Source organism: Apodemus sylvaticus, chromosome 10, assembly GCF_947179515.1.
Source record: "Apodemus sylvaticus chromosome 10, mApoSyl1.1, whole genome shotgun sequence".
Lineage (NCBI taxonomy): Eukaryota > Metazoa > Chordata > Mammalia > Rodentia > Muridae > Apodemus > Apodemus sylvaticus.
The window spans coordinates 69,923,196-70,064,547 of NC_067481.1; the positions used below are offsets into that span (position 1 = coordinate 69,923,196).

Below are 141,352 nucleotides of genomic sequence, written 5' to 3' on the forward strand. Positions count from 1 at the left end.
GTACTGGAAACCGAACTGAGATCCTCTAGAAGAGAAGGTGGCGTTGAGCCACATCTCCAACCCATCAGCATTTTTTTGTTAATTGTTAACTTGACATAACCTAGAATAGCTTGGGAAGAAAGTCTTAATGAGTAATTGTCTGCATTGAATTGTCCCTCGGGGTATTATCTCAATTAAGCTAACCGGGAAGACCAGCCTGATGTGGGCACCCAACCCCCAGGGAATTCAGAGGGCCCTGAGCTATGCCAGGGTGGGGAGATCACACTGAGCACCACCAAGCAGGTAACCATGGATCCATTCATTTCCCTGTTTGTTTTCATTTATTTACTGTGATTGTGCTGCGTCTAGCTGTTTAAAGTTCCTTCCTGTGGGGAACTTGACTTCCCCACAATGATGGACCGTAACCTGGAATTTTAAGCTGAAATGAATCCTCTTTGTCCCAAAGTTGCTTTGTGTTGGGATGTTTTATCCCATAGCAACAGAGAGGAAGGTAGAGCATTTACCAAGGATTGTCAGGAGGATCTTGGAGATGGCACAGACTGCAGGCGTTCAGAGAGACTTCCTAGAGGGCTGAGGTCTCAGCCTGGAAGATGCTTGGGATGCTTCAGTGAGGAATCACAGGAAGAGAGTCCTAAAGCAGCATCAAGCAACTTGCTCAAAACCATGGACGAGGCCGGGCAGTGGTGGCACTCGCCTTTAATCCCAGCACTTGGGAGGCAGAGGCAGGCAGATTTCTGAGTTCGAGGCCAGCCTGGTCTACAGAGTGAGTTCCAGGACAGCCAGGGCTGTATAGAGAAACCCTGTCTTGAAAAACCAAAAAAAAATTTTAAAAAATTAAAAAAAAAAAAGCATGGATGAAGGGGCAGAAACAGGTTGTCTAAGGAAGTCCAAGATGCCAGGGGTGTCGGAAGGCCAGGGGAGGAGGGTGGCGCTGAGGTTGTGAGCATAGGAAGAAGTTAGACTCTGCCACAAGGGGAATGGCTGAGGAGATCCCTGTCAGGGGAAAGGCACAGAGAGAGCATGCCCTGAGGTCGAGGTAGGGTGTGAGGCTGAGCCACTACATAGACAAGTAGAGCTCAACGTGGCTGGACTTTGAATGTAGGTTGACATTGGTCTTAAATAACCAGGATATCATCCCAAGAGTTTAGGGATCAGCATTAGTTAACTTTTCTCACAACTCTGATCAAATACCTGACAAGAAGCACCTTCAGGAAGGATGAGTTCGTGTTGACTTATGGTTTGAGTCATTCCATTATGGCGGGAAGATGTGGCAGCTGGTTGAGTTGTACTCACTTAAGAAGCAGAGAATGACAGACACTGGTGTTCAGTTGCTCTGTCCTCTATAGCCAGTGCATGACCCTGAATATAGAAAATAAAAAGTGGGCTCTTCCCACCCCAGTTAACCTGATCTAGAAACATTCTCTCTTGGTGACTCTAGACCTTGTAAAGTTATCAATCGGTATCAACCATCACAGGTGCCATTAAAAGCTCTACGGTGAGAGGTGGTCCTGGAGTGTCTCAAACTTCAGATGCAATGGATTCAGCCTGCTCTGCTGTGCAGTATACGGTGTAGGCCAGAATCGCAATGCCCTCCCATTTTTTTACTGGTATAGTGAGAATCACCTTGACAGGCCAGGCTCTTAGTTATCTCCCTCCCGCTCCCTTCCCCAGAACACCTGTGCAAGACATGTCCCACCCCAGGAGGCCACGCAAGCCAAGATGAACAAGGTGGACGGGTCCATCCTTAGCCGACTCTATAGAAACCACATCCAGGTAGGTACGGAACCCTGGCAGACCTTTATCCTTGATGCTATGGGAAGGTCATGGGCAGGCAACCCTAGAGAGCAAGCCTCAAACCTGACAAATTCACCTTCACAAGAGCCCAGAAGCAAGAGGATCCTCAATTCACACTGAGAGAGGCAGACAGATAGATGGTGAAGCACTCAGCTCCAGAGAGCTGAGAGAGAACTTGGGGCAACTAGCCAATCCGACACAAGGTAGTGTGTCAGCCTACCAAACTGTGCACCCACCAGGCACATGCCCCTGGGGGGGATCTGAGAAATAAGTGGAGCATGGCTGCGAAATCACACAAGACCAATGCAGTGAGTGTCTGGGAGGATGGGGAACAGGGAGGACTCGTGTCCCTTCCTGCTGATTGATGGGACCCTTCTGTGTCCTTCTCTAGGATTATGGGAGCCCTGGCCCATTCTGGGAGCAAGAGCTGGAGAGTTTGCACCATGTTATTGAGATGAAGAATGAGCGAATTCATGAGCTCGAGAAGCAGCTGCTCCTCCTGGAGATGCTGGTCAGTGCTGGGCCCGCAGCTCGATGCTGCTGCTTCTGGGCATTGCCGGTTCCAGTTTATTCCCCACCCCTGCCCCTCATCCCACCCCTGCCAGCTTGGCTCTGCCATTCTTGCAGGAGTCAGGCAGTGACTCTTTGTCACCTGACTCCTGTGGTTTCTTGGGCCCTCTGGTTGCTGTAACTAGGGCAGCACTGGGCCCCAGCAGCCTGGCTCCTCAGTAGGGATGGCAACTGTCACACTTCAGGCAGAGGCTAAAAAGAGGTGAGGCCCACAGGCCAGGCAGACAAGGAGGCTAGCCTTAGTAAAGGTGCAACTGGGGAGCTAAGGCCCTTTGAAGTTCTGGAACTGAGGTCTCAGAATCCTGGGGCAGCGTCACCCTTAGGATCTGTCAACTTGTGGACTTGGTTTGTTTGGGTTTTTATTTGCTTGGTTGACTGACTGATTGATTGATTGATTGATTGATTGATTGATTGATTGATTTTGTGTATGTCTGGATGTGTGAGTGTTTGTCATGGCATACACTTAAAGGAAGTCAGATGACAGCTTGCAGGAGTGAGTTTTTTCCTTTCACTATGCCAGTTTCTGGGATTGAACTCAGATTGTCCAGCTTGGCAGGAAACACCCTTTGCCCCCTTCTCCCCCTTCTCCTCTTTCCCCCCTTCTCCCCCTTGTCCTCTTTGCCCCCAGCTACCTTTTTTAAAACCCTTTTTTAAAAAAAAAAATTAAGATTTATTTTCATTTTGTGTGTGTGAGTGTTTGGCCTTCATGTATGGCTGTGCACCCCATGTACACTGGGGCCAGAAAGAAGGTATTGTATCTCAGGAACTGGTGTTACAGACAGTTATGAGAAGCCATGTGGGTGCTGGGAATCAACCCGGGGTCCTCTGAATGAGCAGCCAGTACTCTTAGCCACTGAGCCATCTCCCCAGGCCTGCCTACCTGAGCCATCCTACCAGCACTGTTTTTTTTTTTTTGTTGTTTTTAAATACTCTTCAGTAACAAAAGCCAAGTGGACGGTCCATCTTAACTCTGACCTTGTCTCCAGTTAGCTTCTTGCTCCATAAAGCAAAATGCTAATCTGGAATGAAGTAGTGTCCAGGGGAGAGGTGATGGTGCCCACTGTGCTAAGAGTGAGTGAACCACTCCATGCCAAGCTCCTTGGTTTGTTACAGAAAGAAAAAAATCTGATCTTAGCATTGAAAAACACCACCCTGCGGCAGGAGGTTGAGGACCTACAATTCCAAGCTGGGAACCGGGTGGCCGTGTCAAGGTAGCCATCCCCCTTCCTGCCACCCCCATCCTTCTGCCAAAGCCTCCAGCTGGGAGGGACCTGGAAGAGCCTGGGGACTGGAATGACAAGTGGCCCCAGGACCTGTCTTGGGAACGTGACTCCTCTCTCCCTGGGAGTAGGGAAGCCCTGTTTTTCAACATGAGAAACAGGAAACAGGAAACAATCTACCTAGGCAGGCATGCGTGGAACAAATCGGTCCCGAGGCTTTGTAAGTGGGTGCTGATGTCCCGTGTCACAGGCTGTTGAATATGTGACATATTTTCTGGTGGAATCCTCCTCCAGATCCCCATTTGCTGGCAAGGAATCCGAAACACCATGCCACCCCATGTAACCCAGCTAGGCAGGGAGGCTCAGCCCAGAGCCACCCAGAGTTCCAACCTGTGAGATTTGGCACTTGAACAACAAAGAAAATCACCCCTCACATACAGACAGGAAGCTGGGATTGGGGGAAACACCTTGGAGAGAGAGATGATGACTCCCCCCAGGGAAGGCTTCCTGGAGGGACAGGTTGGTTCAAGTAATAGTCACTCCATCAGGAAACCCCTGCTCTGTCTGTACCACAGGCAGCTCCGGAAAGACCTACTTCAGGACCTCGAAAAGGAGTCACAGGATGGCCACTGCTGCAGCAGACGGAGGAGCCATTGAACCATCTGAGTCCTTGAGGCCAGCACCTCCTCCATCTTACCTGATGCACCTCAAAGGTGCCTTCCATGTAAAGGTGCAGGGCCTGGGCCCACTGTGGTTTCCAGACTCACCACTCCCTCCAAAGACTCTGTGGAGAAGAGAGCAAGAGTTACTCCATTCTTCTCCCAGGATGGATGAGGTGGGAGGAAGAGGGAAACTGCTACAGAGCTGATGGGGGGGGGGGTTGGGCCCCAAGGCCTCTCCAAGAAGTGCCTTCCCTTAGTCGTTCCAGGGAACAGCAGGTAGTTATCTTCCTCCCTTGGCTCTGTCCTCAGGAGGGCATTCAAGACTTCTCCCGTGGCAGCTGGAGCCATTTGTACCATTGGACAAACTGGGGGCAACCCCAATCCCAGATCATCAGCCTTGCTGACAGTTCACCAATGTATCAAGTTCTTAGTGCCACACCCAGAACTCTGACTCAGAGAAAAACTGTAGAAGACACACTCCAAGAAAAAGGAACACAGTATTGTTTTTAATGAGTGGGATGTCAACACGTAGCCTGACCTTGAACTCAAAGTCACTCTGCCTCAGCCTCCTGAGTGCTGGGAACATAGTGGGCATGTGCCACCACATCCAGCCAGATAAAGGGTTGAATTTGCTCTAGAGCTAAGCACTGTTACTATTTTTAAGCATATTTATCTAGGGTCTTAATGTGAAAATTAATTTTTTTTGTTAAAATAAAACTCTATTTTCATGTTCTTTTCAGTGAGGGTATATTTTATTCTCTGTGGTCTTGGTCACCTTCCTGTCGCTGTAATAAAACACCCTGACAAAAGCAGCATAAGGGAGGAGGGGCTTATTTCAGCTTAGGGTTCTTGAGGGATAGAGTTCATCATGGTGGCAGGAACTTGAGGCCTCATAGTCACAGGACATCAGCAATCAGAAAACCAAGGGCAAGGCTATTAAACCTAAAGGCCCACACACCCCCATCAACTTCCTCCTGTAATGAAGAGGCCTAGAGGTTCCAAAACTTTCTCAAACAGCGCCACCACCTGGAGACCATGCATTTAACACATGCGAATCTATGGGGGTATGTCCTATTCAAAACACATTTGTCAGGAGGCGCTAATCCTCTCCTGTGGTGTGTTCTTAGAAGGTATGTCTTATATTTTCTTCAGTGTGGGGCAGTGGTTCTCAACATATGGGTTGAGACCAATTGGAGTAGTCACATATCAGATATCTTGCATATTAGATGTTTATAATTCTTAAGAGTAGCAAAATTACAGTGATGAAGTAGCAACAAAATGATTTTATGGTTGGAGGTCACTACCACATGAGAAACTGTATTAAAGGGTCACAGCTTTAGGAAGGTTGAGAACCACTAGCGTTAAGGTATTTAGGTAGGTTAATGTTCTGAGCATCCCCTAAAGAATGCTAATTGAAATATCTTGTGTAGCCATCTTTGAATAGAGCATCTTTTTTATACTGAATTTGTCAGAAGAGTCGCCTCTGGTGTGCTGCAGAAGGGGTCTTATACACTTAAAAAAAAGATTTGTTTTTATTTATGTTCATGTGTGTGCCTCTGTGTGAGGGTGTGCCACATGTGTGCAGGTGCCTATGAAACCCAGAACTGGATCCTCTGGAACTGTGCAGTCAAGAATGGTAAGTCACCTGATATGGGTGATTGGGTGATGGGAACTGAACTAAGGTCCTTTGGAAGAGCAGCAAGTGCTCTTAATTGTGTGTGTGTGTGTGTGTGGTGTGTGTGTTGGGTGGATGTATGCAATGCATGTGGAGACTAGCCCTGGAGATGGTAGAATATGAGCAGAGAAGTGGTCCCGCCATGGTAAGGAAGAGGCTTTGAGGAAAAGGCCAACCAAAGTCTCTAGACCTGACTTCTCCAGGACAGCAAGGAAAGTCCCTTTCTTCCCTCCCCACCCCCACCCCACCCCACCCCACCCCACCCCACCCCACCCTCCACCAGCCGTTGAGAGCGGAGCCTTTCAGAGTCCTGCTCAGAAAAGAAACAGGGATATGGCCCAGAAAGGAGAGACTAGGAAGAAGCACTGGGATCACAGAAGGGTCACAGGGAGGGGCTAGGACAGAAATAAGTGAGTGTAGCTCTGGGAGGAGGTGAGATTTGCGCGGCTGTCACGATTCCTCTGCAGAATTTTTAAAGTTTATTTTAGGTGTATGGGGTTTTGTTTTTGTTTTGTTGTTGTTGTTGTTGTTGTTGTTGTTGTGGGGTGTTTTTTTTGTTTTTTGGGGTTTTTTTGGTTTTTGGGGGTTTTTTGCCTGCCAAGCTTTCTTGATGGTTATGAGCTAATAAAGTGTGAGGTTCTGGGAATCAAACTTAGTTCCTCTGGAAGAGCAGCTAGTGTGCTTAACTGCTGAGCCACCTTTCCAGCCCTTCTGCATAATTTGTGAGAGAAGAAAGCTTTTAAATTTGTTGGTTTGTTGAGGCAGGACCCCATTCAGTCGAAGTGGCCTCAGACTCATTATGTAGCTGAGACTAGCCTTCAACTTCTGACCCTCCTGCCTGGGTCTCCTTTCAGGAGCCCATAGAGTCCGAAGAAGGCATTGGATTTCCTGAAGCAGGAGCTGTATATAGGTGGTTGTGATAGCGCTAGAAACACTTTTAACCACTGAACCATCTCTCCAACCCTCCTAACTTTTTGTTTGTTTTTGTTTTGGAGACAGAGTCTCTCACTATGTAGCCTTGGCTAGCCTGGAACTCACTCTATAGACCAGGCTGACTTCAAAGTCATAGAGATCTGCCTGCCTCTGCCTCCTGAGTGCTGAAATTAAAGGCACAACTATCCCTAAAAAATGTTTTTAAATAAAGGGAAATAGTATTTGGTAGCAAGTGATCTGAAATCTGCGTTTCAGTGTCTGTAAGTGACATCTTGGAACACAGCCACGGGTACTGTCTGTGGTTGTGTTTGCACCACAGCAGAAGCTTGGCACACCCAGCCTAAGAGAGTAACAATCTAACTTCATTCAGAAAAAGACAGCTGACACTCGACCTTTGCTTTCAAAGTTCAAGTCCTTTGAAGTGTTTTCACTTACATGGCATAGAACTGTCTCAGAGAGCAAACCCTACAGGGGGAAAAAGAATCACAGGAAACGCTTAGATATCTAAGACTGAGCTGTAGCTCTTGCCTTGCATATACAAAGCCACGGGTTTAGTCCCCAGCACCACATAAACCCAGTGAGAGAGACAAAACTCAAGCACTCCAGAAGATCAGAAGTTTAAGCTCCTCATTGATTGCATAATGAGTGTGAGGCCAGCCTGGGCTATATGAAACTACATCACAAACAAATGGGGAGAAGGCTATAACATAGTTCAGAGTTCATTTTTCTTCTCACAGCTTTATACTTTGCATATTCTAACGTTTTGGGGCCTTTTGTTTTTAGACTTGGGTTTTTGTTGCTCTGTGCCTAAGGAGGGCTTATCCCTGGAGAATCCCTGTAGGGCTCTGCAGGGCACGGCAAACAGCCTGGTAAAGAGCAGCCTCGGCCTTGGGCCTTACCACTTGCTCTGCCACCTGCTGGTTGACCAAGTCTGACTGAAGCTCAGATTCCCTACACATCTAAGGAAGACTTTGGTCTCCCAGGCTCTCTGGTTCTTCTGTAGCTGATCCCACAGGGTTGAAAGTAGCTTTGCAAAGCTGTGGTTTAGCTTCTTGCCTCAGTCTCAACAGTCTTAAAGGGGTGCTAAGATTTTTCCAGACCACAAAGTCTAGATGATAGTTTCCTGGAGATAAACTTCACATAGATAATGTTCATGTCTCCCAGATATCCAGCAAGCAGGACCTGCTCAGTGACCTGGGGAGTAACCCTTTATGACCCTGGATGTACCAGAGGTCCTAGATCTAGCCTGTGAACTGGTGAAGGCTCTCAGAACACCTGTTCCTCTCTACCCCACTGCACTTTTCACAGTGTACGACTGCTCAAGAACCTGTGTGATTACTCAAGGACCATTTGCCTCTATTCCTTCTGGGGAGATCATCTGTCCCTCAAAGCTAGAGCAGGCCAGCATTACTCATGCTTGATTCCCAGAGCTTTAGCAAGCCACCCAGCACTTTCTGCCCTTAATCCATATTGATGGATGGATGGATGGATGAATGAATGGATGGACAGACAGACAGTAAATGAATAGACAGATGGGTAGATGAATGGATAGATAGTGAGTGGATGGATGAAGTGGAGATATAGATGGATTCTGAATACCTGGATTGGGGGATAGATGGGTGAGTGGATAGGTGGATACGTTGATAAAATGATGGATCAATGGATAGATAGGTAGATAGGTGGATGGAACAATGGTTAGATGGATGTGTATGTAGTTGGATGACTTTGGATTGGTGAATAGATATAAAGATATATGGGTAAGTATATTTATGGATGGATAGACAGACAGATGGACAGGTGGATGGATGGATGGGTGGGTGGATGGGTGGGTGGATGGATGGATGGATGGATGGATGGGTGGGTGGGTGGGCAGATGGATAAGTGGGTGGGTAGATGCATGGATGTGTGGATAAGTAGCTGGATAGATGAGCACTTAATACTGGCTTCAACAGCAGGGACATAACATCACCTTCTTTTTTAGTCCGAGGATACTCAAAGGGACAAAGAATAGATGAGGACAAAAGAATGTGACATAAGTGGTCCAGGCTACATTATAAAACTGGAAACATCACTCCCTTCCTGGTGTCTTGTCTAGGGTGATTCAAGGGGCGGGGAACATATGTCTGGAATAGACAGCCTTGGAAATAATCTGTCTTGGAATGTCCAAGTTCTGGAAGTCATACATCACTTAGTTTTCATTGGTCATGTATTTGTTGAGCATATCATGAATGACATCAGGAATGAAATCATTGTGGGTGTGGTGGCATACACCTTTATTCCCAGCATCCAGGAAGCAAAGGCAGATAGATTTCCCCGATTTGGAGGCTAACATGGATTACCTAACAATTTCAAGCCATGGCTACCTTGTCTCAAAAAGAGACAAAAGTAACAACAATGAAGAAGCTGGGCAGTGGTGGCACACACATTTGATCCTAGCACTTGGGAGGCAGAGGCAGGTGTATTTCTGAGTTCAAGGCTAGCCTGGTCTACAGAGTGAGTTCCAGGACAGCCAGGGCTATACAGAGAAACCCTGTCTCGAAAAACCAAAAAACAACAACAACAACAACAACAATGAAGAAACAATGGATCATGAAGAAAGCAAACAATAATAAAAGCTAGTCAGGCAAACTGCATCCAGGCTTAGAAGAACTCTGTGTGTGTGTGTGTGTGTCTGAGAACAATTTTTGAGTGTCATTCTCAAGAATGCCATCTCCCTCCATTGAGACAGGGTCTCCGGTTAGCCTGAAGCTCACAGTTTGGCTAGACTGGCTGGCCATCTAGCCCTAGGGATCCACCCATCCCTGCCTCCCCTGCACTGGGATTATAAGCACATACCACCATATCTGGATTTTATGTGGGTTCTGAAGATCAAGGTGAGGTCCTCCTGCTTGTAAAGCAGGTACTTTACCCACCCAGCTGTCTCTCCCACCATAGAAGAACTTTCACCCACACAGGACAAGAGTGTGTTATGATGTCATTCCTACTCTGCTCCTCCTCCCTAATTGGCACGATCGCCCAAGGTCAGACCAGTGACCCAAGCAGGAAATCGAGGCAGGAACTACTGGGGATGATGGAGACCCTAGGCAGCTGTGAGTGTGACAAGAAACAGACTTCTCAGGAGACAGGCTTCATTGAGTAGCTCATTCAGTTGAGGTAACATTTAATTGGGTAGAGACTTTCAGGATGAGTGCACATCACTGGCCAGAGCCAATGCCTCATTTGCATAAGGAGAAATTCCAGGTACTGCTGGACATGACCTTATAAGGGGAAGGGAAGTTTAACCTGTGACCTGGCCACCAGCCTATGTGACTGCCTCAAGGGTGGCAAAGGTTGCAGGGGTTGTAAGGCTACGTGCTCCGGGACATGCAGGCCCAGAACATGGAGGGAGGAGCCTGTCACAGGACAAGATTTGCAGGGTTTGGACATGCCTTGACCTCACTCTTGCTCCAGACTTGCATCCCTAGTCGCATGGCTCCTCAGCCCCACATTTTAGAATCTTGGGATTCCAGAGAAGGGATCTGAGAATCATAGGTTCTCCAAGGAGTAAGTAAGTAAGACTTTAGAATGTTCAAAATCCCAACCTTATCATAGGAAAACAAGATGAACCTTAAGATAGAACCCAGCCGGTTCTCTGAATATGTAATAATCACAAAACCCAGAAGAACTCTCACCTCCCAGAAAGAGACCAGACCACTACTCAGTAAACAAAAGCAGCAATCCATCCAGGCATGGTGGGGCCCACCCGCCCTTGGGAGGCAGGAGCAGGAGGATCAGGATTCATCGCTTATATTCAGTCTCATCGCCAAGAGCTACTTGGGGCTGGGTGGCTGGTGCCACTGAATTCTCAGGGAAAAGTCAGTTAACAAATGCTCTAGGGTCACTCAGTGTCTTAGTAATTGTTCTGTTGCTGTGAAGAGACGCTGTACCCTGTGAGTCTGAAGGGGCGCAGGCAGCCTGCCTCTGAACTTTTCCGCCATCTGTAGAGCTTCCCCTCCCCCCTGCTCTTTCTCACAGCTAGCGCGGAGCTCCCCCTCCCCTCCCCTCCCCGGCTTTTCAGAGAGGGCCCGGTCTGGTACTGAAATATTGCTATCCCCGTTTTCATGGTGGCATTCCCTAACAAATCCCCTTCCCGGGGGCGTGGGGGAGCTACAGATGCTGGCTTGAGAATAGACAAATGGCAACATCTCTCGGTTCCCACGTGACCGAGGCTGGCACACTCCCTGAGAGATGGCCAATACCTCCCATGCAGGTGGCACCTGCCCTTGAGAAAAATCAAAGACCAAAGATAAGTGCCCCAGGCTGGAGCCATGAAGGGGGGACAATTAAGCATTCCCAGACAACTGTGACCAGTTTGTAAAATCACACTAGTTCCTGACAGCACCATAAAGTTACTTCCCGGGTTAGAAAAGTCCCAGTTGCACGATTTCACCCCGCTGCCTGAACAAATGATATCGTGTTTGAAGGATGACTTCCCTTGACACCTCCCCCTGTCACCCTGAAGCCGGAGGAGCCTCTTCTTATGTGGATGTTTGTATAAAAAAACGCCAAGCCCCTAGACGTGGGGTCGCACTCCTGTCCTACACAGTGGGAAGGTTTGCAATCTGAGTCTGACTCAAATAAAAAAGACTCTTTGGTTTCACTACATTGGGTCAGTGATTCTTAGAGCTCTCCTGGGGATCCAGCCGAGACCTGGACACAACAAGTCCGTGATCAGCATGGTGGGCTGTAGCTGAGAGCTTTACATCCCGACTCACAGGCAGCAGGCAGAGGGGGCGGGGACGCACTGGGCCTGGCATGGGTTTTTGTAAATGCACACACCTTCTCCAACAAGGCCACGCCCCCTAATCCTTCCCAAACGACTCCACTAACTAGGGATCAAACATTCAGCCTATGGGGCTGGCATTCTCATTCACACTGCCAGCTGCACTTGCTTAGACTGTGGCAGAACCAGAAACCCAGAGTTTTTCTGTTGTTTTTGTTTTGTTTTTATACTTCAAAGACTACTACCCCTCCATACCCCCATGCCCTTGTTTTAGAGACAAGGTCTCACCTCAGACTTACTATATAGCTGAGGATGATCTTGAACTCTTGATTCTCTGCCTCCACCTTTCCAGTGGCAGCAATAGGAGCCCCTGCCACCATGTCTAATTTGTGTTGGGGATGGAACCCAGGACCTCCTGCATGCTAGCCAAGCATACCAACTGAGCTATATTCGGCCCTCCAGCAGAAGTCTTGGGGACAGTGTTGCGAACTTCAGGTCCAAGCCTTTTGTGAGCTGCTACAGGGAAAAGCCAGAACCATCGAAGCTGTCAGTCAACACATTGCCCACCTACTACAAGGACAAGGACCCTGACTTCATCCAGCCCTTCTGCCAAGACACTCTCCTGAATTTCTATAGGATTGAATGGCGTGCAGATGTTTCCAGATGTCCTCACTGGTGACAGCTCTCCCGCACACCCTCCTTTTATGGCTGATCTTCTGCCTTGTATTTTGACTCAGGATCTCCTGCAGCCCAGGCTGGCCTTTAACTTTCTTTGCTGGAGATAGCTTTGAACTCTTGTTCCTTTTACCTCCACCTCCCAAGTGCTAGGATTACAGGCAGATGCCACCATAGCCTGTTCACGCCAGTGCTGGCGACTGAGCCGGGGCTTCAGTGAGCTAGGCAAGCACTCTGCAGACTGAGCTGTATCCCAGCATGCACTGCAGCTTTGAAGGACACTCCTTTGGGAGGAACTCTGCCAGGCTGTCGCTTCACTTGAGGAGCAGGAGCCCTGGTGCGTCTCTGGAAGGATTCCAACACCAGAAATTGCATCCAGGGTTTTGCTATGGCTCTGCTGATGTCACTAAGCAGGGCGCGGATGGCATCTAGGAGGAGAGACTCAAGGGTGTCTTCAGAAGGTTTGCCAAGGGGAAGACACTGAGGAAATCAACTGTGCTGAGCTGGCAAGTGACCAAGTGACTTCACCCTGGGTAAGACTGAGGCTGGCACTGCCAAGCCCCTTGACATGACCCCCCCCCCCACGAGGAACTAACGCATAAGAACTTGATAATTCCAGAACAGGAGCATGTAACTGAAGAAGCAGCAAAGGGAAGAACCCCAAGGAAAATCCCTATCTGGGTGGGGTGGCCTGTGCCTCACCACTTTGGGAGGCTGAAGCAAGAGAATCATTGTGAGTACCGAGCCAACCTGAGCTATATAGCGAGAATCCGCATCTGTCTGCAGAGAAATAACAGAGGAAGGAAATTCACAAGGACGGGTGCAGCAGATCTGCAGATGCCAGCCAGACTCCAAAAGTGTGGGAATGTGGTGGTACTCAGAAGGCATGGCGATACAGTCGTCCCAGCGCGGGGTCAGTGGAAGGAGGATGGGAAGTCAAGGTTGGCCTGAGCTACATGACACCCAGCCTGAAAACAAACAAGCGGGCAAGCAAACAAAAACTACAGGGCTGGAGAAATGACTAAGCAGTTAAGGGCATTGGCTGATCTTCCCGAGGACCCAGGTTCCATATTCCCAGAACCCACAACCATCATTTAAATCCAGTTCCACATAATCCAATGCCCTCTCCTGGCTTCCGTGGGTACCCCCATGCACATAGGGCACAGATACTCATGCAAAACATGCATATAAGTAAAATAAAAATAAATCTGGAAATTGAGTGCATGCCTCTAACCCCAGCACTCAGGATGCAAAGAGACAGGAGGATCTTTGTGTGTTCAAGACCACTCTTTTACACAAAGCGAGTTCCAAGACAACCAAATCTGTTACATGAAGGAATACTGTTTCAAATGAATGAATGAATGAATGAATGAACGAACAAACGAACGAACGAACGAACGAAGTGGGAAAAGTGTGGTGACTATGAAATACCAGCAAGTCCCCTTAAGAGAGAAAGTTCACAGAGCAGCAGCTGCTTACAGTAGTTCTATCGTTTATTATTATTAGAGGGCATTTCACACATACCGCAGCAGGTATATGGAGGTCAGAGGTCGACTCTGGGGAGTCAGTTTTCTCATTCCACTATGGAACCCCTTATCAGGTTTGTGCAAGCAGAGATTTTACTCAGTGAGCCCTCTCCACAGCCCACCAAGATGAAATGTTACTGGTGGCTTGCGGGATCCTCAAGTTTCTCAGGAATATTCCAGAAGGCGTGTCATAGCAGGTGACAGCTCCCCACTGTCCTGAAGAACTTCCAAGTGTGATGAGAGTTTCCTTAGCTGACCTTCAACTTCTGACCCTTCTGCCTCCACTCCCTGAGTTCTAGTATTACAGTATCATACCTGGAAAAATGTATTTTATAAACAGCATAGCCCAAGAATGTTCATAATGTCCACTGTAATACTCTGGGCCCATACACTCACATCTGCTTTCTGACACCAAGAACCTACAGGCCCCCTTCATAGGGTGTGCCCTGAATAGATGATGTCATCGTCGTCATCGTCGTCATCATCATCATCGTCATCATCATCAGCCTGGCTGGTTTTGTGTGTCAACTTGACACAGGCTGGAGTTATCACAGAGAAAGGAACTTCAGGTGAGGAAATGCCTCCATGAGATCCAGCTGTGGGGCATTTTCTCAATTAGTGATCAAGGGGGGAGGGTCCCTTGAGGGGGGGCCATCCTGGGCTGGTACTCTTGGGTTCTATAAGAGAGCAGGCTGAGCAAGCCAGGGAAGCAAGCCAGTAAGAAACATCTCTCCATGGCTTCTGCATCAGCTCCTGCTTCCTGACCTACTTGAGTTCCAGTCCTGACCTCCTTTGATGATCAGCAGCAATGTGGAAGGTGTAAGCTGAATAAACCCTTTTGTCCCTGACTTGCTTCTTGGTCATGATTTTTGTGTAGGAATAGAAACCCTGACTAAGACAATCATTTTGAGATAGGATTTCTCAATGTAGCCCTGGCTGACCTGGAACTCACAATGTAGACCAAACTAGCATTGGACACACAGAAATCAGCATGGCTCTGCCTCCAGATTAAAAGTATGCACTATCATGCCCGGCCCAGTTTTTATTTTTATAGAATTTTTAAAGTATTTAGTTAGTTTCATATGTATGCGTGTTTTCCCTATATCTCTGCATATCTGCCTCATGATTGCCTGCTATTGGAGGAGACCAGAAAAAGGCATCACAACCCTTGGGACTGGAGTTACAGACACTGCGAGCCACGATATGGGAGCTGGGAACTGAACCCAGGTGCTCTGGAAGAGCAGCCAGGGCTCTTAACCACTGAGCCATCTCTGCAGACCCAACTACCATATTTTCATCATACTGTTATAATCTTCATTGTCAACGTCGCTGGATTCACAATCTTCTTCTCCTCCTTCTCCTTCTTTTAAATATTCTTAACTTTTATGCAGGCCCTTAGAGGGGCCTTGAGGGTGTTCCCAGTTATCATCTTACAGGACTCCTAGAGCCACCTGGAGGTGGGGAGCCAGCAGGAAGGCACCACATCGCCTGGCTGCCATCCCGCAACTAGCCAGCAGGTGGCAGTATCCGTCCACTTCCCCGGATAGTGCCCAAAGATTCTTCTCTTCCTCCAACCCGGAGTTTGAATTAAAGCCCAACTAAGAGAATTGAGAGGATCCCCAATCCCGGTGCATTGTTCTGGTCTGAGTCATGCATCTTACCCTCGCCCATACAGACCCCGCTAGACGTGCCAGTCCAGAGGAAGGGCCCGGGAGAACACCACAATCACGATTCCGTCTGACCGCTTGCTTCCTTCCAGGGTTTGTTTCCATCTGCCTGCAGGGCTGCAACACCTGCTTTTAAAAGTTTTGCAGTTGAGGGGGCTTCCCCTCAAAGCTTTTCCCAGATATAAAATTGTTTTCTCAGGACTGATTCCAAGAAGCAAAGACAATGAGGTCAGCCGGCCAAGGAAGAGTCCCTTCACCAGCCTTCATTCCTGCTCGGTACCTCTATTCCCAAATTATGGCCTCAGCTCTGCAGCCAAAGAAACCAGCCTTTTGTTTTGTTTTTCCAGACAGGGTTTCTCTGGGTAGCCCTGGCTGTTCTGGAACTCATTCTGTATTCCAGGCTGGCCTTGAACTCAGGAATCCACACGCCTCTGCCACCCACGCGCTGGGATTAAGGGCTAAATTTAGGAATTCCAGCTGGCTAAGGAAATTTTAATTCTGCCTCAACCTCTTCCACTGAGAAGATGAAGGCAGGAGGATCAGGATCCAAGGTTATTGTCAGCTACATAGTTTGAAGCTATCCTGGGATGCAGGAAACCCTATCTTTAAAGATCAAATCAAGTTTGTCAATTATAATAAAATACAATCAATGCTGCGAAGGTGTGGCAGTGCCGTACCTATAACCCAGTGTTTGGGAGGCCAATACAGGAGGGTCACAGTTCAGTGACAGCCCAGGCTGAACAGGAAGACCTTGCAGGGCTTGTACTCTCTACTCAGTCCCTACAACATCACTCTAGTCGTTCCCCATCCCAGCCTCTTCTCTACCAATTGCCTAAGGGCTATATCCCTGGCTGGCTTCAAACTCACTGTGTAGCTGAGAATGACACCGAAATCCTGATCCTCCTCTGTGTACTTCCTGAATGCTGGAATTACAGGTGTAGGTGTGTGCTGCCATGTCCAACCTAGATGTTTTGTTTTTTTTATTTTGGTTTGGTTTGGTTCGGGTTTTTTTGTTTTTTGTTTTTTGTTTGTTTTTTTTTTTTGTTTTTTTTTTTTTGTTTTGTTTTGGTTTTTTTTGTTTTTTTCCAGACAGGGTTTCTCTGTATAGCTTCGGCTGTCCTGGAACTCACTCTGTAGACCAGGCTGGCCTCAAACTCGCCACCGCCGCCTGGCTAATTTTTTTATTTTATTTTTTTTTATTTTATTTATTTATTTAGTTAGTTAGTTAGTTAGTTAGTTAGTTAGTTAGTTAGTTAGTTAGTTTGAGATAGGGTTTCTCTGTATAGCCCTGGCTGTCCTGGAACTCACTCTGAAGACCAGGCTGGCCTCGAACTCAGAAATTCACCTGCCTCTGCCTCCCAAGTGCTGGGATTAAAGGCGTGCGCCACCACCGCCCAGCTGATGTTTTGGTCTTTAAAGATTCAAAACAGAACCTGTTTGTATGCTGGTGGGAACACTCATAGAGATGGTGGAAAATCAGGATGGTGTGTCTCATCAGTTGGTAGAATGCTTGCCTAGTGTGCACAAAGACCTAGGTGACATCCCCAGCTCCCACAGAAACCAAGCATGGTGACACAGATTTAGGCCTGTAATCCCAGGACTCAGGAGATGGAGGCAGGTCTGGAGTTCAAGGTCTTCCTCAGCTACATTGCAAACCGAAGGCTAGCCTAGGTTACATGAGACCCTGCCAAACAAAAAATAGCACCTAAATAAATCAGGTGTTGGGCAGGAATAGAAGAAGCTGACTAACACGTGCTTATGTGAGCCCACACACTGGCATCCATGTAAGCATCCCCAGCTCTTAATAATGACTCAATTACAATAGCCAGAGAGTTGAAATGCGTTAAACCCCACCAGTAGATGAACCAAAAAGCAAAATTCAACAGACTCCTACAACAAAATATTATCCAGCCATAAAAAGGAAGGATTGGCACATGCTACAATGCTGTGTGGAGTCCACGGGGAAGACTGCTCAGGCGTGGGTTTAAGCCAACAGAAAGTCCTAGCGAGCTGGTGGCCACACTGGGTGTCCTCCATCCCAGTGAGCCTTCCTCAGGATGAGTTTTTAAGCACAAAAACCATATTCTGGGTTGACACACACTTCAGTTAACAAGAACAGTTCGCCAGAGTAGAACTACAGAACCCAAAATACCAGGTTAGTACATTTAGAGACTTTCCAGAACTTTATGGACTTTGATGGATTAACTTTTCTTTTCATTCCGGTAGGTGATGCTGTCTATGTGCTGAATTTTACAGCCTGATTGGAACTTCCACCATAGAGTCAGTGGTGCTAAGGTCTTGGGGCCTACTAAGGTCTGGGTGTTAGCATTCTATCTAAGCTCCACCCCATAGTTACCTAGCAACAGCCAGGTATGCTCCACCCCACAGTTACCTAGCAACAGCCAGGTATGCTCCACCCCACAGTTACCTAGCAACAGCCAGGTATGCCTGACTCAGTATAAAAGGAACTACTTGCCCTCTCCTCCCTCTTGCTCTTGCTCTTCCCTTCCTGCCTCCCACCTCCCCCCACTCCCTTTCCCCTTCTCTCTTCTCTCTCCATGCACTCATGGCCAGCCTCTATTTTTCTCTTCCTCCTCCTCCTCCTCCTCCTCCTCCTCCTCCTCCTCCTCCTCCTCCTCCTCCTCCTCCTCCTTCTTCTTCTTCTTCTTCTTCTTCTTCTTCTTCTTCTCTCTCTCTCTCTCTCTCTCTCTCTCTCTCTCTCTTCTCTCTCTCTTAGTCTCTATCTATCTATCTATCTATCTATCTATCTATCTCTGCCTTCCTCTGCCTCTATTACCCTCTTAACTCCCCCTCCCCATTCCCTGAATAAACTCTGTTCTATACTATACCATCATGTAGCTGGTCCCTGGGGAGGGGGGAAGGGGAAGGGATGCCTCCACATGGGCCCCGCTGAGGCACCCTCCTTCCCCCATACCTGACTATACCTCCATAAAACATATCCCCAATCCCTTTGTCTTTTTATAAACACATCGCTGGGTCCATTACACTAAAGTATGCCCAATGGGGCCGGACCCCAAAGACCACATACACATCATCCCATTTATATAAAGTGGCAAAAGAAAATCCACAGAGACAAAACTCAAATCTGTGGGGGTGGGATGGGAAGGTGTGGTGGCCCACCGCTGTAGCCACAACCCTTGGGAGAGAGGAGGAGGAGAAGGAGTCCAAGGCCATTGTCAGCTACGGATGGAGTTCATGGCCAGCCTCAAACATGTGAGACCTTGTCTCAAAAGACCAAACATGGGCGAGGAGAGAGGAAGTGAAGGGAGAGGAGGAGAAGAAAGACGAGGAAGGGTCAAGGAGGAGAAAGGGAACTGGTGGTGGCCTGGACTGGACTGGGACTAGGGCGGTAACTGCTGAGAAGATACTGGATTTTGCAGTCAAGAGATGGCAGAGTTAGACGCTGCATTCACGTAGCTGTGGATGCTCTAAACCCTCATCCCACGTTACCCAACACCCTGCAGCAGTCCCCGGAGGACTCCAGGCCCTGCAGGAGTTGATCCCTCCTCCTTCTCTGCCTCTTCCCGGCTCAACACCCTGGACCCCTCTGGTCTCCAAACACTGGTCCCCACTGCTGTTTCCTCGGCTTGGACACTTCCGACATATATATGTCTGCTCCGTTCTGCTGACTTCCTCTCCTCTGAGTCTTTCTCAAACCTCTCTGATTTAGCCTTTGCTAAACACCCTACTAAGTACCACATCACTCCACCAGCACACCACCCTTCTTTGTCCACAGTTTTTGTCCCTGTTCACGTGTTGTCACGGTTGCCATGGTGTATCCATCCGCTCTGGGCTGGGATGTGGGCTCTGTGACCACTGTGAGATGTTGGTTTGTTGATAAACCTTCTGAAACAGGGCCCAGCACATAGTAGGTGCTGAATAAATAATTATAAACATCCAATTAATGAGACCTGGGGATTAGATAGGACAATGTAATTGAAGGGCATAAGGGCGGGGGGGGGGGGGGACGACAGGCTGGCTCCGTAGGTAAAGAAGCTTGCCTCTAAACCTGACAACCCGAGTTCTACTACCAGGACCTACATGGGGGAAGGAGAGGGCCAAGGCCTGCAAGTCATCGTCTGACCTCTGTATGGATGTGATGGCACTTGCACTCAAAGGTGTGTGTGTGTGCATGTACACACACACACACACACACACACACACACACAAATACATTAATTTAAAACAAGGGTGGAATGTACAACCTTATCAGGCGTGGGAAATGCCTAGTGAATGACATTAGCTACAACTGTGTGCTGGGAGGCCACTGCACACATCTTAGCAGGCAGGGCCAGCCCTCTCCTGTCATACAGACATGAACCACTAAGTCTGATTTTACATGGTGCTGGCTATTGGATCCAGGGCTCTGTGCATGCTAAACACTCTACAAACTGAGCCGCAACCCCTCCCCCCAGACAATTATTATTGCATGTTTTTGAGACAGTCTCATGTAGCCCAGGCTGGCCTTGAAGCTCTTTGTAGCCAAGGATGAGATACCTCCTGCTCCGGCCTCTCAGGGCTGGGATGCTGACTCTGCTGATAATCTGTTTCCCACTAGAGCCTGCTCCTCTCAAAATCTGAACCGCACCATTGTTCCGAAGGAAACACTGCCCCACTTGCTTTGCCCAGAGTGCATCCTCCACCTTAGCCCCAGGCTGCCCATAGAGCAATCTAAACCTCTGTCTAAGGGCAGGGCCTGAGGGTGGGGCAGGGCAGCAGAACCCAGCTGTTTAGTTTGCTCTAGCATGCAGCAAAGTCTCAGTAAATGTTCACTGGGTGAAATAAAAAACAAAAAACAAAAACAAAACAACACAAAAAATGGAGGACACATTTTCAACTAGATCTTGGTAGATGCTTTACTGCTCTCTGAACTAGTGACAGATTCTGGAGATAATAGTATTTAAACTTTTAACTTTTTGTTTTGTTTTGTTTGATTTTTTGGATTTGGCTTTTTTCTAGACAGGGTTTCTCTGTATAGCTCTGGCTGTCCTGGAACTCACTCTGTAGACCAGGCTGGCCACGAACTCAGAAATCCGCCTGCCTCTGCCTCCCAGAGTGCTGGGATTACAGGCGTGCACCACCACCGACCGGCAAACTTTTAACTTTTAAAATCACATTTTATTTGTCGGAGTACAAAAGTATGTGCAAGCCACGTGCTGGTCAAACTCAATTTGGGGAGCCAGCACCTTTGCCTTCTGAGCCAGCTAGTTGGCTCCTGAGGATGACCCTTTAAAGAGACTCAGCCTATAAGTCTGCTGTCTGCTCTGTGGCTACCAGGCAGTGGGGCCTTCTCTGTTAACGCTGGGCCATTTGTCTTCCAGTGACTCCCAGAGGTTGTGTCACTTTTCCACGCAGACCCGGATGACTTCTGGTCTATCGGTCCCTCTTCGACCAGAACTCACTCCCCAAGGCCAAGAGATTCCTGTGGAGCCGCCTGCCCTGAATTAGATTATCCACTCTATAATCTGCAAGCTGAGTGACCCTGGGCGAGGCCTGGTCTTCTCTAGCCTTTCCTACCTTGCAAAGTAGGTGACTATGCCTGTGACCCGATAGGGCAGGAAGGCGTGAAATCTGATCAGTCCGGTAAGGGCTCAACTTCAATTTTGGCAAGCTTCAAATTTCTCAACAAAGCTTTGGTGAGAGGCAGGAATGTGGGAGAAAGTGTCCAGAACAGGACATTAACTTGACTTCTGATTCTGGATGACAGCGTGACCTTTGCCGAGTCCCCTTCCCTCTGGAGGTGACGTCAAGCCTGGGGTCAGAAACGACCCAGGTAGGAGGTGGCAAGTTCTCCCGGAGGGCACCCTCCCCCATGCCCTTCCCCTGCAGCGGGTGACACCCAGACTCCAAAAAAGAAGCACTCGGGGTGGGGCGGGACGGGGCGGGACGGGCAGCGAGCGAACCGGATTGGCCCCTGTGCGCCACGTGTCCCCTTCCACCGTGCGCCCAGCCTGCGCTGCGGCTGCTGCTAGGCTAACGGGCTTCGAGCTGCGTCTGTCTGTCCGCCCTGTTCCGAGGCCTCCCCAGTGCGGTGAGTGTGCAGAGTCGCGGCGGGGCACGGGGTCCAGGGCTGAAAGGACCGGAGATGAGCACCTGGCCGGGTCGCTACTGGGGTGCGGCTATCCCGGGGTGTAGTGGCTGGGTGTGTCCCGGGAGAGAACCTGAGGTGCTGGCGCTAGATGACAGCGGTGGGGAGCTGGTGGACCCCTGGCCCCGCCGAGGGTGTGGTCCAAGACCCAGGCGCCTAATTGTCTAAAGTGGTGGAAAAACTTGGGGACCCTGGCGGGAGGCTGTGAGCTGCCCAACTTGGAGAGCTTGAGGAATTGAGCTGTCTGCTGAGCCCCAGCCGGTTTGTGGTGTGGTCCGGGAGAAAGGCTCCCTGATGCCAGCCAGAGGAAGGACCTGCTGCCCGACCCCCCAGCCCCCACCCCATCCCTGAGCGGCTCAGCTTTCCGGGAGCCGCAGAGGCTCTTAGCGAGATGCAGAGGCCCCACTCTGTCTTTTGCTTCTCCTAAGCCGACCCGGTACTTTCCAAATGTTTCAAGGCCTTAGGTGCTTTCTACCCCCTTCGAATCCAGATCCCACCACGTCCTTGCAGTGTGGCCCTGAGCAGGTCCCGTTCCCTCTCTGAGCTTCTCTCTCCCAAGTGCTGATAACCCCCGCTTTCAATCCTATGAAACTGGGTTGATTTGGCTGCTGGTTGGGGAATCCTGAGTACAGGTGTGGTCGATGAAACTCTCCTTTAGGAGAGAGAATCTGGCTTCTGCTTCCCACCAACCCCCCTCCCGCCCCCTTTTGTCTAAACTCTGGTGGGTCTTACTAGACACTTCCAAATTTGGGCATATGGCTCCAGGGTTTGTAGGGGATCCTGGTGTCCCCTTAGAATCCGCCCTCCTTTCCATCTCTCCTGGCCAGATCACATCTTGAAGCTGCAGAGCCCACCCTCAAACAGGATACTTCGACTCCCCATCTTTCTTACTCTCCTGTAACGATTTCAGCCCCGTGCGCCCTGATGTGGCTGCAGGCCCTAAGCCCCGCAGAAGACCCTGGGCAATCCTCTCCCATATCCATGAGGTGCAGCTTGCCTGGGACCCTTGGAGGGACTTCTTGTTTCTCTGGGCCCTTGTTCCCCACAGCAGTCTGCTGAGGTGGCCGCCACTTCCGGTGCCCCCACCCTTGGCCAATTCAACAGTTCTCAGATTTGGGAGTGGGGTGTGGCTGGGCATGGAGGGAAGAAGAGGCCTTCGTTCCCTTGCAGCTGTGACTGTCGCTCACCGTGTCCCTTTACTTCCTGTCCTTTGTTCATGAGCCTCTCTCTGCTGGGATACTGAACCTATTTGCTCTTTCTAGGCCGGGGAGTACAGCTGTTGCTGGACAGAACACGGATTTGCCCTGAGACTGGAGATGCTGGGGTGGGGCTTGGGCTGGGGGTGGGGGACTGCAGCACTGGATCGCTGCCAGAGACCATATATACATCTGCACTGCAGCTCCCAGAGGAGTCCTGGACACGAGGCCTGGCCCCGCCCCATCTCTGCCCCTCCCCACCCTTGATTCCTTCCTCCCTGTTGGAGGAGACCAGTACCCCGGCCCCCAGCTGGTCAGATGTGTTGGGCCTGGGTGGTGAATCTTTACAGTGCCATGCAGGTTCCAGTGGTGGCCCCAGCACCCCAGCCAAGCTTCTTCAAGAGACTTCCTGGGTGGGGTTAATGCTGAGGATGTGGTCTCCACAGATTGCCCATGCGGAGGATGGGAAATGAGGGTTGTATCCTAGCTTGCTGCTTCTTGGCTTAGATTTTATTTTCTATTTACGCTCTGCATTCCATTTGCATTCGGAATGCTCTCTCTAGAGGACAGAGAAGCCCCAGCTGAGGCTGGCCCTGCAGAGCTGTGGTGGCCTCCGGTTCCTGAGCCCAGATCCCACCACCTGTAAAAGGAGGACTGATACCCTCTTGTGGTGTATCTTGAGCCCGCAGATTTGAAAGTACCATGTAAATTGTAGAGTGCTCTACCGAGAGAAACTTCCAGATCCTGCAGCCTCCACTTCTGAGTACAGATGCTCACAGTTTATACCTCACTAGGGAAGGAACCGGGGCTTCCCCTGTGAAGGGGAACACATTTCCAGCCACTTCTCTACGTGAAGGTTACAGCATCTCTATCTCTCTGTAATGGTCTGATACTGGGGGTCTGCTCGGCTGGAAGGGTTCCATCAGTGACAATGGTGACTTTAAGAAGCATCAAGACAGCAGTCTTGAGAAAGAGGAACCTGGGGCTCAGGTAGCCTCCTGAGTACCACACCCTTCTGAGGTTACCACAGCAGCGCCAGTTTCTCTGGTAGGCTCGACTGCTGTGCAGGGCTTTCCCTGTGGATTTGAACTTCTGCCCTTCCCAGATTCTAAATAACCGTGGGGCTTTGATCTCAGGACTCCTGGTCCCTGTGAGATGCCAGACCTGATGGCCATTCACAAAGTAACCTTGGGTGGGGTTCAAACCCAAGTTAGGCCATGACTGATCTTGGGGCAGCCAGATGGATGCCTGGGGCCCGGTCCAGCTGGGGATCAATGACTGCGGGCGGCTCAGGAGCTAGAGAACACTGCTCTCGAAGAAACCTGAGTGTCTGGGGGTGAGGGTGGGGGCAAGGCAGGGTGCTGTATCCTGCAGCTAAGGATTGGGAGCTGCTCCCTCTGCCTGAGGGGAGCCCATAAGAAAGGGAGTTTTCTAGATTTATCTTTTCTTGGTGGTAGGGATGGATCCCAAGGACTTACATAGGCTATGCTATACTAATCTATACTAAACTGAATCTATACTAAACTGAATTCCCAGCTTAAAAGGGATTTTGAAGATCACAGCCTTCAGCGTGGCACTGAACGTACCGTGTATCTGATGATGAATTTCTAATCCCCCAGCATCCAGCTCCCACGTGCTGGGATTGGTTGTGTATATGTAACTGTCATGCCTGGTTTGTGCAGTGCGAGGGATCAACCCCAAGGCCCTAGATGTGCGGGTCAGGTACTCTTCCAAATGAGCTACACCCCAACCTATAGCATGCTCTTGTCTGGGTTATTTTAAAAGTGGATTGAAAGGTGTGGGAAATGAACAGTAAAATGGCTTAGCAGATAAAGGCTCTTATCACTGAGCCTGGCCACCTGAGTTCAAGCCCCAGGACCCACAAGGTAGAAAAGTTTATCATAATCAGTGCTCTTTTTTTTTTCCTCCATACTTATTGGCGGGCAGACTGTGGTATTGTGCTGTCGTCACCAACAGCAAAGAATCCCTGTCTACCCCACTTTCTGTCCTAGCCGTGGCTCCCACCAGTGAGCCAATTGCTAGTAGTTTTGCTGTTTCCTTTTGCATTCTCAGAGTCCTGGGTTAATCAGTAATTTTCTCTAGGGACCTGGACAAGTTGCCCAACTTCAGGTCATTTCCCCTCTGGCCACAGCTTGGGGAACAAAGCAGTTTGGTTCAATGGTTCCATTTTTTTCCCCTTGTGATGTTTCAGGGGTGTCACTAAAGAAACCTCTCATGGCTGTAACTGGAGTTTTTGTCATGGAAGCCTGGGCTTCTGAAAAGCTTGGCTGGCTGGTTCCAGTAAACCAGTTAGAGACCCGTAATGGTGAGGGGGAAAAAATATTAAAAGGAAATTTATTCAATGAGACCCAGTTGGGAGGAAGAATGAACTAAGGGAGGCTGAGACACCAAGCCCATTTTTCCTATGCTGACATGACTTAGGTTTGAACAGAGGAAAAACCAGGGCAAGAGATGCACATGGTCAACCAGTCTGGTCCTCAGGGTGGTACTTAGCTCTGTGCTTTCAGACAAAGTAAACGAGACAGACTCCAGATGAAGATGGAGACACCAGGAGATAGCTGGGATTTAGTTTCCTTGTGAGAAGAGTGAGGGGTTTGTGCTATTGAGGAAAAGCATCCTCGAAGGATTGGCTTTTTAGCCTCTCCCTCGTGCTAGATGACCAGCCTGTAGGAAGTGCCGCCCTGACTGGAGGCTGAAGTTAACCTCGCCAGAGTGTTACAGCAGGCACCAAAGCTATGCAGTAATGGCCCAGTCATGAGTCAACATGCAATAAAATTAAAATGATCATTTGCCTAAGATCTTACTCTTCTTATAACCAATGACTAGTCCTAGCAGATGTTAGTAACCAGCTCAAATTGGAATCAATAGCTGCCTTTATATTTAAAGGAATATGCACTTAGAAGCAAAACTGGTTTTTCCACCCAGGGGGGAGGGGAGAGATTTGGAATGATGTTAGAATTACTTTGTATGAACATTAGTCACCTATCACTTGCTGAGCTATGCAAGAGCCTGAAGACAGAAAAACTGAAATCAGATGATCCCCAGAGGTTTTCTTTGAAGATAGATTCTTCTCCCCCGCCCCTGCCCCCACAGTGCATGCAAAATCAGTGACCTCCAGCTACACAGGAATGGCAAATCCTCAATGGCTGACCACAAACCAGTCTAGAGAGGGTGGTGTGCAGTCTGTGGGGATTCCAAGGAAGAGAGATCTCCCTGGTTTCCCAGTTGAGGTAACAGCTGGGTCCAACAGAAACCAATCATTTGTAGGCTGCACTGGCCCTGAAATGTTTTCGATCTCTAGTGTTGGACTTTGGACATTTGGGGGTCAAAAAAGTCCTCAGGTTGTGTTAATAAATCTGGAATGGAGATACACTAGTCTAGGTTCTAGAAGATTGGGTGGATAAATGATAGAGGAGGACATTTCTAACTTAGGAGGGAAGACTAGTTATAACCAACCCTTTAAGCTACCCCACACACCTACAGAGACAGAGGGAGGGAGGGAAAAGGAGGGATGTTCCAAAGTTTCGATCATTTAAAAATATAATTTGTTATTAGTGCTCTGTGTGTGTGTGTGTGTGTGTGTGAGAGAGAGAGAGAGAGAGAGAGAGAGAGAGAGAGAGAGAGAGAGAGAGAGAGAGATGCATGTGGAGGCCAGAGGACCATTTTGTGGAGTCTGTTTTCTCCTATCATCTCTACATGGTCCTAGGAACCAAACTCAAGTCACCAGACTTACATGGCAAGTGCCTTTCCCTGTGAAGCCATCTTACTGGCCAGGTTTTGTTTTGTTTTGAGACAGGATAGCGCTGCATAGCCCTGACTGTCCTGGAACCAACTATGTAGACCAAACTGGCCTTGAATTTACAGAGATCCACCTGCCTCTGCTTTCCCAGTTCTGGGATTAAAGATGAGCACTGCTACTCCTGCTTCTGCCTGCCAGCTGCGATGATTTTCATCTTTGAAATGAGCTTAGAATGGAAGCACCGTGACCATGCACTTATGCACCTGTATAGGCACCAATGCCAGGCACTGAAAGAGAGGCGAGGGAGCTGCTGGGGGGGGGGGCACACCTGTAATCCTGGCACACCAGAAGCTGAGGGAGGCCAGTGTCCTGTTCCAGACCAACTTGGACTGTAGTGTGAAGCCATGTCTCAAAACAACAAAAAATTCTAGAAGTGGGGTAGGATGATAGAGCCCTTCAACAAGGTAAACAAAGGATGGGGTTGGGCTTCTAGGGGAAAAGAAATAGCCAGCCTTATGATGCAGATGAAGTCTCCCAGGTCAGGGTGACCTGTGGTCATTTCTGTCTGGGCCAATCAGACCTTCATTGTCTTCCTGAAAGTAAGATCTTTTCTATGGGGAAAAAAAGGAGGAGGAATGTATAAGAAGTACTCTATACCCACTGTCTCCTGACGTGGGCAGAAGTGAATGACTTCCTTCAAAAAAAATAGCCCCTTGGGAACCATGTTCTATCTGCAAAGCCTGAATAACTCTGAATAATTTGACATATGCCACAGAAATATAATTGGTTGGCTGTGGGTGTGGCTCAGCTGCCAGACCGCTCCTAGCACCCTGGAAGACAGCCTGGCTTCAGTCTCCAACACGGTATAAACTGTGTGAGGAGAAGCCAACATGAGATCCCTGCACTTGGGAGGTAGAAAGTTGAGATGGAAGATACTTAGTAAGTTCAAGGCTAGCCTGGCATACAAGAGACCCTGTCTCAATAAAATACGCAAACAAGGTTGACCTAAAAACAAACTCTCTGAAGCCAGAGAGACAACGGCTCAGTAGTTAGAGTTTGCAACTCTTCCAGAAGACTCGGGTTTGGTCCTCAGCACCCAGGTCGTTTGGCTCACAACTTTTAAAACTCTAGCCCCTAGGATACAACCTGTGGGTCGTGACTCCTTTGGAGATCAACAAACTCTTTCACAGGGTCACCTAAGACTATTGGAAAACATAGATATTTACATTACAATTCACAATAGTAGCAAAATTACAGTTATGAAGTAGCAGCAAAAATAATTCTATGGTTGGGAGGGTCCTGGTCTTCACACACACCGGCTTGTGTGTGGCATTCATTCATCCGGATAGACATATACACATAAGCATAAATAGGAAGAAATGTTTTTTAAAAGATTTATTTATTTTTATTTATATGCAGCTGTCTTCAGACACACCAGAAGAGGGCATTGGATTCCTTTACAGCTGGTTGTGAGCCACCATGTAGTTGCAGGGACTGGAACTCAGGACCTCTGGAAGAACAGTTAGTGCTCTTAACCTCTGAGCCATCTCTCCAGCCCAAAAAAGAAATGTTTTAAAAGTTACTTTTGCAGGCCTGGAGAGGCAGCTCAGTGGTTAAAACTGCTTGTTGCAGCGAGGCGGTGGTGGCACATGCCTGTAATCCCAGCATTCTGGGAGACAGAGGCAGGCAGATTTCTGAGTTCGAGCCCAGCCTGGTCTACAGAGTGAGTTCCAGGACAGTCAGGGCTATACAGAGAAACCCTGTCTTGAAAAACCAAATCCAAAAAACCAAAAAAAAACCTGCTTGTTGCCCTTGCAGGGGCCACAACATCCAAGTAGTAGCTCACAACCATCTGTAACTCCAGTTCAGGGATCTGATGCCCTCTTCTGAATATGGTGCACTACATGCTACAGGCAGGCAAAATGTTCATATATATAAAATAAAGAAATCTTAAAAACAATTTAATTTCTGATGGGCTATTTTAGACTCCCACAAAATGGGTGAGTTTTGCACACCACCTTGCAATAGCCCAAGAAAACCTTATAGTTTTACTATTTCTGAGATAAACTGAGGGAAAGACAAGTGACACAATTGGATGTTTGCAGTGTCAGGATTTGAACCTGGGAACTTCGGACAAAGCCCTCATTTATTGCTGTGTTATCCCAATAAAAATGACCATCTATTACTGACTGTGTGTCAGACCATCCTACTAAATGCTTACGTTTTCTCATCTGTTTCATTGTTCACATTGGAAATCCAATATGCCTTTTGCAGATGTGCAAACTTGAGATTCAGTTTAAACGGCTTGTGTAAATCAGAGAGAGCTCAGAGAACATGATGGCCCTGGCCTACACAACAGGCTGGGCACAAGAATTCTGCCCCCAACATAAGACTACAATAGTTACCAGTCAAGGCAGTGGTGATGATGGCCACCCAGGTAGAAGCCATCCAGGTCACTGCCCAGAGGGAGGGGCTTTTGAATGAGCCAATTGCTTGGCTGCTCAGATCAAAAGAGACTTAGGCCTCTGAGGAGAGAGAAGCCATTTTTACCAGTCTTGAGTGCCTATTTCAGGTAAGTTGGCAAAACTTATAGGTTGAGGGAGAGCTGAGGAGTCCTGGGAGCTGAGTAGAGCCTTCCCAGCATTCTCTTGTGAAAAACCATTCAGTGAAATATAGAGAAGCCTTGCATAATGATTGTGGATCTTCCCAAACACAGCAGCTAATCATTGATCTCAGTTCGTTAAGGCCCAGAGAGGGAACCCAACTGGAATCATACACCTTGGGTCTTTCCCCAGCTGTTGGAAGCCTGCTGTGACCTGGGACTTTGAGGCAGGGCTCCTGGCTGAATCCTGGCCATTTGGGAAGAGGCTTGGAGGACAGATGGTTCCAGCCTTGGCTGGGATCCCAGGCTAGAGCTAGTGGCTGTGCAGCCAACCTGAGGCTGTGTGGTGTAGGTGTGGGAGTGCCCCAGTGCTCAGATACCTAGCCTGTGTGCTTCCGCCTTTAGTTGTCCTGTTAGAATGAAACAGCTTGGCCATCTGAACTACAATATGAACATTAAATTATCAAAAAGCACTCACTTTCCTTGTACTCAGGAGGCAGGCCCCCAAAACGTGTGTGTACGCACACACACACACAGAGAGAGAGAGACAGAGAGACAGAGAGACAGAGAGACAGAGAGACAGAGAGACAGAGAGACAGACAGAGAGAGAGAGAAACTGCTCTTGGAGTTTTCCCCAAAGGCATAGCGGCCCCTTCTTGGAGCAAGCTCTCTGTGGAAAGGGGCGCTTGTCCAGATGGCCTGGGCGCCAGCCAGCAGCTGAAGTTTCCAGCAGCAAGGCCAAAGGAGAGTGCCTCAGCCTTGATGGCAGGTCCCAGCCCTCCCTCCCCCATGTCAGCTCATTTCCTGGGCCTTATTCACTCTCTGTGTTTCTGATAGTTTGGGGGTTCCTTTACCAACTGCCTCTTGAGTCTCCAGGCTTGGGGAAACCCCAGATCTGGTTCTGAGCCCAATCCTAGAAGTCACCCCCTTCCCGTGTGAAGTTTCCATTTCCTGGCGAGAGCAGCACTTTTATACCAAGGGGCCCCTGGTTGCCAGGGCAACAGCAGGGTTTCCTGCAGCTGAGCTGTGATTACAGACAGATCTCTGTCTCTTGTCCTCTACCCGAGGCAGCATCAGATAACTGCCCCTTGGTGACTGCGGTGTAGGAAGACAGTATGAGGAAGGTACCGACATGGGGGCAAACTGACAATGTCCCTCCACTGCAGTGGATATCACCACTGATGTGTGTCTGCTCTGTGCTTGAAGAAATCTAAGCCCCATCCCCTAGTAGCACTCCCAGGCAGTTTTGTGCTTAGCATAACCTTGGACCTGAATAAGCACTAAGACCTTGGGCACATAGCCAATAAGGGTCAGCAGAGCTGTCTCCTAAGTTGGGGGATGGGTAGGGCTAGAGGGTGCTGACTTGCAGGTCTCTATGGTTCCACCCTTCTTTTTAGTTCATTCTTTGCAAGTAAGTTGTTTTTACTCTTACAAAGCAGTATGGAGCTGTTTTAAGCCTAGATCGGCCGCTTCCGACAGAGCCCCGTGGTCCTCCCTTGGCTCTCGATGGCTTAACTCGCATCTCCTGCCTTTTCTGCTGAGTGCTTCTGAGCTCAGCTCAGCTCTGCACCATCTGGCTTCCACTTGTCATTTATTTATAGATAAAATTTGGCGTCCTTTTTTCCTTTGTTGTAGATTTTGTCCCTGACACCTCAAGCCCGCAGCCCTCACCTCATTTCAGTAAGATATAATGACATCCCTTTTGTTTAAGTGCTCCATGATGGCGATGGCTTTGTTCCATCAGGCTAAAGCCAAGACTTCACAGCAGCCTCAAGTCAGGTCATCAAGTCACTATCCTTCTGCCTGCTGCCACCTCAGTCACACACAACTCTCTCTTGCCTCTTACCCAGGCATCTGTGTGAGACCTCCGACCGACTGCCCACCCAGGGGTCACATCCTGTTACCTCTTGTCCCACACATTGTCTTTCCTCCAGATGTTCACTGTAATCCATGTGGGCGCCTTTATCACTGGGACCCACGAGAATTAGACTGTCCAGTCTTGAATATGTTCTACTCGGGGTGTAGAACATTGCCGGCTGGAATAGATGATGGGTGAATGTGGCAGACCCAAGCTCAGATGACTTCTTCGGGGAGACACCTGGGAATGCTTCCATCTGCATGCCAAGAAAGCCTGGTTGAGAAACCATTATCAGTGACTCGGAGAGAGAGCACACAGGGTGCAGACAGCACACAGGGGCTCTGGATTCTGGAGTTCTAAGTGTTTTGACTTTTGACCAAATGTGGCACTGAGTCTTGGTCTCTCTTCTCCTACAAAGGGCTCTTGCTGCCTGTAAGGATTGCTAAAGGATTGGGATATAGCAGGCACGCTGCATGGCCTGGCTCAGTGCTAGGTCAGTGACCATGCCCAGCCTTTCTGCTCCTCCAGGTCCCTTTCATACCCTGCCGTGTCTGTGTCTGTGTGTGTGTGTGTGTGTGTGTGTGTGTGTGTGACTGACTGTGCACTATAATCCAGCCACTGTCATCTGAAAAACAAAGTTCCCAGCTCCACCAGGTCTCTGGATATGAGAACAGCAGGAAGAGGGAAAATAAAGGGCAAAGAGGGGGGTAGTTACAGGGTACTGGGGTGTCTCTCAAATTCTCTTTCTCTCTCCACAGTGCTTTCTGCTGCAGAACCTGAGACCATGGCCAAAATAGCACAGGTAAGGGTCTCTCCTCCGCAAGGCCCTGCCCTTGGGCCTGGGTACCCCAGTATCAGTAGGCCGGAGTAACCCCAGGTACCTTCAGATAACTGAAGTACCTTCAGATACCCCTTGGGTCCCTCCATTAGCTCCCGGTACCTTCAGATAATCCTGGGTACCTCCTGATAACTCCTGGTCCCTTCAGCCCAAAAGGAGCAGAGATGGCTCTAACTTCATAGCTCTGATTCACATGTAAGTCACCAGTGATATACACTATCTCAAGTACCAAAGGGTGGAAGTGACTCAAGGCTCAAGGACTGGGAAGTGCAGTGCCTCAGGACTGGCTGGATCCAAGAACTTGGATGATGGAATGAGAGTTCTGCTTCTGTAGACAGCTTTTTTTAGATTGCTTCACTCGTGGGAGGCTCTTCTTTCCCTGGCACAGGCGTCATTGATTTCCAGGTTTTCATTCTCCTGTCTTCTAGACCAGGATACAATAGTGTACCGTATTTCCAGTGGTTCCAGGTTCTATCCTCATTGGGTGGGCCTGGGTGACATACCCTTTGTAGTGGGAAATTGAGCTGAACCTTCGAGAATTCTGTGGTCCTAGGAACATAGACAGCTAGATAAATGCTAAATCACAATGAGAATTGCTTATGTCCTGCAGAGGTGTCTTCCATGTTATATCCATTGAGTTAAGTTTTCCTAGCCAAAAAGACTCTAACCTCAGTCTTTCTCACTGTTTGACCACTCTGTTGGGTGATAGAATTTGAGACCAAATGGAACATTCTCTTCAATTGGCATGAGGGGTCCCATGTCAAGGTTTGTCTGAGAAAGGTCCCAGTTGGCTACCCTTACAGGGTAAACCTGGCATTGGGAGGGAGGGTAAGCTGAGGGACCCCAGAGGACCCCCTTTGATGCCCACTCCATCTCTACTTTTCCATCTAGTCACAGAGCAGAGCTCTTACCCAAGTGGCTGAACTGAGAGCCAATTTCACTTCCTCCATCCTTGTGACATGACACCCAGGGAATCAGGGATAGTCACAGCTTGCAGAAAGTGGCGTTGATGATGCAAGACAGACCCTTAAAGTAGCTCTTACTCAACCTCCCCTCCCCGTCCCTGAGGAGCATGCTTGGTCCTGCAGCGTCTCTGATCAGGCTGATCAGAAGGAAGGATTCGTAGTTGTGGACAAAGCTCTGGGATGGGAGCAGCTGTTGCTGCTACCCTCATCCTGTGTGTGCACAGACAGGAGCTGGGAGGCACTTGCCTTGCAGGATTCTGAATAGGTCAAGAGGACAGGTCAAGATCAGCCAAAAGATCAGCAGGACCAAGACTTGGAGTTCAGAGCTTTGGGTTAGGGATCATAGACCCTCTGCAAGCAAGTTTCAGGGTGGCCGGGTCTGAGGGGTTCCTTTTGTTCTGGTGCAACTGGACGCCCTCACACTGTGCTTTGGTGAGACTTGAAAGAGGCCTGCAGCCAGCAGGAGGGCCACCTTTGGGTTAAGAGGCTTTGGGAAATGAGAAGGAAGGGTCTACAACAGACTAACTGGATCAGAAGGCCAAATTTAGGAAGGAATCTAGAGCGGTCAGGGGGAAGGGTAGTTCTGGGTGCTTGGTGGGCAGCAGCCTTTGGAGGGAGAAGGTTGTAGAAGATAATACTAGGGAGATATGAAGAAGGAATTTTGTCTATTGCAGTGATTCTCACGCTTCCTAATGCTGTAGTGACCTCCGGTCATAAAATTATTTTCGTTGCTGCTTCATAACTGTAATTTTGCTACTGTTGTGAACCATAACATAAATATCTGTTTCCCAATAGTCTTAGGCAATCCCTATGAAAGGATTATTTGGCAACCCCCACAAGAGGTCATGACCTGCAGGTTGAGCACCGCTGGTCTATCGCCCGTTGTTAGCAGTGTCTGAAGTGTCCCCCATACACGCGTGCACACCCACAGGGCCTTGCAAATACACGACCCACTGCTCATTTTCCTCGGGTCCTGTTATTTCAGTTCCTTCCATCGTGATGTGGACCTTCCTGTCACCTTCCAAAGGGGTGAACTTGAGATCCAAAGGCAAAGAGGCAGAAGATGATTCTATGTAAGGCTCCCAGGGGGCGTGACCTCTGTGAGGTTTGGGGATAGACTGTAAGAGTGAACATAAAACCACTTTGCAGACAGGGAGAGAGTGTGCTCTTGTCCTGGGATCCCAGCAGCTGCAGGATAAAGTGGGCATCGGAGCCAATGTTGGAACTCTCCTAGAGTTCCCATGTCATCTGTCTAGGGGATGGTTATCCGTGTTCTAAGGAGGCCCAGGACACCTGCAGCAGCTGGGGTGGGGCTTCACAGGCCAGAGCCCCAAGGCCTAGGCTGCTCACCATCTGGCAACAAGGCCTGCTAAATATTTCAGGGTGGAAAGCTCTTCTCCACACTCCCTCCATTCTGAGTATCTGCCTCCAGGATCCTGCCTGCATGGGGCTCAGTGAGCTGATTATAGGTGTCCTGGACACCTGCACAGGTGGCATTTAAGAACGTAAACTTCACACAATGGGGCCAGTCATGGCCTGTGGGAGCTCAGCCGAGGTAGTCTGAGGGACTTTTTATACCTTTATATTAGCAGCCAGGGCTAAACCCTACTTTGCTTGCAGTGCCCATGAGCACATGGCATCGTAAATCACAGGGCTGGTAGACGAGGGCTGAAGACTTCTCTGACCTTGCGTAGAGGCACGTGGGAGACTGAACTAGAGCCTTATGTAGGTTGCCTCTCCACGAATACTTTGGCCAAGCCCATTAGTCATCGGCCACCCTTCCCCAGTGTCACATTAACTGCTTTATCTTCAGCCCACATAGCACCAGAACCCACCCGCACCATCCGTGGAGGGAGGTAGAGGTCCTAAGACCATGGAAAGAGTGTTCTCTGCTTCTTGACAGTGGAAGCAGTCCAACCAGCTGCCACCCTAACTTCTCCGTCATGATAGACCAGGCTCTAGAACCACAAGCCAGAATAAGCCCCTTCTCTCTTAAGTTGCCTTAGTTCACGGTATTTTATCACAGCAACAGAGAAGTAACTAAGGCAACCCTACAATTGACCTTGAAAAGGGCATCAGTTTGAAACTATTGCTGCCTGACTGCTCTTAACGATGGGTGAAACTTCCTGGAAACAGAATCGCGAGGAACATCTCTGTTTAATGGACAGAGTTTATTGGACTCTGTCTAATAGAGAAAGCAGGGCCAGGTACAAGTGCCGTGCTTTGGCCAGGCTCTGACTTAGGTGGTGTGCCCAAGGCAGCCAGCAGGACTGCAGGCTCTCAATGTCATTGCAACCCCATCTTCTGTACCCCACACATGAGCTTATAGACTCTGGGCATTGGCTCCTAAGCTCTCTCACCTGGGATTCCCTTTCCTGATGTTCTCACTGACCCCCAGATCTCTGCATTGTCTCCTCTGTGTGGTCATTTCCACAGCCTCTATCCCCAGGGTGGAGAGCAGCTGTTGCTCATCCCGAAGAACTCACAGGAACTCAGACATCATCTCCAGGAAGTCAGGCCTAATCTGCTCAGCACATATTCTCAGTAATTCACACATCTATTTCTGGAGCAAATTACGAAGTGTGCCTAGATGTCCTGGCTCACGGGTTCTCAACCTTCCTAACGCTGCGACCCTTTGATACAGTTTCTTGTGTTATGGTGATCCCGCCCCCCCCCCCCCGTCATAAAAATTATTTCTGTTGCTACTTCATAACTGTAATTTTGCTTCTATTATGAGTTATAACATAAATATATGACATGCAGGATATCTACTATGTGACCCCTGTGAAAAGGTCATTCAATCCCTAAAGGGGTGTGACCCACAGGTTGAGAACCACTATCCTAGATCCTGTGCTAGGAGCTGGAAATGTATCACTGAGCAAGACAGGCAGTCCCAGTCATCCCAGGGATTCTTCCCCAGCCCCTGTGCTGTTCTTAGCTGACTGGCTTGTGCTATTGTACAGCTCCCTGCCTGGGCTCAATACTTAGTAGATTCTCAGTGAGAAATGGATGGACGGATGCATTCCTGCATGGATGAATGGATGGATAGATGGGCATGTGGTTAGATAGATGGGTAGCTTGCTGGGTAGATGAGATGGCAGATAGACAGATTGATGGGCAGAAGAACAGACAGATAAATGGATGGAAGGATACATGGCAGTATAAATGGACAAATGGGTGGATCGGTGGGTGGGTAAAGTAATGAATGACAGATGGATAAGTGAGTGACTCTGGTTTCCCTAGAAACAAAACTCTGTGCACGAGAAGCCTTTGGGGTCTAGGCATGGCATGGTACTGATCCTTATTTATAGCTTGAAAGTAGATCAGCCTGGCACAGAGAGAAGCAGGTCTTTGAAAGCAGCCCTTTTAGGAGGGGAGGCAGACAGTGCAGGTTTAATCTCCAAGGAGAGGCGGGTGGGTGTGGCCAGCTGAGGAAGCAGCCCTAGGCTATGTGATGGTCACTCCTTCTTCCCTGTGACCTGCCATACCATCCTGGCTTCTGTCAGGGAGGGAGAAAGCTTGGTTTGTTCAAAACAGCCATCCATTGCCTTCCCGGTCAGGCCTCTGCCATGCTGGCTGGTCACGTGTCACCCGTCCTCTTTATTTTGATGCTTCAAAATTCTAAGGGGCATTGCCTTCCCCTCCAAGTGGGTCCCAGGATCAGTGGCAAGGAGTTTGGATCTAGAGAGATGATGGACATGTGGGCTCAGGCAGATGGAGAGAAAGCATTGAGTCATGGCAACAGCTGGCTTCCCCAGACAGAGCCCAGAGGGCCTGGCTCCCAGAAAGATACTTCAAAGCTGCTCCTAGCATTCCCAATGCTGAGCAACAGCACTAGGGATCCACGCTATGGAGTCAAACTGTGCACTCCCCTGCCTTCGTCTCTCTTTAGCATTCTCTACCTCAGAAGGAAATACCCATTGCTAAGCCTGTGCCAGGTGTGGGGATTCACTTTCTCTTACGCAGTCATAGCTTATTCATTATAACATCTGTCCTTGTGGAGTCAAGAATCAAAGAGCCAGATGTGGTGTCACACGCCTGTAAATCCATCACTCAGGTAGAGCAGTGGCAGGTGCGTCAGGAGTTCAAGGTTAGCCTTGACTACATAGTGAGTTCAAGACCAGCCTCAGCTATGTGAAACCTTATATCAAAACAAAACAAAACAAAAATGGCCAAGAGAAAGGTTAGACTAAAAGTCTTTAAGACCCTTTGCAAAGCAGACATTCTGGTCCCCTCTGCCCCCATTTTGTTAACCCCAGAAGCTGATGGTAATTACTTTCTGACATTGCTTGGTCAGGATACTGAAAGAAACATCAAATGGTTAGGAGGTAAAAATTTTAGCAGGACACTGCCTTTTCTCTGATAGCAGGGACTTGAGGGCCTCTAGCTAGTCTATGAGCCGTGAATAGACCAGGCCTGACACTGGACCTCAGGCCCCTGGAGTAGATTATCCAGGATGGCACTGTGCCAATGCAAATGTGGCAAACCTCAGAAGGGCTGAAGAGGGAGCGTAGGCGGGAGGTGGGGTCAGCACCAGCATCCCTTGCTCGCTTGGTCTGCTAACTGGCCTGATACTCTTTCCTTACCCAGGGCGGAGATCAGGTTACTGGGGATTCACGAATGGCGGGAAGAAGGCAGTGTCCCTTTCTGGTCACTCGCCCTGTGAGAACTTTAAATAGCAGCCCTGCACCCTTGCAAGCATACCTCTGAAGAGCCAGCTTCTGAGACCTAAGACAGAGGGCAGACAGACGTCTGGCTGGGTCCTGCGGTAGGAGACAGCAGGAGACACCAGGCTATGGCAGCGGCAGGACTCCTGTTTTGCCTATCTGTACCTCACTTCTTGAAGGCACAATCTGTGGTCTCTTCAGCCTCCAGCTGCTCCTCCATCTACACAGCCTTTTCTGATCTCTTTTTTGGAGCTGGGGTTTAGGCTTAGCTGTTTTCCCTGTAACTTACCTCTCTCTTTAGGTATTTCCTATTTACAGACCATCTCTGCCAAGGGGCTCGGCTAAAGCAGGTCTTTGTTGTTTCTGAATCTTCAGCCCTTGGCCTAGGACCTGGCAGTGTTTTCGCGCTGTGTGCCTTACCCAGGGGCAGCCCCTTGTGAATTGGAATCACCCAGTGGGTCTCTCAGACCCGGCTCTTCTCCATACTGTATGGCTGCCCCACATCTGACTTCTCCGTGAAGCAACCCATTGTGCATTCAGCTTTAGATCTGATGTCTGAGGTCTCCTGGCTCTCTGCCCTCCTCTCCTGGCATCTGAGGACCCTGCCAGCTTGTCCTCAGATGCCAGTTCACAGCTCAACTTACTGGGCCCCCGAGGACCAATGCTCATCTTGGCATTGGACTCGAGAGCAGCTCTGGGTCCCCCTGAGTAGCTGGTAGCTGTGAGGTTTGTCCAGCTGAGGACAGACGGGGACAGGGAAGAGGGCTGGGTCTGTGGGGCTCCTTCAGGGATCAGTTCTCCTCAAACACTCCTGCAATTACTAATATAATTGTATTAGTGGCAATGAAAAGCTTTGTAAATGGTAAAGTGCCCCGAGAAACAGGGAGATGTCTTAGACAGTAAAACTTGTGAGGTAAAACATGATGGCCTTAGTTTGAGCTCTAGAACCCAGCCCCCCACCCAAGATAAAAAGAACATGCTGGTACATCCTTGTAATACTGGTGCTGGGGAGGCAGAGGCAGGTGTATCCCTGGAGCTCCATAACCAGGCCACCTATGATAGGCAACAGGCCACAGAGGGACCCTGTCTCAAAAAATAAGGTGAGTCAGGCTTTTAATTTCAGCAGAGGTGGGTGGATCTCTGTGAGTTGAGACAAGCTAGGACTGCATAGTGAGTTCCAAGACAGCAAAGGCTTGGGAGAAAGAGCCTGACTCAAAACACCAAAACACAAAACAAAAACAAGATGGACGGTCTAGCAGTCTCAGTGAGTACAGATGCTCATGACCCCAGCCTGACCCTGAGTTCAGTCACCAGACCTCACCTAAAGATGGAAGGAGGGAACCAACTCCACAAAGATGTCCTCTGACCTCTACTTGTGCGCCATGGCAGACACTTACCCACCCTCTAGGCACAGCAATAACAAACTTGTAACCATTCTTAACAAGCAGTTTAGGTAGGCTGGGTGCGATGGTGCACGCCTCTTACCCCGGTACTCGGGAGCCAGAGGTCTGTGAATTCAAGGCTGGCCTGGTCCACACAGCAGTTCCAGGCCAACCAGGGCCACATAGTGAGACCCTGTCTCAAAACCAACACCAGATACAAGGTATCTGGCATCTGAGAAACATCAGCTATGGTTGACCTCTGGACCTCTACCTACACACACACACACACACACACACCACAGGTGGGGCTCTTGGCACTCATAGGGTCCAGCCTGCCACTCAGTCAGACTTTTGACCATTCCTTGTGGTGTCCTGTGATGAAGGGCTCCCGGCCTTGGACAAGCCTCCTCTCTTGGAGGAATGTCACTGTCCTTTGAGCCATCCTCATCTGGTAGCTCTGAGGAGTCAGCCACACCCTTCCCAGGTGACCTCAGCACTTGTTTTTCCTCTGGTGAACAGAGCTCTGGCCCGAGCCAGGGTCCAGATCAAAGGTCAGAACTCTGCTTCTTTCTCCACAGGGCGCCATGTACCGAGGCTCCGTGCACGACTTCCCAGAGTTTGATGCAAATCAGGATGCTGAGGCTTTGTACACAGCCATGAAGGGCTTCGGTAGGTGCTGGCTACCCAAGAGCTGGTCCTGCAGGGAGGAGGGTGCATGGGAGATGGCCACAGTGGCCTACCCTGGAGCTATTTGCTGTTATTCTATGACTTTTCCTAGAGAACCGTGAGCAAACATTAGTTTACCCAGTTAGGCCACCGACAACAAACCAAAGAAACCATTCTAACCATCTAGTTTGATGAACCAGTGACTTTATTGGGGTTACTTACGGAAGCATAGGTCACCACAAAACAGCAGCAAAACTAAAAGAAAATGGGAAAACCCACTCATGGTGACAAGGTAGGAGACCTACATTCCTAGCACCCAACCTAGCTTACAGGTAGCTCCACCAGAGACCACCCCTCTCCTCAGCCATTATTACTGCTGCATCCTTGTGGGGAGGGGCCTTATGTATCTGTCTGAGCCTTCCCAGGAGGCTAAGATCCCTGAGCTTCTGAGTCTTGTAAATTTCATGAACTTCTAACATGTTTTTTTAAAAAATTTATTTATGTGAGTGCTCTATGTGCATATATGCCTGCATGTTGGAAGAGGGCATTGGATCCTATCACAGATGGTTGTGAGCCACCATGTGGTTGCTGGGAATTGAACTCAGGTCCTCTGGAAGAATAGACAGTGTTCTTAACTGCTGAGCCATCTCTTCAGCGTGCTGCCCCTCCCCTACTCTACACCACCCCCTCCCCCCACTCCTCACCCCTAGCTTCTAAATCTTGAGGGACTTCCTCCTCCATCCTTGGGAGATCATCTCCTTTCCATGGAAAGCTGCTCAGCTGCTATGGGTGGGGGAGGGGCCTGGGATGTTGCAATGAGTTTTGTCTTGTTTTGTTTTGTTCCTGTTGCTAGGGACTGGACCCAGGACCTCACACATGCCCGATTAAGTGCTCTGCTTCTGAGCTGTGTGACTAGCTTGTTTAATTTTATTTTTTTGCCTCTTTTATATTTTGGATTTTTACAATGAAATGTCAAACCATAGAGAGAGATAACGAACACTGAAGCCCTACCCATACCTGAGCTTAAGGAGTGAGCCTGTCGGTGTAGCTGAGAGCCTCGGTCAGTCGGCACCCTCCTGGTGGCTCCCTTTCTCCAGGGTGGCCACTGACCTGAATTTCTGTTTATTGCTACCCTTGCTTGTCTGCACTACGCTGGCTGATAACGTATCTAGGTTTTTCTAAGTCAAGTTCGTTGTGAACCCTTGTGAAAATCCTTACCTGTTTCTGTGCCTCAAGTTCTGTATTTGTGCCACAGAGAACTCCATCTGGGATCCTTTGAGCTCATGTGTTGTAAATGCAGTGATCCCTCTCTGTGGGAACTTGTAGGTCGGTTCCTTCAGACCAGTGGTTCTCAACCTTTCCAGTACTGTGACCCTTTAATACAGTTCCTCATGTTATGGTGATGCCTGCCCCCAACAATGAGATTATTTTGTCATTACTTCATAACTTTAATTTTGCTACTGTTACGTATTATAAAATAAATATCTGATATGAGATCCTGGGGGTGGGGTCTGGACCCAGAGGTTGAGAACCACTGCTATGGGAGCTGTAAGGTCTCTGCCCATTCAGGAAGTAGCTACGGGGAATTCCTGGAGGAGGGGTTGGTTGGATGGCAGTCTCTCTCATGGAATGCAGTAAGCTTGCATCTTATTGAGCAAAAGTCGAAATAGGCACAGTGGAAACATGAGTGGAGGAAGATTTATTACCTGCAGCAGGCAAGAGGGACACTTGGCAAGCCAGCGTCCTTGCTGAGCACACCCGACATAGAGACTATAATGCCTGCTCAGATCCACATAGCCATGGTCCCATTCCTGATCATGTTCATGTTAGAAGTCCCAAACATGCTCATTGTAAATGCCTCTGGGCATGCTCCGTTTGCATCGTGAAACTTTAGTTGAAAACAAATGAAAAGGACATTTTGAAAGTACATTAACACAGGAGTCTGAACCCAAAGGTCTTCATCTCTAACACCAAATGTCCTCAACTCTTGCAGGCAGTGACAAGGAGTCTATACTGGAGCTGATAACCTCCCGCAGCAACAAGCAGAGGCAGGAGATTTGCCAGAGTTACAAGTCCCTCTATGGCAAGGTAAGCCGTATGGGGGAGGGAAGCGTCACTTCCTGACTGGCTCTGCCTTCCGTTGGCTCTCGTTTCTCCTTCAGTCTCACAGGGTCACGTGAGTATCCTGTACAGGCCACTGTGCAGGTGTTAGGAACACACTGAGAAAGAACATCTGTCACTCTCTACAATCCCAGGTCCCGGGACAGACAGACAGTGGGACAGACAGTGGTAGGGGAGGACACTGCCGAGGGCTTGAACCCACACAGCCCATTTGCTAGCTGCACGACTTGGGGCAGTGGCCTGAAATCTCTAGAGCAGTGATTTTCAACCTGTGGGGTCGCGACCCCTTTGGCAAACCTCTGTCTCCAAAAATATAGACGGTCCAATTCATAACAGTAGCAAAATTACAATTATGAAATAGCAGTGAAAATAATTTTATGGCTGGGGGTCACCATGACATGAATTAAAGGGTCATAACATTAGATGGTTGAGGACCACTGATATAGAGTTTTCTCTAAGGGATGATACTAATATCTTCTCCGAAGAGCTGGATCCCGCAAGGTGACTAAGCCTTGAGGCAGGCAGAGAAGGCACTCGCTTACCACTTGTTCTTGCCATGGTGCTCCCCACCCCCAGGACCTCATCGCAGACTTGAAGTATGAGTTGACGGGGAAGTTTGAGCGGCTGATAGTGAACCTGATGAGGCCACTTGCCTATTGTGATGCCAAAGAGATTAAAGATGCCATCTCGGTAAGAAGCACGGGTCTACGTCTGCACTGGTGTGTAGGTGTGGTAGTGGGAAGGTTCTAGGCTTTGCTACAAGCTTGTGGTCAACCCCAGCCTACCTAGCAAATGTGTCCTTGTCCCAGAGGGGCTTCCTAGTCTTTTCCAACTTGGCAGATGTGGACAGGTGTTAGGGAAAAGTAGATCCTATAAAATGGGGCCTGGGTCCTGATCCCCATGCCAGGGGTTATAGTCCTGAGAAAGTGGAGACATGGAGACAAATGCTGCCCAGCATACCATAAGCTGAGGGCACAATACAAACTCATTGCACGGCCCTGGGTCTAAGAGGCTTTGATGGGTAAGAGTACAGAGGACATGGCTAGGTGTGGTTGTGCATGGTTTTTTTTTTTTTGTTTGTTTGGTTTGGTTTGGTTTTTTCGAGACAGGGCATGTTTCCTCCATTGGATGGGTAACTTGGAAAAGTCATTTAAAGGTCACTCAGTCCAACTTAATGAACACCATGTCCTCTGTAGATGAAACCCTGGAGTACACATCAAGGTTCTCTTTTCCCATCAGGCTGTCAGGATTTGTGCTGACAAGGCAGGAATGCCAACCCTGTCACAGTCTCCACAGGTGGTTCCACTAAAGTTGCCAATGGCCCATCTTAATTTTAGTTGTGATTCTAGGAGGAAGAAAATTCAGGATTGTATTGATTTTTGATTTTTATTTATTTATGGACTCAGGGAACCATGTAGCCCAGGCTGGCCTTGAACTCCTAAACCGTCCACCTCTATCTCCCAAGTACTGGGACTAGAGGTGTATGTCTACTATGTCTGGTTTTATGCAGTGCTGGGTCAAACCTAGGCTCTTATTGCACACTAGGCAAGCATTATATCAACTGAACCTCATCTTTAGTCCCAAGGTTGCATTTCTTAATGAGAAGTCACAACACCTGCTGTACAGGTGGGTCTAGAACCCATGCCTTGAGTCTTAGCATGGCTTCTCCCAAATGACACCATGAGTGCAGGAGGTGTCACAGCTCAGACTACTCCAGGGTCCCCTGTGACTAAGGGCTTCTCATTACACCCTATATGTCTCTTCTCTCCGGCAGGGCATTGGCACAGATGAGAAGTGCCTCATTGAAATTTTGGCTTCCCGGACCAATGAGCAGATGCACCAGCTGGTGGCCGCATACAAAGACGGTGAGATGGGCGAGAAGGAGTCAGACTGGAAGGATGGGGACACCAAGACTAACAAACCACCCATCTTCCTTCTGACCTATCCATCCCTTTGACCATCTGTTATCCACCCACTCTCATCTATCTACCCATCCTTCCATCCATCACACTACCCATCCGTCATTCTTCCACCCAACATCCTTCTATCTTCTCTCACCCATCATCCACTCACCCATCCAACGTTCATCTACCCATCATCCATCTCTCCACTTACCCATCCATCTTCCCATCCATTTACCACCTACCATCCACCCATCCATCCATCCATCTATCCATCATCTACCTACCTATCTACCATCCATCCCTCCAACACCCATCTATCTTCCTGTTACCTATCTATCCGCTCATCTATTGATTCACTCATCCATATCCATCAATATATCTCTCTGTCTACCTGCTATCCTTCTGTCCATCCATGCAATAAATAACTGTTCTGTGCTGAACAGTAAGCGAGTTCTCAGGAGATAAAAACAGTGTAGCCTCTACCCAGCTGGAACTCTTGGGCTCGTAAAGTAATGAGCCTCAGAACAAAATAACAGTGACACACAGTGGTCAGATTTTATGAAGGAAAGGAACAAGAACCAGACTTTCCCAAGAGAGAACCTATGTCAGAGATAGCCTGTCTTAGGAGGAAGTGAAGAGTTTGTTGTAAGGAGAATTTGGTGACAGATGGCTCTTCCGGCAGAGGAAACAGCAGTAGAAAAATCCCTATGGGGAGATGAGTTAGGTGGCTCAGATGAGGTTGGAAAGGTAGAGGCAGGTTAGCATCAGGCAGGGCTTTGTAGCGAAAGAGAGGTGATATTACTCAGAGACCAGTGACAAGTCAGGGGCATTGCAATCAGATATGGACTTTATGACAGTTGCTTTGTCACTGTGGGTAGAAGATGTCCGGATGATGGTGGTGATACAGTAAGATGCACAAGGTGGCAGAAGTAGTGTCCACTTCATAGTGTCACGGTGCCCGCAGCTGTAAAAAGACACTTGGGTCTTGCAGTGGCAGCCATGCAGATTCGATTGGGGTTTATAACCATAGCCAATCATACAAAGGAGGTGGAGCAAAAGACCTGTTCTGGATCCTGAAGGTTTGGGAGAACGAGACTAGAGCCCCCGTGTTCCTTCCACAGCCTATGAGCGAGACCTGGAGTCGGACATCATTGGAGACACTTCCGGCCACTTCCAGAAGATGCTGGTGGTACTGCTCCAGGTAGGTCTATGTGCAGTCCGAGGCCCTTTTCTGCAGCTCTCCCCCACATGAGCCACGGGCTGCTTTCACTGCTTCTCAAACAGGTGGCCTAGGAGGGCTGCAGGATGTAAAGGCCACCTCTAGGCTGACCACCTTCACTGCCTGACCACATTTGTTTCATCCTCTAGAGCCTGAGAGACCACTCACAAGGCCAGGCTCTGCCTATTGCTGTCTTTGTTCCAGCACCCTGCTTTACACAGGCTTGTGCCCTACAGAGACTGAAATGCCTCACCCACTGCCTCCTTCCCAATCCTCATGAACCCTACTTCCTTCTCTCTCTCTCTTTTTTTTTAAGATTTTATTTATTATTATATTTAAGTACACTGTAGCTGTCTTCAGACACTCCAGAAGAGGGTGTCAGATCTCATCACAGATGGTTGTAAGTCATCATGTGGTTGCTGGGATTTGAACTCAGGACCTTTGGGAGAGCTGTCAGTGCTCTTACCCACCGAGCCATCTCACCAACCCGTCTATGGTGGATTCTTAATGCATGGGGACTGCCTGCCCTGCCCATCCCCAACCAAGCTGTGATTCTCTGACCCACCCAAATGTCTCTAAAGGGACTATAAATTATGCCCCCATGACTGAATCTGGCCTGCCATGTTGGATTGCTTTTTCTTTCATTTTTCTACATTAAAACAGCCAGACATGGTGGTGTGTGTGTCTATAATGCCAGCACTGGGTGGGTAGAGACAAGAAGATAAACTCAAGAAGGGCTGCATGAGAACTCAAAACACAAAACAGCAGGGCTGGAGAGATGGCTCGGTGGCTAAGGGTGCTTGCTGTTCTTCAAGAGGACCTGGGTTTGGTTCCCAGCGCCCTGGAACTCCAGCTTCAGGGGATCGGATACGACACCCTCCTCTGATCTCTGCATTCACCTGCACCCATGTGCATGTGTACACATGCCTGCAGCCATAATCATACATGTGTGACTAAAATCTTAAAGCAAAGAGCAACTTTATGTTAATTATTAATACTCAGAAGTGGAAAGATTCTACTCAAAAGCCAGGTTTCTGGATTCCTTTGAGTTGTAGAAACTTTTTGTTATAGCAAGCCTGCAGCGGGTGGAGAACATGCTGTCTCCCCACTCCCATGCCTGACCTGCTTTGTCCTCTGTCTGCTTGAGCCTATGGGAGTCTGTGACCACAGGCACTGAAGGGACAAGCCCTCAGTGGTGACTTAAATCTAGCCCCAAGGTGCAAACCGTCTGAAGCTTTGCACGAGTCAGACGACCACTCTGTCCCTTTCCACTCGTGCCATTCCCTTCCCTCACTGAATACCTGTTTTATCCAGTTTGCCTCCTCCTGTCTCCATAACAGCCAGTGCTCCATGTCAGCCTTAACCAGCCAGGGAGTTATCAGGATCTGGGGGATGTGACATTTGCCCCCTTTTTTGAAGCTACATGTTCTGGAGAGGAGATTCCCGCCCTGCATCTTGGAGTGCCAATCAGTGATATGACACTGATTGTAGACATGCTGGCTCTGCCACGGTCCCTAAGAGAGTTGAGGGCTTTGAGACCCTAAAACACACAGTATCAGAGGAAAAGGCCAGCTGCAGACCTGGCGTTGGTGGGAGCAAAGCCCAGGCTGGCTAGCCCAGTTCCCTTCCAACGCTTTTCCTGTTGCTAAGCTGCCTCTGTTGGGTGGAGCCCAAGGCTAGGCTGAGCAATAAAAGAATCAGGATGACTGGTATTTCACAGCTTGGGCGTTCAGACTTTAGGATCCAAGCCCCAGATCCTCATGGGTAAATTCTTCAGTTCAGGGAGATGGGAGACCCTAATATTAGCTTACGGTTATGCAGTTCTAGGCTAGACATGGTCATATGCCTAGAATTCCAGCTCTTGAGAGGTAGAGGTAAAAGGGTCTGTAAGCTCTGAGCCAACCTGGTCTTTATAGTGAGTTGTGGCTAAGGCTACATAGTAAGACCCTGTACCATCCTTTATTTCTTGGGCATTATTATGTGGCCTTACCATCTAGAATTCTGTCTTTAAACTACAGTGCTTTTGTTTGCTGTCCTGGGATGGAGGTACCAGAAGGATCATGGTCATTCCCAGGACTCCTATTTGGTCAGAGAAGGGCTCGCTACAACTCTCTACAAAAGCATCTCTCCTGATTCAGTCACACTCCTGAGTCTCCCCCTGGCTTCAAACGCATTCCCTTGTCTCCCCATCCAGGGAACCCGGGAGAATGATGATGTTGTGAGCGAGGACTTGGTCCAGCAGGATGTCCAGGTAATGTTGCTGATGGAGGTTTCCAAGGCCCTGCCAGGAGCCTTACGGGAGGGTAGAGGTCAGGGGCCTTAGGATGGAGTAGGGGTGAGGTCTTTTGTATCAAGCACTAGAAATACCTGAATCACTGTGTGGTTTTTATAGGGCTTCATCAGAAAAAAGATTTTGGTTTCTTTCAGAGGAGATACACAGTGTGTTAAGTCAGCAAGTGTTGGGGGGGGGGGAGGGGGAAATAGTAAAACCAAGGGGGACAGTTCCTGATAACAACACCCCCTACCACACACATACACAGAAAGAGGGAACCATGGGAGCTTTGGAAAGGGAGAGAAAGAAAGAGCGTTCATCACACAGGCCACAGCATATTTTTGGAAGAAAGGGGAATGTGAAGTCTGGGCAGTTAAAGTTGAGTGGGAGCTTCCAGAGAAAGGAAGATGGGAATGTACGAAGGTCACGAGGTCACCAGTAACAGCTGTGTTCAGGATCAGGCAGCTGCTCTGGGTGGCTTAGCTAGTGTGTCCTGTCCCCTAGGTCTGTTCTTTCTCTGAGTCTCATTCACTTCTTCCTTCTCAGGACCTGTACGAGGCGGGGGAACTGAAATGGGGAACTGATGAGGCCCAGTTCATCTATATCTTGGGAAACCGTAGCAAACAGCACCTACGATTGGGTGAGTTCCTGAAAACTGCAGTCCCTCCCCAGGTGACTCGGAGAACCCTTTCCTCTTTTCCTTTTTGGCTGGTGATGCATGGGATCCACTTCACCTCCAAACCAAATGCTAGCCCGCCCTGTTGAGGGTTATGTAGTCGCTTACCAAGTCATTATCAGGACAGTATTAGCCCTGCCTCAAGATAGAGTCCTGCACGGCACACATGACACAACCGTGTCACCTCCCAGCTACCGCACCAAAGTGCCAGCCTCAGCCTCCTGTTAGCGTTTGGGTCTTGGCTATTGTGCTATCCCTTTCAAAAGCCTCTTGTTCTTTTGTTGTTGCTATGGCAACGCTGTTAGATGTCATGTCTGTCTGTCCCCCTCAGTGTTCGATGAGTATCTGAAGACCACAGGGAAGCCCATTGAAGCCAGTATCAGAGGGGAGCTGTCCGGAGACTTTGAGAAGCTGATGTTGGCCGTGGGTATGTACTGGGGGCCACAAAGGAGTCTGGGATGGCATCCTAGAAGTAAAAGGATAGGAATGAAAGGGATTTCCATGGTGTGGAGTTAGAGAAAAGCGGGTGGTAGGGGCTTGGTCGAGCATTGTGACTGAGACTGGGAATGGAAAGGAACTTAGCCTTAGACACTGGTGACCGTCCTGTGTGACAAGGGTAGAAAATCCCACCTCAGGTTGGGGTAATGATCATCAAAGACCTTAGAGGATCTTTGCTAGGCACCAGCTGTATTACTTCTTTAGAGGGCAGGGTTCAGCACCACCTTTATCTCCCCTTAGCAATGAAGAAGCTGGACTGCACAGAGGCTAAGTCCCTTGTCAAGGAATGGCTTTGTAATGGATCAGAGTCACCTGGATTATAAGAGAAGCCAGGAGCCGATGGGTCCAGGTTCAGACCCAGAATCTCTCCCTAACATCCTGCTCAGCTGGAGCAAGTCACCCAGCCTAGCTGGGCCTTGGTTTCCTCATCTGCTGGGTGACAGTAGGAGGGCTGGCTGGGTTCACTGGAGTTCTTGGCCAGTCTGGTGTCTTAAGAGTCAGCATAGCTGGGCCACGAGTTGGTTGGTTTTTGTTTTATTTTTGATACATGGTCTCATTTAGCTCAGGCTGGCCTTGAATTATGAGGTCAGCTGAGGATGGCTGTTTACCTCCTGTGTGTGTGTGTGTGTGTGTGTGTGTGTGTGTGCTTCTGATGACTCTCAGCATCAGAGTACCTCTAGCTTTAAATACAAGGGGGAAAGAGAAGGGTGTGTGTGTGTGTGAGTGAGAGAGAGGGGGGGGGAGGGAGAGAGAGAATCCCTTTCATTCCTCTGTGTGTGTGTGTGTGTGTGTGTGTGTCTATGCCACCATGCCTGCCTTATTTGATGCTGCAGACCTTACACATTCTAGGCAAGCACTCTCTACCCCTGAGCTGAACAACATGCCCAGTCTTTTTTTCTTTTCTTTTTTCTCTTTTCCTTTCCTTTCCTTTTCTTCTCCCTCTCTCTCCCTCTCTCTCTTTCCTTTTCCTTCTTCCTTCTTCCCTTCTCCCTCTTCCCTCTTCCCTCCTCCCTCCTCTCTCTTCCCTCTTCCTTCTTCCCTCCTCCCTCCTCTCTCCTCCCTCTTCCCTCTTCCTTCTTTCTATGCTTGCTTCAAAACACTGTGGCCAAAAATGACCTTGAATTTCTAATCCTCTTGTCTCCCTCTATGGTGTGCTGGGATTATGGATATGTCACTCCCAACCAAATACTCTCTTTCCCTCCCTCTCTCTCCCTCTCTTTCTCTCTCTCTCTCTCTCTCTCTCTCTCTCTCTCACACACACACACACACACACACACACACCCTTCTCTCTCCCCCTTGTATTTATAAAGCTAGAGGTACTCTGTTGCTGAGAGTCATCAGAAGCCAGGATTCTTCCTGCCTTTGGACTTGGTGGTCTCTAATAAGGACAACTGGTAGAGCGTTCATGGGCATACCTGGGCTATGAGAGTGAATTTGAGGCTAGCCTGGGCACTTAATGAAAGGATGTGGGATATATCACAGTTGTAAAGCACTTCCTAGCCGGGCGGTGGTGGCGCTCACCTGTAATCCCAGCATTCTGGGAGGCAGAGGCAGGCAGATTTCTGAGTTCGAGGCCAGCCTGATCTACAGAGTGAGCTCCAGGACAGCCAGGGCTATACAGAGAAACCCTGTCTCGAAATAACCAAATCAAAAAAACCAAAAAAAAAAAAAAAAAAAAAAAAAAAAAAAAAAAAGCACTTCCCAATACTTCCCAATATACCCAGGGCAAGAAATGGAGGGAAGGGGAGGGGGGAGCTATTGAGCTAGTCTTGATTGGTCACACCTTCCCCTTTCTGAGGCGATGGGGATAACTCTCCCTCTTCTCCCTTTTCCCTCCTTTTTTCCAGTGAAGTGCATCCGAAGTACCCCTGAGTATTTTGCTGAAAGATTGTTCAAAGCCATGAAGGTAAGCAGTGGGGTTAGCGGTAATGAGATTGAAGGAGGGAGCGACCCTGTGCCCACACTCTCAAAGACTGCTGGGATTTTAACAAATCCTTGGTGTATGGTGGCCAGTGCTGTGGGGGTGAGGGTGGGGCAAAATAACAAAAGAAGACAAAGAGAAGGAGGAGGAAGAGGAGGAAGAAGAAGAGGAGGAAGAGGAGGAAGAAAAGGAGGAGGAGGAAGAAGAAGAAGAAGAGGAAGAAGGGAAGAAGAGGAAGAGGAAGAAGGGAAGAAGAAGGAGGAGGAGGAGGAGGAGGAGGAGGAAAAGGAGGAGGAAGAGGAGGAGGGGAGGAAGAAGAAGAAGGGGAGGAAGAAGAAGAAGGGGAGGAAGAAGAAGAGGAGGCAGCCGGGCAGTGGTGGCGCACGCCTTTAGTCCCAGCACTTGGGAGGCAGAGGCAGGCGGATTTCTGAGTTTGAGGCCAGCCTGGTCTACAGAGTGAGTTCCAGGACAGCCAGGGCTACACAGAGAAACCCTGTCTCGAACCCCCCCCCCCAAAAAAAAAAGAAGAGGAGGAGGAGACTCAGCCCAAAAGCAACTCAGGAGGAAAGAATTTATTAGCTTATACTTCTACAGCACAGCCCATCACTGAGGAAAGTTAGGGCAGGAACTGAAGCAGAGATCATGGAGGATCCTGCTCGCTCGGGTCCCTGCTCAGCCAGCTTTCTTATATAGCCCAGGACGACCTGCAGAGGAAATGGTTCCTCTCACAGCGCGTTGGGCTCTTCTACATCAGTCTGCAATCAGCACAATCCTCCCAGTGGTTAAGAGCACTGTTCTTCCAGAGGGCCTGGGTTTGATTCCTAACATCCATGTGGCAACTCACGCCGTTTGCAGTTCAAGTGCTAGGGGATCAGATGCACTCTTCCAGCCTCCATGGGCAGTAAGCATGCATGTGGTCACAGACTAAACACAGACTAAACACTCACACATATAAAATACAAACAATGTTTTTTTTAAGGTAGTAACTGCCACACATGCCCATAGGCCAATCGGATCCAAACAGTTCTTGGGTAAGATTCCCTTTGTCTTAATCAGGGTTTCTATTCCTGCACAAACATCATGACCAAGAAGCAAGTTGGGCAGGAAAGGGTTTATTGAGCTTACACTTCCACATTGCAGTTCATCACTAAAGGAAGTCAGGACTGGAACTCAAGCAGGTCAGGAAGCAGGAGCTGATGCAGAGGCCATGGAGGGATGTTACTTACTGGCTTGCTTCCCCTGGCTTGCTCAGCCTGCTCTCTTATAGAACCCAAGAGCACCAGCCCAAAGGTAGTACCACCCACAAAGGGCCCTCCCCACTTGATCACAAATTGAGAAAATGCCCCACAATTGGATCTCATGGAGGCACTTCCCCAACTGAAGCTCCTTTCTCTGTGATAACTCCAGCCTATGTCAAGTTGACACACAAAACTAGCCAGTACAACCTTCCAGGTGATTCTAGACTGTGTTGATAGGTAAGACTAACCAGGACAGAGACCTTCTGAGATCAGCCTGGGGAGGATGCCCCTTGCCTTGGGTGAGTGCCAGAACCTGGTCATGTGCCCTGTCAAATGTGCATATGCCCCACCTTTATGACGGGTTTAGTGGTGACTTGCCCCTTATCTGCCTCTCTTGGGTTGACAGCTCAGACTTTTAAGAAAATAGTAATTAAAGCAGAAAGTAGGCGCTGGGATGGTGGGGCAGGAGATCAGTAGTTCAAGATCATCCTGAAGCTTGTCACAAAAGCACAAAACTAGGCTAGCAGGTAAAAGTGCCTGCTGCCATGGCCGACGACGACTTTAGTCGAGTCCTTGGGACCATCATGGTGGGAGGTGAGAACAGATTGCTGAAGGCGGTACTGTGCGTTCTGCACATGTTCCACGGTATGTGCATGCCTGCCCTCACAAGCAAATAAATGTAATTTAAAAAATGTTTTATGGACTGGAGAGCTGGCTCAGTGGTTAAGAGCACTTGCTATTCTCCAAGAGGACCCAAGTTCAGTTTGCAGCACCTATGTCAGATAGCTCACAACAGCCTCTAACTCTAACCTGAGGGATCTCATGTGCTTTCTAGCCTCTATAGACACCTATACACATATGGCATATATACCAATAAATTCAGAAATAAAAATAAAAATAGCTGAGCGGTGGTGGTACACGCCTGTAATCCCAGCATTCTGGGAGGCAGAGGCAGGCGGATTTCTGAGTTCGAGGCCAGCCTGGTCTACAGAGTAAGTTCCAGGACAGCCAGGGCTATACAGAGAAACCCTGTCTCGAAAAAACCAAAGCCAAATAAAAATAAAAATAAATCCTTTTTTTTTTTTTTGAGACAGAGTTTCTGTGTGTAGTCTTGACTATCCTGGAACTCACTCTGAAGACCAGGCTGGCCTCAAACTCAGCAAACTGCCTGTTTCTGCCTGCCGCTGGCTGGGTTAAAAGCATGTGCCACCACTGCCCAAATTTTAAACCATCAAATAAACCAGAATATTCCTCTGCATCTCAGACCTGTTTAGAATAATACCCTTTGGCAACCCATCAGTAAACTTCCCTTCATAAGGGTGATTGTTGTGACTAGGTGGCTGGCTTCCCTCTAGGTGAGGTGGTGACATCTCCCAGGCGTTCATTTATGTGACACAGACACCTGTGGCATTTCCACAACACATCAGAGTACATGTACATTTGCTATAAGAGATCCAGGGGCCTGGGCTGTTCCCGGGAAGAGTGATATTCCCTGCGTTCCTGTGCTGCAATGAGGTTGGATTGCTTAGGGAAGATGAGGGCAATCAAGTACAGAAACAATGTATCAGCCAGGCAGTGATGGCAAACGCCTTTAATTCCAGCACTCCTGGGAGGCAGAGACAGGCGGATTTCTGAGTTCATGGCCAGCCTGGTCTATAGAGTGAGTTTCAGGACAGCCAGGGCTACACAGAGAAACCCTGTCTGGGGAAAAAAGAAAGAACGAAAGAGGGGGGAGGGAGGGAGGGAGGAAGGAAAGGAGGAAGGAAAGAAAGAAAGAAAGAAAAAGAAAGAAAGAAAGAAAGAAAGAAAGAAAGAAAGAAAGAAAGAAAGAAAGAAAGAAAGAAAGAAAGAAAAGGAAACAATGTATCAAGAAGACTGGGGTATTACAAGACTCGGCAGCAACAGATCTTCAAAGTGAAGGTCACCATCTGCCTTCTTTGTTCCTAGCTTGAATTTTTTATTATGAAAATATTACTTCTGGACATGCTAGTGTCTCTTGTCACTGAAACTTCATTGTCCCTCATGCCTTCCTGCCTTGCAGGGCCTGGGCACTCGAGACAACACTCTGATCCGCATCATGGTCTCCAGGAGCGAGCTGGATATGCTCGACATTCGGGAGATCTTCCGGACCAAGTACGAGAAGTCACTCTACAGCATGATCAAGGTGAGCGGCTCGGGAGAGCCGATGGGCGCAGGGGAGCAGGACCTTCCACCACCACCCAGGTCTTGGGAGCCTCTACACAGCAGCACGTGGGTCTTGGGCATTCGAAGAGCTCTTGCTATAGTACATTTTCAAGGAGGTTCAAGCATCTGGGGAGCTGGTAACAAAGGAAGGCATGGGGTCTGGAGTGATGGCTCAGCTGTTAAAGAGCACTGGTTGTTCCTGCGGAGGACCCAGGTTCAATTCCCAGCACCGGCATGAGGGCTCACAACTATCTGTAATCCCAGGTCTAGAAAAATCTAATAATGCCCTTTTCTGGCCTCCCCATGCAACCACATGGGAAGTATAAATATATGCAGGCAAATACTCAAAAGGATGAATGGATAGATAGATTGACAAACAGACAAATGTAAATAAAGAACAATCAGGAGGGGGTCTCATGGTGTAATGGTTAGACTCTGGACTCTGAATCCAGCGATCCAAGTTCAAATCTCGGTGAAACAATGTTTTGACCTGGAGAGATGACTCAGCAGTTAAGAGTACTGACTGCTCTTCCAAATGTCCTGAGATCAAATCCCAGCAACAACATGGTTGCTTACAAGCATCCGTAATGAGATCTGACTCCCTCTTCTGGTGTGTCTGAAGATAGCTACAGTGTACTTACATATAATAAAAAAATAAATCTGCTGGGCGGTGGTGGCGCACGCCTGTAATCCAGCACTCTGGGAGGCAGAGGCAGGTGGATTTCTGAGTTCGAGGCCAGCCTGGTCTACAGAGTGAGTTCCAGGACAACCAGGGCTATACAGAGAAAACCTGTCTTGAAAAAACCAAAATCAAAAAATAAATAAATAAATAAATAAATAAATAAATAAATAAATAAATAAACCTAAATCTTTGGGCCAGAGCTAGTAGGATGTAAGCAAGCAGAGGTCGTGAGTTCAATTCCCAGCAACCACAAGATGGCTCAAAACCATCTTTATAGCTACAGTGTACTTATATACATAAAATAAATAAGTCTTTTTTTAAAAAAAAAGAATGATCAGAACTGCACAGAGAGCCCCCATCTTGGAAAACCCAAATAAATAAATAAATAAATAAATAAATAAATAAATAAATAAATAAATAAAATATAATAAAATAAAAGAAGTAAAAAGAAAGGTGTGGCTTGCAAATAGAGTCCAGGATGCTGTCCCAAGGGCAGTGGGCATCCACAGTCTGCAGAGAAGTTCACTGAAGAACCCAAATGAGCATTAGAGATCCCTGGAGCCTGCTGGGTGACTGGTGTTGTCTCAGGGGTGGCCATCCCATGAGGTCTTGCCAAGAGATCTTCAGATGTAATAATTTTATAAGCTAATGGGGAAAAAATTCAGTTTGTACCTGTAAATGATATCCAAAGAGGATTTTTTTTTTTTTATGGATCTCGTGCAGTGAACATTCCATGGGGAAATAAGTTTGGGAAAATCTAGAATAAACAAAGATGCTGTTTCACAGAGTCTTGACCTGGGAGCTTCTCACAGCCGTTGTAGTTTGAGGTCCATTCCAAAGTCTCAAGGGATAAGCCATCTCTTGATTTTTGAGCATTTTCCCGTGGGTCTGTTTGTGGAACCGTACCTCCAGGAAATGGGTCCCTTGGAAGTGCTATACCTGGAAGAATAGAATGCCAGGGCCATGGGAAAAGGGCAAGCATCTCAGAATTCCATGTCTAATGAAGTCAGCATGGTGGCCAATTGTCACTGGGAAGTATTTCTACCACAGGAAAGGTGGCAAACCACACACACCAGAGACTTGTTCCTTCCTGTCCTTCCTGGAGAGCTGGATAGTGACCAGCCATGCACTGTTGGGGGCCTGAGCCACTGCAGGCAGGAGAGGAGGTGGGGCTGGTGTAAGGGTTCTGCGCCCCACCCCCACCCGGTCCAAGAAGAGCCACGGCTGTGTTTGAGGTCACCTTTTCTCTTCTCTCTTCCCCAGAATGACACCTCTGGTGAATACAAGAAGGCTCTGCTGAAGCTATGTGGAGGAGATGATGAGTAAGTGGCTTCCAGGCCCCAGGATAGAAAGACGTCCTGACCTTCCAGTGCCTGTCCCAGTGGGTGGGTGGATTGCATGATCCTCCTTTGAGGCTGGAATGCCAAATGAGGGAAAGTGGCCGTGGTATTCCAATCTCTGCTTTCTTGGGGACTGTGTGTCTGAACGAGTGTGGCTATTTTATGTGGAACTCTCTACTCTGTGAACTTGGAAGTGGATCTGGCATCTGGACTAGGGATTAGAATTCAGGGGACTTAAACTGGGCATGGTGTCACTCATCAGAGCCAAGCAGATCTCTGTGAGTCCAGACTGGTCTACATAACAAATTCCAGACTAGCCAGGAGTGAGTAGTGAAACCCTGTCTCAAAAATTGAAAGGGGAAGGAGCCTGGAGAAGTAGGTCTGGAAAACCCACCTCTCAGAAGAAAGCCTTGGGGGTTGGGGGGAGGATTGGCCTGCTTCTTCCCTTGACTACCATGGCGGTCTGTGGAGAGCCTGGGAAGGGAAGAGGTGGCAGGTGAGCTACAGAGACCCTTCCTGGAATGTAAACTAGGTGACTATGCCGTGACACAGCCAAATTCGTACAGAGGACATTGTGGGTTCTTAGACTCCCTTCTCCAGGGCTCAGCAGTCAGTTAAGGAAGGGACATAAGAGCTTCCTGTTGACTGTGCCACACCCTGGCCCCTCACACGTCCAGGAGCCCTGCAAAAAGAGGTAAAAGGAGCGAAGCAGCCGTATCCCACCCTTGGCTTATTTGAAAGGGAATTTGGACAGGAGTCACCCATGCTGTAAGCAACAAAGAAGAGGTTGAGGGACTGTCCTGCTTGGTCCTGGACCAACAAGGCTGCTAGGAAAAGCCCCACTGCATAGGCTAGAGGGAACTTAAGGGACAACAGAGGAATCGTGGCACTAGAAAGTCCTTAGGTGAACTTGTGCTACAGAAGAAACAAAGCCAGACAGGTCTGTGTTAGTGTTGGGGTGTGTGTATGTGTGTATGTGTGTATGTTACGGTGCATGTATTTCAGTGCACATTGTTGTCTCACTAAGTATTCCTGTTTGACTTTATGCTAGATGTTAGAATGTGTGTCATTGTCTCACCCTGTTTGGGGTGTGTGTGTGCATGTGTGTGTGTGTGTTGGCTATATGTGTGTATGTGTGTTGGCTGTATGTGTGTATATGTGTATTGACTGTGTGTGTATTGTGTTGGCTGTGTGTGTGTGTGTGTGTGTGTGTGTGTGTGTGTGTTGGCTGTATGTGTGTGTATGTGTATTGGCTGTGTGTGTATTGTGTTGGCTGTGTGTGTGTGTTGGCTGTGTGTGTGTATGTGTGTGTGTATATGTGTTGGCTGTGTGTGTGTGTGTGTGTGTGTGTGTGTTGGCTGTGTGTATGTGTGTTGGCTCTGTGTGTGTATGTGTGTGTGTGTATGTGTTGGCTGTGGGTGTGTGTATATGTGTGTGTTGACTGTGTGTGTGTGTTGGCTGTATATGTGTATTTGACACAAGAGTGTTCCAGAAGCATGGGGTGTAGCCCATGATGACATTCCGTCCCATCCTCTCCCCGAACCCCTCCATTCCAGTGCCGCTGGCCAGTTCTTCCCGGAGGCAGCACAGGTGGCCTATCAGATGTGGGAACTTAGTGCAGTGTCCCGAGTCGAGGTCAGACCCTCCCCACTTCCTGCTTGACCTCCTAATCACTGCCTTCCTCTCTGCTTGCACCTTTCTGCTGTGCTGGTTGGCTCCCAGCTGCCCCCTGGTGGCCAACCCGAGCTGCGGCCTCTTACATCTGAAGCTTCCAGATCCCTGCACTGGTTCTGACAGCCCAGGGAGTGCTCTGCCTGCTCTCTACTAACAAGGCTTCCTCCTTCAGTGAGCCCTGAGGCTCCGTGAGGGCCTCTGCATCCTGGGCCTGGTGGTTGGGCTTTGCATCCTGAGAGCAGAGAGGGCACCCCTGCTACTGTTACTGTGTTACTGCAGGATTTCGGGGGTTTCTCCGGAGCACGGTCACACCTGGGGGTCCACACGGGACAGGACAAAAGGTTTCACAGTGGCTCCTGGCAAACTACTCTAGATACTGCTGGGTCCTCACCTTCCCCCTGGCTTCTATGCCTGAACCTTTCAGATGAGGGGGTTAGACATGGCAGTCCTGGTGGCCTAAAGGCTCTTGAAGTCGCAAGTTCTGCTCTTCCCTAAAGTTGAAGGCAGATGCTGTCTCTGCAGGGATCTCAGGTTGTATGAGGGATGAGCCTTGGCGGGTAGACGTGCCTCCCAAAGTGTTAGGTAACACCCAAGCTCACAGAGAGCCTACTTCTTTTCAGTCCCACCAGCCTGAAGAGAAACGGGCTTGGTGCCACTTCTGCGCTCTACGAGGCGTGTGCCCTTTTACATAGAGCCGAGGGAGTTGGCCCAGAGTTCAGTGGCCTTGGCAAGCAATGGCATCTTTACTTTAGTGACCTTTAACTTAAGTGGGGGCTCCATTTACATTCATTTTTATGAATGGTCATCTGTTAATGACATAGGATAACTTTTTTCTAATTTATGATAGTATATAAAGTATAAAATTATTTTTATCACAAATCTAGAGATATAGCTCAGTAGTAGAGTGTTTGCCCAGCAAGCACGAGGCTTTTAGTTTGTCACCACCGAAAATTTTTTTTCACCTATTTATTAATTTGATAAGTATTTCTTAAATGTTTGTTATATATCAGGGACTTGTTAGTACAAGAGGATGTATACATATATACAAAAGACTAGACGTGGTAGTGCATGCCTTTGAACCCAGCACTCAGGAGGCAGAGGCAGTCAGATCTCTATAAGTTCGAGTCCAGTATGGTCTGTGTAGTGAGTTTCAGGCTAACCATGGCTGCAGAGTAAGACTCTGTGTTAAGGAAAAAACAAACAAAAAGACAAAGATCACACAGGGTGTTATGGCACGTGCCTATAATCTCAGCCTGTAGCAGGTACAAGCAGAGGGTCAGGAGTTCAAGGACAGTCTTTACTTATATGTAGTTTAGTTTGAAGCTTGCCTGGGCTACATGAGATCCTGTCTTTTAATATATATATATAAGCTGGGCGGTGATGGTGCACTCCTGTAATCCCATCACTCTGGGAGGCAGAGGCAGGCGGATCTCTGAGTTCGAGGCCAGCCTGGTCTACAGAGTGAGAGTGAGTTCCAAGACAGCCAGGGCTATACAGAGAAACCCTGTCTCAAAAAAACCATATATACATACATATATATATATACATATATATATATATGTATATATATATATGTGTATATATATACATATATATATATATGTATATATATATATATGTATATATATATACATATATATATATATATATAGTGCCATTTATGGGTGTTTAAATGTACTTCGAAACAGATCTATCAGAGGGTGTTGCTTAGTATGTCAAACACCCCTCCCCCAATTATTCTAAATAAAACTGTTTGAGCAAAGGTCAGCATGATGATGGACTTTAATCCCAGCATTCAAGGAGGCAGAAGCAGGCAGATCTCTGAGTTTGAGGCCATCCAGGCCAGGCAGAGCTACATAGTGAGACCCTATCTCCAAACAGAATAAAACAACTGCAAAACCTAAAAAAATCACTGAATCAAAATTAAAAAGAAATAGCAGATATGGAAAGTAGCATGGATGTCATTGGGTTATAACTAAAATCTGGAAACCATTTCTGCTTCTGAGTCTTTTGGCCTCGTCATGGGGAGCCATGGCTACACCAGGCATGGGGGCCCCAGGTCAGGGTGGGTGGGATGCTGAGGGTGAGGACAGATGTTCAGCCTCTGGAGCTGAGGCAGAGCCAGGAGCTGCTCCTTCCCTGTCCAGCACTCACCTGTCCCCAGGCCTGAGACTCTCTGCTCTCTCAGCTCTCGGTGGCCTTTGTCTGCTGTGCCTCCTCCCTCAGGCTGCTCAGCTTGGGACTCGGTCTGGAAAGCCCGTGCTATTGTGCATGCTCCTCTCTGGACCTGGCTCCCCACGTCTCCACTCACCCGCTGAGCCTCTTTCCCCTTCTCACAGCTGAAGGGTACTGTGTGTGCGGCCAATGATTTCAACCCTGACGCTGATGCCAAGGCCCTGCGGAAAGCCATGAAGGGAATTGGTAAGAGTGACAAGAACCAGAAAAGTGGGGGGTCAGGAGCACAGAGTCTCCAACCCAGGCCTTTATCTTGACGAGGACTGATGGGAACTATGTGGGAGGGGAGAAGCTGAACCACACAACCTCCTCTGAGGCATGTGGCTTTGGTGACCCAGGAACTGATGAAGCCACCATCATCGACATCATCACACACCGCAGCAACGCCCAGCGGCAGCAGATCCGGCAGACCTTCAAATCTCACTTTGGCCGGGTAAGGGTCCTTCCTCCCTATCTGGGTCTCAGGTTGTCACCCTCCCTAGTGAAGCTCACCCCGTCGCTGCCAGCTCTATACAATTGAGCACCAGGGGCTTCCTGGTAATGAGACTCCCACACACGCCTAGTTGTAGCATCTTGGAATGTTCTAGTCTTGGCTCCCTCTCTTCCCCCAGGTTGTTGTGATCACGAAGTGATGTATGTGAGAGAGGGCTTGGTGGGGCCACAGTCAAAGATGGCCACAAGTTCTGAGTAGATGTGCGACTGGCGTGACCGTGGCTCTGTCCTTGCAGGATTTGATGGCTGACCTGAAGTCCGAGATCTCTGGAGACCTGGCAAGGCTGATTCTGGGGCTCATGATGCCACCAGCCCATTATGATGCTAAGCAGCTGAAGAAAGCTATGGAGGTACCGTGCACATACTCGAGGATGGGATGGGGGATACTGGTACTCAGGGTCAGAACTGCAACTGACATGTACGGACTTTCTAGGGAGCCGGCACAGATGAAAAGGCTCTTATAGAAATCCTGGCCACCCGGACCAATGCTGAAATCCGGGCCATCAATGAGGCCTACAAGGAGGGTGAGTATGGAAGAGAGGCCCGTCCTTATTTTATTTTTTATAATTTGTGTGTGTGCACATGTACGTGTAGGTCAAAGGACAACTTGAAGGGATCAGTTCCTTCTACCATGTGGGTTCCTGGAATCGAACCAATGTCATCAGGTTTGGCAGCAAGCACCCTTATTGTTGAGCTAGCTCATGGGCTCCACTTTGCTTTTTGAGACAGAGTTGCCAGTGAGGCTGGCTGGCCGCCCAGCCCCAGGGATCTCTTCTCCACTTGTCAGTTCTCGGATTACAAATGTGCACCACCACACCTGACTTGTTTTGGTTTTTAGTTTTAGTTTTTGGGTTTTGGTTTGGGGTTGGGTTTTGGGTTTGTTTTGTTTTGTTTTTTCTGTTTTTGGTTGGTTGGTTGGTTGGTTTGGTTTGGTTTGGTTTGGTTTGGTTTGGTTTGGTTTGGTTTGGTTAGACCAGGCTGGCCTCAAATCTAGAGACCCACCTGCCTCTGCCTCCCAAGCACTGAGACTAAAGGCGTGCGCCACCATGCCCGGCTCCTGTTTTGTTTTTGTCATGTGTGTCTGAGGCTCCGGCTCAGGTCTGAACGCTTGGTGGCAAACACTCACTGACTGAGCTCTCTCCCAGGCCTTCCATGAGGTCTTAACAAACCCCTGAGTGTACCCAGTGTACCCAGTGTACCCAGTGTACCCAGCATCTAGGGGACGTTGACTGTCCCAAGAAAACAAAGGTTGGTGGTAGAAGGCAATTTAGATAGAATTTGGGCCAAAGAGAGAATGTTTAGTCTGCTGATGAGAGAGAGGGTGGCTTCATGGGGCCAGGACCTGAACAGTTGTACAGACCCCTCCCTCGGAAGGGCATCCCTGCCTAGCTGCTCCCTATGCTACTGTTCTCTCTAAGCGCTTAAGCTTTAATCAGGTAGCCCTGTGTTTTCATTCTGAAACGCCATGGTTTCTGGTCATACCTGGAGCGTTTTCCTCTTGAAGAGCTTTGAGACCACAGGTGTTTTAAGTGGGTAAGGGGAAGTACTTAGGCCCCAGATATACTTGAGGGTACAGTGGCTGCTGTGTAGGAGGGGTGGGAGAAGGAGAAGGAAGGCAGAGAGAGGTTCTGTCGGGAGGTGTTGAGGGCTGGGCTGTAGCCCTAGATCCCTGTCTAGCATGCACAAGGTCCTGGGTTCAATCCTCAACAGTGCTACAAAATGAATGGGTGATTAATGAAAGGGAGAGGTGGGGAGCTGGTGCAGGCGTGTGGAGGCGCAGAGGAGGGAGCTGGTACCGGGATCAGATGCCTCCTGAAATCAGCAGAAAGATATCCGGATGCCTTCAAGAACTGACTGCAAACTCCTTCCCGCACCTCCCCTGCAGGTGTGGCCCTGGCTCGGCTGTGACTCTCTGAGCTCCTCCCAGCCTGCAGCTACTCACAGCCGTCTTTCTTTCAGATTATCACAAGTCCCTGGAGGATGCCCTGAGCTCAGACACATCTGGCCACTTCAGAAGGATCCTCATTTCTCTGGCCACAGTGAGTGGATTCGTGGGGCTACGGCCTGTTCAGACATATAATACAAGATAGGGCTCCCCCTTCCCCCCCATTTACCTCCTCCGGTTTTATCTCAAATCTCTGCTGTTACTTTTTTGTTTTGTTTTGTTTTGTTTTGTTTTTTGAGACAGGGTTTGTCTATGTAGCTCTGACTATCATGGAACTCACTACATAGACCAGGCTGTCCTGGAACTCACACTGTAGACCAGGCTGTCCTTGAAATCACAGACATCCTCCTGGCTCTGCAGACCTGTTGTTCCTCTTTCAAAGTTGACTTGCTTCTGTCTTTGAAAATTTCCCTTTTTGATGGCCAGTATTGGGACATTTTATGTCTCCTTCATACAGGACAAAAAGCCACAAGGTTGACCCTGTCCTGCATGGTCACTGAGTTCCTATAACCCAGGGGCCACGTGGCCTACCATAGAATTTGTTCTGTGTTGCAAAAAATGAGGGGGTACAGGATGGTGACTGAACAAGACCCACAGGTGACCCAAGGGTGCACGTGGGGGAATGTTTGGGGACTGACTTCTCCATGTTCTTGTGACAGGGGAATCGAGAGGAAGGAGGAGAAAACCGGGACCAGGCCCGGGAAGATGCCCAGGTGAGACTCCTGCCCATCTGTACTGGACAGCTGTTGGGTAGGGTAGCCTCCTGCCTGGGACATGGCTAGTTTGAGTGACAGATGCTTCGATCAGCCTCCTCTATCTCCACTTAAAGAAGTAAACCAAGTCTTCCAGAGTAGAGCTGGCCTTGCCAGCACCTTCCCATTTGGATAGCTGGATCCTCCAAACTATAGGCCTGTCACAGAGCCCCCCCAGGTCAAACCTCAAAGCCTAGAATAGGAAATGGAAGTCAGAGAGGGTGGCTGATTTCTAAATAACACAGCAGATCTGGCCCATGGAGAACGGAGGCAGAAAGAGTGGGTTTGGAATCCTGCTTTGAAAATGGCCTGAGAACTAAATGTCTGGGTTTTGTATCTGAAAAAAATACAAGACCAAAGGCAGTGAAGTGGATTGACCTGGCCAAGTTTAGCAAGCTCCCATAGGCTAGTGCCGCCACTAATGTTGATGTCCCTGTATCCTGTGTCCGGCGTTGACTAGGTACTGCTGATTAGTGACAGGGAAGGGATCACCAGGGCTGCTGGCTGCTCTGCTTCTGCGCTGCTCCTTGTGATTCCCTGAAGCTGCACTTAGAGGCTGGGTGACAACCTCAAGTCCATTTTCCCTGCACTACGGCTACAGAGCCACACCGAGGTCTTCACTGCTGTCCCTGCAGACCTGAACCAGGTCTCCTCCCGATGCAAGGGCTCCCCCATGCTAAAGATGGGCATAGATGTCACCAACGGTAAAGCTAGCATCCGGGGGTTGCAGTTGGTCTCTAGAAAGAGCACTGACAAAAAGAATCGGGGTCCCAGCTGCTGAGCCCCAGCTTCACCCACCAGCAGGCATAGCTGAGACCCCAGTGTCCGCGCTTGGCAGTGCCTAGGGTACCCTGGCAAAACTGAAATAGGAAAGTTAGACATGCCCCAGCATTTGGGGGTGCTGAAGCGAGAAGACCAGGAGCCTAACCTCGACTCCCTGAGACCCTGTAGCCAAAAGAATGACAAAAAACCCAACAACTCCCAAACCCTAGTTACAGAGTTTAGAAGGTTACTCTGTGTTAAGCCGGTATTAATGCTATTCTATGTAGCATGTAGTTTTTCCTGGGGGGGGGGGGAGCAGCCTTAACCCACCTGCAGGGAGAGCTTGTGATTAGCATTCAGGTCCACCTGACTCCAGTCTGGCTTATACGATACCCTCCAGGTCCCAGGACCATCATCTCCCATACAGCTCCTTGCTCAAGAAACTATGGTCCAATGGCCTAATCTTGTTCTTTTGGTTTTTCCGAGACAGGGTTTCTCTTGTGTAGCCCTGGCTGTCCTAGAACTCACTCTGTAGACCAGGCTGGCCTTGAACTCAGAAATCCACCTGTCTCTGCCTCCCAAGTGCTGGGATTAGAGGCGTGCACCACCACTGCCCAGCTGGGGTATTTTCAATTATAGCGGGATACATTTATGAGTAATAGTCATGTGGTAACCCCTCTATCATTTACTGAGCCCACATTTCTCACACACACACACACACACATACACACACAGGTGTTTATTTAGTATTCATGAGCAGCCCCATGGTGCAGTAGAAGGCTGTTGATCTTAGAATTCACCAGTTTCCACACTGACATCATCTCTAGGGAATAAGGGGCAGTGGTGGTCCTGGCCCAGCAACTGCTTTACAAGGGAAGGAGAGAGAGAGAGAGCCAGGGTGGAGGGGCTGGAGGGACCATAGCCCTGCACTGACAGAGGCTCAGTAACAGATCCTGATAGAGCTCATTTTCCGACAACTAGCAAGTTTTTGTCTCATGAGTAATATCTATTCTTTCATAGGAACTTTAGAAAATAGAGATTAAACAAAACTATCCTCAGTATTAATCACTGTATATATTATATATATTCAAATTGGGATATATATGAATATATATGTGTGTGTATGTATATATATATATATATATATATATATATATATATATATATATATATACATATATAGTCAGTTCTGTCCTTTCACTTATCAAGGCAGGGTCTCTCCTGTTTCTGCCTCAGCACTGCTACCGGCCCTGCAGGCTTCTCCAGCTCTGGCTGTGTGAATGCCGGGGTTACACATGTGTGCACCACTGCCCGAGCTCTGGGGATCAAACTCAGCAGGTTTTATGGGACGTGCTTTTGCCACCTGAGCCGTCTCTCCAGCCTGCATTAATCACTCTTCAGTGCACACTTTAGTGACATCAGACACATCCACGTTGCACAGCCATCACTACCCCTCCCCCGACTCTTCTTTTAACAAAACTGAGCCCCTGAGCCCGTGAATTCGCCATTCTCATTTCCTCTTCTCTAACCCGTAACAGGCACTGGCCTGCTTTCCGTCTCTGAAGTTGTCTCCTCTGTAAACATCACATCAGGGGCTTGGCTGCTTGTAGCTGGCTTACTGCATTTACCACCACACCCCCATGATTCAACCAGGTGGTTGAAATCATTTAAAGCCGGGACCAGCCCATAAGCCTTATAGCAAGGATCATTATTGTTTTACATTTAAATCAAAACAAAATAAAGTATTTCTACAGTAGCAAATATGATTGTAAAATTTCAGGGTGGGTAAGTGATCTGCCTGACTCTGGCCTCGTGATCACTCTCTTCAGAAGCAGGCACTTGAGAGCCACGCTGTCTGTTTATGAACCTCCTGGTGAATATGAGCATTTTCCATGTAGATAAAAGAAGCACTGCTATATACAGTACATATGCACATGTGTACTTACATAAATTATATAGCTAAGGCGTGTTCTTATGATGCCAGGGTCTTACTCTGACTTTCCCCCAATCCCAGTACTGATTTTTTTGTATGTGATTCTGTGTGCACATGAGTGCAGTACCAGCAGAGGCCAGAAGAGGGCATCTCATCCCTGGAGCTGGAATAGTGGGCAGTTGTGAGCAGCCATGTGATGTGGGTGCTGAGACCCACACTCAAGTCCTCTGATAGAGCAGTGTCTGCTTTATCTACTGAACTATCTTTCCGATACCCTTAATCTTCTTTAAAGCTTTGTGGGACCTTGAATATAGTGGCACCTTCTGTAATCCCAGAACTCAAAAGGCTGAGGCAGGAGGATTACTGTGCATTTAAGGCCTACCTGGTCTGCTACATTGTGAGACCTTGCCTCCAAAGAGAAGAAGCCAGGAATCCCAGCACTTGGGAGGCAGAGGCAGGCAGGTCTCTAAGTTTCAGGCTAACCTGGTCTATACAGTGAGTTCCAGGATAGCCAGAACTACATAGTGAGACCCTGTCTCAAAAAAATACATACATACATGCATACACACATATGTTCTAAGGTTTTGGTTTATGCAAGAGAATATAATGGTTGTCAGGATAGCAGAGCAAAGACTAAGGTACACATAGACTAGCTGAACTTGTCAGAGTAACCTGGCTCACAAAAGTCCTGGCCTGGCCACAGTGTTCACTGCCCTGACTGTTCTGATTAAAGAGGGTGCTTGTGCTGTGAGCCTGTAACTGCCCTCCGCCCAGGCCTCAGCTGTCCTGCCTTTCTGTCTGTGACCTGGGGAGCTAAAGTGACAGAGTCCTACTGATTCTTGACAGAGAACCTATGCCTACCCCTGGCAGGTCTGTAGACCAGTGGGGGAGGGGGTGGGGCTTTCCTTCTTCTAAATGTGTCAGTCAATCCAGGTCCTGCAGGCTACTCTTGGTTACTGAGTATGAAGGGCATCATTACCCCTCTGGAAAACCACATTTTAAAGTTAATTATTTTCAGGCCTGTCTTCCACTCTGAATTCTAGCACAGAGGTAGAAAAAGGTGATTACCCCCCTACCCCCAGTCCTTCATTGCGACCCTGGAGTCTCTTGGGACCTCTGCCAATCTGAGCCAGACCTTGGGGCTCCGGGGGCTCCCCCCCCCAATCATTCTGGGCTCTGACTCTTGCCTCCCGTCTCTCCCTCCTCTGTCCCCTCCCCGCTCTCAGGTGGCTGCTGAGATCTTGGTGAGTGTTCTGTTCTTCATGGGGATGTAACAGCTTCTAAGTCAAGTCTTGGCTGTGCTTGGGTTGGGCTGAGTGGGGCAGGATGGGCAGTGATTGGGGGCTTCCCCACGGCTTCTCTCTCTCTCTCCCCTTCAGGGCCTTTTAAGGACTGTGTTAGTTAAGGGGGGGCAGGTGTGGTTAGTGCATGATTATAATCCCAGCACTTGGCAAGTAGAGGCAGGAGGATCAGGGGTTCAAAGCCATCCTCAGCTTCATAGAGAGTTTGAGGCCAGCCTGAACTACATGAGAGAGACTGTCTCAGAAGGGACAGGCAGGGGCAAAGAAGTGTTTCCTAAGCTTTAGCCGTTCATCTCTACACTGTATAGTTACCAGCTATGATTGTTGCCTTTAAGTTGACTCATTTTAATTTTATTTTTAAACCCAAAGTGAGCTTTTTAGAGAGAAATTAAATAAGATCATAGCTGACTAGGAGATCATTGTGGAAGCCTTTATGTGGTAGAGTAAAATGTGTCCACCCTTGCAACTGGAAGAAACTGGCTAGGACATTTTTGCTTGTTCACACACATGTCCATACTCCTCAGAGGGATTCTCTGGTGACTTGGTAGGAGTACCAAGTCCCTCTACCCAGCTTCAGTCCCATCTCTGGGTCCTGAGGACTTCAAAGGGTGCTCCAGGGCTGAGGGGAGAGGGACCAACCTCAATCCCCTTGGGTGGCTATTCTCACCCCAACCTGAGCCTCAGCAGAGACAGTAAGTACTAACTATGGCTTTCTCACGCCTCCCCCTAAACCCTTGCCCCAACCGGGCTCTGCAGGAGATAGCAGACACCCCCAGCGGAGACAAAACTTCCTTGGAGACGCGCTTCATGACCGTCCTGTGCACACGTAGCTATCCCCACCTGCGCAGAGGTGAGTCTGCTGAACCCCCTTCCCCTTCTAGTGCAGCAATGGGAGCCCAAAATATGACCTGAGCCTCACAACCTTCTGTGGAGAGCAGATCAGCCAAGCGCCTAATTCCTTCTCTTCTCCTCAGGGGTAAAGTGTTAGGGGACTCCAGAGCTCTGGCCTCTCCTCAGCCAACTCCTTCCCTTCCTTACCAAAGCAGATGGCACACCTATGATAAGGAATGACTAGCTGATTCACCTCATAAACATGCAGGGTTAAGGATTCTGAGGCATGTTGTCATGATCCTTTGGGACAAAGCAGAGAGGGATGAGATGGCTCAGGACAGGCCACCACAGAGGTGTGCAGTGCCAACCTGAAGTCCCCTCCCTCTGAGACTTTGTAGTCTTGCATGTACCTGCTCAGAACATTTCAATACTTGGATGCTTTGTGCTTAACACTGGATTGCCTGGATTCCAGTCCCCTACGTATCCACTGCGTGGCTAAGCAAGTGACTAACTCTCTGCCTTGATCCCCTTATCTAGGGATTGGAGTTTTAGTTGTACCTCACATGGTTGCTAGGATACAAAACCTACAATAAACATAAAGTTCTAAGCCGGGCAGTGGTGATGCACGCCTGTAATCCCAGCACTCTGGGAGGCAGAGGCAGGCGGATTTCTATGTTCGAGGCCAGCCTGGTCTACAGAGTGAGTTCCAGGAGAGCCAGGGCTATACAAAGAAACCCTGTCTTGAAAAAAACAAATCCAAAACAAAACAAAGTTCTGGGTCTGTGCAGGGCATGCAGAGCCTCCTGGGTGTCACTTCAATTATTATATAGTAAGCTCCATCCCACCCTGTCAGGGAATAAGAGGGAGCCCAGAGAGCAAGGCCTCCCTGGTGGTCAGGCATTTCTTTTACACATCAACCGGGGGCAAAAGAACTTGCCAAGGGCTGGGGCTGTTGGCCAGACCTGGAGGCACTCCTACATGGCCAGCTACCCAGTGGCCGGCTCATGTGGGCCGTTCATGGAGTAGTGGGTCAAGTGACCCTCCCCAGCTGGACTTCATCTCTCCCTCATTTTTCTTGGCCAGTCTTCCAGGAGTTCATCAAGATGACCAACTATGACATTGAGCACGTCATCAAGAAGGAGATGTCTGGGGACGTCAAGGATGCATTTGTGGCCATCGGTAATTGCCAGGCACCAGGGGAAGGGGCTGGGGTACTGCTGGGAATGTGGGCAGGTTCCCTAAAGGAATGTGGCTTTAGCACCATCCTCTGCTGCTGTTACTGGGAACTAAATGCTACCTCAGATCACCTCCCCTGCCAAGGCGTGATTGTGGGGGACAGCCAGAGGACATCTTCAAGGTTATAGAAGGCAGGGTGAGCATCCCAGGGACAGGACCAGGACACCAAGAAGGGCAGTGCTCTACAGGACTGGAATGTGTTTGTATGCATATATACCACACATGAGACATACTATATATGCACACATGAGACTCACAGGACATGTATACATAGCATGCAAGATGCATTCATTCACAGGGTACACCCTGCATGCATACACTAGACATACCTTAAGTGTATTCTCTCATACCATAGCCTGCCACTGAGATACCTCCTTAGACCTTGTCTCTGAGCTTTTTGCTTTTAATTTTTTCATTACATTGTATTATTTATGCCACGTGTCTATGCATAAATGCATGTTTACAGGTATGGGCAGTCAGAAGAAAACTTTAGAATTCCACAGAGTTCTCTCCATTCTGTGGATCTTAGGAGTTGAACTCAGGTCCTTAGGTCAACAACCTTCACCTGCTAAACTACCTCACAGCCTGGAGGTCTTGATTTTGAAAAGGTCTCTTTCCCTTTTGGGTCTCTGTATGTATGGATGCATACATAGCTAAGCATATTGTTGCATCACGTATATACACGATCTTACCAGCAGGTGGCGATAGAAGGCTTTCAAATTTCCTATCAACTTGCAAAATGCATCTTGAATCTCAGGAATTCTAAAAAAAAAAAAAACGTGGAGGAACAGTGTTTTAGGTTAGATAAATGGAGGAGGTGCTTACAATAGCTCTTCACCACCTACAGTGACAGCATGGCAATTGGAAGCCGGGGAGCTGAGTAGGAACTGTCACTTGATTGTTATTATGCCCCTGCACAGCAGAACCTGTGTCAGCTTCTGCATATCTGCAGTGGGACATGAAAACTGGCTTTTCTACCCAGTTCTCAAGTGGCATCGAAGTCATTACACACTCACACATGCCACAGCCCACTCAGAACGTCTCTAGAATCTGAATCTCTATAGTGGAGTCTGTTTTTGGTTTTTGGTTTTGTTCTCTGTGTGTGTGTGTGTGTGTGTGTGTGTGTGTGTGTGTGTGTGTGTGTGTCCACACCCTAAAGTTCAATCTTTAACCATCTTCTCACATGCTTTTAATGCCCTCAAAAGTGACAGCCCTGTATCCAGCATCCGTTAGGACTTAAATCCCAGTTAACTATTCTGCTGACCTTGGTCAGCTGCGAGCTCCTTCACTGCAGGAGAGATTCAGCTCATGACGGAAAGAGAGGTTGGCAGAGGGAGGAGAAAAGGAAGAAGCTTTGTGGAGGGGCATAAGCATGGAAGGTTAGCAATGATCTAGTAGGTTGGTGACAGTAAGTAGGATGGAAGGGTGGCGACTGTAGTAGAGAAAGCCCTGCCCAGGGTCTGAGCACACAGCCTCTGACCAGATGCCCCTCCTCTCTCTTCTCCCCTACAGTTCAGAGTGTCAAGAACAAGCCTCTCTTCTTTGCTGACAAACTGTACAAGTCTATGAAGGTATGGCATCTGGCCTGTTTCCAAGCACTGACTTTCCCAAACCTACAGACACAGATGTGCGCGCTCCCCCAGATGAGGGCTTCAGGCTGCTCTTCACCCCACTCTGTTTATCAGCATTCTGCTTTTGGCCCAAACACAGTGTTTATCAATCAAGGGTGAATTTATGCCCAGCCCTCAGGGACATTTGTGACATCTTGACAAATTTCTGGCTGCCAAAACTTAAGAGCATTGCTGTTGGCATCTGATGGGAGGGAACAGAGATGTCGGTACACAAGCTACTGTGCACGGGTAGAGCCCTATATCAGTGAACGATCCACCCGGCTGCTTGAGAGCTCACTACGTCCTGAGCCTTGTGCCCACCTCTGTGACCACGGCAGTTCTACGGGCCTGTGGGAACCCCCTTATTTCATAGAAGAACAGAGAGTGGCATAGGACAGTTAAACTTGGCCCACACCCAGTAAGTGGCAGAGCTGGAGGGAGAGGAGAAAGAGCCCTGGTGCTCACATATTCCAGACCCTGGTTAGTTTCCTAGGCCTTCTATAACAAGTTCCCACAAACTGAAGGACAGGAGCAAAATCTCTTTTGGTTCTAAAATCAAGGCATCAGCAAGGTTGGCTTCCCTTCCCATCCCTGCAGTCCCTCTCCTGCCTCCTGGAGGCTGCCAGAAAACCCTTGTATGTCTTGGGTTTGGCTGCATCACTCCAGCCTCTGCCTTTATGGTCTTATGTGTGCCTGTCTCCTTGCACTCCTCAGAGCCACCCAGTGACTCTAATCCAACATGACTTCATTTTAACTCATCACAACGGTGTGGTAATTAGCTTTCCATATCTGTAGTATAATATCTGGGATGGGAGAAAAACATCAACCTAAGAGAGGAACGAAAGCATTTGGGCTCATAGTTTTGGAGCCTTCAGTCCATGGCCTCCTGACCCATTTCTTGGGCCTGTGGTGATTCAGAATGTCGTGGCAGGGTGGGTGTGGCAGATAGCCTGGAGCAGAGAGGGAAGAAGGGACAAGGGACAGAGTGTATCCTCGGACACCACACCTCACGTCCTCCAGCTAGGCCCTCACCTTCGCCGCTCCCTAGCAATGTGGTCAGACTGTATACACATCAATACACTAGCCCATCCGGTATCTCAGAATCCTTAAGATCTGCTTCCCCAAATCTCGAGCTCTGAACACTGCACTGGGGACCAAGCCTTCAATGTATGAATTGAATTTGGGGGGAGGCTATGTCATCATCTAAACCACAAGACAAAAACTCTGTTGCAAGGTTACATTCTGAGGTGCCAGCTGGATGAGAGTTTTAGCAGGGCCTGCTCAGCCCATACTGGTCATCTGTGCCTGTGTCTGCACAGTCCTCCACACAAGGATGAAATGGCCGCCTGGTCTGGGAAGGCAGAAGGGATGGTCTGATGTCACATGACCTAGCTCTGCCCTTCCTTCCTGCTCCATGCATCTCTCTTTGGCTCCACCAGGGTGCTGGCACAGATGAGAAGACCCTCACCAGGGTGATGGTGTCCCGGAGTGAGACAGATCTGCTCAACGTCCGGAGGGAATTTATTGAGAAATATGACAAGTCTCTACACCAAGCCATTGAAGTAAGGAGGAATTGCTGCTCAGTGGGCTCTTGGATTATTACCAGCCAATGCCGAGTGAAGGCAGACCTGCCCCATTGGTTTTGCTGTGAAAATATTCCTTTTATTTTATGCATATGTGTGTTTGCCTACATGAATGCCTGGTGCCTGCTGGTCGTCACAGTCACAGGGTTCAGAAGAAGGTAACAGATCCCCCGGAACTGGAGTTACAGACAGTTGTGAGTTGCCATGTGGGCGCTGGGAACCGAACCTGGGTTGTCTGCAAAAGCAGCTAGTGCTCTTAACCGCTGAGTCACCTCTCATGTGCCCCTCATGATTTTTTTTCATCTCTGGGGTTTCTTTATTTGTTTGTTTTTGGTTTCTTGGTTTTTGGTTTTTTCTATGTGTATGGTTGTTTTGCTTGCTTGCATATATGTACGTCTGGTGCCTATGAAGGCCAGAGGAGGAAGGCAGATCCCCAAGAACCTTGGTACGATGGTTGCCTTAGTCAGGGTTTTACTGCTGTGAACAGACACCATGACCAATACAAGTTTTATAAAAGACAACACTTAATTGGGACTGGTTTACAGGTTCAGAGGTTCAGTCCATTGTCATCAAGGCAGAAGCATGGCAGCATCCAGGCAGGCATGGTATAGGAGGAGCTGAGGGTTCTACATCTTTATCCAAAGGAAGCCAGGAGCAGACTGGGCATCCTCATGCATCTAGGAGGAAGATCTCCAAGCCCATCTCCACAGTGACACACTTCCTTCTCCAAGTGCCACTCCCTGGGACAAGCGTATACAAACCATTACAGTGGTTGTGAGTTCTGTTCATCGAACCCAGATAGATCTTCTGCAATAACAGCCACCATCATTCGTAACTACTGAGCCATCTCTCCAGCCCCTGGCTTTTTGTAATTTTATTGTAGTGTGGTCTACAGGCTGGTAAGGCGGTAACAGGTTACCAGCACTAACTGTGGTGCCAACCATACTATTTAGTTTACATACGACAAAATTAACCTCTTTAAAGAACGCAAGTCAATATTTTTTAATTTATTGGTAGTGGGAACTAAAACAACATAATAACTATTCACTCTACCGTGGAGCTATAACACAGACCCTTCCTAAGAAATTTCTTATTTAGCTGGGTGGTGATGGTGACTGCCTATAGTCCAAGCACTTGAAAGGCAGAGTCAGTTTGAGGCCAGCCTGGTCTACAGAGTGAGTTCCAGGATAGCCAGGTTATACAGAAAAAAACCCTGTCTCGAAACAAAATCAAAAACAAGAAAAAGAAGGTATTTCTTATTTTGAGACAGGCTGACTAAGAGTTGCCTAGGCTGGCCTTAAATTCAGTGTCACCCGAGCTGACGCTGAACTTGCCATCCTCCTGCCTCCACCTCCCTCTTGCTGGGGTTGCAGGTGTGGACCACCACATCTGGTCTGTGCAGTGCTAGGAATCAAACCCAGGGCTTCACACTTGGTAGGCGAGCGGCCTGCCAATTGAGCCGCATCCCTAGCCCCCCTTGTAAAGTTTCTGTTTGTCTTACGTAGAGCTCTGAATTGAAGCTGGGCTCCGTGCACCCTAAGTGAGCACACTTCTACTGAGCCATATTCCCACCTCACAATTGTCCAAGTAGCCAGGTATGAGAGGTAAAGGTCAATCAGGGTCACAGTGACCAAATTAGTGAGTCGGATGCCAACCTGGGCCACATGAGACTTTTGGTCTCTAAAACCAAAACACCATTATAAGCAATAGAAGCTCCTTCTAAATGGGGACATGCACCTCTGGGGTGAGTCTCACTCCCTGGCTTGACTACAGACAGACCCTTGCGATGTATCAGAGTAAGTAATGCCTATCAGCTTTGCAGCAGACATGGACCTCGGTTCAGTGACTCCCTCCCTGCTTGGCACCGAGGGTGGTGGAGGAACGTGCCTGGCTCCCTAGGGCAAGATGGAGGCCTCACGCCCTTCTGTGGGAAGCTGCGGGGCTGGCTGGACATGAGGAGCTGGGATGGCAGACGGGGTCTCAACTGCCCCCCAAAAGGAGAGGAGGCACTGATGCCTAGCAGCTCAGCAGAGTCGGGCCCTAAAGGGCAGGCTCCTGGGGGTCACAGGTGTGTCTGGAGAGGTCCGTCTGGCCTTGCTACAGCAGCTGTGTGGTGACTGAAACGCTGAGTGTCATGTCTAGGCCAATGGCTACCAGGATGCTGGGCTGTTTAGACAGGAATTATTATTTCCTCACTCTGCTTTCCTTTCTACCTTGCCAGGGTGACACCTCTGGAGACTTCATGAAGGCTTTGCTGGCTCTCTGTGGCGGAGAGGACTAAAGCTACTGGCCTTAGAGGGCCCCCTCTGCCAAGCAGTGGCCAACTGCACCAGCCACCACCGTGACCTGACCAAGCCATTGCTCCAGCTTCAGAGACTAAGGAAGAAGCGAGGGGTGGAGTTGAATTGTCATCCAACTGGGGCACTCTGTAGCCAGTGAGGGTCCCAGGCGGTCCCTTCTGTTATCCCTCCCACTCGTGGCTAAGTGGCTGGCGAACCACAGCCATATATTGCATTCAACCCTGCACCCCTTCTGCCTCCTCCTCCGCCCGCCCTAGCTTCCATCCCTGCCTGACTTGAGCTTCGTCACATCTCAAAACATACCAGACCTCTGTCTACGAAATGAGTGATGTGTATGCTTTGAAGGGCGGGCTGTGGTAACCTGGTGCTGGGCAAACATTCCGGGATAATAGAGATAGATCTGAGAGAAGGGTGATCTTCCCCGGCTGTCACCGTCCAATCTGATAAAAGTACCGAGCTAGGAATTTCCACGTCCACGGTTCATTTTGTATCTACGACACCCTTGGCCTCAGACCCTGGGCCCACCCCTTCCCTTCTCTAGACTCAGTTTTGTTATCTACAAAACAAGACACCACAATAGCTTGGCTTCCCTCCTAACACTGACCTTCTAGACTGAGTGGGCAGCTCAACCCCTTGAACCTTATTCATTCTTTTAAAAGGGAAGAAACGGGGCTAGGGCGATAGGGCGATAGTTCACGTAAGCAAGTTCTGTACAAGCATGAGGACTCAAACAGGCCAGGCATGGTGACACATCCCTTAAATCTCGGCACTGAGGAGGCAAGGAGGCAAGCAGAGCTCTGTGAGTTCAAGGCCAGCTTGGTCTATATATTGAGTTCAGGCCAGGCAGGGATCTATGGCAAGATCCTGTGTGAACGCAAACATGCAAAACCAAAAAAAACTATGTATTTATAATCCCAGCACTGGGAAGCTGGGGACAGGAAGGTCCCTGTGGTTCAGTGGCCAGCCCGTCAGCAGGCTAAATCAGTGAGTTCTGGGTTCAGAACTGCCTCAAAAATAAGTTGGATGGCTCCTCAGGAATGACACCTGAGGCCTCCACACATGTTCTGTAGGACCTCCTTTTGGGGAGACCCCCACTCCATTCTCGGGATAGCGTACACCCAAGGAAACACGAGAGACTGACTTGATGCAAACGCATGAGGTAGTTTATTATCAAAGCTCTGGATCGACACATATCTCACACAGGAGACAGAGGAGTCGACCCTGAGGCTCAAAAGTTAGGGGTTTATATAGGAAAAGTCGGGGGGGGGGGTTGGCGTGGTTACACATGATTTGCTGATTCAAACATTGGCGGGGTGATTCTGGCGCGCAGGGTGGGTTTTTTTTTTTTTGTTTGTTTGTTTTTTGTTTTTTTTTTTTTTTTTTGGCATACGTGCAGATCGGGCCATCAGCAATGTAGGAGGGCGGTTTATTTTTGTTAGCAGGAAGGTCATTTTAAACTGCATCCAAGGACAGGAGACAGGAGACTCCAGTCCAGATAGTGTCTGACCCATAGGAGTTTTCCCCAGCATGCCCCTTATCTTTTATGGCCGGTCTGTTTGTGGAATGGCTCAACCACAACCTTGCTTCAAGCTTGTCCAGCGTGCCCGGGCTCTAGTCTGCTTGCTGCCTCAACTATGGATTCTGAAAAGTCCCAACTCCCTTCAGTTCACTACTCCCTAACACACGCAAAAGAGAAATCAGAGGCTTGCAGTCATTTGCAACAAGAGTCTCTCACCCTGTACAGCCTAAGTTTCCCTTTAAGGCTAAGTGTTTCACCTGCTTATGAGCGAGTTCCGTCTTCTCCTCCTCCCGCTTCCAGGGAACCCGCCTCGAGCCTGGGAAATCCCAGCCTCCCTGTGGCTCAGGTTCCCCAGTCCTTGCTGCCTGGACCCCCATTATAACCAGCCCGCACTTCTCTGATCTCCTCAAGGGCACGATGCAATCAGTAGATTGTCTTCTGGGGAGGTGAGTAGAGGCGAGCCATTAGGCTCCAAGGCGCTTCTCCATCCATCTTCCCACAGCCGCTTGTGATGGAGACAGAGATAACCTGACACTCCTGCCTCTGCTTCTGAGTGGTAGATTGTAGCCATGGACCACCAACTCTCACAAGCTATACTTGGACTTCCTGTTGTACTGCTCTGGGCTTGGATCTGAGATTTTCCAGGGCCTGTGATGGGAGGCTATCCACTGGTCAGAGGACTCGGCTCCGCCCCCTCAGCTGGCCACACCCTCTAAACTGGCCCCGCCCCCTCGGCTGACCCATCCCGGTTATTGCACTTATTTATGGTACAAGCTGTCCATGTAGACAGTTGGGAGAGTCCGGGTCTGGTCATTCCCTCACTGGGGGACCTTGCAGCTGTTATCCACTGACTTCACTGGGCCTCAGTTTCCCCATTTGTATAGAGAAGAGTTGGACGGATGGTTGAGGGAGGCACATTTCTGATGCCTTTGCATTCGGCTCCCCTTCTGTCGCCCTTCACTGATTGCTCACAGGAGGGAGGGAAGATTTCAGGCTTTATAGGCTAAGGTCATTGGGGCAGAAATGGGAATTGGCTTCCAGTCCCTGGGGGTCTGAAATGTCATGATTTTTCTTAGATTCCAGGAAAGTCTTTAAGGCTGGTGGGGTGGGGGAGTTATCCTTGTGCTTGGAGAACAAGCCATATCTTTTCATCCTTCCTTCCTTCCTTTTTTGGGTCTGGATATCATGATGTAGGCCAGGCTGACCGCAAACTTGCTATGGAGACAGAGATAACCTTATTCTCCTGCCTCTGCTTCTGAGTGGTGGACTGCAGTCACGGACCACCAACTCCACAAGCTATCCTTGGATTCCTGTTGTACAGAAGTCAGCCGTTATGAATCTGAAGCAGTTGGTTCATCAATTCTTCATTCATTCATTCATTCATTCATCCATGAGCATGTACTTACCGACACCTGCTATGCGGTAGGTGCTAGAGCTATGAACGGTGATGGTTCTAATCCTTACAGGGCATCAATGAATGCCTCTTCTGTCTGATTCTCTCCACGAGCCACATTAGAGATTACTCAAAGAGGGAAATAGGGAGGATAGCTTTCAGGTTGTAGGTGCAGAAGGGGTCTCAGAAATTCTCACTTCCCTCAGTGACATATGAGGTGACCATCACTTGCACACAGAAAGGATGTATTTGGCCATCACAGTAGTTAGAACGGGAACTCCACGGTCCTTTGAAGGCCTCGGGTCTTAATAAACACCTGTACCCTCAAGCATCTGGTTCACCCTCTGAGATGGGCTTCAAGGCTGGAGTCACCTCCCCTCCAAATCCTCACTGCTTTTTTTGTTATTTGTTTCTATTTTTATTTTATCTGTTGAGTTGAGGGAGTGCCTACACGTATATGTGTGCATCACATATGTGCCTCATACCTACAGAGATCAGGGAGGACATTGGATCCCCTGGAGCTGAAGTTACTGTGTATGGGAAACCAAATCCTAGTCCCTTTGCAAGAGCCGTAAGGGATGTCTCTCTATCCCATCTGCTTTTTAAAACAGGCTCTCATGTAGCACAGGCTAGCCTCAAACTCTACATAATTTAAGAATGACCTTGAACTTCCCTTCCCATCCTCCTGCCTCTGCCTCCCAAGTACAGGTGGGTACCACCATATGTAGCTCGTGGCATGCTAGGGCTGGGACCCAGAGCTTTGTGCCTGCCAGGCAGCACTCTGCCAGCTGGCATGCCTACATCCCTGGACCATGCATTATCCCTTCAGGAAAGTGTTTGCGGAAGCCGTGGTCTTTGGGACCAAAAGGAAACACCTGAAGGAAGTGGCAGCTTGGGAGGGGAGGGGCTTGCCCTGACCAGAGCAGAGCCTGGTATCTGCTCACACTTCTGCTAACAGACAGCAGTGAGGTAGCTGTTGGCTGCTTTGAAATTCCTGATGTTTTCTTATCCTGGCCCAGTTGGGGCCAGAGTTGAAGCCACAACAAACCCACTGGAGAAGCTTTACCGGACCAGCCATTGCTTCCTTTGTAGGACTCACCTGTTACAATAAGGCAGCTGAGGTAAGGTTCCAATTAGTAGGATGGCTTGCTTAAAGACTACAGCACAGCAGGACTGCCAGAGAAAACTTCCTCATTTCACATGGAGGGGGGGCCACAGGGAAATTCTAGCTACACCACAGCTTCCATCTTGGGCTGCAGACATGGGTTCAAGTCCCAGTCAACCATTAGCAATAGTGAATTCATTGACCTGCCTGTCCCATGTTTTCCTTCTCTGGGGAGGAGGGAGGGAAGCAAAGGTGTGTCTACCTCAGAGTATAAAGTTAAACCAATGTGTGAACATCTCCCAGAGTACTGTCCATGACAGAAGACCAACTCCATGACATCAGCTCCTCACTGCTAATAACTGACGCGCTCAGAGAGAGAGCCTCCACAGCTCCTGGTGTCTACTGAGTCTCTCCCTACAACCTGTGGTTCAAGACCCCTTCGACACACCTCTTATCTCCAAAAATATTTGCAATTCAAATTCATAACAGTAGCAAAATTACACTTATGAAGTAGCAACATAAAAATAATTTTATGGGGGCTGGAGAGATGGCTCAGCGGTTAAGAGCACTGACTGCTCTTCTGAAGGTCCTGAGTTCAAATCCCAGCAACCACATGGTGGCTTACAACCATCCGTAATGAGATCTGACACCCTCTTCTGTTGTGTCTGAAGACAGCTACAGTGTACTTACATATAAGAAATAAATACATCTTTAAAAAAATTAATTTTATGATTAGGAGGACTTGTCACCACAACATGAGGAACTGCATTAAAGGGTCATAGCACTAGGAAGGTTGAGAACCCCTGCACCACACTGGGCTCCACCCTCGGAGAGTTAAGTGGAGAAAAAGTATTACTAGAGAAACTGGCAGTATAGCTCAGCTATTAAAATGTTGGCCTGGGATGCACAAAAGGCCTGGGTTCAATCCTCAAGAAGTCAGAAGCAGAACTGGGTTCAAGGTCCAGGACTGGAGAGATGCACCAGTCAGTGAAGAGTTTGCCACACTAGCATGAGGACCTGAGTTTGGATTCCCAGCACCCACATTAAAAAGAAACACAGACAGACAGACAGACAGACAAGTCTGGTGTGGCAATGTGAGAATTAGAGGTGGAGACTGGGGCATCCCTGGGGCTTGCTGGCTGGCTAGTCTGGCTGGACCAGTGAGCTCTGTATTCAGCCTCTGTCTCAAGTAAGATGGGAAGAGATTGAAGCAGCAAACCCTGTCTTAAAAGAGGGGGATTGGAGGGGGGGGGAGGCAAATGAGAGGGAGGGGTGAGGAGAAAAAAGAGAGCCACACCTGCTATGAATTCAGGAGGGGATGGAGACCGGAAGCCAGGCATCATTCTACCTGGAACCTAGAAGTGGGCCAGTGTTGGGGGCAGGGGTGAGGTGAGCAGGAGGGGCCAGGATTGGGGGGGTGAGGTGGGCAGCAGGGGCTTTTGAAGGCAGAGCATGAGGCTAGAGTCCTCATAGAGGTCATACCACAACCTGTGTAAGGACAAGTCCCAACTATCAGGCAGTGGCCCCTCCCCCAGGCCCAGCTGTTCTCAGAAGCTTCCAGCACATGCGTTTCCTCCCGTGGATGGTCCCACCCCTTCCTCTCAGCTATCACCATCTGTCAGCTAGAGTAAAAACCCCTCCCTGGCACCCTGAAAAAAAAGAGCCCTGGACTTTGACCTGGGAGGGCCTGAAAAAAACCAGGGGAAGAGGAAAGGGACACTCCGTTCCCTCACTCTCCCATATATACCCAAGTCCCAATCCCCACAGGTAGTACAGAAAGCCAGATCACTGCCAGCCATGCCCCCAGGACAGACCAAAGAGAGCCAGAGTCAGACGTATGCTGTCCCTGAGCACGCAGGCCATGAGAAGACAGAACCTGCTAGAATGCTCAGAAGCACAGTGCTGACCACGTAAAGAAAAAAAAAATTGATTAGGCCCACAAGTACACCAGAAGTACATCATCCCTGGCCATATGGAAAACTCCTAGCCCAGCCCTCCAAAGTTGTTTGTTTCACACACACACACACACACACACACTGGCATGCTCACCCACCCTTTCCTTGCTTCACCATCTTAGTGAATCACGGATAGCTCCTGGTCCCGGGGATCTGCCTGATTGTGAGACACTTAGGCTCCGTGTGGTGCCCAATAGCTAGGGATTGCTCTCTGACCTACCAGGCCAGCCCCCTGGGGAGCCAGGTGGTGTGTGGGCCTAAACTTAAGAGAGGAATGGAGACCTGGGTAGGTTTTTCCTTCCAAAGGAGGCCTAAGACCCTAGGTGGGAAACTTATAGAGGCCAGAGAGATGTTGCCATTGTAGAGACTGTCAGAAGTGTTCAGCAGAGGTTAACAGTGCCTACCAGTCTTTGAAAGCTCCCACAGGGCCTATAAAATATAACATGTTGGGATTTGCCCAAGGTGAGTCAAGGTCACTACCTGCCTCCTGCCTTTGGGCTGTTCCCAAGAATAAAATTCCCCCGTGAGTGAGAGGAAAACCCAAAATGAAACTGCTAAGCCTTCTCGGACTTGAGCTTCGTCTCCGTCACCTTCGTCAGCAGTGGCAGCAAATCTATGGTCATGATCATCACCATGGCCACTTTCCCCATGGTCTCCAAGGAAGTAGGACACACTTTATCTTAGACAAGGACCGACTCACTGACTGAGCCTCAGGCTCCCCAGTCTTTAACTCAGGGAAGATGCTACAAAGACAATGAGATGAAGCTTTCCGAAGAGCCTAGGCAGGTGCTGGACCCCTAGGGACATCCAGGCCTTGTGCCCTTGTACCCTCTCCAGCTTTCCCAGGAGTCCCTTGCTTCTTTCTCTCTCTCTCTCTCTCCCATTCTGAAGTCCAGGCTACTGAGAGCTGGTTATTTACATAGACATGCGACCTCGCTGGGGAATTTCCCCAGTCACCAGGCTTCCTTTCTGAGGTTAGGGCACCTCATCACACTGCTCCTTCCTCTTCAATGTACCCCAAGCACCCAAGGGCTGCAGCCCCTGCCATCTGGCAGGTGCAGGTCCCTGGCACACAGATTTAGTCTCAGTCTTTGACCTTGGAACATGCCCAAGGGCCTGGGGCAAAGATATCCAGGTACTACACACTTGAGAAGAAAATGGAAGAAGTAGTGATGGGAGCCCCAGCTACCTCCTCAACAGCTCTCTGCCTCTCCCTGGGTCCTCACCTTCCCCTTCATGAGCCTCAGCCCTTCTGCCCAGTGAGAACGTTGGTAAAGATCACTCTGAATCTTTGCTCCAGACCTGATGGGCTAAGAAGCCACTTCCTTTGACAGCACACCCTTGCGACATCTGTGCTTGGATCCTCCTCCTTTAACAAAACATCTTTCAACACACCCCCTTTGTGTCTGTTTCCTTGGAAAGCACCACTTTGCAAAACTCATCCCTGAATCCCAGTTTTCAAATCCCAACAGGATTACACATACCCCATTTCCTCAAAATGACTTTGAGTTTTAGTGTTTCCTTTATATATCCAGTCTCTGACCTCCATCCGAGACGGTACTTCCCGCGTACAAATCGTGAACAAAGAGGGGGATCAGGGTACTTCAACCACGAGTTTCTGAGACTCCTCTGTCAGAATAAACAATTAAAGGGGTGCTTCCAGAGCTGAGGGGTGTGGCTCAGTTCATAGACTACTTGCTCAGCAGTCATGAAGCCTTTGGCTGGCTCCCAGCACTACCTAAACCAGGTGATTCACACACTTGCAATCCCAGCCCTTGAGATGTCAAGATAGGATGACCAGGAGTTGAAGGTCATTTTAGCTCTGCAGAGAATTCAAAGCGAGCATGGAATACAAGAGGCTCTGTCTCAGAGAAAGAGAGAGAGAAGACAGAGAGAATAGGGAGACAGACAGAATAGGGAGACAGACAGAATAGGGAGACAGACAGAATAGGGAGACAGAAACAAAGCAATGAAATGAGAGTTGCTGATTAACTCCCACCAAACCCCAGATGCGCATAATCTAGAAGAACATTGATTGGCCCCCTAGCCAATCATCTCCTTTATGAATTCAGCCCCATTGAGTTCTACGTATGCACACACACTATCCCTAGGTTTCTAAAACTACGAGAAACCTTTTAGAGGAGGAGGAAGGTAAGGGACAGAGACTGGCTTGGTCATGGGTGAGTCAGACACAACTGTAGATCTGATGCATAGCAGGTTCACAGGTGCACGCAGACTCAACTTGGATTTGGATATCTGTCCATCTGTTCAGAGTCTGGAAATTTTTGCTTTCAGCTTCCCAGTGTAGGGGGGAATACTCTGCGGACTTGAGTGGTGGCGCTGTCCCTAAGTCAATCTTCCTTCTCAAGACACACCTGATGCCATCTTCATCTCTCTCTCTCTAAGGCACCTACTGAATCAGCTCATTTCCTACCTCAACAACTTCTCCTCAGGACTATAGACGTAGCTCAGTTGGTACAGTGTTTGTCTCTCCTGCATGAGGCCCTGGGTCCCATCCCCAGCACTGCATGAACTTGGATGTGGGGAAAAATAAAAATAAAACTGGGTGTGGAGGTGCATGCCTAAAACCCATACCTTGTAGGAAAGAGGATTGGATCACAAATTCAAGATCATCTCCCACTACATAGTGAGTTTGGGGGCCAGCCTGGGCTATTTAGGATTTTATCTCAGGAGACAGACCTGTTCTTTATGTAAATGAGAGCCAACACAACAAGGTAGCAGTCCCCTTTGGGATAGTTTGTTCTCTATCACTATTGAGTATAGATGGGACTTGGGACTTGGTGACATTATCCTCCCCCTCCCCACTGAGGAGCAAACACACTCACCCCAGAAGGGCACCAGACCAGTGAGTATCATGTATGATTCTGTTCTAGAAACTGTGATCCCGGTTCTGATAAGAATGTTAGCTGGGCGTGGTGGTGCACACCTTTAATCCCAGCACGAGGAAGGCAGAAGCCAGTAAATTTCTGTGCGTTCGAAAACTGTCTGATCTATATAGTGAGTTCCAGGACAGCCAGAGCCATACAGTGAGACCCCATCTCAAAAATAAATAAATAAACAAACAATAAACAAACAAACAAATAAATAAATAGGTCTGCCAGCTGCTGCAGCTCTTTTCAAAGCTTTGGATCTAATGGTTGGGTGACTCCACCAAGCAAAAAACTCTCTTGTTCTCCCGGGCTACACGGCTGCTTAATTCAGTTTGGTTCTTGGTTGTTGTGATAAAACACTGACCAGAAGCAACTCAGAGAGGAAATAGTTTATTTGGCTTACATACTCAGATTGATCACAGACCCTCACTGAGGAAAATCGGGGCAGGAATCTAGAGACAGGATCTGAAGCGAAGAGCATGGAGAAGTGCTACTTCCTGCCTTGCTCATCATGGCTTGAAACTTTGTGTCCTCACACCACCTAGGAGCACCTGCCCAAGGGTGGCAGCATCCACAATGAGCTGACCCTTCCCACATCAATCATCAATCAAGAAAAGGCCCCATAGACCTGTCCAATGGAGGCAAATCCTCAAACGAGGTTCCCCTAGGAAATGTCCTAAGACTCTAGTTTGTGTCATGTTGACTACCTATGTATAAACAGACAATTCTCACTTTGAGATTTGAAAACTTATATCAGAGAGCTTGGGTCTCTCAAATTCTCCTAATCCCCAGGTAACCCCTAGCATCATACTTAAAATTCTCCTAACCCTAACCCTAACCCTAACCCTAACCCTAACCCTAATCCAACTCTAACCCTAACCTAAAAATCAGACCTGCAGAGTCTGATTCAGTGGGTTTCTGAAAAGGCCCAGAAACCTGCCTAATGCCAGGTTCAGTCCTAATAGCAGGGATAGCTCTGTCTTTCAGGAGCTTTCAACAGAACTGGTAACTAAGCAAATGCTCAATGCATGAGCCTGCGGGGACATTAAATATTTAAACTATATCCCCAGACTAATACCATCTCATCTCACAACACACACTGTATTCAGTCTATCCCCAAGTGTTATCCCAGCATTATCTGACGTTCAGATGCAAATTCAGGAACTCAAGGCAAACTCTTAACTATGAGCCCCTAGAGAATCAAAGAGAACACTATATGCTTCTAATATACAGTAACAAAGAGCAGGCATTGCTCATGTCACCATGTGTTAGCTAGATGCCCGGTAAGTGTTCTCTACTGAAGGAAAAGAAATCTTTCAACAGGTATACTCTTACAATCCTAGGCTGGGATAAAAGGAGTCTGGGCAGCCGGGAATGGTGGTGCACACCTGTAATCCCAGCACTTGGGAGGCAAAGGCAGGTGGATGTCTGAGTTTGAGGCCAGAATGGTCTACAGAGTGAGTTCCAGGACAGCCAGGGCTACATAGAGAAACCCTATCTCGAAAAACCAAAAGAGAGAGAAAGAGAGAGAGAGAGAGAGAGAGAGAGAGAGAGAGAGAGAGAGAGAGAGAGAGAGAGAGAGAGGAGTCTGGGCAACAGCTGAGACCCCCTCAGGCCTCTTTCCTGGTATCCCAATACAGAGTGTCTATCTCTTTTTTTTTATTTGTTTGTTTATTTGGTTTTTGAGACAAGGTTTCCATGTGTAGTCGTGGTTGTCCCTGGAACTCACTCTGTAGATCAGGCTGGCTCTGAACTCAGAAATACGCCTGCCTCTGCCTCTCAAGTGCTGGGATTAAAGACATGCACCGCTACTGCCTGGCCTGTCTAGCTCATTTTAATGGTGCCTATCGCTTCAGAACCAACAGCTTCCTTAGCGCCAACTTTACATAGATTTTTCTGTGTAAACTACAAGTCTTTAAAGCCTTTCTGTCCTATTAGTCACCATAAACTTGGCTAAAAACAGAAAGCAGTAACTGTACCATAGCCTGAATGCTGAGTCCCATCACATACATGAATTAGCCCATCATCTTCGCACTGAGCCACATTCAAAGTCTCAGGGCTTGCCTGGGTAAAATGTAGAAAAGTTCTTTTTCAGATGTTATATAGGTTGCCTGTCGCAGGGTCACAAAGTGAACTGCAAGGTTGTATTATTTACTGGAAAACACACACACACACACACACACACAAACAAGTCTGTTTCCTGTAGTGGTGTGGCTCAGCCCTTAGCACACACCTTTAATCACAAACAATGAAGGTAAAGTTAGTTTGTAGAAGGAAGCACCCATGTTTGAAAGTGATGTCTAATTGAGTGGCAGACAAAGGACAAATCAGAGAAAGATTTGACAGAATAGGATATACCCAACTCTCATAAGAGAGAGGATTTTGAACCAGAACAGCTGAGTTGAACCAGCCACAAGAATTCAGAAAGCTCTAGAAAGGCTGAAGTTATTCAGCAGTAAATCTCAGAGGTTCAAAACATTCTAGGCTTAGATAAAATTGTATGGTGGCTAGAAGCTTCCAGGAATAGGCCTTGGTTAGCAGACAGAGTCAGTGAGTCTCAGAAATGATCATCACTACAAGATAATAAATAATACTTCTACAGTGGCCTCTGATCCAGTCCACAACAAAGACCGCACTCCCGACTGTAGCCTCATGAGCCTGGCCCTCACGGTGTTTCCATCAATATTCTGGATTTCTGAGCTACATCAGGATCATTCGTTCATTAAGCTCTGCTAACAGCATCCTAGGTTTTCTTTAGCCTACATCTCTGACCTCTCCTGAATTCTTTCTGCAAATCCGTTCCAAAGGTTTAAGAACCACACTAACGCTTATAGCACAAATACACTCTCCTTTGGTATTAATTTTCTGTTATTTTTCCTCATACATGACACGAACAACTTAAGGGAGGAAGGATTTCACTTTGAAGGTGATTTCAGAGATTTTTGTTTTGGTTTCGATTTGGTTTTTTGAGACAGAGTTTCTCTGTGTAGCCCTGGCTCTCCCTGGAACTCACTCTGTAGACCAGGTTGGCCTTGAACTCAGAGATCTTCTTGCCTCTGCCTCCCAAGTACTGGGGTTAAAGGCGTGCACCTCTACACGAGGCTGATTTCAGAAATTTTAGTTCATAGTTCTTTTTTTTTTCTTTTTTCTTTTTGGTTTTGTGAATTTGGTTTTTTGGAGACAGGGTTTCTCTGTATAGCCCTGGCTGTCCTGGAACTCACTCTGTAGACCAGGCTGGCCTCGAACTCAGAAATCTGCCTGCCTCTGCCTCCCAAGTGCTGGGATTAAAGGTGTGCACCGCCACTGCCAGGCTATCTTTTGAGTTCTATCATGTCCTATCTCCCAGTGAGGAGAAGAGACACTACAGCCAGCCCTTGGGTCCACAGGGAATTAGTTACCTGCTCAGATATTAAAATCCAGGGAAGCACAGTGTTTACTCATAATCTACTACACACATCCTCCTGGATACCAAACCGCCCTAGGTGACCGATTATACCTAGCACAATGTCGATGTTACGATGTTACGTAAAAGGCTGTCGCACAGCACTGTGGTGGTGCTGTGGTGGTGCTGTGGTGATGATGCACAAATCTGCTCACACGTGTAGCAGAGAAGCAATTTTTTCCCTGCATATTTCTCACTTGCATTCATTTGCAGAACCCATGGATACTGACTGCGCTGGAGTGGGAACCCCAGCTGCACCTCTAGAAGCCTCAGAAGGGTTCTTCCTAGAGTTCTTAGGAAGTGTGGCTCAGAGTAGTGAAAAAAGAGAGAGAATGAAGCCGGGCGGTGGTGGCGCACGCCTGTAATCCCAGCACTTGGGAGGCAGAGGCAGGCAGATTTCTGAGTTAAAGGCCAGCCTGGTCTACAGAGTGAGTTCCAGGACAGCCAGAGGTACACAGAGAAACCCTGTCTTGAAAAACCAAAGAGAGAGAGAGAGAGAGAGAGAGAGAGAGAGAGAGAGAGAGAGAGAGAGAGACAGAAAGAGAGAGAGACAGAGACAGAGAAAGGCAGAGAGAGACAGATAGAGAGAGAGCATGCTCAGAATAGTGAAATGGGGGCAGTTGTCTGTCTGTCTGTTTTTAACTTACTAAGTCTGGAACCAGCTTGAAAAAGGCGATGAGGGAAGCTGGCTAGCATGACAATGTGGTGCAAAACAGTGGTTTTTTTTTTATATTCCTGATACATTTCTCTGACCCCTGAATTCCTCACTGGCGGAGTTCTTCAAGGAAGCACCATCTTTTCTGTATCTAGTATTGCCCCCTCTCTATATCCTCATTTTCTATCCCCTCTCTATATTCTATTTTCTCATGTCTATCCTGGATTTCCGGAGTCCCTCCTTTTCCGATATGTGGCCAGGTTTCTGTAGCAGAGAACCCTGCTTGTAACTTTTCAAACCTCGGATGAACTGAGAATGTCTAGCCAGTTAAGGAAGACAGGGGCCTAGGGCTATTAGCGATTTGTGATTCATTAATGAACTTTCAATGAACAGCATACTAGAAATAGACAATAATGAATTCTTTTTTTACAGAGGCACATGAAATAATCCATTTAAAAGAAAATGTCTAAAGCTAGACATGGTGGCACGTGACCGTAATCCCAGCTCTTGGGAGGTGGAGTAAGAAAATCACCTGGCTCATAGGGAGTTGGTGGTCAGCCTGAACTACGTGAGGCTCTATTGAATGCGGGAAGGAGCCACTAGTGATAGTGTCATCTGATCACCTGGTCATCTTGCTTTTTCTCCTACTCTTCATACTTCCTTAGGTGTCTGAGTGGAATGTCTTTCCGTGGGTATTTAACCTGATTCCTACACATTATAGAAACAAAATCTGAGGACCCAAGAGGGGAAGGGACTCTCCTGGAGCCACGTGTCTAATCAGGACTCAAACTCAGCTTTTCTGGTCCTCAGTCCAAGCACCTCTTCTCCCTTGGTGCCTACCACGCGGCCTGAAAGGGATGGAGAAATTCATGCTGGAAAAAGGGAAGAGGTGTGGGTAGAGACGGGGGGGGGGGGGGGGGGGGTGCTGACCCACATGTCTCCCCCACAGTACAAGCCAAGAGCCAGGCCGGTCCAGCTCCTTGAACTTCCCAGTCCTTTCAAGGACCCCTGCCACTCGATAGGCAGGCTCTGGTGCAAGCCCCAGGTTCCATGACCTAACAGAGGTTCTGCACTATGTGGCCATGTGGTGCAAGAACACCAAGGCCAGGTGACATGTGTTTTTATTCCCTGTTGATGAGAAGTTCTATGCCCAGGGAAATCTACTGTTTCCTCTCTGGTCTGGCAGGACTTGGGATGTTAAAAATATCTGGACAGCCTACTATGGTAACTGCTTCTATGTGAGCCTTCTTATTGCTGTTTTGAGGGGATTTTGTTGTTGTTGTTGTTGTTGCTCTTTGTTTGATTTTTTAAAAAAGATTTTACTTTATTTTTAAAGATGTGTATGTGCGCATGCACATGTGTTTGCATTTATACATGTTCACATGTGTCTTTGGAGGCCAGAGCTGTCTAATCTGCCTAGTGCTGGAGTTATGTGCAGTTGTAAGCTTCCCCCAACATGGATGATGGGAACTGAACTCTGGTCTTCTACAAGAGCAATGGAGGCTCTAACCTCTGAGCCTTCTCTCCATCCCTTTGTTTATTTTTTGAGACAGGATCTCACTATGTAGCCAGACTGGCCTCAAATTCACTTCTGCCTCAGCCTCCCCCGTGTTGGGTTTACAGATTTACCACCCAGCTCTGTTCCCAGTGCCCAGTGCTATGAGGAAGAGAGTATATGTGGGATTGAGCACTGGACTACGAGTCTGGAAGGTCCCAAGTTACTCAGGGAGAAGTCACTTCCTCTGTCTGACCTTCACTTCCTGCTGCAAAGTGATGCAATGGCCAGAGACTCTTCCATCCTTCCCTGGGCAATCCCGACCTCAAGCGCACAGAAGCCATTGAGAAGAGAATTCAACAAACTCTGTCCCAGCTCACCGTCCCTGTACCCAGCCTTCCACATCTGGGACTATATCTTCAGTTCTCCCAGTGTGTGTCTTCAAACTCCATGTCACACTGGGGACGAGTGGTTGCCCGTACTTCGTGCAGACACTTCTCTGTTCACTCACCCTTTGTGGTGAGCACTCTCTTGTGTTCTTGCTTGATTTCTTTCAGCTGAGAAGCTGCTTCCTGCAGGAAGACTGCCCAGACTCCCAAATCCCAACTACACATCTGCCCTGGTACCTACAGCTCCCTGTGATTTTTTTTTTCCTGACCAAATACATCTTTTCCAAAATTTACTGTAACTATCTGATCAAACGCCACAGCCTCGAGAATGGTGCCATTCACCTGCACCCTCTGTAATGATGCAGGGCATGGACAGACTTGCAGGTGCCATCCAACAGTGCCCTCTGCAATGGGACAGGTGATGGACAGACTTGCAGGCCCATGTGGTATTCAGAAACTGAAGACCAGACAGGAGAAATGACTTCTGAGGGAATTAAGTTAGGAGTTTCCTGACTCCTGGTCTGGTACTCTTTTCTACACCATACATACCCTCTTCCTCATGGCACTGACTGCTCTTCAAGGGCTCCAAGCCACATGCACAGTAGCACACACCTGTAACCTCAAGTCACATGTAGGAGCAGCTATCATCCTGGCTATCCATCACAATGAAATGTGCCTAATGCTACTAAGGAGCTGAGTTTGTGTGTGTGTGTGTGTGTGTGTGTGTGTGTGTGTGTGTAGGACATGTGCATATGTGTGTGCATATGTATGTGAAACCCAGCAGTGAACCTCAGGCATTACTCCTTAGTGACAACCATCTTGGTTTTTGAGGCAGGTTCTCTCACGGACCTCCGGCTTATCAGTTTAACTTGACCGGCTGACCCACAAATCCCAGGAATCCTGTCTCTGCCTTCTCCCAGCACTGTGTGTGAACCACATCAGATTTTTTATTTGTTTTTTATTTTTTATTTTTTTGGTTTTTCGAAATAGGGTTTCTCTGTATAGCTCTGGCTGTCCTGGAACTCACTCTGTAGACCAGGTGGGCCTTGAACTCAGAAATCTACCTGCCTCTGCCTCCCAAGTGCTGGGATTAAAGGCATGTACCACCACTGCCCAGCCATACTAGACTTTTAAATTCAGGTGCTGTGGTTCACAATCAGGTCAATATGCTGCTGCGCAGTGAGTGCTTTACCCACTTAGCTATCTCCTCAGCTTTTCAAATATTGCTTTTATTTAAGTTTAATTAATTTACATTTGATTCATCATAAATGGAGAATGGTCACTCCATTGGACAGGACAGTTCTGAACTAGGACTAATCAAGAAAAGTCTCTCTTACCCAGGTGACCTGTTCCTATCCTTGCAAGCATGTTTGTGGCAGGTAGTGAATGGTGGTAGGTGACCTTATGTATGTAGTCAGTGGTTTACAAGGGATGTCTGCAAAGTATCATTCGGCTCCTGTGGTACAGTTGCAGAAAGCAGACTGTTTCCCCCTTTGCAGTGGGTAAGAGGGTGAGTAAAATGGAGGTGGGTAACGTGTTTGTGTCAGTATTCATTGTTGTGACAAAAGACTGACAAGCAGCATCTGGAGGAGGGGTTTATGTGGCTCCCAGTTTGAAGGGATACGGTCCACTCTGGTAGGCAGTGTGGGTGTGGCTCCAGGCTGTGGCCGCAGGTGCATTCGGCTGCTTGCTCACATCTAGTGGATCAGGAAGCAGAGAAAGCAGAAAATGGTGCTTGATCAACCTTCTCCTGATTCCCCCTTTTCATTAAGTCTGGAACCTCAGCTCCCCTGGACAGTGCAATCCACATTCAAGGTAGGTCTCCCCTCTTTTGGAAAACCTCTCTGGAAAAGGCCTCACAGGCACACCCCCCAGGTGTATCTCCTTGGGACTTCTAAATCCAGTGAAGTTGATCATAGAGAATAACTATCACACAAGGCTCAGGAGGAAGTGGCATGCTTGGAGGTTCAGAATGGTCCATGGGTCTCCAGGTGTGACTCAACATCCAAATGAGACTCAGCATTTGGGAAGGAACCAGAAACCTTTCCTCCTCTGGAGAGGATACTTGGGAACAGATGACACAGGAACAAGGCAGGGGGATGTGAACAGGCCGCCTGGAGATTTCCTCAAGGCCATGTACACTGGAATCTCCCACTTTGGACAAAAGAGGAAACAGATCTCCAGGACATCCCAGCAGGGCAGCCCAGGTGGCCTATGCCCTTGTACCTGCCTTTGCTTTATTCCCAACCCAGCTCAGGAACCAGCAGGCTCTCAGCCCTTCTCCAGAGCCCCCTCCCCTTCCTGGAATCTACCACAAGTGACAGGCAGCCTGGAGAGCAGCAGGTGGAGGCTGGCAAAGGGCCCTCTGCTCTGCCAGAGGGCGGGATGGGGCCTCAGCTCGGCCTTGTGGGGCTGCCTGGTGGCTGGCTTCTCCATCACGGGGGAATTCCCCTCCTGCCTCAGAGTCAGCTCCGCCCAGCCCTCCTTCCTGCAGAAGCTCAGAAAGCCCAGCAGCCTTAGCAGGGACACAGGGACGCATGGCAGGCCGCACTCGCTGAGGCGTCCTCGGATGAGTGACCCGGGCTGAAGGTAGGTGTGACAGCATAGGTTACAGGAGCATCACATGGTGATGCCAACGCCACCAGACCTTCCCGGCTGTGTGTCAATAACTGCTTGGCCTCCTTTTCTCTGCTAGCTGGGGTCTTTTGCTCTCCAGCTGAGCTTGGTGGGCCCCTAGGGCCTTGAATTCTGTGCCTCTGATCTTCGCTAATCAGAGCCTCCTTTGCCCTCTGACCTTTATCTTTCTTCCTTGTACTTGTTCTGTCCAATCTTCTCTCCAAATGTCTGCAACTTTTCCGAAGGGGAGAAAAGAAAGATTTCTTTCTGTACTATTCCTCTCTCTGAGGGGTGAGGGAGACTTTTCTCTTTCTCATTTACATATTTTCTGTGTGTGAGAGGACATGTTTACATCTGTGTCAGGCTCACAGGAGGAGGTACATATGGGTCCACAGGACTGTTTTATATTTGTGGGTGGTCTGGGTGTCTGTCTCTGTGTGAATGGGAATTTTGAGGGATACAGTGTAGGATGAGCTGGGCAGTTTCAAGTCTAAAACCCAAACAAGGAGGGTAGGTGAAAACCCATCTTGCTCCCTTGGGCCCCTCCTGGGGCACAAGAATGGAGGAACCTCTTCCCTGTCTCCGGGCGTCTTTGCGCTGAGGTCCACTGGCTCCTTCTGAGGGTGAGCCTTTCTCCGAGAACTCGACGCTCTGGGAGTGGGCCAAGGGCTGGCAGATGGTGGTGACTTCTTTTTTTGATCACAAGCAGTCCAGTTTTTCCAAAGCTGGTCAGAGGGCCAGCCTAGGGAAGTCCCTGGCTAAGGGAGGTAGGGGCCAGAGGCTGGGTCTGACTCTTGACAGTGACCTCTGGGCTACAGAGTGAGGGAGGAATGTGGTGAGATCCTAGAAAACATGTGAAGGTATCGGGTGGATCGAGAGAGAAATGCTCTTGGGGCCTGGTAGGGCTTCCCAGGATTGGGAAATGTTCTGGTCCTGTGGGTCTGCCTCCCTTAGGGGCTAATCTCTTCCCACTTCCAGGAAGATGACAAGGAGCAAGCTAGGATCCCAGTCTAGAGCCAGCTTGATACTCTGAGCTGGAGTCAGGCGGGCCAGAGGGAGAGAAGCTGGAGAAGGAGAGACCCAGGACTCCTCAGACTGTGGGAGGGGCCTGGCAGGGCCAGTATGTGACGAGCTGGGAATTTCCCTGGTGTCATTGTCCTTTTTTCTCCTCGAGTGGTGTCCTAGAAACCAGAGAATAACAGGCAGGTTAGGGACACAGGAGAAAGAGCAGGGAAGGAGAAAGAGAAGAAGTAGGCTGGAGGAGAAGCCAGCAGCTGCGGCCAGAAGCCAGCTCCTCAGAGAGCTCTCAGTGAGATCCAGGCGAAGTAAGTCCCAGCTGTAGGCCTGAGGTCCCCTTCAGGAAGGGAAGAGCCGCGCTCCCTGCTGCCCCAGACCATAATTACCAAGCTTCTTATCACTAGGGCCATTTCTCTGTGTGTGCCACAATCTGGCACTGCTGTTGGCTCCATAGCCTTGCTTAGAAAGCTAGGTTACAGCCCAGGAGTGAGTGGCAGGACCAATCAAAGACCAGACTTTAGGACCCACACCTTAATTTCTCCCCAATGGGAGGGAGGTATCCTGGGAAGAGGGCAAGTTGTAAATGCAAATTATTTTATTCGCCTTTCCGAGGATGACTGAGGGAGGCAGAGATGGCTCGGTGGGTAAAGGTGCTTGTTGCTAAGTCTGACAACCTGACTTTAATCCCTGGGACTCATGTAGTAGGAGAGACAGGACTCCTACAAACTGTCCCGTGAGCTGGGGAGACACACACACTATAAATAAATAATAGATAGATAGATAGATAGATAGATAGATAGATAGATAAATAAATAAATGTGAAAGATGCTGAATGGACATACCAAAAAAAAAAATTGTGGCCTTCATAGCCTATGAAGGTAGATAGAATTAAAAATACCTTTTTAGGCTAAGGGGAGCTGGGACCACAGACTCAGTTCATCTAGCAACATTGTTGTTGTTGTTGTTGTTTGTGTATGATTTGATGGGGAGGGGTTGTTTTGAGACAGTCTCGTGTAGTCCAGGCTAGCCCTGAATTCTTGGTCCTCCTACCTCTGCCTCTGTAGAACTGGAGATCAGGGCAGTCATCACTATTTCCAGCTGGCATGCCATTTTTTCCTTTCCTTTCTTCTTTCTTCTGGTTGGGTCTCATGGATCCCAGGCTAGCCCCAAATTCCCTATGGAGCCGAGTCTGACCCTGAGTTTCTGATCCTCTAGCCTCCATCTCTTGAGCATGGGGATTACAAATGCATGCCATCACATGCGGTTCTCTGAGGTACAAGGGATCGAATCCAGGCTCTGGAGCAGGGTAGGCCAGGACCCTTGGTAATCACCGCCAACACTCAAGTCCCATTTCAGTCAGGGTCACATGTGTGACAATCCTTATCTCAGTTAACTATCACCCAAATCTCTTTTTTTGATAAGCACACACCCAAGAGCAGAAAGTACCTAGAATCCACGAAGGGTTTTGTATTCGTGGGTTGCCTCAGGCTAAGGATCCAGGAAGAGATGCAGGATTGCTGAATTCTCCTACCCTGGCTTCTCTGGTCCACTCTCCCCTAGCCAAGGCTCCCTGGCTTCCATTCTAAGACAATAAGGCTCATACATCTTTGATTCAAAATTCTGTTTGTAGCCTAGGAATGAACCTTAGCTCAGTAGGCAGAGCGTAGCCTATCACACAAAAGCTGGTAGGTCCCTAGGAGAGTCGAAAAGAGATGTGGGGCTACATCCCAGAACTCAGGACAGGGAGTCATGAAAACCAGAAGTTAAATGTCTTCCTCACTATGCAATGATTTTTGAGGCCAACCTGGGTTACATGAAACCTTGGCTCAAAAAAGTAAAGAAGTGTGACAGGGCAGCTCAGTTAGTAATGTGGAGGACTTGAGTTTGACCCCCAGAGCCCAGATAAGAAAAATCTGAGTGCAGTGATGCACACTTGTAATTTCAGCACAGGGTAGGGGGGTTACAGGGGGTAGAGAGATGAGCGGACCCCCAGGGCTTGCCTGCACCAGCCTATTCTAATTGGTTCCACTAAGGGTGCTTGTCTCAAAATACAAGGTGGAAGGCCCCAGAGCAATGACACCCAGGTTGACCTCTGGCCCCCACACACCTGTGTGCCCCCATACACATTCATACTCAAGTATACACACATATGCACACAGTCAACCACACACAAATATATATACACACTCACACACACACACACACACACACACACACAGAGGCAAACAGCTGTGCTTCCCATTAGTTGGGGTGTGTATCAAAAAAGAAATTCAGGGGAGCCCTGCACTGGCATCAGTATTAACCTAAAATTCGGGCTCACACCTGCCAGAAAATAACTAGTCTTTCCCTGGCCCTAAGTGCAGCTCCATCCACAAACGACAATCATCTTTCTTCCCTCTTGTTCATATTTTCAATAGCAAGCTTCATTATTTGTTTTGAATAGGACTTGGGGTTCAATAATTTCTAAAGTCCACTTTGAAGTTGGCATTCTGAGTTCTGTGTCTTGTTAGCTGGTGAGATGTTGGTACGATGCATAAGAGTCTGGCCTGGCCTTATATGAACTTCTGAGAACATCCATCTACCTGATCTTCACAGACTGGATGGAAGATAAATTGTGTAAAAGTGCAGGCCTGTCACACACCCCCCATGTTATTTCTGTGTGTGTGTGTCTTGTTCTCATTGTATACCCATGTGGATGGGAGGGTACACACATGCCTAGAGTCCAAAAAAGGACATCATGTACCCTGATTTATCATGATCTGCTTTCTTCTTTTGAAAGAGGGTCTCTCTCCGAACTTAGAGCTAGGCCAGTTAAGCCACAGCAATCCTCCTACCTCCATCCTCCCCCACGCCAACAACATACACACAGCCACACCTGGCTTTTTATGTGAGTGCTGCATATCCATCCACACCAGGTCTGCAAGCTTCTGCAGCAAGGGTTTTCGCTCTCCAGTCTGTCTCCCGGGCCCCTTCACGTTATCTTTTAATGCTTTAATAGCACAGCCCCCACTTCCTCCTTCTGCCACGTGATTATGCACAGTCTTTTCAAGGTGTGTTTTTCGAAGTGTGCACTTGGCTCCTTTGGAGCCTCCCTGGTAGAGGCGGTAGAGGAGGGCGTGGCAGAAAGGATGGGAGGCTGTCTGCTTCAACACAAAGCAAAACAAAACACAGGCAGTGTGGCCCTCCTCCCAGGTGGGGCTTTTTTGAGGGTGCTTGTTGACACTCTAGAGGAGTAAGTGGTTGCCACCTACTTGAGTCACCCATCTCCCAACTTGGAAACTCCCTTCCAGGCTATGAGGTGACAGAGAATGGCATACTAGGGCCACCTGCCTCTCACCAGATCCATGTCCCAAGCCTAGGGGATAGAACCAGAGAAGACAGCACTGTTGAGGTCAACAGTGAAATCTATCAATTCGTGTAACCCACACCTGACACCACTGTCATTTTTCAGATGCCTATTGTGTGCTGAGTCTATGTCTTTATCATATTCATCTTCACAAACACTTGAGAGAAGATATAATTATCCTCATTTTTTTTGTCAGAACTTCTATAGCTGAGAAAGGTGGTGGTGGTGGGAGTAAAGCTTAATAGAGTTAGTTCACCTAGCACACACGCTGGAAGCCTTGGGTTCAATCTCCTGTACTACAGAAACTGGCAGTGGTGGAGCATGACTGTAATTCCAGCATGTGGGAGGTAGGGGGAGGAGAGTTAGGAGTTCAAAGTCAATCTACATAGCAAGTTTGAGGCCGGGAAGGAGAGAGAGAAAGACCCATCCTGACTATGGATAAAAGGCAGACAGGACAGGGAACCAAGGCCCTGGGTTCTGTGGCCTTGAGCAATGCTGAAGTTCACTGCATTTCAGATGGCACAGTGTCTCGGGCGTAAAAACAAGCCTTAGAGGGACCTGAAGGGTAATGACCTTGAATGGATGACTGGAACTGATAAGGAAGTTCTGGCTGTGATTATGAAAACTTAACATTTCACTTGAGGCTCAGGTGGGAGGATAGCGGTCTAGACCAGCTCTGGCTAAATGGTAAGACCCCCTCACCCAACCACCTCAAGAGAATCTTCCATTTGCAGGAATCAGTTTTTTCCTCCCTTCTTGTGGGTTCCAGGGATTGAACTCAGGTCCTCAGGTTGGTCACCGAGCACCTGTACCTAACTCTGCTTCATCTCACTGGGCCAGTGATGGTGGTGGTGATGGTTTATTGGAGGTGGTGGTTGATGATAGGTTTTTTGAGGCATGCTCTTAACTGTGTAGCTGTGGCGGGCCTTGAACTTAATGTGTAGATCTAGTTGGCCTCAAATTCATAGTGTTCCTCTTGCCTCTGCCTCCCCAGTGCCAGGATTAAATGCTACTGAGAAATCGTGGGCATTTAGGAGAATGAAATGCCCAACTTTCTGAGGTCAGATATCTTACAAAACCAGTGGAAACAGTATGTAATCAGAACGGAAATTATTGGAGACTTTTTCTTTTTAAGGAAATCTCAGTCCTGGGTAGTGGATTGAGTGAAGCGTTGGAAGAAGATTAGGAAGTGAACATTCCAGGAAAAGGTGAATTGGAAAGCTTGGGGAAAGAGTCAGAGAGACACAGACTTTGGGGGAGTTGAAAGGAGGGACCAAGGACCCACTTCCTCCTGCGGCCTGCTCTGAGGGTGATTGTGCAGTCTCTCTTGCTATACCTGGTCTTCCTCCAATCAGGGTTAAGGTATATGCACATGTATTTTCATAATGTGACCTAGAATGTTGTTTTGAAAATGTGCCAGCTCCTTTGAGATAACTGGGCCACATGTGGCACTGAATGGAGGGTCCCTGGGGATGACATATACTTAAGTAGGTGCCTACTCACATCCCAGTTGATAGATACTCTATGTAAAATGAGGGCACACGTGAAATAGTCCCCTAGATCTCACTGCCAGTCCTTAAGATGAAGACCTGTCAGTGTCTTCAACAGTTCCACTGACAGGAAAAATTTCAATCTTTCTCCTAAAAACGTAATGTCCTCCCTGTTTAAAGAGCTGTCTTTTATTCCAAGGTCAAGGCTTTTCCAACTGTCAAAATCATGTGTATTCACATCTGTGGAGCCCAGAGGTCAAAGTCAGGTGGATTTCTAAATGCTTTCCACTATACTTCGTGAGCCAGGGTCAATCACACACACACACACACACACACACACACACACACACACACACACACACACACACGCGCGCGCGTCATACACACACATGCGTGTGTATGATTCTTTCTGGTGGAGGTGGGGTAGATGGGGGGGTGGGGTCTCTGAAGTACTGAGACAGCAGGTCCTGCAGCCGGGAACCTCTTGCTTAGCCGCCCAAGCTTAGTGCCCTCCAGCTGGGAGGTCCTCACCTTGCCCTGAGGCCCCCTAGGTTTGAGCTCTCAATTGCTCCACCCAGAAAAGCCACTGCGGCTGTTTACATCGCAGACCCCGCCCCGGCGCCCAGCGTGCAGCGCCATTGGACAGACGGCCCGTCGGTCTCCGGGGACTTTCCCAGAGGCGTGGCATGGCCTTGGCATTTCCTGGTGCGGACCGGAGCTTAGAGTCTGCGAGTCTGGCCCCGGGCCCCGAAGCTCTCGTCCTAGGGTGAGCGGGGCCGCTGGAGGGATGGGCGGACGGGAGGAGACTGGGGCCTGCGCGGGGCGCGTTGGCCTAGGGGCGGGAGTCCTGGCACAATGCATTGTCGCCATCGCCAGGTTTGAGGGAGACTCCCGGCCAGAGGAGCCAGTCAGGCGCGCATGCGCACCCCCTGCGGAGTGCGCTAGGGACCGGCTTGCGGACTCCAGCAAGCAAAATTTTGGGTAGCATTGTGCAGACGTTGTACTGACGAAAATCATCACCACACCCATGCTTATTGGTCGATTTCCAAATAGACTTTTCTTGTTTGTTTTGAGATAAGGTCTCTGTGTAAGATTGCTCTAAACTCGCTTTAAGAGCAGGTTGGTCTTGAACTCATAGAGACCCTATTGCTTTAGCCTCCTGAGTGCGAGGATAAAAAAACGTGCAGCCAAATGCTGATCTAGGCTTTTAGTATGAAGCTCATCCAACTGTGACATTCTAAGCATGATTGTTACCTTTTTTAAAAAAATTACGTTTGTTTATTGTTTGCTTGTAAGGTTGTGGACAGCTGGCCTGATTGCTTCCACCCGTGGGTTCCTGGAATTGAACTCAGGTCCTCAGACTCAGTGGCCAGCATCTTTACTGGCCATCTAGCCAGCCTTTCACTATGAATGTTACTTTATATTTTCACCTCCCAAGTGAGGAAACTCAGGGGTTTGTATACAAAAAAAATCTGAACCCCAAGATCTGGCTATTTCCCAGAATTCTCACGTATACCGACCTTTGTTGTGTTAATCTTGCTCTGAAAATTAAAGCTATAGTGGCTACAGATAATTATTAGGACGAAAAGAGGTAGGCGTGCCTCTGGGATCACAGGTAGGAACAGAGAGGAAAGGAGAAAGAGGAGGAAAAGAGCAGGAGGTCTTCATTAGACATGATGGCCCAGGAGCACAAGTCAAGTGAAATGCCCCTTAAGGACAGACTGTTGGAGTAGAAATAACCCAAAACTCAAAACAAGTACTTGGGGAGTGCAGCTGGGAATTAGCCTGTCTAGCGATAGAAAAATAGATTAGGGGTAACTCGACTAGTAATTGTGCTGAAGCTGATTGAATAAGTCTATTCAATTTTTAACTATTCAGTCCTAATTATTGGGGTCTGGCCTGGTCAAATAATGAGCTAATTAAGTATTTGATAACATTTAAAGCAACACCAAGCAACTTGCAGATTGGGATCACACAGCTGGTGAATTGCATGTCAGGATTCCAACCTGGCCTTTAGCTGCAAAGCACCCTACTCCATCCCTAGTGAGCTTGTTTTGCATACCCTGAGGGGCATTAGTGCACACACACACACACACACATACACACGAGCTGGATAGATAGGGTGAGAGTTTTTTGGGAATAATTTAGGAGTGGTCCTTTTTTTTCTGCTTTGGGCTGTGTTTAACAGCCGTGCACTGTGGGAAGTTTCTGTGCCTCTGTGTGAGATCATGTGTGTGGAAGTGGGTTGTACTGTGCCTGTATTCATCTTGTACCCGGCAGTGGGTGGGAATTTGGTGCTGTCAGTGAGGAACTGTTTTGGTAAAGGGGAGGGAGGGACTTTCGTGGATGAAGCAAAAGTCTCCCCAGCAGCCACCCCCACCCCCTTGGTGAATGGCCGTGTGGGAACCGTGTGGATTCCTGATGCATCATTTTGATTTCACAGTCAGTCAGAGCGGGATTTGATCAGCACTTACTCACGCTGCCAACAATGAGGGGTGTGGTAGAGGGGAATTCACACTCATGAGTGGACAGTCCGGGGACTCTCAGAACTGTTTTTTGGTCCTTGAGGGAGCACATTGTGTTAGGAGAGTGGAATATTCACACTAGCTAAGCAGGCTCAGTGTCCCTTTGTATCTAGCAAATGGCCTGTGAAACTAACCCATAATGATAATTCTAGTAACTTTACACTGAAAAGTTTTTTAAACGTGTGGTTTGTACATTCAGAAATCATTTGCTCATTTTTTTTTTTTTGAGACAGTTTCTTAGTCCAGGCTGACCATAACCCTGCAGCTGAAGATGATTAGATGATTTTTGGATTCCTGGTCCTCCTGTCTGTGTCTGTGTCTGTATCTGTGTCTGTGCCTGTGCCTGTGCCTGTGCCTGTGCCTGTGGGCACTACAGGGCTGTTGCACATGCTTGGCTCTCATTTATTCTTTCTGACCTGATAGTAGTCTTATATTTTAGCTGGGCCCTCTGTCCCTTTTTAGTTTTATATGTATTCATTTGTACTAGATGGTGAGCAGGGTTTCCACGTCCATGTGTAAGTCATGGAGAACAGCATTCAGGAGTTGTCCTTTTCTTTCTGTCATATGGGTTTCTGCGCTTGAACTCAGGTTGTCAAGCTTCGTGACAAACACCTCTACGCTCCCGAGCTCTCTCACCAGTTCTAAACTAGGTTATTTTGTTTTGTTTTGTAATAGGGTCTTCATAGCCCAGGCTGGCCTTGAATTCATTTCGTAGCAGAACTTCTGATCCTCCTGCATCCATTTGCGTCCTGTGATTAGAGGCTTGCACTACTGTGCCTGGCTTATATGGTGGTGGGGGTTGAACCCAGAGCTTCTTTCTTGCTAGGCAAGCATTGTACCAACTAAGGTATACCCCGAGTCCTGACGGCCCTGTTCTTTTTCTACTGGCTTAGACCGTCGTCATGACTATGTCCTGGGAAAATATTTGGGTGTTAGTCCTCTGTGGACACATTTATTCTTGATCCTTTGAGAGCAACAGATGGAAGCATTCGGTATGTTTATATATCTGGTCATGTTGTCCCCTCCACATGGGTGACCTGTGAGTGCAGGTACAGTGTAGCTGGGTGTGGGTGCCTGTCCCTGGATGCCCATAGCAGCTCTCTTGGGGCCCCAGGAAGCCATGGGTCTGACTCATTCCTTCACCCCCAGTGCTGTGTCTCTGGCCCGGATGTCCCGGCTGGGTCAGACCAACATGGTTTGAGTATGGAGGTGCTCTGAGAGGCTGTTTGTCTGCCTCCCTCCACTGGGTACAGGCTCCCTTCTGTGCCCACTGTGATTGGCAGGCCCTGCTACCTGCTCTTACCCAGCTGTGAGTGTGCGTGTGCCCAGCTTGTTCTCATGCTGAGCCCTCACAGCTGCCATCCCAATGCCCGGGCCAGTTTCTAGCCCTTCCCGTGGCTGCTTTTTCCTTATCTGTCAAGTCTCGGCTCAAATGTCACCTCCTCTGAGGGGGCCTTCCCTGCTCTTCCTATGCAAAACACACACCCCTCTCACTTTCTGTCACGTTTGTTCATTCATTTATCGTGATCTAAAGTAAATTGACTTGTGATCTGAGTATAGTGGTGCAGGCACTCTCCCTGCCCTCGGGAGACAGAGGAAGGCTGATCTCTGTGAGTTCAAGGCCAGCCTCATCTACAATAGTGAGTTCTAGGATGGATCACAGGAGGGCCTGTTTTAGCTGCATTCGGCTGGATGGTGTTCAGGCTGTGTCTGTGTGTGAGAGCCTGTTTTTGCCTGCCAGGACTCCTCCTGGCTGGGAGCTCTTCCTGACAGCAGCAGGAGCCAGGGGACAGTGAATAAGGAGGGCTAGCCACCGTGGATGTGGCTAGGGTGTGAAGTCATCTGGGGGATCCTGATTGATTAAGAGGGGTTTCCAGAAGGAAGTGATGTTAACGGTGGGCCCTGGGAAGATGAAAGGCACAGAGCAGGGCCTGGACCTTTCAGGGGCTGAATGGATGTAGCCGATAGGGTGTGAGGTTGTGCTTAGTTGGGGAGCTGTCAACTGGGCTGGGCAAGACCCCCAAAGATCCCAGGGGTCTTTGGGAGTCTGGACATTTAGATGGCTGGGCTGCAGCCAAGCTGATGAGTATCAGTAAGGCTAGTGCTGCCTCCACCCCTGTGACTGACAGCTCCTACTGCTGCAGCCCTCGCTTCCTCATCCAGCTCCGAGGGATGGCAGTGTCACCCCTCAGCATAGTGGGAGGTCTGTCTGCATATTGGCTGAGGTTACTCAGCAGTTTGGCCACAGGCAGCAGCAAACTTCCCAGGCTTCCGGATAACTCACCTCCAACCCTTTCCTGGCCTGTGTTCTATGCCAAGCCCTCTCCGAATGATTTGTCCTTTGCTCTGTCCCAGATGTTGGGTGCAGGGTATGGCGCAGTTAGTGGAGTGGTTACCTACCAGGAGTGAACTTGGGGTCTAGTCCCAGTATCACATAAATCAGTTGTGTTAGTGTACACCTGTAATCCCAGCACTAAGAAGGTAGTGACAAGAGGGCCAGAAGTTCTTGATCACTCTTTGCTAATGTCTTAGCTAGTTCAGGGCTAGCCCTGTCTCAAACATCCAAACAAAATGAATTCTTCAAGTGGTGAAAACCCAGCCATTGGACCCGCCCCCTTGTCCATTCATTGGGTGGTCCCCACTGGCTCCAGCTGGGCCAGGCCTCTCTGTGCCTCCCTGTTGATATATCTGGCTTGCCCCTCTGCTCCCTGTCTACCTTGACCCCAGGAGGGGTGTCAATGTCCCCAGCCGTAGACAGACCTAGGCAGCCACCAAGCTGTAGGAGGAAATTAGTTCTCTGTGTTCCTCCCGTGACCTCCACAGGACGATCACCCTGGAGACTGGAAAGGGTGACTGCTGAGGACTGACTGCGTCCTTTCTGATGGCTGTCCCTGCAGGGCTGGCTACCTTCCCTCACTAACCTTGTCTCCAGGCTGTTCCCTGAGCCCTGGGGCACTTTATCTGCTAAGCCCAAGGGTGGACACACCAAGCTCTCGGCTTTGACAGGCGAGTGGGGATGTGATGAGAGAGTGCTGGCGCTGGGGCCCAGTCACTGGACCCCGAGATTAGTCTTGAAGGGTGGGGGAGCCCTGATTCAGGGGCCTGTAGTTCCCTCAGCTCTGACCTTCATCTGACTAGCCTCAGCTCACTGCCAGTCACTGTTTTTGAGACAGACTCTCTCCTCCCGGCCTAGGACTCACCAGTTAGGCTACCACTGGCTGACCAGTCAGTTCTGGGGATTTGCCTTCGTCCACCTCCTCATCTCTTGCATTACAGGCAGTGTTCCCAGGCTGGCCTTGCATTCATGCTGGAATTGCAGGTGTGAGCCACTATGTTTTGGCTTCTGTCTTTTTAGATTTATTATTACATTTATTTTTTTAAAGATGTATTCATTTATTTATTTATTTTGTGTATATGAGTACCCTGTAGCTGTCTTCATACACAACAGAAAAGGGCACCAGATCCCATTATAGATGGTTGTGCACCACCATTGTGGTTGTTGGGAATTGAACTCAGAACCTCTGGAAAAGCAGTCAGTGCTCTTAACCTCTGAGCCATCTCTCCAGCCTTATTATTATATTTATTGTGTATCTGTGTGAAGGCCAGGGGACAACAACTTACAAAGGAATGGGTTCTCTCCTATCGTATGGGTTCCTGATATCAAGTTCCATTTGTCAGTTTAGGGAGCAAGTATCCCCTTCATCCACCTCACCCGCCCCCACCATCTTTAAATGTGTGTTCTGGGCTCAAATGTAGGTTTTTGTGGTCATGTGGTAAGCACTTTACTGGCTGAGCTATCGCCCCAGTGTTACCTGTGTTTCTTTTCTTTTTTTTTTCCTTTTTTAAATTTTTTTTGTTTTGTTTTGTTTTGTTTTTTTGAGACATGGTTTCTCTGTGTGGTCCTGGCTGTCCTGGAACTGACTCTGTAGACCAGGCTGGCCTCGAACTCAGAAATCCGCCTGCCTCTGCTTCCCAAGTGCTGAAATTACAGGTGTGCGCCACCACGCCCGGCCCTTCTCTTGTGTTTCTTTCAACTTTAATAGGAATGTGAGTGTCCCCTGACCAATGTGTAACTTTGTTTTGGATGCTGTCAGTGTGTTCCCAAGACATCACACTACACGATTCTAACATGACTTGCATATGAGAGAGTCACCCCCGTCTGTATCTGCTGCCCCGTTCATTTTCACTGCCGTGTTATATTCCCTGAGACATCTCCACAGTGTATGGACTCATTGCCCCCTTTGGGGATCATTTGCTGCCCTTTGAGATGAGCATCTGAGAATCTTCCTGATTTGCCTATGTCTCTTTCTGGCCCTTCTGTGTAGCCACTGTGACTCCAGTTTGGATTTCCAGACAGCTCTATGGCTCCTGTGTGGTTCACAGAGCCACTGTAAAGAACTTGACTCTGTAAAGTTCTCTTTCCCCACCATATTTGGTATAAGAAGAATTCTCAAAACCTGCCATCTTCCTCTGAGAGGGGAGTTACAGGGTTGCGTAAGATAGCCGTGGCATTTGGGCGCTGAGAGACAGGCTAGTCTGGGTGCCCTCCCTCTTGTCCTGATGTTGGCCTCTCAGCTGATGGTCAGGGCCACCCCAGCTCAGTGATGCCTCTTGTCAGTTCTGGGCTGTAGCTGAGGGGAGGAATGTGAGCATGAAGGACAGTGGGTGTGGTAGATAAGCTGCCAATCAACCCTTTGAGGCCTGCTGGTGACAGGAGCACTGGGACTGTGAAGTGATACTGTGATTGAAGCCCTACTTTGATCCTGGAGGGCTAGTCCCTGCCCTCTGGACTTGACTCTCTGGGAGCCAAGTGCTGGGTGTGGGCACCCAGGCCTTGTGCTTGTCCCTGGCCTGGGGTGCATCCCGGCAGTCTGGATTTTCTCTTTCCCTTTTTGGCCTCTGTGGGTGCCTGCACTTGTGGAGACCGAAGGGTCAGGGGTTTAAGGCCATCCTTGGCTACATAGCAAATAAGAGGCCAGGCTGTGTCTCAAAGACAAAAAACAGAAAAATGGATGAGCCCTGCCTAAGGTGAAAGTTGTCCCCTCTTCTCCCCACCTATTTTATGGAGCCTAGATCTCCCCTGCAGAGTTAAGGGAAAACTTGAGAAGACAGCAGCCCTCCACTGGGCCTCCTCTAGGCTTGCCAGCCAGCAGGGTGTGGCATGTATTCTTCCACCCTATTGTTGTGTATATTCAGGGTATGTGCCCTGTCACACATAATGTGCACTTGGCTTTTTATTTGATGGGCATTTTTCTGTCTTCACAAAGCAGTGAACGTCACGGGTTTGATTGCTATATAGTGTTCCACAGATCGACGGCACCTTAGTCTATCTACCAATATCCTTTTGATGGCCACTCAGGATAGTTTTGCTATTATGAAGCATTTGGCGGTCCCACTTTTCATTCAGCGCCTATGTGGGCTGGTGCAGAAATCTTTAGAAACCTTGATAGAGGTTCACTGAATGGGTTAAGCCCTGCACGCTGGATAAGGGAAATAGCCTCCGGCTTGCTTTTGCATGGGAGGGCTTGATTCCTGATTCTCAGCATGATTCCTGATTCTCAGCGTGGCCTGCAGATACACAGGCTGGTTGGTGACAGCATTGATAATGGCCACTGTCATCGTGAGATCACTTGAAGGAGTCTTGGAGGTTTTGGCACTGCTCCATGGTCACTTGTGATTGCCTTGGTCCTGTGGTAAGACACCATAGCACAGCAGGAGCACGCGTGGAGGTGGAGAGCAGAGTCACCCACCTACTCAGCCATGATGCAGAAGGGAGAACGGGGCACCCTGGGAACAAGCTTTGTAACAAGTGGGGCTTTGGGAGACATCTACTATCCAACTATCGCAGCTGCTTTTTTTCTATGGGAGATCCAACTGTAAGAAACACACTTGAATGCCAGGCCTCTGTCAACAAATATGCATATATATGCATATATACATATGCATATACAAGTACATATACATATGCATATACATATACATGAATGAAAGTGTGGAAGCAAAAATCCCTGTGTTCACGAGGCAACACCTGAGTGTTGTGCCAGGCCCAGGGCCTGCTGCAGCTAGGTAGTGGACCGGCAGGGGGTGGAGCAATGCCAGGAACATGACCTGGTGGTCAGCACCAGGGAAGCCTTGACGTTCTAGACCTTACTGGCTAGCATGAGAAAAGTGACAGCTTGCTCCTTACCCTTGGGACCTGGGACATAAAGGCCACTGGGAGCAGTGCAGGCACCGTTGTGCCAAGTGCCCAATTCACTCTTGTAGGACCTCCATCTCCTCGGCTCCTTGCAGCCCGAGATGACTGCAGGTCAGGGCAAACAGAGATGGAAGCCAGGGCCCTGACCTTTCCTTGTGGGATTCTACCTCCTGCCTCCCTAGGCACTGGGAGCTGGATTATTTGTTGTACCACAGCAAGCTGTGTGTCCTCAGGCAGATGACTTAACTGCTCTGAGTCTGCTCCTGCAGTTGTTTAGGCAGGAGGATTGGCCTCTTTGCTGGAAAGCAGGGGTAAGCACAATCAGCTCTGGGCGAGGTGAGATGTGTCAAGGTTCAGCCAGGACCTGTACGTGGTGGTACCGAACTAGTCATCACCATCCGCGTCCTTAATTCACCCTCCTGAGCACTCCTCCTGTGTGGCATCGTTATCCACCTGTATCCCAGCTCGGGTGTCAGGCACGTGCTGAGGAGCAGGTGTCTTGGGGGCAGTGGGACTCCCTCTGTAGTGGAGCACAGGAGAGGGAAGAGACCTGGGGAGGAGGGATGTGTGCTGTGCTACAGAGACACAGTCCCCAGCCTTGGCTGGAACCCGGCATGTCCTGTAAGCAGTCATCAGCCCAAGACCTTTGTGAACTTCCCTGAATAAGTTCATGGACAGACTGATGAGTCTGGAATCTCTCAGGCTGTAAGGATGAGCTGGGGACTGATGACAGCCTTGTTAAAGCCAGAAAGGTGGGAGTAGTAATCCTAGACTGTTCAAAAGCACCTTAAAAAATGTCCAGTCCAGTCCAGCATGGCGGAACATGCCTGGGATCCAGCATTAGAGGAACAGAGGCAGGCGCACCAAGTCCGGAGTTGTCCTTGGCTGGATATGGCTATATCCCAGGTCTCAGAAGGCACAGGGAGGTCCGAGGTTGAGTACGATCCCATCTCAAAAAACTAAGAACAGATGGGGATATAACTGAGCAACAGAGCGCTTACCCAGCACGTGGGTTCCAGCCGCAACACCATAGTACATACGTATATACCTATTCTACCTACCTACCTACCTACATACATACATACATACATACATACTTACATACATACATAGCAGGGGCCTGGGGAGAAGCAGAGTAAAACATAAAAGGGACTGAATTTGATTCCTAGAACCACTCCCCCCCCCCATACACACAGACACACACACACACAAACAACAACAACAAAAAACAAACAAACAAAAAGAAAAAACAGGAGCGCATGATGGCTCCTACCTGTATTCCCAGTGCTGTGAAGGAGACAGCAGATCCCTGGGCATTTCTTGGCCACCCAGCCTAGCCAAATCATTGAACCTGGGGGTCCCAGTGAGAGACCCTGTCTCCAAAGGATGGTAGTTAGCTCCCGAGCAATGACACGCAGGCAAAATAAAAATAAAAGCCAACCAAGGATGGTGTGTTGGGGTGGGTCTTAGGTCAGTTGTGTATGCTGGAGGGCGCCTTGCCCTTTCACTGAATGCCTGCAGTGTGCCACGGACTGTGCTGGATCCCACCTGCCCGCCATATTGGATGTTTCATTGTGAAGTGCGATTCTTGTTGAGTAAATCATGTTTGGGAAATAAAATCTGAAATGAGAACTCCTCACCACTATGCACAGATGCCCCATTTACTGTGTTCACCTTAGCCTGGGTAGGTTTTCATCTTCCTCTTTCACAGATGGGCAGCTGAGGCTCAGAATGGATGAGTGACTGGCCCAGCATCCCTTAGGGGCAAGGTGGACAGAGCTGGGCCTGGTACGGGTGAGGCCCCAGGGTGCATTGTAATATACAAGACTGTGCCAGTGTGTGGCCTTTCCTGGTCCTGGGTGGAACCTTCTTCCTCATTCGACGTCTCTCTATCTCTGCTCCTGGGCCTGTTCTAAGTCTTAAGGCTTGGGTCACTTCGGTCCTTTGGCCATTGGACAACACCCACGTTTATCTTTATCTAGTCAACCGGCTTCTGTAAGTCTCATTCAGGCTTTCTCCCCTTGCATAAGAGGACAGGAGTCCAAGGTCATAAAACAGGAGGGAGCAGGCAGTTTCTGTTCTGAACTTTCTTTCTCCCTGTGTTCTGACCACACCCAGAACTCATAACTCTGTCTCTGCTGGGGACATAGACCTTTGCTACCATAATGTGACATGCTGGGGCCATTCCCTTGGTCACTTCCCTTTGCTGTCTCTAGGTGTGTATGGCATAGCTGTCCCCTGAACAGCCAGAAACCAGAAGCATTAGTGAGGCTTAAGTCCTCAAACTGGGCTTGGTAATCTTGTCTTTCACCCGTGCCTTCTTCCCTGGGCTTTTGGGACAGTCAGGTGAAAAAACAATGCCTGAGACTTAGTAGTTTATAAATGCTGGTGGCATCAAGAGGACAGATCGGCAACCAACAAATTGGGAAAAGATCTTCACCAATCCTACATCAGATAGAGGGCTAATATCCAATATATATAAAGAACTCAAGAAGTTAGACTCCAGAAAACCGAACAACCCTATTAAAAAATGGGGTACAGAGTTAAACAAAGAATTCTCACCTGAAGAACTTCGGATGGCGGAGAAGCATCTTAAAAAATGCTCCACTTCATTAGTCATTAGGGAAATGCAAATCAAAACAACCCTAAGATTTCATCTTACACCAGTCAGAATGGCTAAGATTAAAAATTCAGGAGACAGCAGGTGTTGGAGAGGGTGCGGAGAAAGAGGAACACTCCTCCACTGCTGGTGGGGTTGCAAATTGGTACAACCACTCTGGAAAGCAGTCTGGCGGTTCCTCCGAAAACTGGGCACCTCACTTCCAGAAGATCCTGCTATACCACTCCTGGGCATATACCCAGAGGATTCCCCACCATGTAATAAGGATACATGCTCTACTATGTTCATAGCAGCCCTATTTATAATTGCCAGATGCTGGAAAGAACCCAGGTATCCCTCAACAGAAGAGTGGATACAAAAAATGTGGTATATCTACACAATGGAGTACTATTCAGCCATTAGAAACAATGAATTCATGAAATTCTTAGGCAAATGGATGGAGCTAGAGAACATCATACTAAGTGAGGTAACCCAGACTCAAAAGGTGAATCATGGTATGCACTCACTAATAAGTGGTTATTAACCTAGAAAACTGGAATACCCAAAACATAATCCACACATCAAATGAGATACAAGAAGAAAGCAGGAGTGGGCCCTGGTTCTGGAAAGACTCAGTGAAACAGTATTTGGCAAAACCAGAACGGGGAATTGGGAAGGGGTGGGAGGGAGGACAGGGGAAGAGAAGGGGGCTTACGGGACTTTCGGGGAGTGGGGGGGGGCTAGAAAAGGGGAAATCATTTGAAATGTAAATAAATTATATCAAATAAAAAAAAAAAAAAGAAAAAAAAAATAAATGCTGGTGGCTGTGCAAATCAGCATGACTCTGGGGTCAGGGACCCTCTTCTGTGGTTCATGTCCCATCCTCATGGCACCCGTTCCCACCTTCTCACGGCTGTGGCAAGGCAGATTCAGACAGTCAGGGGCTGAATGTGAATTCAATGTGTTTCTGACCCTCCCAGCTCTCTCTTCTGGAAGTGGGTCAGGGATGGGGGTTCACTCTCCTGACCCAAGCACACGTCTAATTACCGGGAAGAATAGAAGTAGGCGGAACTTCTGCTACTGGGCTTGGGGTGGCAAGTAGGGAGACGGAGGAAGGGATGGACAGATGGACAGAATGTGAGACCTGGTGGACAGAAGAGGAGAAGGTTGCTGTGAGGAGATGGAGACTCAAGAGTCTAAGTTATGGGACAGTTTGGTCACTTTCTGTGTGACTTTGTCAGTAGGTAGGAGCTTCAGGGAAGCAGAGGCCCAGCCCATCTTTGTGCCAGGGCTTCTTCAGAAAGTAGCAAGTGCTACTAAGGTCTAATACACATCCATTTCAAGGCCCAGAGCCTAAAGGGAGCCTGGCCCTGTCCCACCTCTTCTCTCCCCCCCAAGACCATTGTGGGGGGTCATTGCCCTGTCTACTCTGGTCATGTTTGCCATCAACCCTTTGCTTGTCAGCCCCTGCACACCAATATGCCACCTAGCCTTGTCTGGGTGTCTTGGGAGATGGTAGCAGAGATTCTAGAAGTGTGGGGTTTAACACCCTGCCATTGTGCACAGCCATAATGGCTGGTCTGACTGGGTGCTTTAAACGTGGCCTCTTGGGAGGTAGGGTAAGTCCCTTCAGGCTCTGGGCCTTGAAATAGGCGTGAATTGGACTTCTATACTTAACTGCTTTCTGAAGGAGCCTGGCACAAAGGCAGGCTTGGTCTCTGCTTCCCTGTAGCTTCCACCTATTGAAAAAGTCACACAGAAAGTGACCAGACTGTCTTATAATTTTGACTCTGTGTCCACTGTGGACCTCAAGGTGTGGGGCTGGGAACCGGGTCACCTGCAGCTGCTTGCCCTCAAGGTCTCTCCAGCCTCCATTCCTCCATGTGTGAGCTCTGATCCTCCCTTTGGGATGACCCGCCATCCTGTGCTGGGGACTGGGTAAGAGAGATGTGAAGCCTTTCTGCCCAGGAAGGTATTAGGCTAATGGGCAGTTGCTGGCTCCAGCCAGGTGACGGGTGCAGTCACATGGTGACAAGAATAGGTGAGCAGAGGTCATGCTGGGTGGAGGGCTAAGCGCCCAGCTGTCTGCTGATCCTGCCTGGTACTTCACCCACACTGTCTCCTTTTGCTAAGAGCACATCAGTGTATCCTCAGTGTATGCTGACCTTTCGAGTTAAAAAAAAAAAAGGCCATCCTAGCCAGCGATATGTGGGTGTGTGGGCAGCTGTTCTTTGCCTCCCTGGGCCCAGCAGGGTGTGGGTACCACTTGCAGTAGGTGTTCAGACCTTGTTTGTCAGCCTTGGGGTGGGGGTGGGGCACTTGTTATAGCTTTGTTTTTCCTTCTGGCCAAGTGTGTTCCACCAACACTTTGGTAAAGGGGGGTCTGCCGGCTTTGGGGCTGTGGGTGTGGCTGTGTTGGTAGTGGTGTACTGGCTTCGGTTCCATCCCCGGCATTAAAAGGTTCTTAACACTGAAGGAGACACTAAAGCAGCAGTTCGTAACATATGGATTTCAACCCCTTTGGGGGCAGGCGTGTCAACTGACCTTTCGCAGGGGTCACAGATCAGGTACCCTATATATCAGATATTTACATTATGATTCATAGCAGTAGCACAATTACAGTTGAGAAGTAGAGACAAAAATAATTTTATGGTTAGGAGTCACCACAACATGAAGACCAGTATGAGAGGGTCACAGCATTAGGAAGGCTGAGAACCACTGGGCAAGAGGCTATTTGGTACTCTGGGCCTACCTTACAAATGAGTTTGGGCTCTGCCACTCTGGCCTGTATTGTGGGAGCTATGGGTTCCCATCATGTAGATCTGGCAAGCGTAGGGGCTGTGACCCTTCCAGGCAGAGCTCTGCATTGGATATCTGCACTGGCCTCTGCTGTCATTTATAAAATGAGCATTGCTGGACACCCAGTAGAATGCATCAGAGACAAACATGCAGTTAAAGAATGGTGGTGACATCACTGTCACTAACCCTGCTGCATGCCTGTCTTTAATGGACAGTGTGGAGGTCAAAATGGCCATTGAGGCCCCTGACTGAAGCAGTTTTTACTGAGGGCTGATGATGTTGGGATTTCAATATCCCTAAATCTTTGGTTTCTCAATGGAAGCCATTGGAGTTAATTATCAGCACCCCAGACTGGTACCCAGCACCCAGACTACTGCTTAGCACCCAGATTAGATCCAGCCTAATCTAACCCCAGAAGTCATGGTCGAATGAACGAATGGACGAAGGCTGCTCAGGACCAGGAGACTGCAGAACTTGTAGGATGGTTTCAAATGGAGCAGATACATAACAGCAGAAAGTGTACTACATGGTGGTTTGGTGGGAAATTCTTCTGCTTAGATGGGACAGAGCAGTCATGACCTGAGACCTGAGGAGGAGGTTGGAGGTATGTTATACCCTAGCCAGGCCGGGATTTCCTCTATACCTTAGAGATTATTGTTTGAGTTTAAGGCTTTCATTCCCCTCCAGGAGAGGAAGAAGGGCCCCCTAGCCCCATAGACAGTTTGTGATCTGTCTATGCTCACATGCTATATGTTTTGGGTGATCACTTCATCACTGGTATTGTGATGGGCATTATGAAGGGTCAAGCAGGCAGAAACTCGGGCCTCTCGTGACTCTCAGATTCTCTTTCACACCCAGCACTTCATTTTGCTGCCACTGCAAATGAGCCACAGTGCAGTACACCTCCTAAAAGAAGTGGATACTGCTCTGGTTACACTAATAGAAGCAGAACATCAGAGGCATCTGCTGTACTGTGCAATACTGTGGTCAGACCGACCTAGGTGAGGGATTCTGCTCTGTCATAAGGACTACGTTTTAGAGCCTTGGCAGGCTAGAGCATCATCCCCAGAAATGATGACTTAAGGGCCTGGCCAGCCCCTCTGATGTCTGCCATTGTCCCTACAGCTAGGTGGCCGTCACGGCTGGGGTTGAGCCACCCTCATGGAAGGGAGAGGACCCTACCGGATCTACGACCCAGGGGGCAGCACGCCTCTGGGAGAGGTGTCCGCAGCTTATGAACGACTAGTGGAGGAGAATACTCGGCTGAAGGGAAAAATACAAGGGATAAAGATGTTAGGTAAAGCAGACCGTGACCTTCCCTATGTTGGCCCTCTTCTCATAGCCTGCCATGCCAGCCCCCTCACAAAGGCGGCCAGGTACCTCTGTCCATCACGCTGCTGTCCCTGTGACCCAGCACTGGGTCCTGGCATTTGTGAGCAGTTCTGTAGCCTGGTGATGGCATCCCCAGCCCTGACTAAAGGGTATCCTTGAGGGGCCAGGAGGGAAACGTGAATGGGAAGAGGAGTGGAAGGCCCAGTTTGTAGACCTGGAGTCAGAATGGTCTCCTGTTGGAGAAATGATGTGTGCAAGATACAAAGAACCAGTGTACAGGGCAGCCCCAGAACCCAGGGCTTGGATGCCAGGCCAGGAGCAGAGCTGGCCCAGAGCTCAGGGTCTCCAGCTTCTGCTCAGGCTATCCCCATTGTCCAGCCTACCCCTCCCCCCTCCTCCCCCACCCCACCACTGCACTGCATGCTTCTCCCTGCTGCAGAGCCTTCACCAACTTCCTCACTCTCCTCACACTGAATCTGGAGGTCACTTTCTTTGTGTTTGGCCTTGGTGTGGAAGGTCTAGCACCCTGGCTTTCCAAGCACTTTCCCCTGCTTGGCAGAACCCGCTTGCACTGGCGGTTGGTGGGGGTTGGGAGTTGGGAGTTTTCCTTTCTCTAGCCACAGAAGGGAAACTGAGGCTTAGAATGCAGGCAGTCCCTTAAGAACCCCTTGCTTTCTGCAGGGGTGATGGGTGAGGGGGAGTGGCCAGATGTGGAGGGAGAAGTGGGCAGGAATAGGAGGTCCGAGGTGGGAGGTTTCCTGAGGCCCCACTGCCAGACTCTTCTTATGCTGGCCTGTTGGCACGGGCTTGCACTCCACGCAGCTGCAGCCACCATGGGAATGAAGTCAGTTTAGGGCAGGGATGGGGAGAGGGAGCCATGTGCTGGGCTGGATAAATCCTGTGCTTTTCCACCTTGTCTCTAGGGGAGCTTCTTGAGGAGTCTCAGATGGAAGCATCCAGACTCCGGCAGAAGGCCGAGGAGCTGGTGAAGGACAGTGAGCTGCCTCCACCACCGCCTGCCCCCTCCTTGATCTCCTTTGATCCCCTGGCTGAGCTCACAGGTACTGGAAGAATCCAGAACCCCTGCCTTCTCTGAACACAGCCTGCCGGGGCCCTGAACACCGTGGGCCTACCTGCTCTCATGCAGGCCTTTTGCCTGTGTGCATCTTTTGGCTACAGCACCCGTAGAAGGTCAGATCTTTAGATCTGAAGACTGTAGTGACTCAGCACTCCTGATGCCCTGGCAAGCATTAGTGATCTGTCACAGTGGCTTACGGCACCTAAGACAAACCTTAGGGCTTCATCCCCATGGTTCTTGAATCCACATCTACTGTGTGGCAGGCCAGCCCCACCAGGCACAGGAGTTGAAAGTCCTCTGCCCCTTCCTCCCATCGGTTTTATAATCAGGAAGACTGAGGCCCAGAGAAGGATCTGTCCTTGTCTATTAGCTTTTATCAGTGCGTAAGGTCTGCTAAAGGACAGGGTGACAGTGACTAAGGGTTGGCCTCCAGTCCAGGGCCAGGTCCGGGACCAAGAGAAGATCTCCCACGCCTGACGTGAGCACTTCCTGCTGCTGCTCCTCAGATTCATCACAGGCCCCTGTGAGAGCTTCCTTTCTCAGAGCGGTGCTGCTTACTGGACAGATGAGAAGGGTGGAGATGTCGGAGCCCGTGGCACCGCTGTCGGTGCGGCGTTCTTGTTCTCACTGGCCCAGTGCCGTGGGGAGATATTCTCAGGGCTAAGGAGATGAGCTGCATTTGAGTCCAGGACGTGCAGTTGCTAGCAGAGTGGCTAGCCAAGTCGGTGGCCTGGCCAGACCCTGGTTTCCTTTCTTTAAAACAGGAGTGATAGGAGACTGACCTGAGACCCCCCTTGGGAATGGGGCTGTAACTCAGGGAGCAGAATGCTCACCTAGCATGCCTGTATTCCGCTGCTCAGAGGAAACTGCATGGTGGCACATGCCTGTAACCTTGGGGTGGGGTGGTGGCAAGAACATAAGAAGTCCAGTATCATCCTCAACTGCATACTGAGATTAGGGCCAGCCTGAGCTACATGAAGCCAAATTTGAGGTCAACATATGTTACAGGAGCCTCTCTCAGACCCCAAAAGAAAGCACATGGTTAGTTGAAAATTCTTTCCAGATCCGTGAGGCAGAGAACCGTGGCCACCTTGGAGTTTTCCTAGTAAGGTCTGGGAAGGGGTCTCTGCCCAGGCTCTGGCCTCATTCATTACTCAGGCCGGTCATTTCACCTGACTTCTTGTCTTAAAGGGACAGCCTCCCTTTTCTCCGAATCAAGAGAGAACTCAGTCAGAGGGCTTCTATCAAATGTCCTTCCTGTGGGCTGGGTTCAGCTGTATTCCTGTCTAGGTTTCTTTAGCCACAATCTTGATTTTCCAGGCCAGGATACAAAGGTCCAGTTACATCCTACTACCAGCACTACCGCCACGGCCACTGCCATTGCCACTACGGGAAACTCCATGGAGAAGCCAGCGCCAGCCTCCAAGTCTCCATCCACTGTAAGTTGCATTTGGATTTGTGACTGGTTACCTGAAGCTCTTCCTAACACACATCAGTCCAGAGTGCTTGGGATGGGGCAGCTGGCCATTCTGAGGTGGAAGCCATGGTTCTCATGACCAGGAAGGTCCTGATCGAACAAGGAGCCTTCTCTCATTTACAAAGCTGTCCAATGTGACCATGCTCACTAGCCGGGCACTGCTGAGGCTCAGAAACCATGTCCTACAGGTTCAGTGGAGAAGTGTAGCCTGGTGTCATAGGGCCAGCCCCTCAAGGGATCCTTCAGATGGTGAGAAATTGGGCCTTTTCCAAGGTCACATATAGAATGTCAAGAATATAGGTTTGGGCAGAGCTTCTCTAGTAGGGCTGAGACCACAGAGGGTCACAGTGGCTCTGACTAGTGGCCAACTGTGCTGGCTTCTCCCATCTGTCCTACTCTATCCCAGGACAGGGAAAGCAGGTCAAGAGGGTGGTTTTGTTTTGCTTTGGTTTTGGTTTGGTTGTTTTTGGTGGGTATGGGGAAAGAGATATATGCATGGAGTGTGTGCTTGTGAGGACAGAGGAGGACATAACGGTGTCTTGCTTTACTGCTCTTTGCTTTGTCCTTTACATCTCTTCACTGAACCCAGAGCTTGCAGTTTTCAGATAGGCCAGCGAGCTCCAGCAGTCCTCTCGTCTCTGTCCATTGCAGTGCTGGGGTTGTGAGTTAGGGATGCCCAGCTGTGCTCGCTCTTTACATGGTTTTGGGAAATCCAAGCTTAGGTCTTCCTGCTGGTGTAGCAAATGCTCCACCCACTGAGTGTTCTCCCCAGCCCTGGTCAGGTTTAAGGGAATCTTAGAGCCAGGTTCAGATGAACTGTGGGCTCCTCGGCTGATTGAACAAGCAGTGAACTCTGTACCTTGGCTTGTGACACATTGTGATCGTCCTTGGTGTTCTCAGGTCAGTCCTCTCCTGGGACCTCTGGGTCTGAGTTGGTGAGGCTGGTGTAGAGCGTTCCTTGGTGGTGGCTGTAATAGCTGCTGCCACCCAGGGTGACTAGAGACACCTGAGCCCAGGAGATAGCTCGGTTGCTTTGGCAGGATCTCCCAGCTTGTGCAGCGTCTTGACTTGTGTGCTGACTCTGTGAACTTGGTTCTGACACACACACACAGTGAACTAATAAATGATACTGGTTCAAGGTTGGCTCACCCCACACCCCTGCATCACAGATAGATAATAGCAACGGAGGGGTACGACCTTAGATCACAAGGAGGGTGATGGCGGTCGTGTGGTTCTTGGGTGATCTCATGTGAATAGTGTGTAACTGTTGCCTCTGGGAACTCTGCACTGCGTGTCCTTCTGTCTTCCTTGGGGGCAGGATCCATTTCTCTTGGGCAGCAACTAACTCCCTTCTACCTAGGGCGCCTCCTCTGACTTTGAAGTGGTCCCTACTGAGGAGCAGAATTCACCTGAAACTGGCAGCCACCCTAGGAACTCGATGGTGAGCAGACAGGCAACCCCACCCCCACCCCCACCCCCGCCCTAGCACATCCTTTTCTTTTCTCTCTGTCTGTCACCTGCCCCTTCGTGACAGGCCACTCAGATCCCTTGGGTCCCCTGCAGTTACATGGGGGACACAGAGGGGCTATAGCATGGGGTGCTTCTCACTCTCATATGCAAATACCCCGCTGGTGACTTCCCCAACGTGGGGCACACTGGCACCCCACTGTTGTGAAAGCATGGGCCACTTGCCAGCCCCAGTGGCCTCTGATCCAATCACCTTTCTATCAGTTACAGTGACTCCGCCTCTTGGGTCTGTAGGCTCCAAGCCTTGGGGTGCTGCGGAAGGGTCGGCTGTTACTGATGGGAGGGGAGGGGTGGGGATGATTTACCCTTTTGTGCTTGTCCTTGGCTCCTCCTAGGAGCAGATGGACTGGAGGTTACACTTTCTCTTCCCATGTGGGGTGCACACGTCTCTGGAGGTTACACTTTCTCTTCCCATGTGGGGTACACACGTCTCTCCAGCTTCAGAGGGGCTGCACAGATCCACATGACTACCTTGCAGTGTTTAACCGAGCAGTCCTTCTGTTCTTTCTTATAATGCCAGACTTGGAGAGCTATTATGAAAGATCTTCAAGATTTGTCAGAGACCTTAAAGTCCTGTCTTTCCTCATCCCTCCCTTCCTCCCATTTAATGTTTGTTTTATTCTGTTCTGTTTTGTTTTTTTGTGTGAGACAAGACTCTTGCCTCTTCTCTTAAATCCATGCAATGAGGCACGTCCCACTGTAGACCGTTAAATTGTCGCTATGCCAGCACTACTTTGGTCTCACCTTCACTACCGTCTCCATGGCCCCAAGTCATGAAGGTTTGGATGGCCAATGTTCTTTCCTTCACCCGCAAACACCACCCCACCTCACACCAGCATTTAGCCTGTCCTGCTGAGAGGATCGTTCTGTCAGGATGCTCTGTGTTTTGTCTCTTGGGACCATACGTATCTCGTCCTATTCTATCCCCTGAGGACTGAGACATGACTATGAGCAGACGAGGTTGCCTTGCTCAGAAAGGTTTTAGCATGCAGCCATGGGCTGGTAGCTTACCTTTTCAGCTGAACGTCCCTGTGTAGGCAGTCTGTCTCGTTGTGCCAACTCAGTACAACAACTCCTGCTGGAAGCTTGTAGGCTTGAGGGATTCAAAGCACTTTATGAGTCTCCAGAGAGCAGCCCTGGCCACTCCTGGTTCTTTGTGGTGGGGAAGAGGTGCATGATTGGAGACTGATTCTGCTTTTTTTAAAAAACTAGAATATGGTGCTGATAGGAAATAGGCTGAGTGTTCTGTTGCCACAGAGCTTAGTAGCAGGCCCCAGAGCCCTGGATTACAGTGAGAAAACCCCAGTTGTGGGGCTGACTCTGTCACTCTACCATGTACTGACTGGGCTGCTATGAGCAAGTTCTTTGTCAGTATACTTCATTGTCCCAGTCTGAACCGTAGCTCCCTGTGGCTCTGCTCTCTGATTCCCCGAAGTATTGGGGTTTGGGAGGAATCTGCTGAGTGATTCCTTGCCTGAACTGTTGGGGATTGCGGTAGGGGGTGAGGAGTGGGTGGGTGGAGGTTGGGGTGGGGGAATCTGCTGAGTGATTCTCTGAACTGTTTTAGAGAAGGGAATCTGGAGGTACTAAAGTGTGTGAACATTTGGGGCGGATCAGGATACATAAAAATGAGGTCCCCAGAACCCTGGGGTCTAGCATGGGGCCTTGGGCAGGAGAAGGTTGGGAGGCCTAAATAATGCCTGTCTCTGAGCCAGGATTGAAAGGTCTCACTGAGATCCTTAGGACTGATGTGGGTATGACAGGGGAAGTGCCTTCAGTAGCAGTGTTCTAGAGAGAATGGAGAGGGCAGTACTAAACTGCTCTGCCCAGGCTGCTCTCTCTTAAATTACTAGGTTAGGGTTCTCTGCAGTATTAGAGCTGTGATTCTTAGAAACATGGTCTTTGGTCCATTCTCAGGCACAGCTCCCTACGGAGCCTCCCTGAGCTTAGGAAGCAGTGTGTATACAGCTAGAGATACCCTCTGCCTTCCCTCCCGTCAATCTTGCTGTACAATGAAGGAGGGAAGTGACATACACACACATACTGCTAAAAACGATGCCCAGCCTGGGGGAGGGGAACTGACTACCCTCGGGCACTCAGACTCAACGTGTAGGAGGAAGATGGCCTTGCTGGTGTTAGGCCTGTGGCCTGGAAGTCCTAGGTCCTGCCCAGCGTGAGTCAGCTCCAGATAGGGAACCTGTGTAACTGGAAATTTTCCCTCGGCTGAATAGAGGCCACAGGGGAAACTGAGTCATGAAGAATGGGGAAGCAATAGAAGAATTGGCCGACATTGCCTGCTTAAGCTTAGTGAAGATCATCTCCTTGCTCCCACAGGAGCTGGGCCCCCCGCCCCCAGAGGATAGCAATCTGATGCTCCACCTGCACCGCCTGGAGACCACCCTGAGCGTGTGTGCCGAGGAACCAGACCACAGCCAGCTCTTCACCCACCTGGGCCGCATGGCCCTCGAGTTCAACAGGTTGGCCTCCAAAGTGCATAAAAATGAGCAGCGCACCTCCATCCTGCAGGTGAGGCCAGCAGGTACCTCCCCGCACCTCCCGCCCAGCGACAGGGTATTAACGGGTTAACTGTGGGGACTTCTGAGGGCTGGAGCGTAGGCAGCTTTTTGTCCACAGCAGTGACTGCAGTAAGGAATTTATGGGAAGGTGTGTAAAAAAAGAAGCAAATGAGGAAATGGGAGGTGGGCCTTGCAGATTCTAGTGACTGTCGGGGGATGTGGCCTAGGTGGCTGGGTATAGCCTTCTTTGTTCTTCTTTGTTTCTTTTTCTTTTTTCTTTTTCCTTTTAAGAAAGGGTCTCACTATGTATCCCCAGCTAGCCTGGAATTTACTATGTAAACTGGACGGACCTTGAATCAGAGAGCTCTCCCTGCCGCTGCCTCTGCCTCCTGAGCACACCCTGTGGCCTGCTCTGCTGTCACTGCAGCTCTTTGTATGTTCTGTCCCCAGTAGGAAGAAGTTTTGAGGCAGTCTTACTCTTAGCCCAAGCTGGCCTCAGACTCACAGCATCCTCCTGCCTCAGCCTCCTAAGTGCAGGGATTCTAGACATGAGCCCCCCTTACCCAGCTTTAATTTTTTATGTTCAAAATCTCAGACCCTTAGTCACCTTCCTTCCCTCCCTGCCTCCTTTCTCAAATCACTCTTAGAAGGCGCCTGTACTGGGAGAATGGTTGATCTCATTACTGTACCCGTCTTGGACAAGTAACCAGTTTCCCGTCCTGTGAGGATTTGAGCTAGCAGTGTCTCCTCCTGGGTCACTGTTAGCTTTGTTGACTGTGCTCATCTCCTCTGGGCAGCCCATCTTAACTTTGAGGGCTTTGCAGTTAAGTGTGGTCCACTCACATTAACTGGTAACCATTTCGAAGCTGTTGAACATGAGGCTGCTTGAGGCCCTGCTCAGGACTGGAGCACCCTTTCCTTCTGGGTAGAGCTCTCACTTTAAGGCTCCCTGCTTCTGGGTAGACGCTTCTCCTCCTGTGCCCATCAGTCTGTGGTCTCAGTTGTGCCAGTAGACCTTGATGAGAGGAGGAAATCCACCCTGTGTAACCTCGAGCGGGTGAGTTCTACTCTGCCTGTGTAAGGAGCACACAGGACATCCTCTCACTGGAGCCTGGAGGAGGAGTGTGTGGTGGAGAGCCTCCATACAGAGCCAGGTTCAGGGAGCAGACCTCTTTGAGAGGCCACCAAGGCTTTGGAGTTTCCAGACTGAGCCCTGAGAAAGAAAACCTAACATGGTACCAGGGCTGAGATTACCCCGAGCATCAACCTTTTGGCACTCAAATGCAGATATATCTTTGTTCCCTGATGTCCACCAGTCTCTTATGTCAGTTTCCTGTTTCCTTTCTTGGCTCTAACAGTTTGCAACAATTCTGTTTTATTAGGTAGTGGTAGTTCATTTGCTTAGTTCATCTCGCTACTAAGTGCTCTCTTCACAGAGAGACCGTACCCACCATTTTGCCCCAGTGCCTGGCACTTCATACATAGTTGGTGAAAGAATGAGTGAGCAAGCCAGGAGTGGAGGCTCTACCCATAATGCCTGCTCTAGGGGATCTCAAGTTCAAGGCCATCCTGGACTGTGTAGCCTGGACTCTGTCTCAAAAACCCACACAAAGTCGGACAGTGGACTCATGCCGGAATCCCAGCATTTAGGAGATAGAGGCAGGTAGATCTCAAGTCCAACCTGGTCTACAGAGTGAGTGAGCTCCAGGACAATCAGAGATTCACAGAGAAACCCTGTCTAGAGAATGAAACAAAACATTAACAACAGAATGAGAAAGTTGGAGAGATAACTGCTGCTTCTGCAGAGGATGGGGGTTTGATACCTAAGGCCCACACAGCATACATCTCACAACCTTCTGTAACTCCAGTTCCAGGGGCTCTAATGCCCTCTTCTGGCCTCTGTGGACACTGCACATGTGGTGCAGACAAAACATTATACATAAAATAAAAACAAGCCAGTCTTTGAAGTGGGCTCACAGGTGTGCTCTTAGACTGTCTGATAGAGGGGTGGTGACCTTTGGCTGCTGCTGATCCTGCCCAGCATCTGGTTTGTACCAGGGCGTTTACCTAGAGGCCCCAAGAGTAGTCTAACAAGTGCACTGCCATTATGGCCTTCCCTTAGGGCAGGGGCAGGACAGTCTGTTCCCTGGTGTCCCCACCCAGGGCCACAGCAGCTCTGTTTCTCAGCCTCTTGGTAGAGGAATCTGGATCCCATTCCTCTTCATTCTATTTCTGATATGTTTCTTGGTTCACTTGACAAACACTGCAGACTCATCCTGGTAGTCCCAGCACTTAGGACACCGAGGTAAGGAGGTTGCTGGGCATTCGTGCTGAGGGATATAGTGCAGTTCAGGCCCAACTGAGTTACCGGATATAATCTCACCTAAAAGAACAAAATAATTAAAAATATTTGTTGAGATCAAATGTGGCACTCTTCTGGGCATTGAAAAACAACAACAACAACAAAAAAAAAAAACAAGTTTTTTTGTTGTTGTTTTTTTTTTTCAACCTTCAACCCAGGGTTCAACAACTGCAATGCAAGGCTGTCCTTCCGCCCACCCAAGGTAGTCAGAAAGGAAGCAGCAATTCTGGAGTCTCCCTGCGTGACATGACACGATTCCCCATATATTCTGTGTAGCAGTGAGTGTAGGCCATCTGCCCTGGTTTAGGAGAGAGATGAGACGTGAGCCCCGGAGGGCTGCCGAGGAGGACGAGTCTAGGCAGGGATTAATGGAAGCTGATGAGGGAGAGGAGGGAATTCTCACTGAGAGGACCAGGACCCCAGCTCTCCTTCCATCGGGCATCCTTAGCACTGGCTCCCATGGAGGAGGAGCCTGGGTGGATGGGCCTAGTGGCCGTCGCTCGAGCCCCCTTGTGTCAGCATGCCTTGGGATGCCCCTTCTAACCCTCGCCCCGTCTGCTCGTCTACTCCATAGACCTTATGTGAGCAGCTGCGCCAGGAGAATGAAACGCTGAAGGCCAAGCTGGACAAGGGCCTGGAACAGCGGGATCAGGCTGCCGAGAGGCTGCGGTAAGTCCAGGCCACCCCGAGACTGAGGACTAGGCCAGGAGGAATAAGGTCCCATTGTTCCTGGGATGAGGCCGCATCTGAGGGCGCTGCTCTCACAGCAGATCTCAGTGCCCTTCTCCTTGGTTTCTGGTGTTTTCTTCCTTGTACTGTGTTTATCTTGGGGGGTGGGGGTGTAGACAGCATTGAAAGCTGCCCTTGCCTGGGGACACTGCTGACACTTGTGTAGGAGCCGGCTTGTGTAGGATTCTCCTGCAACCTGGTGGTCCCCGTCATTCCCTTCTCCATTTTCCTGGGATCTTTGGAAGTCCTTCTCTGGACTCAGACCTGTGGGAAGGTATATGGCTTTACCCTCTCTGTCCTTGGCAAGACTGAGTTTGGGTGTCTGAGGTGAGCCATAGGGTCTACTTGTCACCAAGGATCTCTGACCACCGAGAATCAATGCGTCTACAAAGATGTAGGCATTCCCTAGAATAGCGACAGTTCCTGCTCGCCATGGTCCGGGGTTAGCCTGTTAGAAGAGAGCCTGAGTTAGACCCAGATCTTGCCACCGTGTATTCCCTCTTGGTCACTGTAGCCACAGGCCCATTTTGCATCATCGTGTCTTGGTTTGCTTTGGATATCCTAGTGGTTAGGGCCTTAGAGCTATACTCCATTATTCATGTCAAGATAATGTCATGAGGAGGATGCCCAGACTGAAGGAAAGGCTTATGGGTGAAAAGGCAGGAATTTAAGTCCTTGCTGAGTGGCCTGGGCAAAGCCATCTGACTCTGTGGTGTTTCTTTAATTAAATGGAAGCTGAAGGAATGTGTCCATGTGGCAAACATCCCGAGCGCCTCACGAGCTCAGGATTTCTCTCTCACTTATTATATTTCTGCTTGTTTTGTTTGGCACAGTCTTTTTCTATAGCCCAGGGAACTCACTGTGTGGCTCAGGCAGCCTCAGACCCCATAGGCTAACTTCTGCCTCCCAAATGTGCATAGGAGTTTTAGGTGTGAGTCCTCACACTCAACTCCGCTTGGTAATCGTCCCTACTGTAAATTATAAAGGAGGTCTCACCTAGAGCAGCACCTGTATTCAACACTAGATAACCTTGAAAGCAGATACAGTGGGATTGAGTCCCTGACAGGTGTGAGGCTGAGTCCATCAGAGCCTGCTCTTTCTGTGTTAAAGAGAGGGGGTGTCAGGTGCTGGTGAGTGCTCAGGACCTTCTAGCACCACACAGGCTCTGTGCTTCAGCTGAACCAGGACACTCTAACCAGAGGGGCGGAGCTTTCTTTGAACCAGGTCCTAGGACATGAAAGTGGCATGTGGACAACCTACAGATGGGGAAACCCTGCTGTTAAGGATTCTCATGCAGCCTGCGCACCTTTTTGGTCTGGCCGCACTCCCCAGAACACTGCTGCAGTGCCCGGGACAGTAGGTCCCTGACTTTGCTTGTTTGGTTGATTGGTTGGTTTTTTATTTTTTTTTGGATTTGGTTTTTTCGAGACAGGGTTTCTCTGTGTAGCCCTGGCTGTCCTGGAACTCACTCTGTAGACCAGGCTGGCCTCGAACTCAGAAATCCGCCTGCTTCTGCCTCCCAGAGTGCTGGGATTACAGGCAAGCACCACCACCGCCCGGCTGGTCCCTGGCTTTGCAGGCCTCTTAGCCCAGGGCTGACATCGCGGCATCTCCACTTGTCTCTTATCCAGGGAGGAAAACACGGAGCTCAAGAAACTGTTGATGAACAGCAGCTGCAAAGAGGGACTCTGTGGGCAGCCCAGCTCCCCAAAGACGGAGGGTGCCAGCAAGAAGGGCATGGCCGGGCAGCAGCAGGTACGTAGCAGGAAGTTCCAGTGTCCCAGGCTCCTCACCGAGAGTGAGCACATCCCCTCCTACACACAGGTCCAGCGGCGGAAGGTTCTGGTCGGTAGACTCTGTTTCCTGTGCAGCGTCTGTCTCCGTGGTGTGAGCACTCCTCGGCTTTTTGCTCTGCCTTCACCCCATGTGGAGTGTCCCTTTCTCTGAGACACATGCTCAGAGCTGTTGGCAGTCAGTCTCATGCCTCCGTGGCTCCACCGGCTGCCTGCCTGTCCTGCTTGCTCACTTGGATTGTCCAACGGCTGCTCATGGGAGTTGGGGCTCCACATTTTGCTTATTGTGGGTGCTAACATCTTAATGCATTTTGTCTTGTCAAAGTCTCCTTCTTGAAGGTGATTCCCAAAAGTCAGTTTAGTTTCTAAAGTGTCAGGAATCCTATGGAGATTGTATTAAGCTTGTGAGATTGCAACTTGGAGCCACTGCATGGAGAGGAAGACTGTAGTCTGGGGATGCCCCAGCGCTGGCCCGTGCTCCCTCCGCACCTCCAGGCCCAGCCTTGCTATGCAGTGAAGTCCAAGCGTGCCCTGCCCCACTTTTATCTTCCTCTAGTCGCCTCTAACCCCGTCACTTTTACCTCCTCAAGTGAGTTGCAGTCGGTTGCAACATAAGCCCTAATGCCAACTTTCTTTGTAATGTAGTAATTACCTTGGTCACTCACTCCCCACCCCGGGGCAGTGGTGTGCGTTGCCCAGGACTTGCAAAGCCATGAGTTCGTTTGGGCTCTTTTGCCTGAAGGGATGTTTCTTCCATGTATAGGGCCAGCAGGCGTCTTGGAGAGGTCATGTACCATCATACAATTAAGATTCTTGTGTCATCTCAAGCAGATGTGGGCATGGCCAGCTAAACAGCCTTCTCAGCCTGCCTCTTACTAGCCCTTTTTATTTTTTTAACCATGGCCTTACAGTGTAGCCGTGGTTGGTCTGAAATGCATTGTGTAGATCAGGCTGGCCTCCAGCTCACAGAGATCCTCCTGCCTTTGTTGGGATTAAAACTAGTTGACACATAGCCTTTAGCTGTTGCTGTTGATAGTGGGCTTCCTGGGGCAGGCATCTGCCCTTTCTCAGAGGCTGCTTTATCAGATAGATACCTTTTCCTCTCCAGGTGGCATGGTGTGTTTACAGGACATAGCCTGTAGGGGGCACCAGAGGCTCAGAAGCTCTGCTTCCAGCTTCTGCCCAGCCTGTGGTGGGGAATAGAGAGTTGGTGGGGACAGTGCAGACCAGCTTCTGGTCTCAGCAGACACCGAAGGCCCTGGCAACAGTCACTGCACGTACACTTCTCCCCTTGTCCTGTGGTTGTCACCTCAACACTTCTAAGGTGTTTAATTTTGAAACATTTTATTTTGAAGTAACTTTAAACTTAGGCAGAAATAGTGAAGAGTTGTGTTCCCATACTCCCTCCATCTTCCCTGGCTGGCTTACATACATAACCACAGACCTACCTCTCCAAGCATCTTATATAACCATCGATGTTACCAGAATGGGCATCTATGTGGGCACTGCAGCGCTGCCCAGATGCACCCATCTTTCACTCCTGTCCTCTCTGCCTTCCAGAATTGAATCCAGGATCCCACATGGGAGTCAGTATCACAACTTCTTAGTCTCCTCATGTCTGCCACGTGCCCCGGTTGTCCTGTTTTCCATGACCTTGGTGCTTTTGAATTGTACTGGCCAGTTGTTTTGCAGAATGGGTTTGGGTTTAGATTACATTGTGGTTACAGAGTTTGGAAAGAATCTCAGAAATGGCATGCTGTGTGCATACATCTGCACAGTGCTGGGCTCTTAGCACATGTTTCTGGCCTCGTGATGTTTGCCAATCCCCATAACACGTACGTTGTTTATTTTATGCTGGGGGTTACATGCGTGTTTGAGGCCAGAGGACAGTTCTCTCCTTCCACCATAGCTCCTCAGGCTCAGAGACGGTCACGGTCACTCACTGAGCCATCTCACTGGTTCCTCATAACTTCTAAAAATATATAAGCTACACCTTTTAGGTTAGGGGATTCGGAGTTGTTACGGGGGTTGGCCAGCAGTGCCTCAGTTAAAGTGGGGTAGATGGCTGGGGACAGTACGTGAGGCTGGCAGCCTTGATATACATCAGCAAAGGGGAATGTTCCTCGTGGGCTTCTGGGAGGAGGAGGTCATGGCTGTGACACTTCTTCTGGTGGCTGCTGGGTGGGAGGAGCAGGGAGATTGGAGACCAGGGGCCAGGGCCCTAGAAGAGCACTGGGCTGGGGGACAAAGTTTTATCTGACACTTTGGTAAAGACTCTGTCTTTCCCTAGGCCAGTATGATGGCAAGTAAAGTCCCTGAGGCGGGGGCCTTCGGTGCAGCTGAGAAGAAGGTGAAGTTGCTGGAACAGCAACGCATGGAGGTAGGTGGCTAAACTATACCCTTCTCCCCTCCTGGCTCTCTGGTTCCTGTTGGTCCTAGATCATCTTAGAGAGTTACTGTGGAAACCATTGAGCCTTCTGCCCATGGGCTAGGTGTCTGTCCTCTCTGGATCAACCACGGGGATCACTGAGGACACTGTACTTGTGGCACAGGCTGAAATTGTTTGGGAGCTCAGGGAGCTAGAGAGATGGCTCAGTGGTAACAGTGCATGCAGAGGACCCGGGTTCAGTTCCCAGGGCTCCTGGACTAGCTCACAACTGCCTGGAACTCCAGCTCCAGGGAGTGTAACCCCTTCTCTGGCCTCCAGGGGCGCCCACACTCACTCACCCACATACAGACGCAGACCCATATATTAAAAGGGTGAGCTTAGGAAAGCTAATGTAAGCTGGACACGGGAGGGGCCGTGATCAGTCAGTCAGGCCAATAGACATTAGAGACTGCAGTGGGGCGTGGCTGACAGTGAAGGAAGTGCCACGCCCTTGGCAGCAGCATTCTGTGTCCCACCCCTAAGCTCCTCCCCACCTCCAGCCCAGGCCGCTAGCCTGTCCTTGTCCCTCCTCTGGGCCTCTCCACACAGCTGGGCCCTTCCCCAACCCCTTCTTTCCACCCTCTTCCTTCACACACAGCTGAAGTCTTGCTTACACTCATATTCTAGATCCACTCATGTCTCAGAATGGAGAGAATTTCCATTATATAATGAACCAAGAGTCCCCCTCGAGATAGCTGCAGCTGACGTCAGCCTACTGTGCTCCCTTGGGGTCGTTTTGTTTTCAGTTTATTGTGGTACTAGGAACCACATACTGCTTTTCAGATAAGGTTTTCTCTTTTGAAATTGTCTCAGGAGATCTGTTCAGATCTCCAGCATAAGCCGATTCCTTCCATGTTTTAAGTACTTTTGTCGTTGGTAGTCATCTGAAGTTTGAACATCGTCCCCCATCTCCTGTCCTTTTATGTATTTAATGATGTAGAGTTGTTTTTCTTTGCTGAGTAACTGCTCTTTCAAGAGTAAGGCTTGTAATTAGCATTATCTTGAAGCTGCTCAAAGGATGTATTGAGTGGCCTATTTTCTTAATGACTGTGCTTTATCTGTTCTTGATGTACTTTAAGCCACGTTCTATGCTAAGCTGACACACATCGAGGGAGGGTTTAATTTTTACTTTTGGTTTGGTTTTGAAACAGGGTCTCTTCTATATAGCCTTGGCTGTTCTGGAACTCACTGTGTAGATTAGGCTAGCCTCAAACTCACAGAGTTCCTTTTGTCTTACTTCCTGAGTGCTGGGATTAAAAGTGTAGCCACTATGTCTGGCTGATTAACCTTTAAGTATGTTTATACACTTGGCTAAAGTGTTTTTCTTTTCTTCTTTTTTCTTTCTTTTTTTTTTTTTTTTAAGATTTATTTATTTTTTATATGTAAGTACACTGTAGCTGTCTTCAGACACTCCAGAAGAGGGCAGTCAGATCTCATTATGGATGGTAGTGAGCCACCATGTGGGTGCTGGGATTTGAACTCAGGACCTTCAGAAGAGCAGCCAGTGCTCTTAACTGCTGAGCCATCTCTCCAGCCCTTCTTTTTTCTTTCTATACCACATTTGTTTGTTTGTTTGTTTGGTTGGTTGGTTTTGGTTTTTTGGATTTTTTTGTTTGGTTGGTTTTGGTTTGGGTTTTTTTCTTCCGATACCAAAGCTTGAACCCAGGGCCTTGCACATGCTTGGCAAACACTTTCCTACAGATGCACTCTCCTACCTCAGCCCTTGGTTCAAGATTTCCATTGGCTACATTTTCAGAGTAGAATAATTTGTATTAAAGACAGTGAACACCTGGGGTTGCCACACCCTTCCAAAGTGTCCTCTGAAGAATCATGCTTGTGCCTCACAGGAATTCTCTCCAGGTCTCAGTGTTCCCTGTGGCTTTCCTAGCAAGGGTGAAGTGCAGCTGCAGATAAGGGTGGGGCAGCAGGGAGCACCTGACCAGTGGGGGATTGAGGTAGCCTAGAGTGCAGCTTTATCCCGAATGTGCTTTGGGAGCCAGGGAGCGTGGGGCACTCGGTGGGTATGGTGCTGCCCTGCCTCGTGTCTCTAACCCCAGTACCTGCCTCCCCACAGCTTCTGGAAGTGAACAGGCAGTGGGACCAGCATTTCCGGTCCATGAAGCAGCAGTATGAGCAGAAGGTGACGGAGTTCCTGGGAGCCGGGCCAAGAACGGCTTGAGGAGGCGGGATGAGGAGATGGTGATGGTAGAGGGACAGCTGGTACGTGCTCCTCTCCTGCCCTCACACTTCCCCTCTGCCCCTCCTCCAGATCACAGAGCTTCGCCAGAAGCTGGTGGACCTGCAGAAACAGGTGACTGAGCTGGAGGCCGAGCGTGAGCAGAAGCAGCGTGACTTTGACCGGAAACTCCTCCTGGCCAAATCTAAGATCGAGATGGAAGAGGCAAGTATGGTCAGCCATGCTGTCTTTGAGGTTCCAGGCTCCTCCCAGAGTCCCCGGGATCAGTGAGCCAGGGTCAGGTCAAGGGCTTCGTGACCTCTGGTTGGCATCACAAAGAAGTACATGATATACAAACATACAAAAGGGGCATAGTGGGTTCACGCCTGTGAGCCTAGCCCTCGGAGGCCAAGGCAGGAGAATAGAGAGTTACAAGCCATCCTGAGCTGCATAGCCAGACCTTGCTGGAGCTGGCACTGAGTTGGTAAAGGGCTTGTCTAGCAGCCTTGAGGCCCGGGATTCAATCCCTTGTACTTCATAAGCCAGGCACGGGAGTATGCAGAGGGAAGTGAGGAAGTTCAGGGCTATCCTTGGCTGCATAGTGAGCTTGAAGCCAGCCTGGGCTATAGGAGACTGTCAAAATGAGAAGATGCTATGTCCTAAAACAGGAAGATAAATGCAGGCCTCAGTGGGGTGAGGTGCTGATCAGAGTTCAGAGTAGTATAGAGCCTAAAACAAGGAATTAGTTTATCCAGTCATCTCAGCTGCCCCGGCCACTGTGCTAGATAGAATCAGGGGAAATCAGTCAGCTTGCCCTGCTAGAAAGAGATGGTGAGCGACCAGGCAGAGGTTCTTAGGTAAAGGTGTGTTCTACAACAAAGAGGCAGAGATAGAAACTAAGCAGAAGGGGCCTCATTCTGGCTGTGCTGTAGACCAATGCTCAAAAAAAAAAAAAAAAAGCTTCTGCCTTGTCATGTGTGACTGGTGCCAGCCACAGCCCTCCAGAGTCTTGAAGCAGCAGGCAGAAAGACAGACCACCCGATTCCCAGACCCTTGGGTTTTAGTGACAGTGCTACTTCTTTCTTGTCACGGGAGCTGCACACGGCTGCTTTGCCTAGCTTTATAGCGGATATTTTCCACGCTGATTGCCTCTCAGAGATCCTTCCATCAGCATGTGATACCCAGGCCTTATCTAAGCACGGCGTCTGCATGTGTCTGCCCCTTCCCTTGAGGGTGGGCCGCAGAGAGACTGCATTTCCCTCTGAGTACGCCAGCATGGCACTCACAGCCAGAGGCCTGGCTCTGTGGTCTTCCTTCCTCACTCCTGTCTACAGGGAGACAAATCCCTGGACCCTGACACTTCTGTCCTCTCCACTGGCTGAGCCTGCCCTTGCAGACAGCAACTCTGTGATCAAGAACATTCCTTGGGCTGGTGAGATGACTCAGCAGTTAAGAGCACTGGCTGCTCTTTCAGACTTCCTGAGTGTAATTCCCATCAACCACATGGAGGCTCACAACCATCTACAGGGGGATCTGATGCCCTCTTCAGATAGGCAGATGTATATACAGCAGAGCACTTACACATTAAAATATAAATATATATATATAAAATAAAAGACCATTCCTTGTCTTAAGCAGAAGCCAGTCCATCACCATTTGTCCTGGCCCAGGCTGCCCTGAGTCACCTCTGACTAGAAACCACTCACCCACTGGTGTGTAGAATATTGACTAAAGGTCACCCAGGAAGGGATGAGCACTGACCCGCCTCGGTCAGTCCCCTGATCCACGGTGCACAATACAGACGAGCTAACACTTTCCTGGAGTACTTCCCTGCCCCCTCCCCAGACCCTGGTCCTCTGGAACATAACTTCAGTTGAATTTTTTTTTTAGATTTATTTATTTTATGTCTATGAGTATTTTGCTTTCATGTATGTATGTATGTATGTATGTATACCCCCTGAGTGCCAGAAGAGGGCATCAGATCCTGTGGAACTGGAGTTTTGGATGTTTGTGATCTATCATGTTAGTATGAATTGAACTCAGGTCCTCTTCATGAGCAACAAGTGCTTTTAACTGTTGAGCCATCTCCAGCTCAGACATACCTGCTGACAATGCAGTGGTTTTGTTAGATGTGCCTGCTCCTAGTGCTACACTGCCATCCACTGTTTTAAGTTTTATTTAATTTTGAGGCGGTGCATTGCCATGTAGCCTAGACTGGCCTGGAACTCTATGCAGACCAGGCTGGCCTCTAACTCAGAGGTCCGCCTGACCCCGTCTCCAGACTGTGAGGATTAAAGGTGTTGGTCACCCCTCTCAGCCCAACCACTATTTTAAACTAAGAATCATGGTGCAGACCTGCAATCCCAGTTTCTGGGAAGGCTGAGGCAGGAGAATTGCCAAGGCTCAGGGCCTCCCTGGGATGCAGAATTAGCTAAAGCTTGCTTAAGTAATTTAGTAAAACCTCATCTGGAAATATGAAAAAAGATTAGGGGCTGAGGGTTTGGGGCCATAGCCCAGTGGTAGGACAGTTGCCTAGCATGTGTGAAACTCAGCCCCTGGAAAAGTAAATAATCCATTTCCTGCTTTTACCACTGCTGCCCAGTTTGATTTCCAGTCAGAGAAGTATGTTCAGGCCAGCGATATAGATAAACATACTTGCTGCCAAGCTCATGCTTGATCCTGGGACCCTCGTGGTAGAAGGAGAGAACTGACTTTCACAAGTTGTCATCTGACACACAGAGAGATAATATATAAATAAAAGTGTAAAAAGCAAAGAAACTCTTCCTTTGAAGTGAATGTTATGGAAATGGGGGCCTTAAATTCTGTTCCCTGTGTGGTCTCCAGAAGTCACCGTACACACATTTAATTCTCACTGGCCGAGGGGTCTGCTTGATGCCCCTTCGCCATTCCAGCTGCAGCTGTGTGGTGCAGAAGCCAGGAAGCTTCCACCCCTCGGCTGTGGTGACCTTTTACTCTGTGCTGTTCTGGAGGGAGGGCCTTCTGTCTCGCTTACCCTTTGAGCATGGTCTCTTCTATGCTCAGATATCTGAGGTCTTTAAGAGTCTACGGTATTCCTCACTCTTCTGAGAGAATTTCACACAGACAACATGTACACCCAAACTTGGACTCAGCTCTCACAAAGTTCCTCTGTGACTTTCGTTAAGAAAGAGTTGAGTGCCTTCCTCGCTATCGGGAATGGAAGAGACAAACATCCAGACTCTGGAAGACATCAGCGTTTTCCCAGGTCATTTGCAGACAAGCACTATGAGATGGTTGCTGAGAAGGAGGGAAAGCCAGGGCATGGGTCAGGCAGTCCAGGCCTCCAGGAGTGTCCCTGTTTACCAACCCTGCTCTCCCTGCAGACCGACAAGGAGCAGCTGACAGCAGAGGCCAAGGAACTGCGCCAGAAGGTCAAGTACCTGCAGGATCAGCTGAGCCCGCTCACGAGGCAGCGAGAATACCAGGAAAAGGAGATCCAGCGGCTCAATAAGGTGGGCACTTAGACCCCTCCCCCCAGGTGGGGGAAGGCTACTGTGAGCTCAGCTACAGGGCCCACCCCTCTGCTGTCACCTCCAGCTGAAGAGATGTGACACCTGGTGAGGGGGCTAGAGGCACCATTCCTATCTTCCCTGCCCTCACACACTCAGAGTGACCCAGCCCAGGAGAAGTTTGGACTCACTCCTGCTTCCCATGTGGCCTTTGTACATGTGCCCCTCCCTGCCCCAAGGTCCCACTAGCCCCTGGCAGTGCCTACCCAAGCTTGACTGTCACTTGCTCAGCAAAGCCAACCCTGGATCTCTTTGATGGCCCCATTCTGTGGTTCTAGGGTAGCAATAGTTTTTCTTGTTCTTGCTAACAGTCTGTCTTGTTTAGGCACCACATACACACACACACACACACACACACACACACTTTTCTTTTTCTGAGACAGGGTTTCTCTGTGTAGCCCTGGCTGTCCTGGAATTCACTCTGTAGACCAGGCTGGCCTTGAACTCAGAAATCCACCTGCCTCTGCCTCCCAAGTGCTGGGATTAAAGGTGTGTGCCACCACTGCCCGGCACAACACACATACACTTCTTAAAGGCAGTACAAGAAACCTGTCACTGAGAGTCCCTGATGTCTAGGAGCTAAAGTCCAGTTGGTAATGAATGGCCATCCCTGAGATGGTCAAAGCTGTGAATTATCACGTGACCAGGGTTGGTGGAAACCAGGGGAGAGAATCTCGGGAGATAGGAGCTTTCTGTAGACAAGAAGGAAAGTAACAAGAGGACACTTCACCTTTTGTTTCATTTTTGTTTGGTTAGTTGGGTTTCTTTTTGTTTTTTGTTTTTAAGATAGGGTTTTTCTGTGTAGTCCTGGCTGGCCTGGAACTCATTCTTGTAGACCAGGCTGCTTCTGCCTCCCGAGTGTTAGGACTAAAGGTGGGTGCCACTACCTCCGGCTTCCTCCCCACCCCGCAGTGTTGGCTGTGGCTGGTATTCAGGGTTGGTTGGTTAAAAAAAAGAAAAAAACTAAGTAGAGATTGCAGTTAAGGTTCGTGGGACTAGAGACACAATGGGTGCTGAGGCTCAGTGCCCTGCAAAGCCGGCAGAGAGTGCAGCTCCTCTCAGAGAGCTAGGCTTCTTTCCAGGTCCTGGGTGCGAGGAGTTGAGCCAGGCCTGTTGAGAGGTCTTTGTAGGTGAAGATCTCAGGTTAGCCTGCAGGGTAAGAACACAGCTGGGTTGTGATCCTTGTGTTCACTCACTAGGCCACTATGTATGACCTCAGCAGTCCCCATTCGTGTTTCTGTTGCTGCACTAAATCACCATGACCAAAAGCAACTGGGGAGGAAAGGGTTTATTTCAGTTTATAACTTTGAGGTCCATCCGTCACTGAGGGAAGTCAGGGCAGGAATCTGCAGGCAGGAACTGAAGCAGGAGCCACGGAAGAATACTGCTTACAGACTGGCTTCTCCTGGCTAACTCAGCCTTTCTTCTACGCTCCAGGACAGCCAGCTGATGGGCTGGCACCGCCTCAGCAAGATGAGCCTTCCCATGTCAGTCACTAAGCAAGAAAATGCCTCAAGGCAGTTTGGTTGAGGCATTTTCTCAGTTAAGGTTCCTCTTCTCAAATGATTGTATTGAGTTGACAAAACAAACAAACAAACCAGGACACTCAGTCACAGTAGGTCTCTGGTGTCAGTTTTCAAGTGAGTAAAATGGGTGTGAGATCCTAACCTTTATCCTGCAGGATGATGAAGAGACTTCAATGCAGTGGCCCATCCAGTGCAGCGGTATGAGTAAGGCTGGCTAAGGGCCACTGCTGCTGGGTTACGGAATGATAGAAAGAGGCTCTCTGTGAGTGGTCTTCAGATGGGTCTGACTTCTAGGGATCCTGCTGATGGTACTGTCTCTTCCTTCCTGACTCCAGGCCCTGGAGGAGGCCCTCAGCATCCAGGCCTCTCCGTCATCTCCACCTGCAGCTTTTGGGAGCCCAGAAGGAGTTGGGGGCCATCTGAGGAAGCAGGAACTAGTGACGCAGAATGAGTTACTGAAGCAGCAGGTGAGGCCCCGAGGAGTGGTGCATCCCCTGGAGCCAGCTGGCCTTCGTGTGCTGGCTCTGCCCGCTCTGCTCTCCACTCTCTATGGTTTGCTTTGCTTTGTTTTTTAGGTGATGATGATGATGATGATGATGATGATGGGTGTATATAGCGTTCTGCCTGCACGCATGCCTGCAGACCAGAAGGGGGCACCAGCTCTCATTACAGATGGTTGTGAGCCATCACATGGTTGCTGGGAATTGAACTCGGGACCTCTGGAAGAGCAGTATTCTTAACCTCTGAGCCATCTCTCCAGCCTATGCTTGTACTTTTTAATTTTAAGCCAATAATCCCTTTGTTCAAGTGAAGTCCTTTCTCAAAGTCCAGAGTATAAAAGAACACGGAATTGTTCTGGTATAGTTGGATTGGAGGTTCGAGGTGCCTTACTCCCATCTCCAGTGCCCCCAGTTCTTCCCCCACAGCCCAGTGAGATACATGGATGCTGGCCTGAGCGAGCAGCCTCTGGCAGGCTACCACACCCCTCCCCTCCCTGTCTCCTCCAGGTAAAGATCTTTGAAGAGGACTTCCAGAGAGAACGGAGTGACCGTGAACGCATGAACGAGGAGAAGGAGGAGCTGAAGAAGCAAGTGGAGAAACTGCAGGCCCAGGTCGCCCTGACTAATGCCCAGGTGAGACCCCACCCTGGCCTGCGGGTCAGAGGGCCTGGGCGTTTGCTGGACTCCCAGCCAGCTCTGCCACTACGGCTCTCTTCGACCTCTGCCGGTCCCTTGTCCTCTGACCTCTGTATAAGGTTGAGGTCTAGCTAAGGTGTTCCTGCTCTGACTCCCCATCAGTGTCGCTGTGTCCTATAGCAGCTGAGCCTCGGGCGTAACCCGACCTGTGTTCAGGCCACCCAGGAAGAGCAGGGGCCCCACAGCTAACAGTTCCAAGCTTGAGTGGTACACTGGGCCTCAGCCATCTGTCCAGTGTTTGCTTCAGCATTTCATCAATGGCGAGGCCTTAGGGCTGGCTACACCTGGCCCTGAACCACTGGTACCATGAGGCCTCTTTCCCTTCTTCAGCTCAAAACACTCAAAGAGGAGGAGAAGGCCAAGGAAGCCCTAAAACAGCAGAAGAGGAAGGCGAAGGTAAGGGGCTGGAGGGGGTGGGCGGCTGGCGTGCACCCTGACCACCTGGGGCGGGTGCTGGCATTATGCCAGGTAGGTGCCACCAGAGCAGTCCTTGTTAACTATTATTATCAGTTGTCTATGACCAGGTCCCCAGGCCTCTGCCTGGGTCCCGGCCCACCTTGCCTTCTGAGAGAGCTAAGGTTCCGGCTACAGGGCAAACGAGGTGGGTGCCACTGGGGGTTGGCAGACCAGAGGCAGATACAGTCTTTCTTGCAGGCCTCGGGAGAGCGCTACCACTTGGAACCCCACCCCGAGCACCTCTGCGGCGCCTATCCCTATGCCTACCCACCCATGCCAGCCATGGTTCCTCACCATGCCTACAAGGACTGGTCCCAGATCCGCTACCCTCCACCCCCAGTGCCCATGGAGCACCCGCCCCCACACCCCAATTCCCGCCTCTTCCATCTGGTGAGTCTTGTGTCCCTCCTTCCTGCAGATTCTGTCTAATGGAAGGGTAAGAAACTGCTGTCCAGTGCTTTCTGAGACAGGGTGGTTGTGGGCAGGGATCTAGGCCCGGCCCTGGGCTGCTCTCCTAGCTGCTCAGTACCGTTGGTGTCAAAGGGGGAAGGCCTGGTAGAATGCAGAGTGGGAAGGCTGGCCGCCAGGTCTCCAGCTGGGGACCACCAGCTGCTGAGTCACCGTGCTTCTCCCCCTCCCTCTACCTTCTTTCTTCCCCTCTCTCCATTCTTCCTGCTTTCTCTCCTTCCCTTTTCTCCTCTTATTTTGGTTCCTCTCCTTTCCTCATATTTTTGTCTCACTCCCAAGAGTTATTGTCACCTATCACTTCTGTAGTCTCTATAATAGCCCCACTGATGTGCCCAGCTCTTCCCTGAGGTGGGTGTAGTGCCTCCTGTCTCTTATACCTTCTCCCTTATACACACTTTTAAACATTGGTATAGATACTGTGCTTAGAAGATTACTTTAAGTTAGATGTGGTGGCTCATGCCTGTAATCCCAGCACAGCTGAGGGAAGATGCTTGCTCACAAGTTTGGGACCAGCCTGAGCAACATAGTGAGATAGTCGAGCCTGCACTATAGATTGAGACTCTTAACTCAGAAAACAAAAGAGGGAGGTAGTCAGAGACTCAAAGGCTACACTTGGCCACTTTTTTTTTAGCTGAATGAGATATAAACCTTAGGATTTGGCACTTTGTTTCTGTGCATTTAGGGCTGTTCTGGCTGTGGCTCTGGAATGTGGCTGTGACTACTACTACTACTTCTTCTTCTTCTTCGTCCTCCTCCTCCTCCTCCTCCTCCTCCTCCTCCTCCTCCTCCTCCTCCTCCTTCTCCTCCTCCTCCTTCTCTTCCTCCTCCTCTTCTTCTTCCTCCTCCTTCTCCTCCTCCTCCTTTTTTTTTTTTTTATTGTTTTCTGAGAGAGTTTTTCTGTATAGCTTTGGATGACCTGGAACTCACCCAGTAGATCAGAATAGTTGAAATTTAGAAATCTGCCTGCCTCTGCCTCCAGAGTTCTAGGACTAAAGGCGTGCGCCACCACACCTGGCTCAGTTGTGGATTCTTATTTCTTTTTAAAGATTTATTTATTTATTATATGTAAGTACACTGTAGCTGTCTTCAGACGCTCCAGAAGAGGGAGTCAGATCTCATTAGGAGTGGTTGTGAGCCACCATGTGGTTGCTGGGATTTGAATTCAGGACCTCTGGAAGAGCAATCAGTGCTCTTAACCGCTGAGCTATCTCTCCAGTCCCTCAGTTGTGGATTCTTTTTTTTTTTGTTTGTTTGGTTTTGTTTTTTGTTTTTTGACTTTTTCGAGACAGGGTTTCTTTGTGTAGCCCTGGCTGTCCTGGAATTCACTTTGTAGACCAGGCTGGCCTCAACTCAGAAATCTGCCTCCCTCTGCCTCCCAAGTGCTGGGATCAAAGGTGTGCGCCACCAGTGCCTGGCTCAGTTGTGGATTCTTAAACACCCATCTCGTTGCAGCCGGAGTACACCTGGCGTCCACCCTGTGCAGGGGTTCGGAATCAGAGCTCTCAAGTGATGGACCTGCCCCCAGACAGGCCTACAGAACCAGGTGAGTGTGGGTTCCCTTGGTAGAGGACCTTTACCCGACAGCATTGATCTGGCCTGCAGAAACTGAGAGCTTGGTGACCAGTTCCCTGGAATAGTATTGAGAGAGGAAAGATGTTGACTGAAGGGTGGGGTGGTTGGAGGAGCAGGCGCTGCCATGCTAGTTCTGTGCTGGGAGCCAGCACTGCTCACAAGCGGAAGCAGACATGGCCCTGTCCTAGTGAGGGAGCAGAAGTGAATTTCAGGACTCATAAAGACAGATGGGTTACACTTTCCCAGAAAAGGAGTAAGTTTCTGTGAGGGAGGTCCAAGGGCTTGACCTAGAGCAGGGTCAGGAGAGTTTTAGGGAGACAGTGACATCCAAGCTGAGAAGCCATAGGGGTAGGGATACTCTGGCAAAGAAAAATGAGAGCCACAAAGACTTCGTGTCTGGGACAAAACTTTCTGGGTCTGGGACAAAATGCCTGAGGCAATCAGCTTCCAAGATGTGGCTCAAGGTTTCACAGATTTCACTCACATTATTTGGCCCTGTCACTTTGAGCCTATGGCTGCCCAGAGCATTGTGCCAGGAGCACGCAGCAGAGGTGACCACCCCTTGATGGCCAGGAAGCAAAGCAAGAAAGAGAAGGGGGGCTGGGAGAGCCTCTGTTCTCTGCAGAAGCATACTTGTAATGACACAACTTCCTTTCACTCTGCCACCTCCTTGGGGTCCACCATTCCCAAGAGGTCCACAGGCTGGTGACTAAGGCATTTGGGGACATTCTGCCTCTGGGTCCTGGGCTCGTTCCATCTCACAATGCAAAGTGCACGTGGGCCGTCTCCCCAGAGTCCCCATAATCATGACTGATCGAGAACTGCTTAAAAGTCCAGTTTCTTAAAGCTCAAGACAGACTCATCTCTGAGACCTTATAGAAACCATAAGGACTCAGGCATGGTGCCACAAACTATATTCCCATCACTTGGGAGGTGGAGACAAGAGGATCAGGGATCCCAGGTCATCCTTGATTACATAGCAAGTTCAAGGTTAGCCTGGGCTATGACCCTATCTCCAAATAAAAGATTTGAAGAGAAGGTTCCACACTTCAGTATACAGTGTTGGGTCAGACCCTGTTTCAGAAGGGAGAGAGTGTCATAGTCAAGAAGGGTTAGACCAGCCGGGCAGTGGTGGCGCACTCCTGTAATCCCAGCACTTGGGAGGCAGAAGCAGGAGGATTTCTGAGTTCGAGGCCAGCCTGGTTTACAAAGTGAGTTCCAGGACAGCCAGGGCTACACAGAGAAACCCGGTCTCAAAAAAATAAAAAAACAAAAAAATAAAATAAAAAGAAGGGTCAGAGCAGAGTAATACTGAAGCCCAGAAAAGCAGACAGACGTTCCATAGCTCAGGGCTGTCACCTTGGCTAGTTGTGCTTGCTGCCTGTGGCTCCCCATGCCCCCCATTCCACACGCCAGGCATCTGTAACTTCCTGGAGTCTCTAGTACAGCTTAGACTTCATCCTCACAGTTTCACCTACTGCCTCCTCCGGGGTTGCTCAATGGGCCTTGGCTGCTGCCATACACACTGCCTGCCTCCAGTCCCCAGGCCTTCCTTTGAGATCTGGGTGGATGCCATGACCCCATAACACTTGGCATTATGCATGCCTGTCAAGCCACTGTGATGTGGACAATGCCAACATCTACTTCCAGTTAGAGCTCTGCAGCTCTAATGCGTGGGTCAGGTCCTCTGAGTGCCCCCCGACCTGAGCATGGCCAGGAATTCTCCTAGAAGTGGCTCTCCAGGCAGTGCCACCTGAAGGCACACTGGTGTTCTCGGGGCAGGTCAGAGGGCTTTATATTTCCAGGTCTTTTGGCGTGGGACTCTATAATAAACCGAATTGAACTTGAACTTGTGGTGATCCTCCTGCCTCTCCCTCTCCGGGACTGGAATTATGGATGGGAGTCAGCCCATCCTTACTTTAGACCTTCCAATAGGAAGGAATTATGAGGAATCCCTCAACACATCTTATCTCTTGGCAAGGTTTTTTGCTGCTTTTTTAAAAATTATTTTTAGTTATGTGTATGCGGAAGTGTGCACATGTGGGTGCTGGTGCCTATGGAAGTCGGTAGGCCCTCTGAGCAGGGTTACAGGTTACTGAGTGCACTGTATGCACTCTTAACCACAGAGCCATCTCTCCACCCGGAGTTGCTTTTCTCCCTCCCTCCCTCTCCCTCTCTCTTCCCTCTTCCCTCTCTCCTCCCTTCCTCGGGACTTCCATCCCCCCCTCTCTGGTTTTTTTGTTTGTTTGTTTGTTTTTGGATTTGGATTTCGTTTTTTTCGAGACAGGGTTTCTCTGTATGGCCCTGGCTCTCCTGGAACTCACTCTGTAGACCAGGCTGGCCCTGAACTCAGAAATCTGCCTGCCTCTGCCTCCCAGAGTGCTGGGATTACAGGCATGTGCGACCACCGCCCAGCTCCCTCTCTGTTTTTTTGTTTGTTTGTTTTTCAAGACAGGATAGCTCTGGTTGTCCTGGAAGGAACTCACTCTGTAAACCAGGCTGCCCTCGAATTCATAGATACACCTGTCTCTGCCTCCTGAATGCTGAGATTAAAGGCTTATACCACCATGCCAGACCAGAAGCAATTCTTACAAAGGGAAGCTGGGATTAAAGGCTGCCTGGCTCCCATTGTTTATTTCTGAGGATCCTCCCTGGCAGATGCTTGATGCCTCTTTCCCAGCCAACCTGCAGTGGTTTTAAGTTACCTGCACCGCCATAGCCCCAATCTTAGAGTAAATCTGGCTGAAGGCAGTCTGCAATAGTGGTGACCATGCCAGAACACTGTGACCTTGACACTGGCTCCACCCACTTGTTACGTTCCACCTCTCACAGGTCTCATGGACTAAACTGACAGGTTCTTGCTAGAGTGTATGGCAAGTGGCCCAGTTTCCAGTAGGGTCTTCTTGTCTACCCGAGACCTCATGAGCCTGGCCTCACCACAGACACACCAGTCAGTATCGAGCTCTTCTGAAACCTCACTACGATCACTGTTTAGTTTTGTCTACTGCTGTCCAGGCAGTTCCTGGGGCTCTGAACTATATCACAGACTCTACGATGACTGAGCCCCCTCTGGTCAGCAGTTCCCTGGTTTAGCAGTTTTCAGTATGACTTAGCTTTCCATCCCTGACCCAAGCCACCATGACAATCTACTTATACAAAAGAAAGATGTGTTTTAGATGCAGAACTTCCAAGGTTTTAGCCATGGTCACTTGGCCCTCTGATGGGACCTCCTCTCATAGTAGAATATATAGTAGAGTAGGTCTGTTCACCCAGAAACAAGGGAGAGGCAAGGTCTGGAGTTCCAGCACCCCTTCAGGGGTACTCGCCCAGTGACTTTGATTTACCCGGTAGGGCCTTACCTCCTAACTTTTAGTGTGAGAGCACTGTGGGCTAGCTGGTGACTAAGCTCTTAAATGTCTCTCTTGGGAAATATTTAAAGCCAGGCAGTTGATGGTGGTGCACGCTTTTAATCACAGCACTCGGGAGGCAGACGCAGGCGG

The 141,352-nt window shown here is 49.3% G+C and overlaps 3 protein-coding genes across 11 annotated transcripts in view; all 3 read left to right on the top strand.

Moving 5' to 3' along the window:
• The window catches only part of Ccdc69 (coiled-coil domain containing 69), a 34,642-nt gene extending 29,657 nt beyond the window's left edge, over positions 1–4,985 (top strand). For 2 of the 3 annotated variants that reach the window (XM_052195361.1, XM_052195362.1), the window contains 4 exons: positions 1,672–1,773; positions 2,186–2,305; positions 3,478–3,575; positions 4,160–4,985. In XM_052195361.1, coding sequence (XP_052051321.1) covers positions 1,672–1,773; positions 2,186–2,305; positions 3,478–3,575; positions 4,160–4,241 — 402 coding nt within the window. In that variant the 3' untranslated portion in view covers positions 4,242–4,985. The remainder of the gene's footprint in view (positions 1–1,671; positions 1,774–2,185; positions 2,306–3,477; positions 3,576–4,159) is intronic. The other variant, XM_052195363.1, reaches the window with a different exon arrangement.
• A 16,435-nt stretch (positions 4,986–21,420) lies between these two features.
• On the top strand, positions 21,421–74,558 carry Anxa6 (annexin A6). Of its 2 annotated transcripts, XM_052197812.1 has the most exons (26): positions 21,421–21,536; positions 31,768–31,811; positions 39,440–39,530; positions 41,521–41,615; positions 42,225–42,338; positions 43,423–43,513; positions 44,674–44,753; positions 46,966–47,022; positions 47,590–47,683; positions 48,051–48,146; positions 50,065–50,123; positions 53,418–53,540; positions 55,506–55,564; positions 57,139–57,217; positions 59,596–59,677; positions 59,830–59,924; positions 60,220–60,333; positions 60,417–60,507; positions 61,943–62,022; positions 62,588–62,641; positions 66,602–66,619; positions 67,433–67,526; positions 68,591–68,686; positions 70,256–70,314; positions 71,793–71,915; positions 74,158–74,558. In XM_052197812.1, exons 2-26 carry the CDS (start codon positions 31,794–31,796, stop codon positions 74,215–74,217), a joined length of 2,022 nt encoding a protein of 673 aa, XP_052053772.1. In that variant the 5' UTR covers positions 21,421–21,536; positions 31,768–31,793; the 3' UTR covers positions 74,218–74,558. The 2 variants fall into 2 exon arrangements, with proteins under 2 accessions (XP_052053772.1, XP_052053773.1); XM_052197813.1 differs by lacking the exon at positions 66,602–66,619.
• A 17,003-nt stretch (positions 74,559–91,561) lies between these two features.
• Tnip1 (TNFAIP3 interacting protein 1) overlaps positions 91,562–141,352 on the top strand; it is a 51,455-nt gene continuing 1,664 nt past the window's right edge. For 2 of the 6 annotated variants that reach the window (XM_052197814.1, XM_052197816.1), the window contains exons 1-18: positions 91,579–91,669; positions 98,157–98,315; positions 112,794–112,965; positions 113,924–114,061; positions 115,399–115,517; positions 116,916–116,996; positions 119,417–119,608; positions 122,535–122,629; positions 124,321–124,444; positions 126,773–126,862; positions 128,985–129,050; positions 129,180–129,311; positions 132,449–132,577; positions 134,496–134,627; positions 135,168–135,293; positions 135,687–135,752; positions 136,011–136,202; positions 137,733–137,823. In XM_052197814.1, the coding sequence (XP_052053774.1) occupies positions 112,830–112,965; positions 113,924–114,061; positions 115,399–115,517; positions 116,916–116,996; positions 119,417–119,608; positions 122,535–122,629; positions 124,321–124,444; positions 126,773–126,862; positions 128,985–129,050; positions 129,180–129,311; positions 132,449–132,577; positions 134,496–134,627; positions 135,168–135,293; positions 135,687–135,752; positions 136,011–136,202; positions 137,733–137,823 (1,909 nt within the window). In that variant the 5' untranslated portion in view covers positions 91,579–91,669; positions 98,157–98,315; positions 112,794–112,829. Of the gene's footprint in view, positions 91,670–98,156; positions 98,316–112,793; positions 112,966–113,923; positions 114,062–115,398; positions 115,518–116,915; positions 116,997–119,416; positions 119,609–122,534; positions 122,630–124,320; positions 124,445–126,772; positions 126,863–128,984; positions 129,051–129,179; positions 129,312–132,448; positions 132,578–134,495; positions 134,628–135,167; positions 135,294–135,686; positions 135,753–136,010; positions 136,203–137,732; positions 137,824–141,352 lie in introns of those variants that run through there. The other 4 variants (XM_052197815.1, XM_052197817.1, XM_052197818.1 and 1 more) reach the window with 4 other exon arrangements.

What these genes read in the sequence shown, in the direction of transcription:
- Anxa6 (XM_052197812.1), top strand. An exon ending in CACTCTACAGCATGATCAAG is followed by an intron (nt 53,541 to 55,505) that starts GTGAGCGGCTCG and finishes TCTCTTCCCCAG; the next exon opens with AATGACACCTCTGGTGAATA. An exon ending in GGATGCATTTGTGGCCATCG is followed by an intron (nt 68,687 to 70,255) that starts GTAATTGCCAGG and finishes TCTCCCCTACAG; the next exon opens with TTCAGAGTGTCAAGAACAAG.